Source organism: Diceros bicornis, chromosome 35, assembly GCF_020826845.1.
Source record: "Diceros bicornis minor isolate mBicDic1 chromosome 35, mDicBic1.mat.cur, whole genome shotgun sequence".
NCBI lineage: Eukaryota > Metazoa > Chordata > Mammalia > Perissodactyla > Rhinocerotidae > Diceros > Diceros bicornis.
Window position 1 is genome coordinate 9,861,751 of NC_080774.1, and position 142,729 is coordinate 10,004,479.

The 142,729-nt window shown below is 45.6% G+C and overlaps 3 protein-coding genes across 5 annotated transcripts; 2 read left to right on the top strand and 1 right to left on the bottom strand.

Annotated features, from left to right (window-relative positions):
• Positions 1–1,073: 1,073 nt before the first annotated feature.
• On the bottom strand, positions 1,074–36,347 carry BRAP (BRCA1 associated protein). 2 transcript variants are annotated; one of them, XM_058531431.1, is made up of 12 exons: positions 36,141–36,347; positions 34,221–34,382; positions 33,079–33,277; positions 31,542–31,731; positions 25,737–25,850; positions 22,512–22,660; positions 18,692–18,767; positions 18,104–18,242; positions 17,643–17,752; positions 15,437–15,526; positions 10,525–10,628; positions 1,074–8,283 (listed from the first exon to the last, which is right to left on the bottom strand). In XM_058531431.1, exons 1-12 carry the CDS (start codon positions 36,220–36,222, stop codon positions 7,920–7,922), a joined length of 1,779 nt encoding a protein of 592 aa, XP_058387414.1. In that variant the 5' UTR covers positions 36,223–36,347; the 3' UTR covers positions 1,074–7,919. The 2 variants fall into 2 exon arrangements, with proteins under 2 accessions (XP_058387414.1, XP_058387413.1); XM_058531430.1 differs by lacking the exon at positions 36,141–36,347 and adding an exon at positions 35,293–36,097.
• Positions 36,348–36,520: 173 nt separating this feature from the next.
• On the top strand, positions 36,521–88,220 carry ACAD10 (acyl-CoA dehydrogenase family member 10). 2 transcript variants are annotated; one of them, XM_058531433.1, is made up of 21 exons: positions 36,521–36,585; positions 41,107–41,310; positions 47,268–47,416; positions 49,087–49,281; positions 53,106–53,264; positions 54,216–54,375; positions 55,610–55,751; positions 62,399–62,467; positions 64,010–64,191; positions 68,485–68,635; positions 70,037–70,182; positions 71,305–71,478; positions 75,939–76,339; positions 79,982–80,122; positions 80,623–80,760; positions 80,894–80,984; positions 81,901–82,059; positions 82,696–82,868; positions 84,739–84,882; positions 85,965–86,042; positions 86,947–88,220. In XM_058531433.1, the coding sequence occupies exons 2-21, from the start codon at positions 41,124–41,126 to the stop codon at positions 87,085–87,087; spliced, it is 3,180 nt and encodes a 1,059-aa protein (XP_058387416.1). In that variant the 5' UTR covers positions 36,521–36,585; positions 41,107–41,123; the 3' UTR covers positions 87,088–88,220. The 2 variants fall into 2 exon arrangements, with proteins under 2 accessions (XP_058387416.1, XP_058387415.1); XM_058531432.1 differs by lacking the exon at positions 36,521–36,585 and adding an exon at positions 36,600–36,783.
• Positions 88,221–101,729: 13,509 nt separating this feature from the next.
• Positions 101,730–129,654, top strand: ALDH2 (aldehyde dehydrogenase 2 family member). Its single transcript, XM_058531434.1, has 13 exons — positions 101,730–101,867; positions 112,124–112,228; positions 113,357–113,497; positions 114,607–114,686; positions 116,772–116,883; positions 117,383–117,511; positions 117,978–118,091; positions 120,075–120,177; positions 120,735–120,919; positions 123,563–123,727; positions 125,405–125,562; positions 126,597–126,711; positions 129,246–129,654. Exons 1-13 carry the CDS (start codon positions 101,745–101,747, stop codon positions 129,276–129,278), a joined length of 1,563 nt encoding a protein of 520 aa, XP_058387417.1. The 5' UTR covers positions 101,730–101,744; the 3' UTR covers positions 129,279–129,654.
• Positions 129,655–142,729: the final 13,075 nt, after the last annotated feature.

Consider the following 142,729-nt stretch of genomic DNA (forward strand, 5'->3'; position numbering starts at 1 on the left):
GGAAAGAATTCCTTTCAAACACTGAAGTTTGAGATGTGTGTCCAGCATCCCAATGGAGAGATAAGCAAGCAGAGGGATCTGTGAATCTGGAGCTCAGAGCAGGGTCTAGGCAGATGTAGAAGCTGGGGGATTTGACTGCATCAGGATGGCCTTGTCGCCCACAGGAACTGGTGAGCCCGCCTAGAGAGGGAGGAGAAAGAAGACGAAGGGCGGGACTGAGCCCTGAGAATCCCGACCTTCAGGGGGCTGGTGTGACTGAGAATGACGCATGATTGCTGATGTGAGGAAGAAACAAGGCCCGGGAAGCCAGGCTAGACCAGGAGACAGGGCGGGCCTTCCTGAGAAGAAGAGTTTACAGTGAGGTTGACTGCACAAATAGGAGTTAGCCAGGGGAAAAGAGTAGCTGCCAGAGGGAACAGAAGCAAAGACCAAGGTGTTAGTTTCTTGGGGTAACAAAGTACCACAAACTGAGGGGCTTAAAACAACAGAAGTTGATTGTTTCAAGGTTCTGGAGGCCAGAAGTCCAAATCAAGCGTTTTTTGCACACTCTCGACCATGGAGGCATTCCCTGACTGCCCTACCGAAAACAGCCCTTCCCTCCTAACCCCTTACGCTATTTCATTTTTCTTCCTGGCAATTACCAGTATCTGAAATTTTATGTAATTTTGTTTGTTTGTTTTTAGGATGGCAATGACTGGGATGTTGTATCAGTGTCCTATCCCCAGAACCTAGACAGTGTCTGGCACTTAGTAGGCCCTCAAGTCATTACTGAAAGAACAAATAAACCACATAAAAAGAATATGCTTAGAAAATAATAGAAGAAACATACTAAAGTGTCAATGATTTCCTCTGTTGAGATAAAGTTGCTTTTAATTTTCCTCTCTATATTTTTCTGCTTTAAAAATAAAACATCCCATTTTGGGAGGAGAGGGAAATAGTCTACATCTGGATTTGGGCGGTGAGTACATGGATGTATACAATTGTCCAAACATCCAAGTGAATGCTGAAAAGCTGCATTCTATTATATGTTAATTATATCTCAATAAAAAATAAAAAACATACAAACAATATACTTGGATATTTTAAAAGAAAGTTCTTGCTATTGTTTTATAGCATTTAAAATATATAACTGTAAATAGGATAAACCGAAATAAGTGATGTGAGTTACATAACACAAAAAAAATAGGTATTGCATCTGTATCATAAATTAAATTTGACTTGTGATAATATAAAAAAGAAAGAAAGGAAAAGCTCTTGGAAGACCTTTGCACACAGACACACACACCAGTTTATACCTGCCAAATTAACACCACTTTATAATATCCCCCAGTAGTTCATAAAAATTTTGTTCTGGGCTTTCTCTCTCCCCTATTTATTCTGTAATAAATGGAAGCCACAAATTTAGCTGATCCCTCCAGAATCTACAGTTTCCAGTTAGCCTGTTTATGCCTGTTTGACTATGCCTCTGGGACCAGTAACTGAGTCTACACTCAAAGAAAGGACTCCTTAGAGACGACGTAGTTTTGTTCCAGAAGCAACTTTTCCAGCTAGGGAAGCACCTCGGCTCCCAGGCAGCTCCATATACAAGAACTGAGATGTCAGCTCAAATGGCTGGCGTGGGTGAGGCTCCCAGCCCCACAAGGTGAAGGGGCCATGACACGCAACTGAAATGATTTCCCAAAGCCAGCCCTTGGCTGTTTAAGGAAAAGCGCTGGCATTTTCTTCCTCTTTCTTTATCAGCTCTGGCTCAGGTCCCGCTGAAGTGGGAGAGAGGACAGGAGAAGTTAGAAAGTTCCATGGAGAGAAGGGAATGCTTGCAGAAGGTGGGTCTACAGGAGCGCTCTACGCACACAAAAGTGGGCCTGACTCAGTACTCTGCTCCTTTCCCAAAGCAACTACAAAAGGACAACTGGGAGCTGTGTCCTTTCTGTTCCTGAGTTCCACAGTTAGGGGAGGCAGTGGAGCAGAGTTTGGGGTCCGACAAAGCTGAGACTGAGCACTGCCCTTATCACAAATCAGCTATGTGACCTCAAGTCAATGCTGGCCGAGTCCTAACTGTCTCCCACTGCGCCTTGGTTTCCCGATTTGTAAAGGGGGAGAACTCTGCCTACTCACAGGCTGGTGCTGAGGATTGAATGAGACAGGACATGGCGAGCACTCAGCCCAGCAACTGTAGTTGGGTAAGTGGTTCAGAATTCAACAAACGTGAGCTAGCCTTGGAATCAAACCACCAAGAAAGGCCAGGACCTGCTCCCGCCTCCAATTCTCAGCAAGTGCACCAAAGAAAAACAGAGATTCTGGGTCTGCCCCTCTGGACTGTCTACTTGGGGTAACCAGTGCTGAAAAAGACGTCTCTCCTGGGGATGTTCTTCTAGGTTTTTCCTAGTCTACTTGGGTTCACACAAGTGAACAGTAATCCAATCCAGCTTCTTGAGCGTCAGTTACCTCCCTTTCCACATGAATGTTATCTCAGAAGGTGGAAAACTGTTTTTTAAGAGTTCACCCAAGAGGCTGCCCTCTCCTGAGGGCTAACGGAGAAGAGGTGGGGGCTTGGTGTGGGTTATCTTTTCCAGGACTAGTCTGGTTCCTAAAAGCAGTGGAACATTTGCAACTGTGAGAGGCAAAGGGGCCGCAGGGAGAGGAGAAGCCAGCATATAGGAAGAAGGGAACAGGAGAGAGCTTCAGCGTTACTCCAGCCAAACAGAGCCAGGAATCTCGCCAGAGAAAGTGCAGGATTGGCAGCAACTGAGAGATCCTGTATGGACTTTTAGGAAAGATTCTAGGCCACAGCACGGGGCCTCCTCCATCGGGGCCAGGAGAGTTCTGGCAGCAGCCCCCGGCCCAGGCATTTCCCACATAATTGAAGTCGAATGTGCTGGGGGAGGGTGGCCGGAGGAGGCCTACCAGTGCTTCCTGGCTGCAGAATCGCAGCGTTCTGCAGTTCGCCGTTTGGGATCAAAGCCAGATAGTGTTGATTTTCTGCAGCATGGAAACAAATGCAACGAAGCTGTTTTCCTGAGGTATGCATTTTGAGAAGAGGATTTTAATTTTTTTCCCCACGGACAGGTGGGGCCAGGAGGTGGGGGAGTTGTGACGTGGCTCTTCTATTGCTGTCCCATTCGCAAACCGTTTTGGGCTCATAGTTTCCGCATGAGCATAAACTAATCAGAATATGTGAGCGGGCACAGCTACGACTAAGGCTGTCTTTCACAAAAGATAATTCCTGGAAAATGCTGCTGGAGGACCCTCTGGCTGTGTGCGATAAGTCACAATTTGTTTGCTGTCTGTTGGAGTGTTTCCAAGAGAGCAGCTCTCCTTATTCCTCCTAAAATTTTCCATTTACTCTTCTTCACTTCTACGTCTTTCTCTGTGATCTGTTCTTCTGCCCAGAAATTAGTTCGTGTTCCTTCTTTTCCGTCAGCACGGAAGTCTTTGGTGCTAAGCATGATGTTAATGATGTAAAGTGACACAGGCGAGTTTCTCAAGTGGTGGAAACACCTCCTTCTTTAATGGCACTCGACTTCTCCCAGCGCTCTAGGGAAAGTCTGAACTTTGGCCTATTGGGCCAGAACCAAGGGACTGAGAATTTAGAATCAGGCATCGATACAGCTGGAGGAGTCTGAGTGTGCTCTTCCTTTTTAAACGAGGAAACAAAGGTACAAGATTTAGTCTGGGCCCTGCTGCTGCTTCTGGGCAAAAGATGGCAGAAGATGTCTCTCCGGAGGCCAGGTCAGCATCGTTTTTCCTACTCGACATTTTGCTCAGTGCTACAGGCTCACTTTCGCCTCCTGAAAAGGACAGCACTATCAGTCAAGTACACTAGGGTGGATTTATCCTGGGTGTGGTGCACCTTCATGTGCCGAGACCCTGCAGCCAGGTGATTGCATCCTGTGACTGACTTCCCTCCCTGGACAGACCTCTGTGCATTTATTTCGAGAGGCTGGATCTGAAAGGAGTCTGGGGCCAGGGGATTTAGCACTCGGTCTGAAAGGAAGCAAAGCTGCTTTAGTTCACTTAGCGTGCCTGGTAATTAGCCTTGGAGTAACAAATGTTATCTGCACCAGCGCAGCCCTGTGCCAAGTACCAAAACCACATTTTCCAGATGATTCCAGTGAGAAGTTTCTGACCTAAAGCAATTCAAATTAGGCCCCAAAGACCACAGTCATCTTGTATGAAACAACAGATTGTTCCTCTCTTCTTGGCCTTCTTTAATGCAAGAATGCAAAATCCAGATTAAGAACCAACTGCAGACCCCTTTCGTGCTCTCCTAAGCTTCCAGAATTACGGTAAGAGACTGCTCAAGGTTCACAGAAAGGATACTAGCTAAAAGGATTCTGAAATACTTTCGGCTTCTGGAAGTACAGCTTTCAAAATTAATGCCTGATAGAATCTACTATCGCAAGTGTCTGAGCATTCCAGGGAGGGCAAGTGAGTTGCAGGGATGCCAGGTAAGAAGGGTTACCATTAAGTGATAAATGTTTACCACTACCATAAAAAAATGAACAGAGGGTGTAAAAGAGTCGATTATGACATTAATCAGGATAAAGAGGCCACAACCCCTCCCCACCCCCCAAAAAAAAGGTAAAAAATAAAAGAAGCTTTATGTAACTTCCCTGAAGTCCCCTAATGCACCAATGCAGAGAATGTTTTTCATTTGCACCAGGCTGACAGCAGGACAGTGTTTCAGGGGAAAAATCAACTTCACATTGCAGAGGAGACACTTGACTTTGGCTCTGGGGTACAACTCAGAGTTCCTAAAGGAAAAGGCTTTTCTCCTTTTCACAGCATTCTTTCCTGTCATTTAAAATTTTTAACTTTAAAAGCTCCATCTGTTGGTGTAGCCACCATGCAGATATTCTAGGACTCCTGTTTCAAGAATTCTCACAGGCAAGAGTGAAGACTGGCCAGCAGCAGGGGCCTGCCAGAGAACACTTGGTGGCTTCCTAAACTCGCTTAGGGTGATGGCCAGGTCTCTGAGTAGTTCAGACGTCCGTCCCCCAGCACCATTAAGGAGCAGGAGCCGAGTCTTAAGAGACTCCTGAAAAATTTCCCTTCTGCTGCCAAGGAAGAAGTAACGCAGCAGAATCACTGTGACAGAGTGAATTCAGCTTCATCCTGGAGAAAACGAACTAGCTTTCCTCAAACCTTGTGACGGTGACTTTCCTTTTTTAGACAAGCTCATGGACTTCATCACACTAGCCAAAATTTGCCACCAGCTCAAGCAACGTGGCATCGTGCATGGCAGCCAAATCCGAAGGACAGTATTTGTAGCTGTGGATCCTGACTGCACAAGGAGAGGGGTTTCCAAGTGATGACAGAAGGTTGTTCATTCGTGATTTGCCAAGTTCTCCACATTCTACTGGCTGGCTGTTGAAATGCGTTTCTCAGCCCTTTTGCTGGGGACGACTCCGCTGTGCTAGCATGGAGCGGGCAGTGGCTCCAGTGCTACTGAAGAGACCCAGCGCATCCTAACAAGTCCCATTTGTGACTGTTTCCAAAAATAAAACAATCTCAGCTTGCTGTAGGGCCTGGAAAAGAGTCTCAGGTGTATAAACTGATTGTTTTCAGTTTGCAAAAGAGTTGTGTGCCTGGGTCTCCTCCTAGCCCGAGCCTCCAAATCTAGGTAATTTTCCCTATTCTGTATCTGCTTCAGCTACTTGTTATTACTTTGGGAAGCTGGAGCAAAGGGGCAGAAAGATGAATCATCTAGCTGCCCACTGTATTGTTGACAGGTTGATTTTTATGCTGCTTTTTAAATCCAGGCCACTGACACTTAGATTATTTAGATACAAGCTCCCAAGCAAATGTCAGTCAGAGACACAAATTTCACGCGGAGCAGAATCATTTCAAAGTTTGATTATTTTAATGCAACTTCATTGTTCAAGGTAGTATGGATATGTTAAGTGGTTCATTTCAATCCTGAAGAAATCACTAACAGCTTCTATCTTATGTAATTCTGTCAAATTCAAACATGACTCTTTGACCTTTTTTAAAAAACATTTTCTTTACATATCTTGATAAGATTTTTTTTTCCTGGAACATGTTTTTAAACCTTCAAGTAGTTCGGAAACATTTGCCTATTTGCTCATTCCTCTGGGCACAGCCTTTCAGAGCGCTTATTCCACCTGTACTAAAAATCTCTGTTCTCCCAGCTGGTGGTAGGGCTGCTCGATGGAGGTGATCATAGAGAAATGAGGAGCGAGCAAGCTTTGTAAACTACTGCTAACTCTCTTCATTAGTATGCTGCGATCCACCCCAGCTTCTGCAAGGTCAGACATGCAAGACAAATACTTGGCCAAAAAAGCAGGATTCTAACTAGTGTAAAAATAGATTTTAAATAAAATAGAATCTCTATAGGAAAGAGAATTAGGTTATGCTTTACATTCCCACTCTTGCTTTAAGCTATCTGTATATCTAAGTCTAAGGGAGACTTAAGAGAGTTGGTCTGCCCTAAGTAAAAACTGCGAATGTCTGAGTACATTCATTTCGCAAAGTTACAGGTAAGGTTCTTTGGGAAATGCTGCAGCACATCCCACAAAAATGGATGGAGACTAGCAATATACTTGGTGTGCTAACAAGTAACATGTACGACATTTAGGTCAAAGGGAATGAGGCCTAACCACAGGCTAAAAAACAATTCTGAAATGTGATAATTTGAAAACTTTGGCTAATTATAAAGCAGAAAACAAAACCCATAATTTAACAGTATGTCTTGTTCACCTATCCAGCTATCTCTTCTGGAAGCTAAATTCCAACACAGGTCTTACTTTAATTTTGCTCAATTACTGCATATCGTGAATTATTTGATGTTCACGTTGCTAGAGAAAGAACACAGCCCCTCTCTTGGCCCACAACAAGCATTACCTGGGTGTTTTCAAGGGGGCTCTGTTAAAATTCTAATTTTCAGATTTAGGAGCAGCCTTTGGTTATATCTTGAAAGCATAACTGAAAATCTGCCCAAGCTCCCTCTAGCCACAACCTGAACATGCAGCCCAATCTTTTGTAAATGTTCAGAAAATACTGATCCCAAGGAAATACACAATCAGCTAGTCAGAGGCCTCACTCTCCATTTTCACATGGATGATAAATCTGCCTGCTTATTCTTGCTAGATGCTAGGAAATCCACACTGAGATTCGAGTCTTGGAGCAACCATTAAGCCGCCTCCTTATTTGAGGTTCATAATGAGGTGTGGAGTCATCAAAAATAAACAAAGTGGAAACACCATCATTTTTCCTACACTGGGTCTACTCAGTCTGCCTCGGGTTGTTTGTTTTCCCTGGCTAGCCCTACAGCAAGAAGAGATGGCTGCTGGTGACAAGCCAGTGCCTGGTCTACAGGCCTAACCTCTTTTCATGTAACATTCAACCACTTCTTCAATTCCCCAGAGGCAGGGAGGGATGACAACAACATGAGGCCAATGCTAGAGAATTTTCGTGAATCCTCAGTAGCCAATTCGAACCTCTCTTTAAAGCAGCTGCTATGACTTCAGGGAGGTTTGCTGCTTTAGTGAGAGGTAACATTACCTTTGAGGTTACAAAAAAAATGTGACGTCTTAAACCGACCCCAGAACTGAACATCAAATACACCAACTCAATAAATACAACGGAAAAATGCACAGCAGAATAGGGGCATCTATCAAGTAGGAAGGCAAAATGGTCATCAGAATGTCTGAGGTTAGTGAGCTATTACGGTTTAAAGAGCAGCCACCTTTGAAAACACGGCTCATTTCCCTCGGCTCTCCTAGTCATCAGCCCTCTACATTACACCACACGCTAGCAATGAAAGATCCAAACAACTGCGGCTTGATCCTCGCTTGTACTTACTTAGGGTCCATCCACCCTCACATTTAGTCAAAGGCCCCAGCACACTCTCGCTGTGCCAGGGAAAACAGTCTCAGGGACATCCGTTTCTTGGAAGATCACTTGCCCCTCTTACTGCGCCCCTTCCTGGAGGGCAGCTTCCCACTGCCCCCCGAAGAGGGGGGGCTGGAGGCTGAGGCCATGGCAATGTTGATCTGTCCCTCCTGGATCTCCTGCCGGGTCTCAGCAGGCAGGTGGTTGATCTGCTGCTGTGTCTGCAGGTAGAACATGACATCACGCAGCTGCTCCTGGATCTCGGTGATCTGCAGATCCTTCTGGTCGCAGGTCTCCTTCAACACCCTCTCCTCCTCCTTCAGCTTGTTCTGCAGGAGGACTTGGTTGGCTCGCAAACACTTGTTCATTTCCTGCTCCTCTTTGAGCTCCGTGGTGAGTTTGGCCACTTTTGTGTTTAGCTGAGTGCACCTTTTGCAAAACAAAGGAAGACAAAAGCGTGTTTTTCATTTGCTGACACAGTCCCCTTTTTGCTCTGAGATTGAACAGAGGAGCCATGACCTCAGAATCCATTTACGGCGGGGGGACTCCTCCCTCCCATGGCCAGGGAGACTGGTTTGCTGCCACTGCAACAGCTACACAAAGCCAATATTTTGCTCTAGTTAACCCAAGTGTAGCTTCAAGACAATTTTTTTAAAGCATCAGAAATTTTTCAATAGCAGACACTATTCTGTGGTTCATGGTAAAACTTCTACTGCTTCTCTGTTCTGCAGTTGGTGGTTAAGTAGGTGGCTTAGAGATGATAGCCATGATGAAGTTATGAAGAAAAGTGACATTCTTGGAGAGTCAAGTGTTCTGACCTCACTGAACTTGCTGGAGAAGGGATTTCAAAAATAAGGAATGCCCTATTCTTGATGCTCAATCTTACTCATAAATAAAGAATTACAAATTAAAATACCATTTGAGATACCATTTTTATGTAGCAGAATGCCAAAGAGCTCAGACATGGGAAAAGAGGCCCCCCACACACTGGCATGGAGTGTGAACTGTACCAAATCTCTGGAGGTCAACTTAGCAATGTCTATGAAAATCAAAATTTCACATGCCCTTTGACATAGCTATTCTGCTTCTAGGAATTTATTCTACGGAACAGATATACTCAGGACTGCGCCAAAAGACACATGGAGAAAGATGCCCATTGCAACATTGTTTATTAACAATGTTGAGGCAACTTAAATGCCCATCAATAGGGAACTGGTTAAAATTATCATGGGACCTCCATACAATGGAATACCACGCAGCCGTTACAAAGATCAGGATAAATCTAGATGTGCTAGTATGGAAAAAAATCTCCAAAACAGAATATTTTACCAAATAGAATATCTAATATTCTATTTTTGTATGAAAAAGACTATATATGTGAGATGTTGATATATCTCTGTATATATATCTCAGGCATTGTTAATAATAGTTACCTCTAGGTAGCAGGATCTAGGGGGTAAAAGAAAACGTCCAGTTTTAACTTTATAATTCTTTAACACAGTTTAAATTCTTAGGGTGCTGAAAGTATAGGAGAATTTTTTATTTTCATTTCTATTAATGTTGTAATGTTGTTTTTACAACAGTTAAAAAAATACTTTTGGTGAAGAGCGTCTGTTTGGGGTGATGAAAAATTTTCCAAACAGAGAGAGATGATAGTTGCATAACAGTTTGAATATACTTAATGTCACTGAACTGTACATTTAAAAATGGTTAAAGTAGCAAATTTTGTTATATAGATTTTACTACAAAAAAACCTGTTAAAAAACCCCCACCTTTTAACAATGGGGGAAAGACAGGTGAAGGGTATATGGGAACTCTTTGCACTACCTTTGCAACATTTCCATAAATCTAAATTTATTCTAAAATAAAAGGTTTATTAAAAAAAAAAAACTTAAAGAACAATTATCTCCCTTTTTTTTTCTTCAAAATTTTATTTATTTATTTATTTTTCCCCAAAGCCCCAGTAGACAGTTGTATGTCATAGCTGCACATCCTTCTGGTTGCTGTATGTGGGACGCAGCCTCAGCATGGCCAGAGAAGCGGTGCGTCAGTGCGCGCCCGGGATCCGAACCCGGGCCGCCAGCAGTGAAGCGCGTGCACTTACCTGCTACGCCACGGGGCCAGCCCCAAAATCCAATTATTTTTGTGAATGTAACTAAACCAGAAAGGTCATTTCAATGAGTGGCAACTATCTCCCCAATAACAGTTGAGTGTGTTCCTGCCTGCTGCTCACGAGGTGTTTGCTCCGTATTCAGCACCTCTGGCCTTTCGTTCCCGTCCCAGGTGAGGACACACGCTGTCTCCAGCTTAGATGCATTCTGTTTTCTAACTGCCCCTTCTCAGCCACCACAGCTCAGAGAAGCTGTAGGCTCTGGGCACAAAGAAATGGCTTTCTACAGGCAAGAATGGAAGATACTTGTGCATACCGTAAGCACAGACATCAGGAGAGAGCACCGCAGTCCACTGGCACACATCTGGCAGAAAATACCTTGTTTTTTAATAAACAGGGAGTCACACTAAGTTTGTTCCATATATAGGGAGACCCCTGAAAACCTGGTGATACACACACTTGAAAATGAGAGTGTTTCCATAGGAATGAAGGAAATCATCTGTTTATGGAGCCTGTTACAATAAAATAGCTAATTTAAAGAACAGACCAATTATACCTACTTTCTTTCCACAGACTGCTTTTCCTTTAGAAGATCATTTAGTCTGTGCTCCAGATTATCACATTTTTCAATTGTTTCTTTAAATTTGGTCTTCATGTTATTGATCTGAAAGAGCAAACAGAGATCAGTTTCATTTCACAAAGACAAAGTTGTGTGGCCTCTGGGGCTAACTTCACCAATTTTCTTTTCCAACTACCTGTATATATCTTTGATAAACCAAACTTAGAAAATGTGAACCAATCCTTTGAAGGAATTTATGTAATAGGAATAAAAAATTCAAGAAATCCTTTTTTTCTTACTATTTCTCCACACCAGGACAAATGAGGGCTCAGGAGCTGCTGCATGTCAAATGAAACTGTAAAGACAGAGCTTCAGGCAGTAGAGCAGGAGACAGTTTGTCAGAGGCCAGACCAGCGCCCCTCCCTTTTGTGTGTGTGTATGTGTGTGTGTGTGTGTGTGTGTGTAAGAAAGATCAGCCCTGAGCTAGCATCCATGCCCATCTTCCTCTACTGTATATGGGACGCCACCACAGCTTGGCTTGACAAGTGTTGCATCGGTGCGCACCCGGGATCCGAACCTGCGAACCCGGGGCCGCCAAAACAGGCACACTTAACTGCTGCGCCACCAGGCCGGCCCCAGTGCCCCCCATTCTTAACTCACCCTCGTTTTTTTCCTCCTGAGATTACATTCCAAAAGTTACTATCCAAATAATCTTCTAATCTAACAAACTTGTGATAGCTGATTCTAGCTGTCTGGATTTTTTTGTCCCCAAACTCACTATTAATTTTCTCATGTACCATGAAGCCATATGGAACGTAAGCAGTTCTTGTTTTGAGTTTATTTATAAAGGATGTATATAAACACACATATAGAACTCATATTACATTGTCTTAAAAACCTAAGAGAATTTAAAAATTCTGTTGTATCATGTGTCAGATGGCAGCAATCCTAGCTGACAGTCTGTTGAAGTGTAGCTAGGCAGACACTGGATTCACTTAGGTGTGAAGATCCACAGACTTGAGAAATGCCTCAACTCCCCTGCTCTAAGGACATGGGAAGATGATTAGGTGGGAAGGGGAAGCAGTGAGGGTGGGTGGATCATGAGGCAATAGTAACAGGAACTGAAAGTGATCGAGAATTTAAATCCTATGGCCCAGGCACCGCCTAGGTGTTTTATAAGCAGTATCTCCTTTATGTCTTATAACAAGCCTTTGACTTAAGTATGTCAACTTTTTACAGAAACTGAGGCTTACAGAAAGATGAAGCAATACACCAAAGGTCACTTAGCTAGAGCGTGGTGGATTCAGGACTGGACCCCAAGTCTAGGTCCAAAGTCAAGTTCTAAACCTCTCTCTGCACTCGACTGTAGGCCAAAGCGTACAGCAAAGGACAAGTGACCCCCGGGCAAGATCTCAACTCTCAGCAGAGATCCACAATGCAGGCAACATCCATCACGCGAGAGAAAGGGCCACTGCTTTTAACACTGTCTTTTTTTTTTTTTTGTGAGGAAGGTCAGCCCTGAGCTAACATCCACGCCAATCCTCCTCTTTTTGCTGAGGAAGACCAGTTCTGAGCTAACATCTATTGCCAATCCTCCTCCTTTTTTTTTCCCCAAAGTCCCAGTAGACAGTTGTATGTCATAGTTGCACATCCTTCTAGTTGCTGTAGGTGGGACATGGCCTCAGCATGGCCGGAGAAGCGGTGCGTCGGTGCGCGCCCGGGATCTGAACTCGGGCCGCCAGCAGTGGAGCGTGCACACTTAACCGCTAAGCCACGGGGCCAGCCCTAACACTGTCTTTTTAAACATTTGCCATTCGGCCTGCCGAGCAGGTCTCTAACAACCCTGTCTTTTTTTTTTTTTTAATAAGAGGAAAATAACTGCTTTGTAGAAATTAACTTTAGAGCCAACTTCCATTAAGTTGGAAGAATATGCAATTAAAGGGAGAGTTCTGAAAGTTCTTCTATGTCATAAAAATAAAAGTAGCTTTAAAATTGCTCTAATTCTACTTTGGTATTAATTTTCTCCTCAATATTCTTTTAAAACAAGAGACCACTAGATCCTTTTAACATTTTCTCCTAAACTGACTCCTGTTACTTTGGGGAAATTGGAAAGGATAGAAATGACTATCAAAAGGAACCAAATTGTATGTTTGGTCACTAAAGATACTTAAGCCAAACATATTTAAATCAAGATGAAAAATATCAAGTAACCCCAAAAAGCTTTTTAATATTGCTATAGATTAATGTTACCATGGTTTATATTAGTGCCTTTTTAAACATTTCTGACCATTAGCCTACAGTGAAAACGCTCAGTACACAAACACACAAAACTGAAACAACAGTTTCACAAGACGTGTGATACATGTGAAACACTCTGATATTTTACATCTGTCCTATTCTGTTTAATTAAAACGCCAGTTGTGGTCCACCAAACTCATGTCACAATCTCCAGTTGGAAAAATACTGATTTACATGGCGCTAGAGGTCCAAAGAGAAAAGAGATATCTTTAGGGGAATTTACCTGTCCTGACTGCCTACTCTATGTTCTTCATATGTGGCCCCATCAAAAGTAAGACCCTTCAAGTGGGTATGAGCTTCACTTTCTAGAACAGATTCTGCTTGCACGCTATAATAACTGCACTACCTAAGGCATCGGGGGGCAGAGGGGCAGGAACAGTACTGTAACTGAAGTCCACAATGAACTTCAACCTCCATCCCCTCCCCTCCCCCACATGAAGTTTTTATGGGGCTCAGTAACAACAATCTCTGTCAGTGAAACCCATGGCCGGTCACTGTTTCTCCCTGTACATGTTCTACTGCTGGAGGTGCCAATGGACAGAGCACTGGTCAAAAGGAGGACAGTGGCAGGAACAAAAGGCTTGCCTCATCCATTAACTTAGGGATAAGTGACATTTGTTATTAGAAAACAAAAAATCCTTTTCAAGCCCTTCAAGCTTTTATTTAGGGCTGCCCTTGCCTCCATCTTATCCCCTAAAAGTAATCACAAGATTCACAGATTTTAGCTTCCCTGCCCCTTGACTTGCTTTTCATGGGCATGTGTTAGGGAATGCAGTCAATCCTAAAGAATCTTAAAAGGCAGAGAGAATCCTGAGCCTAGCTCTCAAGGGTCTGCCTGAAGAACTTTAGGTGGTCACGCTGGGATGGCCCATAGAAAACCCATTAGTGAGCCAATGAGCCTGCACAGGGTCGCCTGTGCTCCTCCCTGGGCATCCATCACTAGACACCAAGTGGCAGCGACCCGTGCTTGCTCGCTCACTTGTGCTCTCGCTCTCGCGCTCGCTCTCTCTCTCTCTCTCTCTCTCTCTCTCTCTCTCTCTCTCGGGCTGTCGGAGGCACGTCCTTTCCACTGTACTCCAATCAAGCCCTATTCAGAACTAGTGTGCCAAGTGACCTCGAGGGCCTCTGGAAAGGCATTTCTGTTGCTTGGAAGGTTCTTGTAAGAATTTCATCAAGAACTTTTACCTGAAGATCATTTTAAAGCTGGTGTTAAGCTTTAATTTTAAACACTTGATTTCTCTTCATTTGTAGGCATTCCCAGAAAGTGGGGCCCATGGGCCCGGCATAAAATGAGAGCCGAGCCCTGCCTGCTCAGCTCTAGGATAATCCTAGCTACCATAGAGGTAAGCCCCAAGCCCAGCTCTGCAGCCCCCATCTGAAGGCCCAGTCATTGTGGGGATTCACAAAGTTAATAAAATAATCATTTAAAAAATGTAAAAGCCTTTATTTAATACTAAGAGAATCACTGAATATGAACACTGTCCCTACGTCCCAAGAATGGTTCCTGGAGCCCCAATGAATACATGAACCCTTAAGTGCTCACTAATTTTCAAACTCCCTTCTTTGGAACCTTCAGGGTTCCTTGTACATGCCCAAGACAAAGGAAAACCAAGCAGGTAGAGCTCTGGGCCCTCCAGCCTGGTTTCCACCAAAATCCCACCACTTTTCTCTTTTACCCGTTAGAGTAGTGAATGTCATCATCTTTAAAGGATTTTGTTAAAATTCGAAAACCACTGACCAGTAAGGCACCACAGTGACCAGTGAAGCTCCAGCATCTCTGCCCAATTTTATTCCTGTCAATTCCAAAGGGCTCAGCACCATCTTGTTAGCGTAAAAGCCCACACTGAGCTCCCCAAAGCAGCTGTTCCCAAGTTGACAAACCAGCTGGCTGACTTCATTACAAGCCCTCGTGTACACACTTCTATTTTTTTAGTGGAACTGCACAAGGTACTACAAAACCTGATTCAAGTTGACAACCAACAACCAACCCCCTCAATCCAAAAATACCAAAATAATCAAGCTTTTAAATCTAAGGTTTCTTTCTTTCTTTTTTAGGGTACATACCAGGTATTTTATTTCTCCTTATATTTAGTATAGTACAGAGCTCAGCACACAATAAAATTTTAATACATCCTTCTTGATTTACTGATCCTAGGTGAGAATATATGTCTGCTTCCCTGCCCTTCTTAAATTATACTCATTTTACGGCATTTGCAATAGCATATTTTTGTTTTTTCCTTATCTCCTTTTTGACCAATTTCATCCTCATTGTGGTCTAGAATTTCTTGTTGCCTGAAATTGCCTTCGGGGCTAAGTCTATAATAGAATGATGATTCAAATCTTTACCTGTTCTCTCTAGAATCTTGATCTAGAGTTAGATTACTGGGGTGAGCCAACTGATTCCAAATTTCTGTTTTCTTTTTTCTCCTTCTCGCCCAGCTAATTGACATATAACAAAGGTTTCTTTTTAGAGGCAGAACAGTTCTCCACCTGTATATCAGACTGAGAAGGAAGAGTCTAAGAGTCCTTTTTCCCCTGTACTCTGCCTTCTCCCACCCCAACATCAGATTGCCCTGCCACGTGGCATGTCAGCAGTCACCAAACCAGAAACTTACTTCCTCCGCTGTGTCCTTCTCTATCCGAACTATCTTGTTTTCCCAGTAGATTCGCTGAGATTCCAGCTGGCTTGTTAGTAAATATGAATACTAGAAACATAAAGAATAAACACCAAAACATAAGTCACGTTGTCAGTCTCTGAAATCCACTTAAAACCTAACTTTTCATAACCCACAGAAGATAATAGTAACCGTCAGAATGTATGTTACACCTTGGTTTCACTCTACTCCACAAACCAGGGGAACACAGAGGTGACAAGTACACTCTTGTCCTCCTGGGGCTTACAATCCAGTCCGGATAAACAGAAAAATGCACATTTAAAAAAAAAACCTTGTGTTTCTATTCAAGCTGACTTTAAGAAGAACCACATGGTTTTTAAATCAAAGCGTAACTCAAATGAGCTCATCGATCTACTTCCCCTCCAGGAAGCTGTCCCTGTACCTCCTAGCCCTGGGTTATATAATATATATATGCTCCCTCTCAGCTCCCTCAGCACTGTGCCTATCATTAATAGCACTTATGACACTGGCACTTAATCACTGGTTTACCTGCCTGTCCCTGACTGGACTGGAACTCTTTATTTTTTTCCGTGGACTGTGAACTCCTTAAAACAGAGGGTTACGTCTTTAATTCTATACCCCCAGTGCCTAGCACATGCTGGATGTCAAGAAATATTTGCTGCCTGACTGCATGAGTGAATGAACAGTGCTGTATCAGTACATAAAAAGGACAGATGGCTTATGACAGTAGGATCTGGTAGGACTTCTGAGAGAAGGTGAGATTTGAGAGGGTTCTTGACAGACAGGAGGAGGAGACAGAGAGATCTGATTCCAGAGAACTACTGCACCAAGATGTGAGCTGTGGATGTTTAGGCTCTCTTCAGAGACGAAGAATTAACAATGGGCTGGGGTGCAGGGTGTGGAAAGAGGGGCCTATGGAAGGCTCTGGGGTATTACACTGAGAAATGTGGGCCAAGGAGTGGCCAAATCACGTCTGCATTTCAGAAAGACCACTCTAGGAGACTAGAAGAGATCTAAACATGTCTGTAGGCTAGATAGAGTACAACAGAGAGAAAGGACAATTGGGAGAATGTGTGCGCGCCCCTAGAATGTATGCTCCATGAGGGTAGGGAGTCTGTTCAATAATGCGTTCCCAGCACCAGGAAGAGTGGCTGACAGACAGCAGCCCTCAATAAATATTTGGTGAATGAACATACTTACAGTTAATGTGGAATGGTTACTTATTCTAAAATCTTAAGTAAAAGGTTTGATCTTTTTTCTATCAATTCAATTTATTAATGGTAACATCAGCCTTATTTTAGGCTATTCTACTGACTCTATCAGACCTTGAAAGTCTAGAGATGAGCAAGTCTTCAAATGTCCATTTTCTCCCAAAGTTATTTGTTTTTAAAACAATCTTTTTTTGAGATTTATATAAAACAGGATTCAAGTGTTAAACTTCCCCTTCACTAACATAAAATTTACACTAAACAATTTTATAGTAGATGGCATTTACTGCTATGGAGAAAAATCAAATTGTGCTAATTTTGTTGTTTTTCCAAACATATGAATACCCAAAGATGGCTTTACGTATATAAGCCTGAAATTCATGAAATATATACTTTGAGTGTATATGAGCCTCTAATTCATAAAATGCCAGCCCAATCTATGTGAAAAAGCTTCCTGGGCGTGGAAAGATGCTATTGGGGTTTCCTCATTTTGACCAAGTCTGCTCAGTTTCCAATTGCTACTGTGATGCCAACAGGAAGATTCTTTTTTTTTTTTTTTTTCTGTGAGGAAGATCAGCCCTGAGCTAACATCCATGCCAATCCTCCTCTTTTTGCTGAGGAAGACCGGCCTTGAACCTTGAACTAACCGCTAAGCCATGGGGCCGGCCCCCACCAACAGGAAGATTCTTGACTTTCAGTGTCACTGCAGCTATGGAGAACAACCTTAATACTGAACTTGGGACAACTAGGAACATCATATTGAAAATAATAAGGCACAGTGAAACCTAGACTTCAAAGAAAATGAGACAAATAAAAATATTTCAACAATCCTTCATAGCAATGATACAACTTAAAAAAAGTTGACATGCAGAGTAAATGGCAAAATTAGAAGCCCAAACAATCTTTCAAGTTAGAATAGTAAAAAGCAGTAGAAATAGGTATTTTACTAATAGGTAATTACTAATAAAGTATCTTACCTCTAACTGTAAGGCATCTATTTTCTCTTCCTGGCAAGTATCACCTTCACATTCATACTGTACTATTTTTCCATCTGTTTTACTTGCAACCAGTCGATGGACATAATTATCTAAAGAAAAGAGTCAACCAAGGCGTGTTTCTTCAGAATGAAAAGGTCTCCGTATGGTTTTGACAAAATTATTTTCAGATCAAATTAAATGCCTTGCAATATTTCTTTAAAAGTGGGTTACATCATTTGAATTAAAAAAAGAGTGAGAGGGCAAGAGTGGAAGTATTAATTCTCTTTATAATGTGCAATTCAGGCCATTCATAGGAAATAGTGCCGGAAGGGGCACCATGAGATTTCCAGTTTGCCACAGCTGTGAGGAAGATGTCAAGCTGTGAGAGAAAGTAGAGAGGTTCTGAAGGAGAAGTTTTCACACAGAATGAATCCAAATTAGAAAATGAGAGCAGTGTTCACCTCCAGCATAGTCCCAGACCCGATGGTTGGTGAGCTGCATGGCATACGTATGCTGGGTTTCCTCGAAGTGCTTGTACGCATGTCGACTTACATATCGTCCACATCCTATGTGGCCACATATTAAACAAATCCAAAGGTTCTGCCAAGAAGGAGGTAAGATCTTAATTAGTTATATAAAAATACATGACCTGGCCCACTTGGGGTGGGAAGGGGTCTCACACAGAATGAGATTTACAGTTGTTTCTACAAGAGTTTTGAATAAATTTATGTTTAAAATCCAATAGGCAGGGATGCTTTTATGGGTCAATCATTTTCTTGCTCTGATTTCTAAGGAACTCCATGTAAATAGCAAGAAAAATATTCACAATTTATCAATAAAAGTCTAGGCCTTCTCAAAGAACAAAGAATAAAAGTATGAAGTATTTTGCTTAGGAGTAAAATAGTTTGTGTTTTTGTATTTGTTGCCTGACCCTAGACAAAAAAGAAAAAAAAATCGGTTTCAAAAAGAATTTAAGCCACAGAAGGCCAGAGAAAACCTCAGAGAATTAGAGCTGTGTTCATTATTCTTCTCCACCATACATTACTTACTTCCTGAACACCACACTCGAAACACTTATTTTCTTCTACTGGCTCTGGCGTTTGACAGTATCGGCACACGGGGCACCTAGCCAGGACACCAAAAGATAAATATAAAAGACAGCTGTTACAGAACCCAAAAGTCAAAAACTGAATGTTATATCCTCCCTCTCTTATATAATGTTTTTAAGTTTATCATAACTAAGGATATCACTCAAAAACAAACACTTTCAATCTATTCTCAAACAAAATGAAAAAATAGAAAATCTTGATAAAGCAGAAGAAAAGGGAGAAATCTTGATCTGCCTTATACCTTTTTCTACTCTTCTGTCTAAAGCTTAATCAAAGAACTAAATATTTACAGGTTAGAATTAGGGACTTGAGACAAGTTATTAATTTTGTTTCATATCCGGTTATCCATAAGGTATTTTTACTTCAAACAATCTACCTTATCCGCACTTCTCAAAGATCTAAATCATTCAAAATGTATCTTGTCCTCTCAAGGTTGCTCCCAAGAGTTTGAACTAAACTGTGCAGTAAATTTCATCATATTAAAAAAAAAAAATGTTAATGTACTTCCTGAAATGCACGTGACATTTACCATACAATGAACATCATGTGGAAGAGGATACCAGTGCTGTGAGTACTCAAGTTTCAATTTACAAAAAGCCAATAAAAATGGCACTGAAGCCAAACTCAGATACACAGAGTAGAAAGGTAGTTTCAAGGGGCTGGGGGGAGGGGGAAATAGGGACATGTTGGTCAAAGGGTACAAAGTTCCAGTTAGGCAAGATAAGTTCTGGAGAACTGGTGTATATCAACGTGACTATAGTTGACAATATTGTACTGTGTACTTGAAATTTGCTAAGAGGGTAGATCTTGGGTGTTCTCACCAAGAAAAGGAAAGGAAAAAATAAAGGCAAATGGTAAAGGTATGAAGTGACGGATATGTTGATTGGCTTGGTTGTGGTTACTATTTCACAACGTATATGTATACCGGGTCATCAGATCGTACACCTTAAGTATATACAATTTTTGGTTGTCAACTATACCTCAATAAAGCTGAAAAAAAGAAACCAGCACTGAAAAAAATCCATTAAACCTTTTCTATTAGAGTCAAGACAAAGTAGTGCTAAGTACAAGTCATGAATATTTTTGTCAGATGGGCAAAAATGATAGAAAGTGGGTTGTAGTTGAGGCTAACTGAATTAGCACCAAGAAAGAATGCTTAAGAGTAGTATCAGTTTGTTACCCAACTGAGTAAATAAAACCAAGAAAAGGAACTAAGCAGGAAGAACACTAAGTTCTTCTCACAGATAACCAGGCTCTATCTGTGTTTTCTAAGAGAAAGCTAAAGGATCTAGTCTGTCTCCTTCTTTAGTATCAAAAGAGAATTCTGACAAACTTGAAGAAATAACAAAAACGGCAGCTAGTAAGCAGTAAGCCATCTTGTCAAAGGTAGAAACTAGCCCTGTGTCATCCCCCTTGGTCTGTGTGGTGGCTGTGGTAGTGGTTGGATAAGAAAACAACAAACTAATTAAAAAGGGAACATATTTAGAATGAAAAGGGAAAATATTACAAAAATAAACTTATTGGTACTATACAATTAGTACTTGATGATATACCATCCCATCTATTAAAAAATAATTAAAGTTTATTAAATTCTTCCTGCCTTCCCCTTCAAAAATAATTTTGAGTTGTCATCTTATTTTCCTGAGGAGATACTTGGGGAAACTCCCCTAGAATGTCTTTCCCTGACATCTCCATGTGTCCAAAAACCACCCTTCAAGACCTGGTCCCAATGCTGCCTCCTCCACGCAGCCCTTCCTGTTTCTATCTCCTCCAATCTCTACCTTGAATCGTATGCATGTATGTACACGTGTAAACTCCCTTTGCAGACTGAACTTCTCTGAGGAGGATCTGTTTGCTTCTCGCCCATCAGCACCCAGCACTGTACTATGCATATACTGAGGCCCAAGACCCACTTGCTGAAGGAACTGCATATTTGAGGACAGCCACCAGGCCTCACACCCCATACAGAGGGCTGAATTGTAGTCCCAGTTCTGGCATTCTCTGGTATAAGCATGAGCTTTGAGCATGCTGATTTTCACCTCTGGGCCTCAGTTTCTTCCTCTGTAAAATGAGGAGCTTGAACAAGATGGTCCTTGAGGAAACTTCCAACTTTAAAATGCTATGGTTCTATGACAGCTAACTTGTACTGAAAGTAAAACTGGAGTGGCAGGGAACTAAGAAGTGTCCAGAACTTGAATGGTGTAGCAGACGGACACGAGATACAGAAAAACAGTTATGGAATGCACACATCTCAGTGTGACTTTATTCAAGGCAAATTTAAACCTGGACAATTCTTTGAAGAACCCCCAAATGATACCCCAGAATTGACTGAGGACTCGGTAGAACTAGGGTAAGATTCTTGTCTAGCTAAATAAACTATGGAAAACCCAGGGTTTATTTATTCGCTCAAGAATACTTTCTGAGCTCCTACTATGTATCAGGTCTCCTGCTAGATGTGAGGGGCACACAGCAGTGAACAAGCAGAGGAGGTCCCTGCTCTGTGAAAGCTGGCATTCTTCTGGTCACTTGGGGGTGGAGAACAGAGATTCCTGTGGACTTTCACCCCTCCTAACTTCTGGGCTTTGGCACGTGATCTTCCCTTTCCTGTGTGCACCCTGACCCCCACTGACTTCTCTCAGGGCCCCTCTTCACTGGCTAATCCCTATTCATCCTCCTTGAGATGTCACTTCTCAGAAGGCCCTGGCTGTGTCAGGGCCCTAGCTCTCCAGTCACAATGCTGCACACTGCTCCTTTGTAACGCCTGGATGGCTGTGACTTCACATTTATTTGTGTGATTATTGGATTCTGCATCTTCCTCTCTCTACCAGGAAACACATGAGACCAGCGTCTCATCTACCTTTCTAGCTAAGTCCCATTGTGCAGTTTGCAAAGGGACCAATGACCCTCGATTAAAAAAAATAAAGGTATAGGTCACACCTCAGTTGTGTGCATACCACCACCCTCTGTTGCACTGGGAAACAGGACACTGTAGGTATACGTGTGCCTCATACTTAGTGACTGCTATCACTACTGGCCACCGAGCCATGAACAGCGTGATAAACCTAAAATGTTAGTTTGCTATAGCCCAGCTGATAAGAAAGCCAAAGTAAATGGCAGACATCAAGTGCAGGTGATAAATGAGATTTTAGATCTAGATTTCATTTTTTTTTTTTTTTGTGAGGAAGACCAGCCCTGAGCTAACATCCAATGCCAACCCTCTTTTTTTTTGCTGAGGAAGACTGGCCCTGGGCTAACATCCGTGCCCATCTTCCTCTACTTTATATGGGACGCTGCCACGGCATGGCTTAACAAGCAGTGCATCGGTGTGCACCCGGGATCCGAACCGGCGAACCCCGGGCCACCGCAGCGGAGTGCGTGCACTTAACCACTTGTGCCACCGGCCCGGCCCCTAGATTTCATTTTAGTATAAGAGCCTCAAAGCTAAGCTTTATTATTTTTTTCCCCCTTATTCTCTGTCTGGCTTTTGGAAAGAAACAGTTCATGCTGCTTTTGAAAATTCCACAAGGATTCAGAATCAGCATCTACAAAGGACTCAGTCTAAGAATGCTCATTCCCACATGAATTGAGGAAAGTGAAGAAGAAAAATGGAAGGCCCTTCCCTGTGACCTCTTTACTATCCTGGTGCCCAAGTCTATAAATTCAAATGCTTGGAATAATCCACTTTTGGTGGTGGCTACTTTTCATTCTGGGAAAGGGTAATAACGGGCTGACAGGGTGGGGGATGAGCTCCTGCACTCACGTCGTGTCGTCCCAGCGCTGCAGACACTGGCTGTGGAAGCTGTGGTTACACAACGTGGTGAGGATGCCATTCACGGACTCGTCCATGCGCTCCAGACACACTGTGCACTTGGGGAGCTCAGTCAGGTCCATCACGGGGAGGCTGGCACCCTACAGGGAAACACCTGGCATAAGCCTCACTCTTCATCCACCAGTTCTAATTTTTTTTTTTTAAACAATAGTTTTCCTGTTGCTTTCTGATTCCTGGTAGGATGTTCTCAACATTATTGTTCCATGCAAATAATTTAAATTGGTAAGATTTTCATTCATGCAACAAATATTAAGCAGCTCCCATATTCCTAGCACCGTGCTCCATGCTAGGCACTTGAAATATGGTGGTGAACAAGGCAGACAAAGATCCCTGCCCTCATGGAGCTGACATCCTAGGAAAGGAGATGGCTGCCAAAACCTTAACAGAGAATCTAAAATGTTACCCGACCACGTCTGACCGGGCAAGAGAAACAATAGAAAAAATAAACAAATGGGACTACATCAAACTAAAAAGCTTCTGCACAGCAAAGGAAACCATCAACAAAACGAAAAGACAACCTAACAATTGGGAGAAGATATTTGCAAACCATACTTCTGATAAGGGCTTAATCTCCAAAATATATAAAGAACTCATGCATCTCAACAACAAAAAAAACTATCAACCCAATTAAAAAATGGGCAAACGACCTGAACAGACATTTCTCCAAAGAAGATATACAGATGGCCAACAGACACATGAAAAGATGTTCAAAATCACTAACTATCAGGGAAATGCAAATCAAAACTACAATGAGATATCACCTCACGCCCGTCAGAATGGCTATAATTAACAAGACAGGAAACAACAAGTGTTGGAGAGGATGTGGAGAGAAGGGAACTCTCATACACTGCTGGTGGCAGTGCAAACTGGTGCAGCCACTATGGAAAACAGTATGGAGATTCCTCAAAAAATCAAGGATAGAACTACCATATGATCCAGCTATTCCACTGCTGGGTATTTATCCAAAGGACTTGAAAACACCAATTTGTAAAGGTACATGCACCCCTGTGTTCATTGCAGCGTTATTCACAATAGCCAAGACTTGGAAGCAACCTAAGTGCCCATCAAGGGACGAATGGATAAAGAAGATGTGGTATATATACACAATGGAATACCACTCAGCCATAAGAAACGATGAAATCCAGCCATTTGTGACAACATGGATGGACATTGAGGGTATAATGCAAAGTGAAATAAGTCAGAGGGAGAAGGTCAAATACCGTATGATTTCCTTCATTAAGTTGTAGATAATAACAACAATAAACAAATACATAGGGACCGAGATTGGATTGGTGGTTACCAGAGAGGATGGGGGAGGGAGGAGGGTGAAAGGGATAATTTGGTACATGTGTGTGGTGATGGGTTGTAATTAGTATTTTGGTGGTGAACATGATGTAATCTATGCAGAAATAGAAGTACAATGATGTACACCTGAAATTTTTACAATGTTATAAACCAATGTTACGGCAATAAACAAAAAATTAAAAAGAAAAAAATAAATAAATAAATAAAATAAAATGTTACCCGACTCCTAGCTCTTACTCTAAAGATCTATGACTATAATAGAACACTAATGAATAAAAGCAGTAGAATAGGAATGTATCTGAATGATTTTTCCACAGATTAAATTAAAATTTAACACGTTCTACTAAGTGATGATAGTATCAACAGCACTGGTTTTATGTATTAATTTAACAGATACTTATTGAGTCCCTGCTGTGTATGCTGACACTGTTCTAGGTGTGGAACAACGGTGAGCAAAAACAAAGTCAGTGAGTCCAAAAAAGCAAAGTCACCCCCTGCCCTTATAGAACACAGAATCTAGTAGTGAGAGAGACAAAAATCAAATTAAAAAAAAAAAAATGTAATTACCAATAGTCATAAGTGCTGTCAAAGAAGTACAGGAAGCTCTACCAGGGTGTGCAATAGGGGGCATAATGGTCTCCAGTCATAATGCTGGACGTGGTCAAGAAAAGTACCCCTAAGATAGCATGTCGGACTTGAGCCCTGTCAGCTGTAAGACGAGCAGGAATTACTGAGGCAAAGGTGGGCAGGCACACACATAAAGACGTGGAGAAGAATCACATTAATCTATGGTCCCTGAAGAGTAGATATTTACAGGAAATGTCTCAAAAAACCATGTTCATTTAGAGAAAAAGAGTCTCACATTGAGGCCTTGCAAAGCATCTGGCACAAGGGAAGCCCGATTTTAACACTTATCAATTTTTTTGTGTGTGTGTGAGGAAGATCAGCCCTGAGCTAACATCCATGCCAATGGATGAGGAAGACTGGCCCTGGGCTAACATCCGTGCTGATCTTCCTCCACTTTATATGGGACGCCGCCACAGCAGGGCCTGACAAGCGGTGCGTCGGTACGCGCCCAGGATCTGAACCCGGGCTGCCAGCAGCGGAGCACGTGCACTTAACCGCTAAGCCACGGGGCCAGCCCCACTTATCAATTTTTATTTTACCTAATCTAATGATAGAACCATCTACTGAGAACTTATTTTCATCAAGCTGATTTTGAAGTAAAAAGCCCCATAGGTCTAGTTGAAAAGAAAAGAAATCTTAAAAATATGAGAGCTGATATCTACTACTTGATAAAATGATTCAAGCGAGCACTTATTGTTGGAAAGGTTCTCATAGAGGGTGGCAGTTCAGAGCAATTACAAATTGCTATCAAAACAGAATCAAGAATTAGGATGAGGATTAAGGGTTAATATTTAAAACAAAAACACTTCTTTTAGGCTCCAGGCAATGCTTCATTGATCTGGAATAGATGAACGTTCAATTTCAACAACATTGATAATACCTTTTCTTTTTTCTAATTTTGGACAGTTCAAAAAAATTGAGATAAAATTCAAACAGTATAAAATTTGCCATTTTAAAGTGTATAATTCAGTGGTTTTTAGTACACTCACAAGGTTGTGTAGACATCAACACTATCTAATTCTAGAACATTTCTATCACCCCAAAAAGAAACCTCGTAATTGTTACCAGTTACTCCCTTCCTCTTCCCCCAGCCTCTGGCAACCACTAATCTACTTTCTGTCTCTATGGATTGGCCTATTCTGGACATTTCCACAGATATTTTAACATTCAACTTTATACCATTCTGATATATTTATATCAAGTACAAGAATTATTCACACTTACATCTTCAGATTTCAGTACTTCAGCCCTTTCCACATAGACCAGCTGGCAAACATCATCTTCTATTGAGTTGAACTGGCGGCCATTGCACGCCATATAAAAACTATCTGCATCAGCCTAGGCACACCAATGGGGAAGAGCAAAAAATTAAGAGAGGTATCCTGAAAACTTGCTTTATATTCAAGATACATGGCTTCAATTACTCCCTTCATCAGCTTCTAAAATTTATACTTAGGAGAGAAAGCAACCGCCAAAAGTAACATCTGTGGAAGCAGGTTCATATGCTAACAGAACTCTGCAGGTCAACGTCCTACATCTCCACAATGGTCCTGACACGTGACAGTTTCACTTGAACTCACAGAAGCTAATGAAGTGCAACAAGCTGACAGCTAGCACAATTTTTTTTTTTTTGTGAGGAAGATCAGCCCTGAGCTAACATCCGTGCTAATCCTCCTCTTTCTGCTGAGGAAGACCAGCCCTGAGCTAACATCTATTGCCAATGCTCCTCCTTTTTATCCCCAAAGCCCCAGTAGATAGTTGTACGTCATAGTTGCACATCCTTCTAGTTGCTTACGTGGGACGCGGCCTCAGCATGGCCGGAGAAGCGGTTGGTCGGTGCACGCCGGGGATCTGAACCTGGGCCGCCAGTAGCAAAGCGCGCGCACTTAACCACTAAGCCATGGGGCCAGCCCATACAATTTTAATATTCAACCAGCAACAGTCAATGGTTCCCTTGATACCAGTATTTTTTTTCTCTAGTCAGCATTTTCTCGGCGGCTGAGAGTCAACACTTATTTTTGCAGACCTTGGAACCAAATCATAACTGACGATTGTTAGAGAAGAGCTCTTTTATAAAAAAGTCAGCATCTGTGTTAGAAAAAATAAAGAACCAGTGGAACTGGTATGGAGTGAAAAGCCAACTCCTCTTCAATAAACCAAACAATAATAATATAAGATAGACAAGGATTAAACAAATGAGTGTGTTCTACCAAAAGCAAAATTCTTGGCCAAGATCAAAAGGTCAAGATGAACCAGCCTTGGGCCGGCCCCATGGCGTAGCGGTTAAGTGCATGCGCTCCACTGCTGGCGGCCCGGGTTTGGATTCCGGGCGCACACCGACGCACCGCTTCTCCGGCCATGCTGGGGCCACGTCCCACATACAGCAACTAGAAGGATGTGCAGCTATGACATACAACTATCTACTGGGGCTTTGGGGGAAAAAAATAAATAAATAAAATTTAAAAAATTAAAAAAAAAAAAAAAAAGATGAACCAGCCTTTAAAATACTAATAGTCTCCTTGCCAGGGAGTGGAAGATAGACGGAATCGGGGCAACAGTTCCCTGAAAGCTGCGGAGGCACATGTGCATTTGTGAACGTGGACACAAAGTACATCAAACCTTCCAGTGTAGCCTTAGTAGAAAGTAACAAAGAGATGATTCCAGTTTTTTTTTTTTTTGTGAGGAAGATCAGCCCTGAGCTAACATCCGATGCTGATCTCCTCTTTTTTTGCCAAGACCGACCGGCCCTGGGCCAACATACATACACCGCCACAGCACGGTGTGACAAGCGGTGCGTTGGTGCACGCCCGGGATGCGAACCCGCGAACCCCGGGGCACTGAAGTGGAACTTGTGCACTTAACTGCTTGTGCCACCGGAACAATTCCAGTTTTTAAACTCAGCAATTTTTAGAGGCAGCTGGGAGGCCAAGGCTTGTCTGGATCTCACTCCCACACAGGCATTAGCCAAACGTAGGAAGGTGTGTGCTTTGGTTCTACCAATGTAGACAAGCTGCTTGGGGGCAGAAAGGGTGTTCTGCAAAAGGAAATGCCAAATTGTCAACCTCCAGGAAGAGATTCAAGTCTGTACCAAGCAAAAATAGTCCTGCTTGTCTACCTTCCTAGAGTTCTGAATCTTGCAGCCACTGTAAGCTTTTCAGCAGAATGAATTTTAATTTCATTCTGATGATGTAATTCAAGTGGGAATTCTTGATTATTTATGCTTTCTTTATATGACCAAGCGAGCTAAGCAGCTGATGATGATCAACTCGGAACACAGTTTTATGAGGGGGAGGGGGCTTTCCTTCAGGAAACAACCAGTGTATTCGGTACAGTGCATTTTAACTTCAAAATGTTAAAAGATAGTCCTTGGACAATAAATCCCTTTAATACTAAGAGGAAGCAACCTGAAATGGCTTCCCTCATTCTTCCAGAGCAATGGCTTTTTCTTGAAATGCTTTTGGGTGAGTAAGCAGCACAGTGAACAAATAGATTCAGGTATTGAGGGCGTGGCTACCTGCAAGTGAGGGCCACAGGTTGGCTCTTGAGGGCCTCAAGCACCACCAGGAGCTGGCTGCAGCTGCAGCCCCTCCTCAGCCCTCCAGCTCTGTAAATGCTTGCAAAGCAACCATGCCTCCTCAGAGGAAGGGACAAGGTTTGTGACACTGGGCATGTGACAAACCCTACTTAACATCAGATAAATTATTCCTTTCTTGGGAGAGTGGTTTACCTATACCACAGAAATATGTTTTTTTGAACACATTGGTCTCTTCTTTAAAATCCTGGTATTGGAGGGCCGGCCCCCGCGGCTTGGCGGTTAGGTGCACGCGTTCTGCTGCTGGCGGCCCGGGTTGGGATCCCGGGTGCGCACCGACGCACCACTTCTTCGGCCATGCTGAGGCCGCATCCCACATACAGCGACTAGAAGGATGTGCAGCTATGACATACAACTATCTACTGGGGCTTTGGGGGGAAAAAATAAATAAATAAAATTATAAAATCCTGGATTGGAAATGTACTTCACGTGTTGGAATATTTACTGAGCACCCAGCATGTGGCAGACACTGTGCTATGCACAAGAACAAGAGTAGGGCACAAAATACACATGGTTCCTACTTCAACCCACCACTGAAATGCACAAAACGAAAGGGTGAAGCTAACTGCAAAAAACCATAGAAGAAACAACTCTTTTATTTAAAATGCTTGCACTGTGTAGAGCCTCCAATTAAAAAAAAAAACAGCTTTTGTTTTTTTCTAGTCCTTTGTTTTTATTGTTTTCGTCTTAGGATAAACTCGGAAAAAGAAAAATCCACTATGATCAAGGTTCCTTTACTGTCAGTGATCAACTATAGTGTTGAGAACATATTTTCACTTCTCAAAAGAGGGATCTCCTAGGCTGTCCTAAACATGCAAGTGAAAATGAACCAGCATACTCTACTGAGAGTCTGTCTTTTTTTGTCCCCAAGAACTACAAAATTGAACCCCTTCCTGCCTTCCTGTGTCCTGATGAATTAAAAATTCCTTCCCTAAAGACTAAGTTTCCTAAAGGTCACAGTACAACTTTGTAAGCACATCTCTTTATAACACCTCCAGCATAAAGCTGAGGCCAACAGAAATTTAAGAGATTATAAAAGATATAGAGAAGGGCTATTAGTTCTTAATAAAAATCCTCTGGTGAGAAAAAGAAGGGAATAAGATTATAGTTAGCTGCCCAGGCTATGGAGTCAGGCTGCCTGGGTTTGAATCCTAACTCGGACACTTTTAGCTACGTAGCCTTGGGCAAGTGACCTATTCCAGCGGCTTGTTTCCTCAATTATAAAAGATGGAAGTAACGACACCTACCTCATGGCATTGTTGAGAGGACTCAAGGAGCTAAATGCATGAAAAGCACTCAGGACAGGCCTGGCATCTAGGAAGTGCTCAACAGTTGGTAGCTAATGAGTCTATTATTCTCATTAGGGCCCAGTACTAATTTAACAACTTCAAGTCTTATACCACGAGGGTGTTTTTAGGTCTTAGACGATTCTTATAGGATGAGCCTTGGAATCTAAGATCCAGCACTAGCAACAAATAGCACAACTCATGATACCAAGGTCGATGGCTCTATCCCCAAGGGGAAGAGCAAGCAGCAAGCTGTTTCAGAGTCTCAGAAAACATCCATCAACTTGAGCAACCTGCACTTGGTCAAAAGACAGAGGTAGAGAGACAGTGCAGAAGTATACAGAAAATTTCCACAGTATTATCTACACACTATGAAGGGTGGCACTTGCTACAGGGAAGTTTGTGGGCTTTTTAGACAATTAGTGCTGTGAGTTTACTAGACTTCAGAGTATGTAAAAAGTCTAATATGTTCTTAAACATCTTTTCCCTGTTTCTGTGACTTTTCCTGTGTGTTACTTGCTGACTGCCCTTAATTAACTAGAAGCTATAACTACAATATTGCTGTTAGACAATTTCTTGCAAATAGTGACTATCTCCCCTTCCCCACACTTTCATCCCGCTCCTACTCTAGGAGTAGGAGTATGCCTTAGAGATTAAAAGTGAGGGCTCAAATCTCAGCTCAGTCACTTATTTCTAGCTGTGTAACCCCGGGCAAATCAGTCACTTCTCTCTACAGTCAGTCTCCTCGCTCATAAAACAAGGATAATAAGAGTACCTCCTAGAGTTGCAGTGAGGATTCAATGAGACAATGCACATTAAGCACTTGGCACAGTGAGTGGTATAAAATAAGCAATCAATAAAGGTTGTACACTATCATCATTATCCTTATTATTACATGTGCTACCAGACTGAAAAGGTTTAAAGCACCACTTGCCCATTGTGTGCAAAGCTCAGTGGAAGGTCTCTTGACAGTCACAGAAAGCAGTTGTTTAAGTGCTTTCCTGTTCTCAATGTCAACTTGTGAAGTTTAAGCCTACAGGATAGTTGAAACACGTGTTTTACATGTCTCCCTTAATGATGGGGTGCTTTGTAAAGGTTAGAGATAACAACTGTGTACCCTCTTGTACAGCAAACTCCACACTGAGGGTTCTCTTTCTCTGGCCTATGGAACAGGTACAAATGTAATCCAACTCACACTTCTCTTAATTTCCTCCCCATGGCCAACGAATGGCTGCTACTGCTGTCAACTCTGGATTCTGTAATGAGGTAGGAGGAGACAACAAGCAGGCCTTGTGTCATGGGCTCCCTTTCACGCACCAATCTCGGTGATTGGTCAGAGGCACTGGCAAATTATCCTACAGGCACACCAATTTCTTTGTCAACCTGCAAGTTGGAACTGTTTTTCTGGAGCAAATTCAGGAAGGCTGTTTATCAATGAAAAAAGTAACTTTTGACAAAGCTGCATTTCAAAACCTAATGAAATTTCAACAGACAAATATAAGAGGATATTAAAAAAACATATTAAATGAAACCTACAGACAGGGTAGCTCTTTAACAACGTGGATAATACTGAAAGCTCACCTCATTTTTATATTCGTATAGAAACATGCATATTCATAAGAATGAATGTGTAAAACCAAGAGTATCTTTCTAAGTTCTTTAGATCTGAGGCGCATGGAAAGTGTTGCTTAATGCAACAAGTGAAATGGATTAAATGGCAAAACCTTCCTATATCAAAAAGTATCTGTTATAAAACACAAGTACTTTTAAAAACTGAAAATATCATCATTCTTTCAGTGTTTCTCTCTCTCCATTGTAGTGATTTCCAATCAGAACTCTGAGCTATCTTTAATAATATAGTGTCAACTTCAAAAAGTTTGGGAACTATTGCTCTACTGGAATAATTACTACTGGATAAACAAACAAACACAACCCAAGATTTCATACCCAACCTGATTTATAAAAAATTGTGAGTATGAATTAGAGTTGTCTAAGGAATTTAGAAATATTTCTAGAATTATGACAATATCCTAGAAGATACATATATCAAGAATCCTAAGTGCAAAATGTTGTAAATCACATACAGCTAGTATCATACAGTTTCAAAAACAGTTTCTGTAGCAAAGAGATTTTTAATATCTTAACTTTTACCTGTGCACTAAACTTTATCAGCACCATATATTGATTTGGAGTAGAGTCTCTGATGATTTTCATTTGTTCAATTACTTCATTAAATGGGGCGACAAACTTCATAAGGTCATGACTGGTCATTGTAGCAGGGACTGTGAGAATACACAGCATGGCACTGCGCCTCACATCTTCTTTTAAGGAGGTCATCTTACTAATAAGACAATAATTAGACTGTCTTGAATAGATGAGGTATAGTTAGTTCAGACAACACTAATTAGACAACTTTTATGTCCAAGAAAATAGAAAAAAAAACCCAACTTGTAATACAGTCATGTGTCACTTAACAACAGGGATACATTCTGAGAAATGCGCTGTTAGGCAATCTTGTTGTTGTGTGAACATCACAGAATGTACTTACACAAACCTAGATGGTATAGCCTACTACACACCGAGGCTATATGGTAGTAATCTTATGGGACCACCACCGTATATGCGGTCCGTCATTGACCGAAACATCGTTATGCAGCACATGACTGAACTTCATAAATCCATTTAAACAGCTTATTTTACCTGAAAATACATACCACATGGGTAAATGCAGAATCCCTTAAACATATCTGCAATGGAGTTTAAGGTAAGCTTGGAAATGTTCTACATTACACCCACCACTGAAATTTTTAATCAATTAAAGGCTTGTTATGGTTATAAATCGGCGTTAGGCAAATTTGCAGTTCGTGTTTTATTCTCATCAGTTTTTTTAATAACAATCTGTCATTAGGTAACTTAGAAGCACACTCTAACTACGGACTTCTCTTGAAGGGTCTAGATGAGAAAAGAGCTCCAAACATAAGAAAGAGAATTCTGAACCATGAGGATGTGGCTCTAAAGATTACAGAAAGTGTTGCTGGGTTGGAATAGCTGGAGGAGAGAGGAAAGAAAACCCTCTCATGATGCAATTTGCTTTTGAAATGCTGCAAACTCACTTCAACAGCTGTGATCCAAAACAGCTACCTGAGTACTCACTGTTTTCCAGTGGGGACCTAGCAAACAAGTCAGGACAAGGACAGCCTTTAAAGAGATCGGCTGCCAATTATCCAAGGAGCTGATGGCCCAGCTTATAGATCACCTAGGCAAATGTTTTGGCCTCCTTTGGCCTCCAGCAAGCTTTGCTTGGACCTCAGACAAGGGTAAAAAGAGGTGACGAAATTACAATCCATTTACTGACTTCTTAGCAGCTTCTTTAGTAAAGATTTGGTGGGGATATGAAACTATAACGATGTTACCGATCACTCATAATTTTTCTTTTTTATCTTCCTTCCTTTCAATTTCCCAATCAGCTTGCACACTTACCTTCTCAGGGAATGTCTCCCTAGGTATTTTCTCAAGTGCATCTACACATTTCCTTTATAAGGAGAAGCTCTGCCCCAGTCTACAAGTAAAACATCTAAGAATTCTCTGACCCACGATATGTGAAAGTACTATCCTTTAGGGCAGGAGATTTTTCTCTGCCCTAAGGCAAAAAAACATACCAAATCAAAAGGAAAAAGGTTTTTCTTACTTTGTCTTGTATAGATGCATAATACCATGAACTATTTCAACTGATGGATTTCCACTGAAGAACGAAATCTGGTCTGGAAGTTGTTTGGATGGAGAATCGGGAGCAGCGTTTGTGCATTCTTTACTTTGATCTTTACTTCTTTGTGCAGTGGGGGATGCTTCTGAAGACTTCCTTTCTTCCATTGTAGCTTTCGGTTCATCTTTCACAAATTAAAAATTAGCAGATTATAAACTGATAGGAAATATACTGAAGAAATCTTTTTTTTTTTTGTGAGGAGGACTAGCCCTGAGCTAATATCCCATGCCAATCCTCCCCTTTTTTCTTGAGGAAGATTGGCCCTGGGCTAACATCCGTGCCCATCCTCCTCTACTTTACATGAGACGCCACCACAGCATGGCTTAGCAAGCAGTGCGTCGGTGCACGCCGGAGACCCGAACCTGCAAACCCCGGGCCACCGCAGCGGAGCGCGCGCACTTAATTGCTGCACCACCGGGCTGGCCCTGAAGGATTCTAATTAGATTAAAATTTCAAGTTAGAAGAATAAACGTTGACAGAGAAATTGTAATGTATTGCTTAAGAACTAAATTCACAGAACAGCTGAGTTATGGGAGCATCTCAACTTGAAAGCGCTCTTTGCCCCATAAAAATCTCATTAACATCCTCAGAAACTCAAGGATGGCTCTTACATCTGGCAGTACCACAATAAGAGCAGGTGTCTTCCACCATGCACTCTTAAGTGGGACAAACACTCAGGACTATTAAGTCTGAAAACCAAACCTACCAATTCTGACCACCTTTGTGCTAGAGAAGTAGCATACATCCACTCCCCTGGTTGGAGTGAGCTGGCAGGGCAGAGGGAGACACGACATGCTTCTCTGGATTCATTCATAATCTGCCACTGACCTAGGTGGTAAGTAGCTCTCCTCACTGAATAGAGTTGCCAACCCAGTTTGTTAGGATTAATTTAGGAGAAACATTTGAGAAATTGAAATGTGGCTTGACAACCTCAAGTAAGGCAAACAGGTAGTGAAAGATAAAAGTATGCTAAAGGTCAAAATCATGGGCTCATTGAACAACATGTATGAAACAGGCAACCAGGGGCTTAAGTTACAAAAGAGAGTCTTCGGTTTTAGAAAGCATACCTGGGTTGGACTTCATGGTTTCAATGATCATATCTGTCATTTCTCGACGGCCAAGATGCTGATGTATGATTGCTGCTTTCTCCCCTGGTGACTTCCCTTCTAAACAGGCTACAGCTGAAGCTAGTGTCTTCTTTTTGATCTCCTCATCAGACATTTCCCCGGCTAAAGAACACATGAATGATTAACACCTGATAATAAAAGAAGCTCCTCTCTACTCTCAATGTATCCATCCACAGGCTTCCCTTTTCTCTCTGCTGCCCTCCCCCAAGATAAGAAGATGCCTTTGCAGTGTCCATCTCACCCACCTCTGGGGCTCTAGCAGTTCACAGCAGATAGTTAATTAACACTCACTACAACAAACTCAGAAATGCAGGGCTGTTCTAGTGAAATCATGCACTTTAAAGCAAATCAACAAGAGTAACAGCTTAAGGAAGGTTCCACAGTGATTATGTTCAGATGAACCAACGTTTTAGTAATACCTGATAAAGCGAAACTGTGTTGAGCCCAAAATGAAGGTATCAAGTCATTACCATTAATAAACAAAACTTATAAAAACCTTTAGGGGTAGTCTTCTTAAATACCCTGTGTTAGCCTCATGCCATGAAAATCTGTGACCACTGTCTTAAATCAATGAAACACACAAAAATGAAAAAGGAATTTGGAGACTCAACTGAAATACCCTTAATATAAAGTTCTATCAGGGCAGGGACCAGGTCTGCTTACCCACCACTGTATCCCCACCACTTACACCACATTGCCCAGCAGTGTGCCCAGCACACACTGGAAGCTCTAAAAAGATCTGTTGAATAAATGACTAAATGAATCATGACTGACTGTAGAAGTGTCCATGTGGCTAACGTCGATTTAGTTTACTTTCAGAACTCAAAGATCACTGTTAGCCTTTGAAAGGTGCTTGTAACCCATTAAATCATATTCAATCTTTAATTTGCAGCTCCAAAATTCACATACTCAGGAAAGTCTCCAACGACACCATCCATCCCTACCTGCCCCAGTTCCCTTCCCCAAACCACAGACCTTCTCATAATAGTTTTCCAAACTGTTTCTTCCTTACCTTCACAGCACTTATTGCAGTTGTATGTCTACATTTATTCTGTAATAATTTGATTCATCTGTCTCCCCCACTGAACTGCCGTGCCGTTAAAGCAGGGGCCATGTCTCATTCTGCAACAACGAAAGCTCCAGCAGATAGTGGGCACTCCGCAAGTACTTCCTGAATAAACGTTACCAGTAGGTAATTGAGGTCCCAGGAACAGTCACGGCTGCACTCCCCACCGAAGGAGGCTGTGTGGCCGGTAGTGAAGAGCTCAGACTCTCAAGTCCAGCTCTGAGTTAGAATCCCAGTTTCACCACTTGGGCAAGCCATTCAATCACTGGGCTTCAGTTTCCCAATTTGTAAAAGGGGCACACCACACACCTACTGAACCGAGTCGTGAAGATGAGGAAGATAATGCGCACAAAGTGTTTACTACAGAGCTGGGATTTAGGAAGTGTACAAACTCTAGTTATAGTTATTACTACTGTTACAGGGCACCTAAATGCATATTCTCTCAGAGAGCAACGGGCCCGTCAGCGTGGCTGGGGATCCAGGACCTGCCTTCACCAAGCCTGGAGCGAAGTCTACACAACTCGACTCTAACCCGGGACGGAGAGGGCGAGGCGCCAGGTGTAAACAGAGCGCCGTGGAAAAGCACCGGGAGGGAGGGACCGGGAAGCGCTTCCCGGAGATGACATCTGGGGAGGCCTCTTAAGGACGGACGGTGAAGGGAACCCAACCACCTCTCAGCTTCTTCCTGAGCCAAAGCGCCCGCCGCAGCCCTTCTCCGGGCCGTACTTGGGGAGGACGAGCCCCTCGGGCCGGGACGCCGGCTACAGGGACGGCGGCGAGGCCGCGGGACTCACCCGCGGCGCTAAAGCCGAAGCCAGCGGGGACGGGCGAGTGTTCCGCGAGCTCCAATCGGATGACAACCAGTGACACACTCATAGGGCAGACGCGGGCCCCGGCGGGCTAAGGCGAGGCTGGGAAGCGAGCCTAGAGGCCGAGCGGCCCGGGACGGGAAGCGCCGCCACCACCTCAGCGAAGCAGCCGCCGCCCCAGCAGCCGCAGCTCCCCGCTCGGAGCCACAACAACCTCCACTTCCGCCTCCCGGCCGCCGTCGCTGACCCGCGGGGTCACGCATGCGCGGATCAGCGCACGCTCCGATTGGGTGGAGTGGCGGCCACGTGACTGCGAACGCGGCGCGGAGGTGAGCGTGACCCTAAGCCTCTCCGGACGGAATCTCGAAGAGGTCGGGGAGGAGGGAGGTCGCGGGGTTTGCGAGTGTTGGCCTCCACATTAGGTCTATCGGTGGGTTTGCGCTCCGGCCCGAGTAAACTTTCCCTAGAGGCCCCGCCCTCAGCCCGCCTCAGCTGACGCAGAGGGGGCCGCGGCTCCGCGAGGTCTCCGAATTGTCCCAAGAACCTGTCTTGCCTCTTTTTGTCGTGTTTGACTCCTCGATCTGGCTCTAGGCAGGGTTGCTTTGTGTCAGCCACACTTTACAGAGAGGTACGCTGAGCCTCGGAGAGGCGAATCCCATAGGGAGTAGGGACTCAATTGCAGTGTTTCTGACTCGGTTAAGGTAGGGCGGTGGGCTGGTTAAGCGCTCAGTGCTGGAGACAGATCTGAGTCCTACTCCCCTACCCATCACTTCGCAGATGTTTACTGAGAGCCTAGGCACTGTTGGAGCGGTGCGGATACAGTGGTGAATAAGATAACACACGGTTACTGTTCTTATGGAGTCGTCCTTGATCACCAGTTGTGTGCCCTTGAGCTAGTTATTGTGTAAAATTGGGATAATATCCTCGTACAGCTGTGAGGGTGAAATGAAATGATGTATACAGAGCAAGGCTTTATATACATTAGTTTTTCTGAGATTCAGCATTCTTTCCCGTAGGTCAGACTGCCTTTAGCATATAGATATCGAGAGCTGCAATCAGTACATATATAAGACGTATATGACAGGATGCTATTCTGAGTATATGCTATAATGATATGTAAGATGTATCCCAGCACATCCTGGACATGTGTAGGTATATGGACTATATATGGAATAACATGGCCTCATGATATATGTGTATATATAGCTTGTGACTTTACCTTATGAAATATGTTTCAGTATATACTGTTTATATCAGGGTTTCTCAACCTCTGCACTATTGACGTTTTTAGGTCCTGTTAATTCTTTGGGGTGTATGTGTGTCCTATGCTTTATAGGATGTTTAGGAGCATCCCTGGCCTTGGCCACTAGATTCCAGTAGCACCTCTTCCCAAGTGGTGAAAACCGAAAATGTTCCACACATTGCCAAATGTCCCCTTGGGGCCAAAATTGCCCCTTTGAGACTCGCTGATTTATGTGAAAGTGCATATGCCATATGCACATAGTATATGCATATGACATATGAGACCTTGTGTGAACTTTTTATAGTATATTACAGTAGTAAATAACATTTAATGGTGTGCCAGGTACTAACTTGAGTGCTTTACATACTTTATCTTATGTAATAGTAATAACTTTATGAAATAGGTACTGTAATTCCCATTTTACAGAGGGAGAACCTGAGGCTCAGAGAGAGAGTAACATGCTCAGGATCTCGTACTTAGTAAGTGGCAGAGCTACAGTTTGAACCCAGGCAGTCTGATTCCAGAGCCAACACTCAATCTCTTTACTGAACCATCTCCTAATATATGACAAGACGCTGTGCATATTTATGAAGGAATAATTTGGGTAGCAAATCTATATTATCATGTTAATCTCATTCTAAGAGGCAGGGAGAAACAAATATTCTTTACAGTATGGAAGGAAAATGCCAGTTCCAGAGAACTGGAATTGTTAGTTAGAGATGGGCAAGTTATGTTCTTTATGGCTGCCAACCACTGAGGCTGTCCCCTGCTTTCACCTATTTTCTGATTCACCTAGTTTGTTCATCCTTCTAGCTCTTATTTATACTGAGCACCTGCTGTGTGTCTAGACACTGCTGGGCCCCAGGAGATAGATATATACAAAGGTAAAGAAGATAGTCTTTGCCTTAAGGAGCTTAAAATTATGGGAGCAGATAGACATGAAAATAGTTACTGTGTAATGGGGTAAGTGCTCTAGTGAAGGAATAGAGAAGAAGCAACGGGAGTGAAAAAGTAGTGCCCGAGTCTGCCTGGAAAAAGAAAAAAACCTCTGCAGAGGAGGTAAAGCTGAGGCTATGATGTGAAAATGAATGGAAGTTCACCAGGCCGGTAAAGCAAGGCGTTCCAGTCAGTGGGCACAGAGGTAGCACAGCCTTTGCATTGGTAAGGGGCTAGAACAGAACCATCACCTCTAGTTGAAAGGTGTAAGCAAGCTAGTCCTGGGAGCATTGCCCACTCATCCATTAGCAGGAGTACGTGGAGGACGGTGTCCTCAGTGAGGATGCAAGTCAGCCCTTTAGGCCCCAGAGACACTTCATCTCTGCTAAGCCTTCACACAAAATGTGTTGATGCTTTTAGGAGGCTATAAATAAATATCTCCCTCCATCATAAACTTTGGCCTTGGTCTAGGAACATAAGTGAAACTGAAAATGCAAATCAACCTCTAAATTTTTAACTCCAAAATTCACTCCCCAATTCAGCGAATTTACAATTACATGAGATACCGTCTTGCAGATTTACTGCATAAGAATCGTTTTTTTAGATTCTTAACAAAGTTTATTGAATCCTTATGGCAGCACTGAAGTGACGCCCATAAACTCGCAGGCTGTTTTGCTCTAACCTGATTTTTAGTAAGCTTTTTAGCTATAGAAATCACATAAAAAGCTTAAAAGATTTTTTTCATGATTTATGTATATTTATTAATAATATATGTATTCAGTATTAATATATCAAGTGCACTACAAAACATACACAAAATAGAAGTTAAAATGAGATGAAGACGATAGAAAATTTTAAATATCTTGCTAATCATGATGATAGCATACTATTAATAGCTCAAGGCAAAATATATGCTTAGGTCAGAATTCATCATTAATGATAGTTAATATAAATCCAGATTTCAAGTGTTCTTAGATAATTGTGAATGTTTCTTTTTTTAAGTATAATTGACATACAGTATCATATTAGTTTCAGGTGTACATCATAGTGACTTGATATTTGTATACATTATGAAATCACCAGGATAAGTCTAGTTACCATCTGTCCTCTGAGTTATTCCAATATTATTGACTATATTCCCTATGCTGTACATTACATCCCCATAACTTATTTGTAAGTTTATAGAGATTTGTACCTTTTAATCCCCTTCACCTATTTCACTTCCTTGCCAACCTCCTTTCCCTCTGGCCACCACCTGTTTGTTTTCTGTTTCTACGAGTCTGTTTCAGAAGCTTAAAGATTTTCATGCGGGACTGACTGCAAATAGAGTTTGCTTTAATTATTCTGGTTTTTTTCCCCAGCTTTTAATTTCAAACCTATAGAAAAGTTGAAAAACTAGTGCAATGATCTCTCATACACCCTTCATTGTATACCCTTCACCTAGATTGACTAGTTATTAACATTTTGCCACGTTTGGTTTATCTCTATACATGTGTATATAGGAATATATCTATATACATATATGTGTGTTGCGTGTGTGTTTTTTTCTGAACCTTTTACAAGTCAGTTTAGAACCGGGGCAGTGGAGAACAGTTGGGAGGCTACGGCAGTGAGCTGTAGGAGGGCTGATGGTGTGACAGTGGCATCAAGAGAGCTAGGAGGGGTCAGTCCAGGGCATCTTGGGAGTATACAGGAGAGACTCCTCATCCGTCTTTTCTGGTAGGCAGGAAGGTTTCATGAAGGAAGTGACAGGTAAACTACAACCTAACGGACAATTTGGAATTAGGTAGCAGGTGGAAGGGAGCATTCCAGGCCAGGGAAGCAGCGTACCCAAGGGCCCAGTAGCAGGTGGAGATCATCACGTGTTTGAGGAAACTGCACGTAGATTTGCGTGTCCAGATCATTCAGGTGAAGGTGAAAAAGAGGTGGAGTTGCAGTGGAAAGCGGGGAGGCAGACCTTAGAGGGCCTTTTAAGGCAGGTCAAGGTACTGCGAGTTTATCTTGAGGGCAATGGGGAGCTATTGAAGGTTTTCACTGGGCTTAGAATGTGATCAAATGTGAGTTTTGAAAGATTACTCTGGTTGAAGAGAGAAGAAAGAATAAGGAGGGGGTTTGAGAAGAGGCGGTGGGGGGCCGGGGGCCGGCCCCGTGGTGTAGCAGTTAGGTGCGCGTGCTCCCCTGCTGGCGGCTGGGTTTGGATCCTGGGCGCGCACCCATGCACTGCTTGTCGGGCCATGCTGTGGCGGCATCCCATATAAAAAAAATGTGGAGGAAGGTGGGCACGAATGTTAGCCCAGGGCCAGTCTTCCTCAGCAAAAAGAGGAGGATTGGCATGGATGTTAGCTCAGGGCTGATCTTCACAAAAGAAAAAAAAAAAAAGAGGCAAGGGGACCAGTTAAGAGGCTGTTGCAATGATCTGTGGGTGAGATAACGGGAGTGAGAGTGGAGAGAGGTAGATGGAGATTGTCAGGAGGAAGAGTTGACAGCACAGAGCACCTGGAATTGAGGAGCTGGGGAGGGTTGAGAGAAGTTGGGGCAGAATCCCAGTTTTCTAGCTCGGGCAGCGAGGTGAACGGTGGAGCCCTTTACTGAGCTAAGGAACTTAGAAAAAGGAGCAGTCAGGGAGGGCGGAGACCCTGGCTTCTGTTCTGGCTGTGGTTTGAAGTGTTCATTGGAGATCAGGGGAGATGTCCAGTTGGCTGCCCTGAGCTCCAGGATGGAGGTCTGGATTGGAGGCAGCGAAGGCAAGCTGTGCCTGTGCCTTCTTCTCAGGCAGCCTCGGCCTCAACATGTGCATAAGGCGGCTTTTCCAGTCCTCACGTCTCCAGTGGGCTTGGAGGGCAGCCTTCCTGCAACACATCCAGTGCAGGCACCAGGGCGCCCCGCGATGGACACATTCTGGAGGCGGCACCTACAGAGCTGTGATTTTTGACATGGGTGGAGTTCTCATTCCTTCTCCAGGGAGAGTGGCTGCAGGTGAGCCCTTGATTCTATTTCACCTTTGGGGACGGAGGTTGGGTGAGGGGAATGGAGGGTGGTAAGGGGAGACAGGAACATTTGGGCCGTAGTATATCCCCGTGGGTAATATTCTGGCTCTTGAATCAAATCCCAAGCACCGCTTAGTGACTGAGTATCTTGGGCAAATTATTCAACTTCTCGGAGTCTTAGCTTCCTCATCTTTAAATTAGGGCTAATAATAGTACCTACCTCTTTGGGGTTTGGGGAAAGTTAAATGAGAGAATCTATGGAAAGCACTTGCTTAGCACAGTGAGTATTCGGCTCATCCTAAATTCTCAAAAATGCTGAGCTGCCAGTCATATTGTTGTTATTGTTATTGGTAGAATTTAACTATATTTCCCTGAGAATTGTGCTACTTCTGAAATCTTGAATGTTCAAATTCCCCTTTTGATCATGACCTTCCCTCCCCCACTTCCCTCCCTCCAATCCTGCGTTTGGACCTACGAGATCAAACCTCTAGTCTCTGATCCTTTCTTATCAGCCCCTCCTGGTTTTACTTTTTTCCCTACTCAGTTCAACTGACATAAGTTCATTTAATTTTGGCTTCAAGTGTTAGAAAACCTAACAAAACAGGGACTGAAACAAGATAGAAGTTTCTTTCTTTTGCACATAAAAGCCCAGGTGTGTGGTCTGGGGCTAGTATGTTTCTCTGTGGTGTCAGGGACTTGGGCCTTTTCTCTTGTGTCGCTCTGCTGTGAGTACTCTTCATTTCCAGTTTCACCTCATGGTCTGTCTTGGCTGCTTCACCTCCTGCCATCACATTTTCATTCCAGCCAGCAGGAAGGAAAAAGGGCCAAACAGCTATTCCTATGCTTTTGACTTTCTGTGGTGGCTGGTTGAGCAATTCTCCATCATAAAGCAACCCAGGTACAGGTTTTCCAGGCCTCTGGGTAAAAAATTACCCCAGGATGCAAACTGTCTGTCTAGGGGGGTGATTTTTTGAGCTTTAGCTGCAGCTAGGCCCTCAGCCTGTATTCCTCTACTCATATTCCTCTCGCATTTACTGCCAGGCTATTCATACAGCCCCCAGAGTCATCATACTCTCCCACCCCAAACCTTCAAACTTGGCAGACAGCTGGATCTCCACTTTTACAGGGAGCATCAAGATAACTGGACAGGCATTTTCTCGACTTTCTCCAGAATATCTTGAGAACCTGTTCACTTCTCTCCACTCCCACTGCCTCTACTCAGGTTTAGATCCCTGTCCTCTCCCATCTACACCATCACATCGGCCTCCTTCACTGGGTTAGGAGGGTTTTCACCCCCTGCCACACAGCCCCCAGAATTACCTTTCTAAAACTCAGCTCTTACCCCTTCCCTCCTCTGCTTCAGATCCTTGCCTGCCTGCACATTGTCCCTTAGATTAAGTCCAAGACCTCTCTCCTGGTGTTCGGGGCCTCTCACAGTTAGCCCTCAGTTGGCTTCCTGTCCTCATGTCGCACCGTTTCCTACCATGTGCCCATGTTTCAGCTGCCGTGGATGACTTGATGTTCTTCAAATGTGCCAAACACATTTACACTCCTGTGCCTTTGCAAGTTCTGTTCCCTCTGCTGGCAGCTACTCTTCCCTGCCTCCTCTACTATTCAAATCCTACTCGTACTTTTAATGACAAGTTAAATGGAACATTATTCAGCACAGTGCCTAGAATCTTTTGAGCGCCCAGTAAATCTTGTGGTTGTTATTATTATTGACTTCAAGACTACTCTTCTGTTAAGACTTCTCTGACCTCCTTCTCCCTGGGCAGAATGTCCCTGGCTGGCATATTCTCATGTCAGTTTCACCTTTACCAAAGCATGTTTTAGTCAGCAGTGGGATGTGTTCGTGTCCCCTCTGTGGGGCTCTGAGAACCCAGGACCCCAGGTTTGGGACTTATTTACTTCACCTTTCCAGTGTCAGCTCGGAGCTGGATCAGTCCTTCAGGAAGTGTTGGATGGATAGACGAATGAACCAAATAGCGATACCTTCTACTTTCCCCTTCTTTTTTTCTTGACTGAAACTTCTAATGGTATTTATTTCAAATGAACCATATTAAGGGTCATTTCATAGCTAATACTAGAATTGATATCACCTCAAATAGCATACTCTTAATATATTTTTACATTTAAGCCAAGGATCAGTCAACTACAGCTTGTGGGCCAAATCTGGCCTGCTCTATGGTTTGTATGGCCCGTCAGTGAAGAATGGTTTTCACATTTTGAAATAGTTGAAAAATGTCAAAACAAAAATAATGTTTTGTGATCTGAAAATTATACACAATTCGAATCTGTTTCCATAAAAATCAAGTTATTTTAGAACATAGCCATGCCCATTCACTTACACATTGTCCATGTCTGGCCCTTTTCAGAAAGTTTGCCAACCCCTGATTTAAGCTACTAGTTTACTATAAAATTAGTATACATGTGACAAAAACTTCGGAGTACAGTCCAAACACTTTAGCATAGTACTCAGGGAATATAATATGATCGGAGTGTTTAGTTTTTGTCAGTATGGTGGATGAAAATGCTATCTCTGTGTTCTTTTTCTTTCTATGTTATTTTAATATTCATTTCTCTGATTTGCCAGGAGGTTGAACTTTTTTTTTTCCTTTTGTAAATTGATTGGTCATTCAGTTTTCCCTTTCTGTGAATTGCTCATTTTTGTTGTTGATTTGCAATAATCACCTTTTGTGTATTATATCACTTGCAAATATTTTTTCCCTTCTGTGAGTTGTTTTTTATTTTATTTATGTTTTTGCCACACTAAAGTTTTCTTTCTTTCTTTTTTTTTTTTTCTGCTGAGGAAGAGTCACCCTGAGCTAACATCTGTTGCCAATCTTCCTCTTTTTGTATGTTCGCTGCCACCACAGCATGGCCACTGACAGACGAGTGGTGTAGGTCCACACCCAGGAACCAAACCCAGGCTGCCAAAGTGGAGCATGTCAAATTTAACCACTAGGCTACTGGGGCTGGCCCCAAAATTTTCATTTTTGATGTCATCAAAATCATATGTTGTTTTCGTTATGGCTTGAGCTTTGTGAGTCTTAGTTAAGAAAGTATTTCCTGGGGGCTGGCCCCGTGGCTTAGAGGTTAAGTGCGCACGCTCCGCTACTGGCGGCTCGGTTCGGATCCCGGGCGCGCACCGACGCACCACTTCTCTGGCCATGCTGAGGCCGCGTCCCACATACAGCAACTAGAAGGCTGTGCAACTGCAACATACAACTATCTACTGGGGCCTTGGGGAGAAAAACGGAAAAAAAGGAGGAGGATTGGCAATAGATGTTAGCTCAGGACCGGTCTTCCTCAGCAAAAAGAGGAGGATTGGCGTGGATGTTAGCTCAGGGCTGATCTTCCTTACACACACACAAAAAAAGTATTTCCTTCTTCAAGTTCATAAAGATGTTCTGTATTGTTTTCTAAATTTTAGAGTCTTATTTTTCTGATTTGGGTATTTAATGTATTGGAATTTTATTTTTGTGATGGTGTAAAATAGGGATTTAATTTTTTTCCATATTGAAACTCAGTTATGTCAGCCTCATTTATTGAATAGTCAATGATAAAAGTATATAAAATGCAAAGGTAAATTTCCTGTTGCCACCTCCACCCCTGCTCGGTTCCAGCCTTCAGTGGTTATCACTGTGAAAAGTTTTTTGTTTATCCTTCAAAAAATTGCCTATATATATATATGTGTCTGTGTGTGTGTGTAAAACATGTATGCACAAATTGCATCATACACTGCAAACTGTTTCATACCTGTGTTTTTTTTTTTTTTTTTTTTTGTGAGGAGATCAGCCCTGAGCTAACATCCACCAATCCTCCTCTTTTTTTGCTGAGGAAGAGGGCCCTGGGCTAACATCGGTGCCCATCCTCCTCCACTTTATATGGGACGCCGCCACAGCACGGCTTACCAAGCAGTGCGTCGGTGCGCGCCCGGGATCCGAACCAGCGAACCCCGGGCCGCCGCAGCGGAGCGCGCGCACTTAACCGCTTGCGCCACCCGGCCAGCCCCCATACCTGTGTTTTTTTTTGACTTTGTAGAATACATAGGTCCAGTTCAGGGGTCAGCAGACTTTTTCTATAAAGGGCTAGACAGGCTTTGCGAGCCCTACGGTCTCTGTCACAACTATTCAACTCTACTATTGTAGCAAGACAGCAGTGATAGATGATAGTAAATGAATAGGTGTGATTGTATTCCAATAAAACTTTATTTACAAAAACAGCACACAGATTCGGCCCTCAGACCATATTTTGCTGACCCCTGGTCTGGTTTATATATATATATATTTTTGTGTGTGTGTGGGAGGAAGATCAGCCCTGTGCTAACATCTGCCAATCCTCCTCTTTTTTTGCTGAGGAAGGCTGGCCCTGGGCTAACATCTGTGCCCATATTCCTCCACTTTTTATGGGACGCCACCACAGCATGGCCTGACAAGCAGTGCGTCGGTGCGCACCTGGGATCTGAATCGGCGAAGCCCGGGCCGCTGCAGGGGAGCACGCACACTTAACCGCTTGCACCACTGGGCTGGCCCCTGGTTTATATATATTTTAACATCTGTGTGGTGTTCCATTATATGGATGTACCATAATTGATTTAACAAGCTCTTTATTAATATACATTGAAGTTTCTAGTTTTCTTTTTTTTTTTTTTTTGTTGAGGAAGATTGGCCCTGAGCTAACATCTGTGCCAGTCTTCCTCTATTTTGTTTATGGGATGCCGCCACAGCATGGCTTGATGAGTGGTGTGTAGGTCCGCACCCAGGATCCGACCCTGTGAACCCCAGGCCGCCGAAGTGGAGCCTGCAAACTTAACCACTATGCCACAGGGCCGGCCCCTTCTAGTTCTTTTTATTACGAGCAATTCTGCACAAATAGTCTTGTACGTAATCTTTGCTTACTTTTATAAATATATCTGTGAGAGAAATTCCTAGAAGTGGAATTACTACGTCAAATATATGTGCATTTAAAATTTTGCTCTCCGTAGAGGTTGTACTTATTAACATGCCCATCAACAGTGTGTGCCAGTTTCCTTACATGCTTGCCAACTCTGAGACCGTGAAAACTGCTATACACTTTAGTTCTAAAATTAAAGAAATATTATTCTTTGGCTTGAGTTTTAAAAGTCTTGCTGTTCTCAAAAGACATACACCAAATTGGTGCCATTGATTTTTTCTAAAGAATGGGATTCTTGTTATTTTACTTTCTTTTTTATATCCTTCTGTATTGTCTGAAATATTTTCAATGCACAGGCACTACTTTATCAAAACAAAAGCTATGTGTAAAGTGTATTATGTCTTAGATCTAATTATGAATGCTATATATATTTTTGCCCTGTGGCAGCTGTATTATAGGAAGAAAAAACCAACCTTGTACAACAAAAAGCAACCCCTGTCCAAATGTTCCCAATATACCCAAATGCTGATCCATCACTGCCTTAGCTCTTTGTGGATAGAAATTTTCTTCTTTATTCCACAAAGACAGCATCCCCCAAGTGGTTGTTTCGGTGTCCCAGCTACATTGCCATAAAGGATTATTACAGTTTACAAAGTGTGGGGCTTGTTTTGGAGTGCCATCAGAGTCTGGCTTATTACCTCATGCACTTCCTGACTATATGCCAGGACCGTGTGAGGGACCTAATGTATATGAGCCAACTAATGAGAGACCAGGGAAGAAAATTCATATGCAGTGTCCAGAGTTTTCTCAAGCAGGTGGTAAAGACCTGACACTTAGCAGCAGTGTCCCCTCAGTCACACAAATAGTATTGCTGTTCCCTTGGCGATCTAAGGCTGAGATTTTGCATTTCCTGAATTTCTCCGAATTCCTAAGAGAACCCACCTGGCACTACAGTGATGCCACAGGAACTGGTATGTAATTCCCCTGAATGCCCCAAGCCCCAGCCATTTGTCGATGTATTTCACTTATGGCCTATTTTACTTCCTCTAGAATGGGAGGTACAAAATCAGATCCCTTCCGGAACTATACTGAAGGCCTTGATCTCAGGTGGTGAAAAAGGGCCCTGGATGACATTTATGAGAGGAGAGATAACAACAGAAGATTTCTTGCAAGCATTTGGGAGACTCTGCTCTGAAATTGTGAGTGATAAACATACTTGAATTTCCATATTTTTTTTGCCTAGAGTAGTGGATGCAGCACTCATCCATTAAGTTGGTTAAACTGCAAATAAAGAAATGAAAACTTAATAACCCCTTATAAGTATTTAAGCTATTTCTTCCATCCCAGGTACTCAACTTTAACTACATTTATGAATAAGTACAAATATTGTTTACTAAGCCCTTCCATCATGTATTGTTCATCTGAAACAGGAGCTATCTGCATGATCAGAAAACTTATTGAAAGAAAATAATATTGAGCCTTCTCTCTATACTAGACATTGTTCTAAGCTCTTTGTTTATATTAACTCATGTAACCTTCACAATAACTCTCCTAAAATATTATTTAAAATATAGTAAATAAAGTTCTGTGGATGGATGGTAATGGTTGAGCAACAACGAATGTACTTAATGCCACTCAACTATATGTGTAAAGTGGTTAAAATAGCAAATTTTATGTTATGTATATTTTACCACAATTTTAAATATATATATACACCTTGAAAACATTATGCTAAGTAAAAGAAAGAAGCCAGTTAAAAAAGACCACATATTGTATGATTCCATTTACTATATGAAATATACAGAATAGGTAAATCTTAGAAAGTAGATTAGTGATTTTCTAGGACTGGGAGTATTGGGGTTAGGAGAGGAATGGGGAGTGACTGCTAATGGGTATGAGGTTTCTTTTTAGGGTAATGAAAATGTTCTCAAATTGTTGTGGTGATGGTTGCACAACTTTGGGAATATATTGAAGCCATTGAATTGTACAGTTTAAATGGGTGAATTGCATGGTATGTGAACTGTGTTTCAATAAAGCTGTTATAAAATGTGTGTGTGTGTGTAAAATAGACTTGCCTTTGCAGATTTTGAGCATGATAAAATAAAAGTTTTCAAAACCCACACAGGGGCCCGCCCCGTGGCTTAGCGGTTAAGTGCGCGCGCTCTGCTACTGGCGGCCCGGGTTCGGATCCTGGGCGCGCGCCAACACATCACTTCTCCGGCCATGCTGAGGCCGTGTCCCACATACAGCAACTAGAAGGATGTGCAACTATGACGTACAACTATCTACTGGGGCTTTGGGGGAAAAAAGGAGGAGGATTGGCAATAGATGTTAGCTCAGAGCCGGTCTTCCTCAGCAAAAAGAGGAGGATTGGCATGGATGTTAGCTCAGGGCTGATCTTCCTCACAAAAAAAAAAAAAAAAACCCACACAGATTGAATTTAAAAACAAAAAGAAATTGATCAGAAACTGAAGTTCGTAATGGTGATGCTGAGGCAATACAAAATCATGAAATGTCTTCTGGATCATTAAAAATTAAATTACATCTGCTTAATACACTTTTAGAGTTTACTGTATCCTCTTATGATATTCTGATACCTTTTTAAATTGACAATCCATGAGTGAAATAAAGAACTCATTAACTGGAATATTGATATAAATAGCTCCATTGCCTTACCATTGTAACTCTAATTCTAAGTCACTTTTTACAGCCTTACGTGCAAAGCTCTGCACAGGGGCAGCCAGCCAGAGGCCGGGCTCTTGCAACCCGGTAGCAGTAGGAGACAGGAACGTGTGTTTTCCTCTGTTGGGGATCAGTTGATCTTTCTCTTAATGACTGCCGGTTCTCCTCTCCCCTCCCCTGTTCTTAGTCAGAGACCCGGGTGCCTGTGGACTCCTTTTTCTCTCTGCTGACCAGTGAGCAAGTGGCGAAGCAGTTCCCAGTGATGACTGAGGCCATAACTCAAATTCGGGCAAAAGGCCTTCGGACTGCAGTCTTGAGCAATAATTTTTATCTTCCCAATGGGAAAAGCTTTTTGCCCCTGGACCGGAAACAGTTTGATGTGGTAAGCTTGAAGTGATCCAGAACAATCAAGGTTGGGTCTCTGTGCTCATTTCAGGATGCAGCAGTCAGCGCTGCCTTTCAGCAGGTCTTGAACCTAATGGGTTTTTATTCAGACACTTGACTAAATTAGGTTTAGACGTAACAGGTCGAAAAGAGGACTTTTAAAGTATCACTGAGCTCTTAGCAAGGTGAGACATTTGTGGGATTTGATCACTGGCTGACACCACAGCGTTAGAGACTCCCTTCCATTCTGGATTTGAACCTTGTTCATCACATATCACACACTTCTGTCAGCCCTCACGTCTTCATGGGCCCTTTGACCTTTTCTCTTCAAAGATCGACGTGCTGCCCTCCATTTCTATGGCATTAATCCTTAGACCAGCTCTGTCCAATAGAACTTTCTGGAGGAATGGAAATGCCCAGTGTGGGTGATCCTAGTCACATATGGCTATGTGAAATGTGGCTGGTGTCACTGAGGAACTGAATTTTATTTCATTTTAATTTACATGTAAATAATCACATATGGCTAGTGACTACTATAGTGGACGGAGCACACAGTGCTAGGCTCTCAAAGTACCCTGAGAATATAGTGAATCGAGAAGTGGTCTTCTATGGCAGGAGGTTACTTCAGTGAAAGAGTCCCCATTTCCCTAAGAGAAAATAGGTCATTATCCTGGGATAGATATGAGTTATTGATAGATGACTTGCTTAAACTTCATTCAGTCAGAAAACAAATTCTTACTGAGCAGTTACTATGTGCCAGGGGCTGGGCTAGGCGGGAAGCGATACTGTGTCACTGTGATAGACACGACCCCTGCTCTGTGGAATACCCACTTGTCACATTTCAAGTGCTCAGCCGCCACGTGTGGCTAGTGGCTACTATATTGAACAGCAAAGATATAGCACTTCCGTCATCATAGTAGAAAGTTCTATTGGCTACTGCTATTTTAGAACATAAAGCCTAGCAGAATTGACAGGCAGAAATTCAGAGCACAAGTGTTCAAGTTGACTGCCTAACCTAATGCTGTTTTCATCCTCTACGTCCCTCCCCACTGTGGAAAACCCCTTGGAGATGGAGTCCTGCCTCCTCTGCACGCCTTCCCTGGCTCCATCCCTGCTTTAATTGTGGGTTTCCCCGCTCGCTTGTCCACAACACGGCCCTCCTGCAAGCTCCCTCCCCTCTGAGCGCCCGGGGACCTCAGCCACATTCAATCCTGCTCTGAGCTTGTGGCCAGGTGACCCTGGGCCGTAGCTGTGCTTCCCTGAACCTCAGTTTCCTCACCTGTAATTCAAGAGTAGCGATTTCTTTGCTGTAAACCAGCTGCGTGGGTCCCAGAGAAAAATGTATGCCGAGTACTTTGTATAGTGGTTGCACATAGTTACATGTTCAGTACACTGTGATTCTTTTCAGCGAGTCCTTCCATCCAGTGCGGCCGTAGGGATAATATGTGCATCTGGGCAAATTAAGTTGGCCAGGCTCACATTCAGCTAGACGCTGCTATTTAAAAGACTTGTTTATTCAGACGCCACAGGCTCTCTGGCCTGTGCTTTCCAGCAGCTTTTCTGATGGTTTTTCGTATTTTATGTCTGCAGAAGACCTGGAGTTTTGAAAATCCAATTTCCTCAAGAGCAAGAGTTTAGGTTTTTGTTCTCTAAAGCTATAAGGCAAAAAAAATATTTTGATAGGGGTAACGATAGTGTAACCACTCCTAGGATCTCTGTCAACACTGGAGGCTGATTCTGAACTCCTGAACTCTTCAGTCAATATTGTAGGAATCTGTCTCTGCTGAGGTATATGTGGCTCTTTAAAAAAAATTTTTGCATTATTTTTTCTTGTTAAAAAACACATAACGTAAAATTTCCCATCTTAACCATTTTAAGTGTACAGGTCAATAGTATTAAGTATATTCACATTGTTGTAAAACAAATCTCCAGAGCTTTTTCATCTTGCAAAACAGAGCAGGAGAAGGCCAGGGATCTTATCAAACTTAAATCTTAAGAATTTTTTCACTTCCCTGAAATATAATCACCTGTGAGAGGACATGTCTGCTTGTCAGAGCTTGGCCCCATTCCCCGGGGTTCACTCCCCGCTCTCCTCTCTTGTCTCAGCCGGTACAGCTGTGCTGCTTTCATGCAGCATGATATGGTGATTGGTGCTGAAACACCCAGCTTCTCTGCTACCCACTATTGACGTTTTCTTTAGAATGAGCCTCCTTGTCTTCCTTCGGCTCGTTCTGGTCCATACGAGACTAGGAAGAGTAGGAAGAGAGGTCCAGTTTATGCAGGACGTTTATTTACCTGAAAGGGCAGTTCTCGCCCAACTCCGAATAATGTGAATGTGGAGTAGAGGGAGGGGCCCTCAGGCTTGTCTTTGGTCTTAGAGATCAGGGGTCATTCCAGGAGGGAGTCAGGGATTTACCGTAGTTCTATTCTTAGGGCAGACTAGAGGGTATTGGTTATAGGCCTCTGTGGCTGTGTGAGTCCCACTTTATAGGAGATTAAGCCCTGGGGACAGTGTGAGGGGACTTCCAGGGGGCTGCTGGATCAGAGCGAGCCTGGCTGTGAGATGGCTTTTCGGGGTTCTCCTGAACCCTCTGCAGCCCCCCTGGTTCCAGATCAGATACACCGTTGAAGCAAGGCTGTCAGGATAGGAGGCTCTTCGCGTGAAAGGAACAGTGTCTTGGCCACTGACAGCCTCTTTGTGACAGCCCTCCCGTGGGATTTATCTGTCTAAATCGACTATGGCTGTTTGTTTTTAACTCCTGAAATATAGACATTAAGGTCATGTTTCTTTTGTAGCAGTAAACGGTGCCTTGTTTCTGAGAAAATTGCTGAAATACTTTCCCTAAAGCTGAAATTTTCAACTTTTCCTCTGCTCTTTTTAGCCACACTATCTAATACTAGCAAAATGCTTGGTCATTTTGGAAATCATTCAAGTTTTATTTAAGTTTCACAACAACCACCGAGACAGGTAAGATGGCTTTTAGCATTCTTGTTATACTGATGATGAAACTGAGGGCCATCGTGGCTTTGCTGTTTGCACAAGGTCACTATCTGAAACAGAACTTTGGTTTTCTAAGTTTGCCTCCAGGTTGTAACCCAGTATTTCCAAATCGGTAAACTTAAAAAAGCAATATCATTTTATATTGTGGGAGATCAAAATTGGCCACCTCAAAATATGTCTCTTTACCTCGATTATTTTCTCTGAAGGACATTTGACCTTCCCCTCCCAAACTGCCTAAAGAATTTAACATAGAAGGCCTGTTCCAGGAAGGAGCCACTACCATGTGAGAGCTGTAGTACAATGTAAAAAAATGCGATAAGAAAGGCACCAACAAGCCCATCTTATAAAACATTCTGTCTCTCCAGCCACATTCTGTATAGGTGGCCCTGTAAAGAGCTGTTTGACAAACATTTGCGTTTCCATCTCCATGTGAATTGTCTTCTTCCCCTCCAAAATCCCAAACCACTACCCCAGCATCCTCCTTTGTCTATCTGAAGATGCTATTTAAGGTGAAAACTTCTGCCATTTGTCGAGAAACTTAGTTTCCCTGGTTTCTCTCATGTATCCATGTTATTAAACTTTGTTTAATTTTCTGCTGCTATTTGGTCTCACGTCAGTTTAATCTGTAGCCCAGCCAGAAAGGACCCAGAGTGGGTAGAGGATAGTCTTCCTCCCCTTCGATATCGTAAGACTCTCAAGTTACTTGTTACAACAAATCTTAGCTGTCCTCCTTCTGCTCTTCTTCTCAAAAACTCTACCAGCATCCGTGTGGGGGCACCACTTTTAAGGGACATTCGCTTCTCATCCTGTGCTTCCCTCAGGTCGTGGAATCCTGCCTGGAAGGTATCTGCAAGCCAGACCCCAGGATATATAAGCTGTGCTTGGAGCGACTCGGCCTGCAGCCTTCTGAGTCCATCTTTCTTGATGATCTTGGACCGAATATAAAGGCAGCTGCCAGCCTTGGTATTTGCACCATTAAGGTAATGGTCACTATTTTTTGAACCCCTACTGTGCACCAGGCACTAGTGTAAGCATTTCTGTGCAGTCCTCTCACATTCGTAGTTGTGGCTGTGTTTAGTGGTATTCCCCCATGCTGCTGTAGTCTTTATTTTTTATAAATTATGAAATCTATGTGACTAGCTGCTTGTATTTTCAATGGGAGGTAAGACAAACACGTATTAAGAAGGCAGTTTGAGAAAAGACTTACACAAGGAGGTGATTGACTTAAGACCTTTGTGATGGCAGTCAGGCTGTTGTAGTGATGCTGTTCTGGGTGGGGAGCCAGTCTTGACCAGCCACACAGACCACCCCAGGTCATGGCTGTGAAGCATAAGAAGCCATGTGAGAGAGGGTCTTGGTCCCAGCTTTCTATGTTCAAGTTTCTTTCTTTCTTGTTTTTTTTTTTTTTTGCTGAGGAAGATTTGCCCTGAGCTAACATCTATGCCAATCTTCCTCTATTTTGTATGTGGGTTGCTGCCACAGCATGGCTGCCAACGAGTGGTGTGGGTCCACGCCTAGGAACCGAACCCAGGCCACCAAAGCGGAGCACGCTGAACTTAACCACTAGGCCATGAGGCCAGCCCCTATGTTGGGGTTTTCATTCTGAAGCTGATGGGCTCAGAGGGACAGAGTGGATGCCACAGCACAATATTCTGCCCTCCTGGCACAAGAGAATATCATGGACTCTTAACTGGCCCTCTTTCTAGCAGATAAGAAAGTTTAATGTGGTTAGGAATTAAATGGGAAGAGGAAACCCATTCTGTGGCTTCCTCATTAGGTGAATATCCTGGCTCCAAAGTCTTTGCTTAGGAGACTGACTTCTAGGATATTTCCCTCTAAAAAACTACCCTCTTAGAGAAGAGACAGGAGGAGAGCTCAGGGTTAACCAGTGTTAACCAGGTTAACATGTTCAATATTCTCTTTGAAATCAGGTTAATGACCCAGAGACTGCAGTAAGGGAATTGGAAACTCTTTTGGGTTTTACATTGAGAATGGTTATTCCCAACACTCGCCCTGTGAGAAAGACAATGGAAATTCCAAAGGATTCCCTGAAGAAGTACCTCAGAGACTTACTGGGGACCCAAACCACAGGTATTTAAGTTTCTGTGTTTTCATAAAGGCTAGGCTTTCAGTCTGGTTCTCACTTTCAACCCCTAGTGGAATATGCTGGAGACACAGAGGGATGTGGTGAGGAAAGTAGCCGCTGGGCCAGGCGGGGCTGAGTGCTGCTTTCAGTTTTACTTGGGAAGAAGCATTACCTCCTTTTCTATAGATCCCCAAAAGTGCGCTTGCCCGCTTCCCCCTCAGAGTGTGAAGTGGCAGCAGTCCAGGAGAGGAACTTGCGACTGCCGGATGTGCCCAGGGGCGTTTGAGTGTTTCTAAGTTTTTTGACGTGACAGCCTGTTTTGTGAAGGTGATTTAAAAGTTGCGTGAATTTAAAATGTGACAAGCTGTCTCCATCTCTTCAACGGTCCCTCTCTCATTCTTCGCATTCCACCCTCAGAAAAACAGGTGCCTCATGAGCTTTTGAAGAAATTCGTACCTGGTGATAAAGTTTTGCTTTACCCATTGATCCTCGAAAAAGTCTTTCTTTATGGAGCTTCACGTTATGATGTTTTCCAGTGACTGGACTGGTCGTAGTGCTTCTACAAAGCTGAAGGGCCCTCTCTGACCAGGCCAGCGAACTCAGGCAAACTCGCATTTCCTGCTCTTCTGACCAAGTGAAATGAGTCTATGTCCAGAGTTCAGTCTTGTTATGAAGCTGAAGGTTAATTAGGATGTTTCTCCAGAGTTCAGCCTACTGGGGTGGGAAAGTGCATCTCGTGAAAGCAGCTTTGGCTTAAGCTGCAGCCTTCTGCAGAGCTCCTGTCAGCTGTCGAGCCAGCGTCAGGCATGGTTTGGCCAAGTATGGGCTGAGGGTCGCACAAGGACACTTTTCATCCTTGGGCTTAAAGCATTCCATTTAGCAAGATGAGTTGCCGTGACTGTGCTTGTGGTTGATAAACAGAACTAGAAAGCTTTTCTTCACGGAGCAGGAGTTGGCAAGAAGGACAAAATTGGATACCCGTACAAAGTGAGAAATTATTGTAGTGTAAATAGAGTGACCTTTGCCACGCTGTAGTGACAGGCGATCCTGGACCTGAGCTGACGGGGTATGCCTGTGACTCAGTCACTTCTGGTACCCAGGGAGGAGGTGCTTTCCTTATGATGCATCTCAGATAGGATGTTCTGCATCCCAGATGTGGAGCTCATTAGAAAGAAAGCATGTCTGTCCAGATCCGTCCTCTAGAGCTGGTGTGAGTTTTCTTTTTTTTCACACTTGCAGGCCCAATGGAACTCCTTCAGTTTGATCATGGGCAGTCAAATCCAACTTACTACATCAGGCTGGCAGACCGTCAGCTGGTTCTGAGGAAGAAACCCCCGGGGACACTGCTTCCATCCGCCCATGCCGTGGAGAGGGAGTTCAGGTAAATCTTGGGGTGCAGGGTGCGCTCGCCACCCAGACTCTGCAGCTTAGCCCCTGAACACGCCATCAAAGTGCCTTGAGACTTTCAAAAATAGAAGTATGACTCTCCCAAATTATTTCAAATAAGAACATATAATCTAATTTCATTCAGAAGTTTGTTTTCTCTTTTCTATACCTAAACCTCTAGGAGACAAGACTTTTATGGAACCTCTAGACGAAAAAAGGCATTATTGAGATACTCTTTAGTCTCAAAGCCTTTAAGACCTTTAGTCTTTTTTTTTTTTTTTTTTTTTTTATTTTATTTTTTCCCCCAAAGTCCCAGTAGATAGTTGTATGTCATAGCTGCGCATCCTTCTAGTTGCTGTATGTGGGACACCACCTCAGCATGGCCGGAGAAGCGGTATGTCGGTGCGCCCCCGGGATCCGAACCCGGGTCGTCAGCAGCGGAGCACGCGCACCCAACCGCTAAGCCACGGGGCCGACCCAAGACCTTTAGTCTTAAAATCAATCTATTAGTGGGGCTGTAGCCCAAACAAGCGTGGCCATGAGTTGATTGTTGTTGAAACTGAGTGATAGGTACATGGGGGTTTATTATATGAATCTCTCTACTTTTATATATGTTTGCAACTTTCCATAATAAAATGTTTCAAAGAATAAATGTGTTGCAATCCATCCCAAATAAAAGAGTTTGCATTGCAAATAGGAAAATTTAAATGTCTTAGGTTGAAAAAAAAACTAGCTGCAAATCTTTTGGAGAGTGAGTGGCAAAGCTGCGAATGGGCTCCAGAGTGGGACTTCCTCTCCCGGAAGACTCTCTCTTCCTCTTCCTCCTTCCTTCCAGCCTAGTATGCTCTGCAGAAGGAAAGTCACAGAGAGTAATAAGGAAAGCGTGACTTCAGCTCCTCGCCCCTTCTGGTTGTCGCCATTTACTGCCTCTCCTCTGGACTTTTTGGTTCCTAGAATCCGACTTCTCCGAGTGTTGAGGGACTGATGACTGACAATTATGAAGCCTTAGGGGTTCATCAGCAAGAAAACCTATAGCAGTTTCTGAGCAGTATATGTGCCTATGTAATAGCAGGTGTGTATCTATAGAAGAGAGACCCTAGAAATGTAAAACCAGCACTCCATTTTATGCATCCTGCTTGTAAACTCTCTCTAACCATTCCTAGAGGTACTGAGGAATTCTGGAGTGCTAGAATGACATCCCAGAAGTGTAGGAATGCACAGAATTTCCACTTTAGTAAAGGAATAAAATGTGCATTTGAAGATGAAATGTAACATAGTGTTTGCCTATAAAATGTCAAATGTAAATTTGAACTGCTGTTTTGGAAAACAGTATGACATAATTTATTAAAAACCTCAGAGTAGTCTTACTTTTAGACTTAATAATTCCAATTAGGGGATTTCTCTTAAAAAAGTAATTCTAAATAGGGAAAAAAGCTTTATGTATTTATATGCTCACCACAGTATTGTTTATAATAAAAAATTGCACCCACCCTAAAGGTATAATAATCAGGAAATGATTAAGTAAACCTTGGTGTATCTACTTGTTGCAACAACAACAGTAATAGTACTAGCTAACATTTATTGAGGGTTTAGTATGTGCCACGCACTGTAATAAATGCTTTGAATGTATTGTTAACTCAAAACATTCTCACAACAACTCCTTGATATGTTACTATTATGATCCCCATTTTACAGATGAGGAAAGTGAGGCTTAAAGAGGTTAAGCACCAGGCCCAGGACACACAACTACCATGTGACTGATGGACTCTGGCTTCACACCAGGGGCAGTGAGATTCCATAGGCCAGCCTTAGTGATTATGCTATTATTGCAGCCAATAAAAGTATGCCTATAATAACATAAGAATGTGTATGATAAAAATTTTTTTTTTTTTTTGTGAGGAAGATCAGCCCTGAGCTAACATCCGTGCTAATCCTCCTCTTTTTGCTGAGGAATACCGGCTCTGACCTAACATCTATTGCCAATCCTCCTCTTCCCCCCGCCCCCCAAAGCCCCACTAGATAGTTGTATGTCATAGTTGCACATCCTTCTAGTTGCTGTGGGATGCGGCCTCAGCATGGCCGGAGAAGCGGTGCGTCGGTGCGCGCCCGGGATCCAAACCTGGGCCGCCAGTAGCGGAGCACACACACTTAACCGCTAAGCCACGGGGCCGGCCCATGTGTATGATAAAATTTTAAGGTAATAAAAACAAAGTATATAAAATTATCTTAACTATGTTTTTTTTTTTTTTGAGACTTATGTATAGAAACAAAAATATTAGAAAGGAGCACACTAACATGTTTACCATGGTCATGTTTGGGTAGCATGTTAGTAGTAGTCTTTGGTTCCAAATGACAGAAACCCACCTAGTCTGACTTAAGCATTAAAAAAAAAGGAAGAGAGGGCCAGCCCCATGGCTTAGCGGTTAAGTGCGTGTGCTCCGCTGCTGGCGGCCCGGGTTGGGATCCCGGGCGCGCACCGACGCACCGCTTCTCCGGCCATGCTGAGGCCGCGTCCCACATACAGCAACTAGAAGGAAGTGAAACTATGACATACAACTATCTACTGGGGCTTTGGGGAAAAAGAAAGAAATTATAAAAAAAAAAAAAAAGGAAGAGAGGTAGTAAAATTTATTGGTTTCATAATTTAAATCTTTGAGGCATGGCTGGATCCAAGGGGCCCAAATAATGTTACCAGGACCCATTCATTCTCTTTCTCTCTCCATCTCTCGCCTCTTCTTCCCTTGATAACCCCAGTGAACATTCCAGCATGCTTCCCGAGATTGACTCATTGGCCCAATATGGGTCACAGGTTTGTCCCTGAACCAGTCTCTGTGGTCAGAAGGATGCATTGTTTAGATTGGCCACATGTGGGTCTTATACCCATCCCTGAAACCAGGAGTTGGGTCAGTCCCACCCAAACCATGTGGACCTACAGTGGGGGAGAGCTGTTTCCCAAAAGAAGGTCTAGGTATTATTATCAGAACATAAAGAGGGGAAAGGACTCCAGGCAGGCAAAAGCAGGAGCCAATTACTGGTGATAAGACTGAGTATTTTTCTATTTAAAAATCTTAAAAATTTCTTCCTTAAACGTTTCGTAGAATTTACCAGCAAACCCATCAGCCTGGAGTTTTCTTTAGGAAAAGGTTTTCCTAAAATCTTGATGGATTGATTATGAATTCAATTTAAAAAATATTGAGTTAGGGCCGGCCTCGTGGCTTAGCGGTTAAGTGCGCACACTCCGCTACTGGCGGCCCAGGTTCGGATCCCAGGCGCCCACCAATGCACCGCTTCTCCAGCCATGCTGAGGCCGTGTCCCACATACAGCAACTAGAAGGATGTGCAACTGTGACATACAACTGTCGACTGGGGCCTTGGGGGAAAGATAAATAAATAAAATTAAAAATATATGTATTGAGTTATTCAGATATTTTATTTCATCTTGTTTCAGTTTTGGTAAGTTGTAATTTCCAAGGAATTTGTTTATTTCATCTAAGCTATCGAATTTATTGTTCATAATATTCCCTTATTATCCTTTTAGTCTATGTAGAATCTTAGTGATTTCCTGTCTTTATCATTCCTGGTATTGGTTGATAATTCGTATTCTCTCTCTCATCAGTCTAGCCACGGCTCTATCAATTGTGTTGGTCTTTTCCAAGAACCAATGTTTGGTTTTGTTAAATTTGTTTGTTTGTTTGTTTTCTATTTCATTTATTTCTGCTCTTATCTTTATTCCTTTCCATCTACTTACTCTGGGTTTATTTTTACCTTCTTAGGTGTAACCTTAGGCCTTTGATTTAAAATCTTCCTTTTCTAATATGAGAATTGAAAATTATAAATTACTTTCTAAGCACATCTGCTTCCCACAAATTTTGACATGTTATATTTTTATTATTATTACAGTTTGAAATATTTTCTAATTTCCCTTGTGATTCCTTCTTTGATCTATGGCTTATATGGAAGTGTGTTATATAATTTCCAAGTATTTGGGCTTTTTACTGATTAGTAATGTAGCTACGCCAGCTTTCTTATGCTTACCAATTGCCTGGTACTTCTCTTTCCATTCTTTTATTTTTTTCTACGTTTTTTTTTTGTTTTATCCCCCAGCTTTATTGAGATATAATTGACATATAACAGTATATGAGTTTGTCATACAATGCAATGATTTGATATACTTATATATTGTGAAATAATTACCACAATAGAGTTAGTTAACATTTCCATCACCTCACGTAATTACCTTTTTTCCCTGTGGTGAAAACATTTAAGATCTGCTCTCTTAGCAACTTTCAAGTATATAATACAGCGTTGTTAATTATAATCACCGTGCTGAGCATTAGATCCCAGAACTTACTCATCTTATAATTGGAAGTTTGTCCCCTTTGACCAACATCTCCCCAATTCTCCGGTCCCCTAGCACCTAGCAACCACCATTCTACTTTCTGCTTCTATGAGTTGGGCTATTTTAGGTTCTACATATAAGTGATATCATACAGTATTTTTCTTTCTCTGTCTGACTTATCTCACTTAGCATAATGCCCTCAGGGTCTATCCACATTGTCACCAAATGGCTGGATTTCCTTCTTTCTCGTGGTGGAACGAAATTCCATTATATATTATATTATATTATGTTATGTTATATATATGTCGCATCTTCCTTATCCATTCATCCATTCACAGACACTTAGATTGTTTCCATATCTTGGCTATTGTGAATAATGCTGCAGTGAACATGAGGGTGCAGGTATCTCTTCGAGATCCCGAGTGCATTTCCTTTGGATATAGACCTAGAAGTAGGATTGCTGGATTATATGGCAGTTCTATTTTTATTTTTTTGATGAACTTCCATACAGTTTTCCATAGTGGCTGTACCAATTTACAGTCTCATCAAGAGTGCACAAAGGTTCCCTTTTCTCCACATCCTCACTAACACTTGTTATTTCTTGTCTTCTTGATGATAGCCATTCTAACAGGTGTGAGGGGACATCTCATCGTGGTTTTGATTTACATTTCCCTGATGATTAGAGATGCTGAGCATCTTTTCATAGACCTGTTGGCCATCCGTATGTCTTCTTTGGAAAAATGTCTATTCAAGTCCTCTGCCCATTTTTTAATCAGATTGTTTGGTTTTTTGCGATTGATTTGTATGAGTTCCTTATATGTAACCCCTTATTAGATAGATGGCTGGCAAATATTTTCTTCCATCCTGTAGGTTGCCTTTTCATTTTGTCGTTTCTTTTCCTGTGCAGAAGCTTTTTAGTTTGGTGTACTCCCCTTCATTTATTTTTGCTTTCAGTGTCATATCCAAAAAATTATTGCTGAGACCAATGTTAGGGTGTTTTTTCTCTGTTTTCTTCTAGGAGTTTTATGGTTTCAGGTTTTATGTTTAAGTCTTTAATCCATTTCAAGTTAATTTTTGTAAGTGGTATAAGACAGGGGTCCAGTTTTATTCTCTGCATGTGATGATCCAGTTTTCCCAACACCATTTATTAAAGAGACAGTCCTTTCCCTGCTGAGTATTCTTGGCTCCCTTGTCCAATATTAGTTGACCATACATGGGAGGGTTTATTTCTGGGCTCTTGATTCTGTTCCATTGGTCTTTGTGTCTGTTTTTATGCCAGTACCATACTGTTTTTTTTCTTTTTATTGAGGTCATAATAGTTTATAACATTGTGAAATTTCAGTTGTACGTTATTGTCAGTCACCATATATATGTGCCCCTTTACCCCTTTCACCCAGTCCCCCAAACCCCTTCCCCTCTGGTAACGACTAATCTGTTCTCTTTATCCATGTGTTTGTTTATCTTCCACATGTGAGTGAAATCATGTGGTGTTTGTCTTTCTCTGGCTTATTTTGCTAAACATAATACCCTCAAAGTCCATCCGTGTTGTTGCAAATGGGACGATTTTGTCTTTTTTTTTATGGCTGAGTAGTATTCCATGGTATATATGTACCACATCTTCTTTATCCAGTCATCAGTTGATGGGCACTTGGGTTGCTTCTACATCTCGGCTATTGTGAATAATGCTGCAATGAACATAGGGAAGCATAAGTCTCTCTAAATTGTTGATTTCAAGTTCTTTGGATAAAGACTCAGTAGTGGGATAGCTGGGTCATATGGTATTTCTATTTTTAATTTTTTGAGAAATATCCGTAGTGTTTTCCATAGTGGCTACACCAGTTTGCACTCCCACCAGCAGTATATGAGGGTTCCCTTTTTTTCCAGGTCCTCTCCAACATTTGTTATTTTTTGTCTTGGTAATTATAGCCATTCTAACGGGTGTAAGGTGATATCTCATTGTAGTTAGTACCTTTTTATATTTAAAGCATGTCTCTGGTAGACAGCATATAGTTAGGTCTTGCTTTTCTATCTAGTATGACAATTTCTGTCTTTTAACTGAAATGTTTAGTCTATTAAACTGAAGGTAATTACTGATATGTTTGATTTAGGTCTCTAATGTCACTATTTATTTTTGTTTGCTCCATCTGTTTTTTGTTCTTCTTACCTACTTTTGAGTCAATTGAATATTTTTTGGACTTCCATTTTAATTTCTGCATGTACTAATTTTTAAATCAGAAAAATAATTTCAAGAAAGTTTCATTAATTCAACCAGGAGTGATGCTCATTTTTCTTTGTTCTGGCAGGATAATGAGAGCCCTTGCAAATGCTGGAGTACCTGTTCCCAAAGTTCTTGACCTCTGTGAAGATTCAAGGTAATGTCCAGATTTATTTTTTTTATTGTATATGCAAGCTACAGAAGAGAAAAGCCCATATACCAACTCAAATTATAATTTGCTAGAGTAAAGACAAATAAAATTTGGGTAGGAGAGGAAAGAGACTTTATAGCAAGCTCCCCTAGAATTTCACAGATCTTTAAGTTATCTTGAAAGATAGAGCAATACCTGCTTTTATGAGAATTGGTAGAAAGCATCTTTTTTAGCATTCTAAAAATATATATCCATTTAGTTTCATGTTGTTGCTTTTGTTAATTTTTTTATTGTAGTCTTTCTAAACTGTTTTTAAACTGCTTTGTAATATGCTTTTTGAGTCTGTCTCTTTTTTCCCAACTTTTTAATTATGAAAATTTTGAAACATACAGAAGAGTTGAAAGAAGGAAAAAGTAGTATAATGAGCACTCATGTACACTTCTAAATTAAAACATTGTTAACATTTCACCACATTTGCTTTGTATATATGTATACTGTATATATGTATCTTACATATAAAATAATTTTATATAAATAGTAACAATTATATAATAAAATAATTATTTATGAAATAACTATATCTTATAAATAATTATTTTATAAGTGAATAATTTTCCTTATAAATTTACTTTACAATTTTATAAGTAAATAATTATTTTATAAAATATGTAAGTATATTTTATATATATATATAAATTATTTTTGGCTGAACCTTTTGAAGGAAGTTGCAGATAGCGTACATCTCCTAAGAATAAAGACATTTTCTTTGATAACCACAGCAGCATTATTACACTTAAGATAATTAACAGTAGTTTAATAATATAATTTAATATCTAGCTCATGTTCAAGTGAGGATAAACAGTTATAATGGTAGAATTTTCAAAACAACTTTTTGGAGTAGTAAACTGATTTCTAGTAATAACTGAAAAATGGATTAATGACATTTTGGTGTATCACTTTAATACTATAGGGTGGTATAGTATGTGCCATTCATATTACTGGATAATGATAAAAATAATGTCAATAAGAAGAGATATTTATTGAACCCTCATTGGAACCAGACACAAGTGCCAGACGCTCCATATATATTTACTCCCTTAATTCTTACAAATACCCTTTAAAGTTTTACAGATTAAAAAAACAAAGCCCAGAGAAGGTTAGTAAGTCTCTCAGGATCACATTGCTAGGAAGGGGCAGAGGTGGGCTTTAAACCTGGGTCTGTATGACTCCAAAGCTCCTTCTCTCAACATGCAGCTTTCCTATATTGTCACACTTAACCCTATTCTGATGGCCACCCGTGGGTGGAAGAGAAGAGAGACATGCTGGCAAAAAAGTATAGACAGGGCGGTGCGGGTGGATTGGTCTGGGGAGGGAGTACTTCTAACCCCCTGTGCTTGTGTGCAAAGGAAAAAGGACACATCCAGTGCTCTGGGTCTGAACTCCTTCCCCAGCACTCAGAGCACACACGTGGGGCAGAGAGAGCAGTGCCAGCACTAACAGCCTGCCACGTCACGCGTCACTGAAACACCCTGTCTGCGTCCCTCCCAGGGTCATCGGCACTCCCTTCTATCTGATGGAGTACTGCCCAGGCCTCGTCTACAAAGACCCCTCTCTGCCAGGCCTGGAGCCCAGCGAGAGGCGGGCCATATACACTGCCATGAACAGAGTCTTGTGCCAAATTCACAGTGTGGACCTCAAGGCCGCCGGCCTAGAAGACTATGGGAAACATGGTGAGCAGGAGGCCGCCTGTCTTTCATGCCGATCAGTTCCACACTAGTGCCTCTGCTTTTAGGATCTGCACGGTGTCAGGGTGCTAACGCACCATGCATTTGCTAAATGTGAAGTGGGCTTATTAGCTTCCTACTTGGAAGTCCACTTCCGTTTTAATGGAGGTGTCTCTTTCCTAGACATTTTGTCCTGGGATAAATCCCATCATGGACAACAGAATCTCTCTTCCCTGCAACTTTATCTCGCTAGATCATGTAAATCTTACTTTTTTCTGATACGGGCCAAGGGTGTTAAAGATACTTCCTTCTCCATTTTCACCCTTTCTCCCAAATATTCTTTTCAACAGGGATAGATTTTTTAAGTGCCATTATGCCAAGGTGTTTTGTTTGTGTAATTTACTTCTGCCTTCTTTTTCAACATTTGAGAGTTCCCGTTGCTCCTCATCTTTGCCAGCATTTGGTATTGTCAGGTTTTTTCTTTTTTTTTTTTTAAGTCAGGTGTATTGAAGTGTAGCATTGTGTGAACTCTGACAAACACACACAGTTTTATAACCATCATCCCAATTGTCTCAATGCTTTTGCACAAAAACTTTGGCACGAGCCAAAGAATTTCACTTTTTCTGACTCTTGATCAGTATGGATTCCTAGTCATAGTCAAAAAGAATCTCTCAGCTAAGCTGTATTTTCTTTCTCTGCTTTTGACCAAAACGTGCCTGTTTTCTGTAGGACTATATCAAAGGCTGCAGTATATGTCCATTATACATCAACTTCTTAACGTATTTCTGCCAAGTTACCTGAAGTTCCACCACTCCATAGCTACATGATCTGAGTCTCCGTAACTAACAGTGTGAGACACTTTGCTCCAATGGAGCAGGCTTGCTGATTTCCCAGCCCAAATTGAGCGAATTCTCCACCCTTCCAAGTGCAGCCAGATCCATGTCATCCCTTTACATTGTAACCTATTGACCAGAGATACAAACTCAGTGGGGGCATCCCTCCATCTTGGTGGTCTCATTGGGAAATACTTAGGCTAAGAATATATTTGCTGTTTATCTGAAATTCAAATTATGGCTTAGGAAGGCTCTCTCGTGCTGTCTGAGTGGACCCTTTGCCTTTTACTTTTCAAGTGGACTATGTTGATGCTCTTTCCACTGACCTATTAGCACGAAGTGACTAAGGAGAAATCTGGTGCGATTTCGTGTGACCCAGGACCAGCCTCCTGGGCCACTGGCTGTGTTTTGAGGCTGATAGCATAAAGCAGCTTCATCATATTTCAGATTCGCTGATCCAGCTACAGGGGCATCAGATCTTCCTTTTCAGAATGCTGTGATTTCTCAAGTTATGTCAGGAACCCAGCTGCTGGGTGGGGTATTGGCTATATATAGATATCGCCATTTGTGTAAAAGGTGGTATATTTAAATAAATTTAAATATTTGAATAAATTCAAATGTTTGTTTGCACAAGGGAAAAAAATCTCTAAAAGGATACCTGAGAAACTGGTCATGTGGGTTGCCTTGTGGGGTGTGGGGGGAGAAGAGCTGAGTGGCTGGGCAGAGGGTGGGAGAAAGACTTCACTGCATTCCCTTTTGTCATTTTAATTTCGAGCCATGTGAATGTTTTATCTATTCAAGAGAACACATTTAAATTTGTTTTAAAAAAAAGGAAAGGAAAAAAAGCACACAAACATGATTTCTAATCAAAAGACACTTTTGACAAAGGTCCTTTAGGTACAGCCTAATTATCACAAAGAACCTTTCCATTAAGGACCTGCCGGGAGCACGTAATCCTCTTTTCTCATCACAGGGGGCAGGCTGCTTCTGGAAGGACGTTTCAGTGCCTTGGCAGGCCTGCTAGGGACTAGTGGCCAGCAGAGCCGGAGACACACGGACAGCTGCGTTTGCTTCCTGTGAGAAGCGAATGTTTGCAGCGCTGGGTTGGTGTGTGTGGGGTGCCTAGGGGTCCCAAATCCATGTAGCAGATTTTCCTGAGGGGCCCTTCCTTAGAGGGTCAGCTCCTGTGGTTTTTGTATTGGACTTCTTATGATAATTTTCAAACTTACAGAAATGTGAAATAGTACAATGAATAACTGTATATGCCTACTACTAATTTTAGCAATGGTTAACTTTTGCCATATTCACTTATCTGTCTCCCTCTCTGTCTCTCTAAATGTGTATCTGCATAATTAACAAAGCTGTAGAGCCCATAACACTTCACTCCTAAATATTTCAGTGTGCATTTCCCAAAAATAAACATATTCCCCAATACCATTACCACAGCCAAGAAAATTTACCATTTTCCTGGAATATCTAAAACCCAGTCCATTTCCTCATTATCCCCTGGATATCTTTTATTTATTTATTTATTTTTTTTGTGAGGAAGATCAGCCCTGAGCTAACATCCATGCTAATCCTCCTCTTTTTGCTGAGGGAAGACCGGCTCTGAGCTAACATCTATTGCCAATCCTGCTCCTTTTTTTTTTTTTCCCCAAAGCCCCAGTAGATAGTTGTATGTCATAGCTGCACATCCTTCTAGTTGCTGTATGTGGGACGTGGCCTCAGCATGGCCGGAGAAGCGGTGCATCAGTGCGCGCCCCAGATCCGAACCCGGGCCGCCAGCAACGGAGCGCGCGCACCCAACCGCTAAGCCACGGGGCCGGCCCACCCTTGGATGTCTTTTATAAGTGGGTTTTTTTTTTTCCAAATCAAGATCCGATCAAGGAATCTAGAATAATCCCTCCCCTCACCTGTTTTTTTAATGAATTTTTAAGAGACCAAGTCAATTGTCTTATATATTTGTCTCAATTATTTCCTTACGGTTTCATTTACTGCTTTCTTCTATTTCCTGTGATTCTTGACTACTGGAAGTTAGTTCTAAAGGCTTGATTTGTTTTGGGTTAAATTCTTGTGGATTTTGATCTCCACCTCTCATGTCTCAGCTGAACCTTCTAAAAGGCAGGTATCCAGATGCTTCAAGCGTGCAGTGGATTCCATGGAAGGAGCTTGATCTCTCTATCCTCGCCCTCAAACCCTTCAGCCTCTGGGGACGTTTTTTCCCTCGGATGAGGGGTGAGGGCTTGGCTCAGAGCCAGAGACCTGACACATTGTTTATGAATTATCAATTATATTAATAGTGACAATTCATAATTGTCAATTGACAATAATAGTGACAATAATAATGGCCACCATTGATTGAGCAGCCTTCTGTGCCAGCACTGCATTTGGTATGTCATGTGTGGATTTCATTTAGTCTTCTCAACAGTCCTGTGGAATACAGGTGTCAGTATCCTCGTACAGTTAAAGCAGTGGAGCTCAGAGGGTTAAACCAGTTGAAGACCTTGACTGTGAGCCAGGTTGACTCCAGAACTCCTTCCAGTGTCTGGTCCCAGATATAACTTGCAGGGTCCTCAGCTGTGGTATCTCTTGGGTCTCTTAGCAAACAACTGAACAGTAACAACAGGTACTCATGTACTGCTTACTGCATGCCAGGAACAGCTCCAGGGGCTTTACGTATTTTATCCCCCAATAACTCTAAGAAGACCATCCCATCAATGAGGAAACTAAGGCACAGGGAGGTTAAGTAACCTGCCTGAGATCATGCAGTTAGTGAATGGCAGAGCTGGGATTCAGACCCAGGCAATCCGGCCCCAGAGTCCATGCTCTTAGCCAACCACTGTTGTTTAACCAAAAAGGGATTTATTAAAAGCCCTTAGGGGGGCTGGCCCCATGGCTTAGCGGTTAAGTGCGCGTGCTCCGCTACTGGCGGCCCGGGTTCGGACCCCGGGCGCGCACCGATGTGCCGCTTCTCCGGCCATGCTGAGGCCGCGTCCCACACACAGCAACTAGACGGATGTGCAGCTATGACATACAACTATCTACTGGGGCTTTGGGGAGAAAAAGGGAAAAAAAAAAAGGAGGATTGGCAATAGATATTGGCTCAGGGCCAGTCTTCCTCAGCGAAACGAGGAGGATTGGCGTGGATGTTAGCTCAGGGCTGATCTTCCTCACAAAAAAATAAAAATAAAAAGCTATTAGGAAGCTCATAGGATCTCCGAGAGGGCCAGGGATCAGGTTTAGAGTCCATGTGGCTGGGAACAATGCCAAGATCACACTGATCCGGCCAAGACAAAACAGCTGGTGGCTTCCACATGGGGGTGGCAGGAGTGCCATGTGGGAAATTCTCTGTCATAGGAAGATGATGCCTCAGAGCGTTACAGAGGGTTTCACTGCACTGGTTAATTTTCAGAAACTTCGGAGATTGTTGAAATGGCACACCATGTTCTAATCCTCTTTCCCTCAGGGGACTATATTCCACGCCAGGTGCAAACCTGGATTAAGCAGTATCGAGCCTCAGAAACCAGCAGCATCCCAGCGATGGAGAGGCTCATCGAATGGCTGCCGCTCCATCTTCCCAAGCAACAGAAGACCACGGTGGTGCATGGGGACTTCAGGTAGACACGGCCATGAGGAGGGGCGGATATTTTGATGTGAAAAATGATGGGAAGGGCATTTGAAGGGGAAATTAAGCAGCTGGTCTTGGTTTAATTTATGGTTGAGAATTATTTCCATTACAAAAGATCTCCCCGTGCATGGTCTTTTAAGGCAGGGTTTCTCAGACTTGGCACTATTGACATTTTGGGCCAGATAATTCTTTTTTCTTTCTTTTTTTTTTTTTGTGAGGAAGACTAGCCTCGAGCTAACATCTGTTGCTGATCTTCCTCTTTTTGCTGAGGAAGACTGGCCCTGGGCTAACATCCGTGCCCATCTTCCTCTTTTATATGGGACGTCGCCACAGCACGGCTTGACAAGTGGTGCGTTGGTGCACACCCAGGATCCGAACCTGCGAACCCCTGGCCACTAAAGTGGAGCACACATACTTAACCACTGCACCACCGGGCCATCCCCCTGGGCCAGATAATTCTTTATGATGGGGGCTGCCCTGTGCAACAGCGAGAGTTGACCACCCCTGGGCTTGAAGGTGCAAGTGAGTGCTCTAGTTATTGCTACTCCATCACAAACTCCTTCAAAACTGCTTGCCTATGAACAGTGACGGCAATTATTTTGCTCGCGAATCTGCAGTCTGGGGACAGGATAGCTTGTTTCCACTGGGGTGGCTCTCGGGCTGGGGCTGGAATCGCCTGAAGGCTCACCCACGTGTCTGGCACTGGGGTGGAGAAGACATGAACAGCTGGGTCCTCAGGCCTCTCTCTCTCTCTCGTGGTTTCCCACATGGTCTCTCCAGCATGGCAGCTTCTGTGTAGCTGGACTTCATACCTGGTGGCTCAGGGCTTCAAAGGTGTGTGTTCCAGGAGAGAGGGCTGGGCAGGAGCTGATCACCTTTTCTGACCTAGTCTCAGGAGTCACTTAGCATCACTTCCATCTGCATTATATTTGTTAGAAGCCAGTTGCTTCAAGGGATGAAGAATTAGACTCTTGTTTTTGTGGCAGGAGTGTCAAAGAATTACAGACCTGTTTTAAAACCCTCACAGGGAAGGAGTAATTGCCAGAACCCGGAGAAGGTACCTATGTGGAGAGGGCCGCCTGACCGAAGCTGTGGCTGTTGGGAGAGGAATACAGCTGTCCCTCAGCTGTCTGCTGAGAGGGAGCTGGAGGGATAAATAACCAGGCCCCCTTCCCATCTCCTGCTGGTGTCTCCCAATGGCTGAACCCAACTGAGCCAGAGGGCAAAGGAGCTGGTGGATGCCGCCCACGAGCTCAGGCCCCCGGGGCACAGAGGGGCCGAGAGGGTGGGGAGTGCATCTGGAGGGGCAAATGGAAGACACCCAGCACGGCGTCCACCCTAGTGCTGTTTTCTTAGAGCTGTCTCTCCATTCCCTCTGTGTCTTATTCAGGCTGGACAACCTGCTGTTCCATCCGGAAAAGACCGAGGTGCTTGCTGTCCTCGACTGGGAACTTTCAACCTTAGGCGACCCCCTGGCGGACGTGGCCTTCAGCTGCCTGGCTCACTACCTGCCGTCCAGTTTTCCCATGCTGCGGGGTAGGAACTGCTGCTGGGCGAGAGGGAGGGATCGAGCCAGCTCTGTTCTCACAGCGTTGGGGCAGACGGCTGAAGTCGGCATGACTGGGCTGGTGCATGAATGGAGGTCCTGGGGGTTGTGGTAGAAAATGCAGTTGGAACACATTGCTGTCACAATGGGGAGACACCGGTGTAGTATTTTAAGTGAGAATCCTGAGTGTATAGCCACCTCCTATGCTTTTACCCAACTAACTTCTATCTAATTTTTTAAATTAAAAAACACAAGTTTATTTAAGAATTTTAGAGCCAAAAGAAAACAGTTAAAATCATCAGTAGTCCCAGAGATGACCACTGCTGACATTTTCTTCTTCTCATCTTTTTTTATGTGTATACATACTTTAAACAAAAATGTGGTTAGACAATTTTATGACTTGCTTTTTTTCACTTAATTATACACTTTGGACATGTTTTCATGCTGTTAAGTATTTCTTCTGCAGCATCATTTTTAATGGCGGCGTAGAATTTTATTGTATAGAATTAACTTAATCAAGATGTTAAACATCCAGACATCTTATTTGGATGTTTAATTTGTTCCCAATGTTTTTTATATTACCTCCCCTTACCCCCACAAAAATGCAGTGAACATCTTAGTACTAATATCTTTGCCTATATATAAGGTATACTCCTAGGATAAATTGCTAGCAGTGGAATATATTACATACTTCCAAACCGTGAAAATGTTACAAATGAAGCGTATAGGTAAAATTTTTTATTTGTTGTAATTATCTTTTTCATAAGTTGGTAGGATCTTTCTTTCAATGTCATTTTTTCTCAAATGACTGATTGAAAATAATATGCATCCATCCTGAACTGTGGTCCCAATGGAATTGGAGGCCCCTCATTCCTTTCTTTACTGGCAATTTAGCCTGAAACTTTTAAGAACCAATTTGTGAATAATAACTTCATGCCTGGAGTCCAGCCATCTCAGGGAGGAAAAGCATTGAAATAATGAGCTAACCCTTTGAACTAGTTGTGAAGCTAATTTCCAAGGGAGGAAGTGATTTTCAGAATTTAAATTCTTGCCGGCCACAGGGGAGAGTGGAGTCATTGACTGCCCAGGTCTGGCTCTGTCTGTCGCTTCAGGTTTGAGTGACTGTGATTTGACTCAGCTGGGCATCCCTACAGCAGAGGAGTATTTCAGGATGTACTGTCTGCACGCGGGGATCCCTCCCGTCGAGAACTGGAACTTCTACGTGGCTTTCTCCTTCTTCCGACTGGCCGCAATCCTACAGGGAGTCTACAAGCGCTCGCTCACAGGTAAAGGGATGGCCTGCAAGAGCTGGCTGAGGGTGTGAGTCGCATGGCTTCTCCCCCTGAAAGCCCTCCCAAGGGCTCAGAGGTACCGCTTTGGCCAGAATTCTACAAGATTCAGATAATTCAACCATTTCTCGTTAAGGATATATCATATATATAGTCTTTAAATTATTTAAACTTTTTTTAATTATTAAAATAACATACAAAAAATTGTTAAAGTAAAAGCATACATGATAAGAATTCAGTCATATAGAAGAATATAAAATTATTTTCTTTTCTTCTCAGCACCATTCCTCAAAGCTGCTATTAAGAGTTTCTTGGGCCCCCTAATTTTTTCTGTATATCTATCTTATCTCTCTCCAATTTTTACAAAAATGTGACCATCCTATGGGTATTTTTCAGTACCTTGATTTTTAAATTTTTTATACTTAAGAATGCCTATGAAATATTTGTGTGTGTGTTCATATATATATGATACATATATATATATATTTGACAACTATATAAGGCAAATTTCTTGCTCTTTTTTTCACTTAATATTTCATAGAGACTTTTCCATGTGAGTATGTACAGATCTGCATCATTCTTTTGGTTTTCTACAGTACCTTCTATTGTATGGCTATACTGTAGTTTTATTTATTTATTTATTTTGCTGAGGAAGATTTACCCTGAGCTAACACCTGTTGCCAGTCTTCCTCTATTTTTTTTTTTGTATGTGGGTCGCTGCCACAGCATGGCCGCCGATGAGTGGTGCAGGTCCACTGCCTGGGAACCAAACCTGGGCTGCCAAAGCGGAGTGTGCCCAACTTAACCACTAGGCACAGGGCTGGCCCTATACTGTAATTTATTTAACCAGTTCCTGTATTGATGTATATTTGGATTATCTGTAGATTTTTGCAATCCCAAATAGTGGTTGGTGAACATCCTTTCTCACACATCTGTGAATATATCTGAAGGACAAATTCCCAGAATTAGAGTTGCTGGTTTAAAAATATATGCATTTTAGGGGCTGGCCCGGTGGCATAGCAGTTAAGTGCGCACACTCACCTGTGGCGGCCTGGGGTTTGCAGGTTTGGATCCCAGGCACGCACTGACACACCACTCATCAAGCCATGCTGTGGTGGCATCCCATATAAAGTAGAGGAAAATGGGCATGGATGTTAGCCCAGGGCCAATCTTCCTCAGGAAAAAGGGGAGGATTGGCATCGGATGTTAGCTCAGGGCTGGTCTTTTTCTCTCTCTCTCTCTCTCTCACACACACACACACACACACACACACACACACACAATGTGCATTTTAAATTTTTATAGATCTTACTAAATTGCCCAGTAAGAGGATTACTAAAGAAGAAAAAGAATTATTGTATTTTCTTTGATGGTGGTTTTACATACATGAGAAAATTCTTTATTGTACTAGCTGGGAGTTCTAGATTGTATCTTCTAACTTTGAACTTTTGAGAAGAAAAGTTGTGTTGCTACTTAGAACTGAGGGTTGGGTGAGTTGAGTGTGTAGATACATGTATACCTGTAGAGTGTTTACATATATATGTGGGGATGGCACAGTGTTATTAGTTTTAATTCTAAATTTTATAGGGTAGCAAATGAAATAATCTATATCCTAAATTATTTAAGAAGATAGAAAGGCAGATTAAAGTTTGCTTCCTTTGTGGAAAGGAAAGCAAGTAGAAAGAAAGCAGACAGAATCTATTGAAAAGATCTAGACATAGTGACGAATGCAGTAGCATTAAATACCTAGTCACCTATGTTATAATCTCTAAATTCCATTCCCACCAGAAGGAACCAGGACTCCTTGAGGAAGTGGCTGGTTTCAGGTCAAGGTGGGGTATCTACAAGATGAACCTGGAAGGTCTAGTCGTACCAGAAAGCCAGGAAGTCATCAAAGGTGGCCAGGGTCATCGAAAAAGGACTCAGGGGCCAACGTGAATAGGCCCCCACTTGCTGACTGTAGGAAACGTGGATGACCAATAAAGGTGATAGCTAAAATGGATGGAGACACATCAAGTATGTTTCAATCCATGAGTAAAGAGTGATACTAAAACAAAGAGACAAAGTCTCATTGGTGACTTTGGAGGATGCCTAGGGAAGCAGCCCATTATTCTGAAAATTGGTAAATAAAGGGGAAAAAATCAAGCATTTACCCCACCTTTCCTATAGAAATTATATCTCAGGCTAACCAAATAATGGATGAAGGAAAGTTTCTCTTTAGAGAAGCATCCCAGACAGATTGATAGAGTTGGCATATCATCAACTTGCCACCCTAACGCATTGATGGATCTGGAAAATAAACATTAGTGGTGCTAACATCACCAAGAGAGAGACGGCCACACATTCCATACCTCCTCTTGCTTCCCCCAAAAGTCGAACTTGGATCTGACCAATCCTCTAGTGCTAACTACCAACTCACAGGAAACAGAGGGTTTAGAGGAGCACATTAAACAGCACCACTGAGGCACAGCCACTCACAAAATCCAGATTCTGGAACACGTCACACGGCAAACAATTCAGTTTCTTCAACAAATAAATTTAATTCAAATTAAGAAAACTCAAGCCGGCCCCGTGGCTTAGCAGTTAAGTGCACGCGCTCTGATGCTGGCGGCCTGAGTTCGGATCCCAGGCGCGCACCGACGCACCACTTCTCCAGCCATGCTGAGGCCGAGTCCCACATACAGCAACTAGAAGGGTGTGCAACTATGACGTACAACTATCTACTGGGGCTTTGGGGGGATAAATAAATAAATAAACTTTTAAAAAAAAAAACAAAAAACAAAAACAAATTAAGAAAACTTTGTGCTCTTTGTTAGAAAAAGAAAATCATTATGAATAACAATGAGTTTAAGGAAGTATCTTTCCCTTCCACGTGACGTGTACAGTCTGAGTAATGAGGGGAAAGTATAGGCCACATGCTCATTGGCCCACACTGTGCATCTGTGACTCAGGGAAGGGGGCTGCCTCGTTCCTGACTGGCCCCCCAGGGCCTGGGTCCATGCCCACACCCAGAAGGTGCTGAGTAAAGACTTCTTGAGGTCCAGTGGTCTGCATTCTCTGCTATGTAGCAAACGGATTTGGTTCTTAATTTGTGAGGAGTAGCGTAATATCTTTAACACCAAAGCTGCATGAAAATGGCTCTTTTGAGAACTACCACTTGACCGTGGCAGGAGCCAGAAGAAAAATAGGCCTCTACAAAGATCAATTTATTCATACAAAGAGAATGAGGGAAACTCTCTTTAGAACATGGAAATGCTGGGGCCAGCCCCATGGCATAGCGGTTAAGTGCGCATGCTCCACTGCTGGCGGCCTGGGTTCGGATCCCTGGGCGCACACTGATGCACCACTTGTCAGGCCATGCTGTGGCGGCGTCCCATATAAAATGGAGGAAGATGGGCATGGATGTTAGCCCAGGGCCAGTCTTCCTCAGCAAAAACGAGGAGGATTGGCATGGATGTTAGCTCAGGGCTGATCTTCCTCACAAAACAAAAAACAAACAAACAAACAAATAAAAAAAGAACATGGACATGCTAAAGATAATCCAGGAGAGCCAGCTGTAAAAAAAGCCCACTATAAGGAGACAGCATACACAACAACAAGGATGGCTCTCAGATGCGGTCTGCTGAGTGTAAGAAGCCACACTGAAAAGACTAGATACCCTATGATGCATGTGTTTATGTGACGTTGCAGAAAAAACAAAGTGTAGGAATAGAGATCAGTGGTGCCAGGGGCTGGGGAAAGTGTTCAGCACAAAGGACTCCATGGAAATTTGGGGATATGGAAATATTCTATATCTTGATGGCCGTGGTGCTTACCTGACTGAACTCACAGAATTGTACACTTTATAAAGAGGGTGTATGTACTATACCTTAATTTAAAAAAAATTTTTTAATCCTTTTTTTAAAAAGTCTTGATGCATGTAACAAAAAAAGAAAAAAACAGTAGGGGCTTGACTAGAGTACGTTCTGTGATGCTGGTGATGGTGCTGATCTAGACAAAATCGTGCCCAGAAAGTAGCTACTGGTCACCTGTGGCACTGTTGTCATCAGCTTCACAGCAGGGGCAGTCTAGGATAATGCAGGGCTTCCTATAGCCCACTGGGGACAGCAGAAGTGATTTGGGGTGTTCCTGATTTAATTTAGTTTCTTTAGGAAAAGATGAGGTAAAGAGCAGGGAGCAAGCCAACTGAGTTTGACTTCTGGCTCCCAGCCCACTCCTGTGAGCTTGGGCCCTCTCTAAGACCCACACCCTGTCTGTAAAGTGGGGATTAAAACAGCCATATTGCTTGAGGAAGTCAATGAGCTGTAACAATACGTGTAAAGCACTTAGCACCGTGTCTAGTACTCGGTAGGTGTTTGGCAAATTGTAGTAGCTGCTGATAGAGCGATATTATCATGTTAGCGTTATTATTAAGGGTCGTTTGGGAGTAATCACTATTTGTCTTTGCTTCCGCATAGGGCAAGCAAGTTCAGCAAACGCAGAACAAAGTGGAAAGCTGACTGAATTTATGTCTAACCTGGCATGGGATTTTGCAGTCAAAGAAGGGTTCCGGATTTTCAAAGAGATGCCAGCCACAAAACCGGTTACGAGGTCCTACCACACGTGGGCTGGTCCACAGTCCCCGAGGAGCACCCCAGGCACGAGGAGTTATGTGCCCTTTACAGAATCTTCCCCAGCTCATGCCTCCAGGGCAGCTCTGGTTATCTCTCCAGAGGGCCTTTCCCCACCGGTCAGGGAGCTGTATCAGCGGCTGAAGCAGTTTATGGAGCAACATGTGTACCCCGCTGAGCCAGAGCTGCGGAGTCACCAGGCCTCAGCAGAGAGATGGGCACCTTCCCCACTGGTCGAAGATCTCAAGGTAAAGCAGCCTACTGAGAGCTGGTAAGACCTCGTTAACATGGCAGAACCTCAGCTCACCACCAGACACGTCTGTTCCCTCCGCAGGTGGTGAAGAGACGGGAGAGCTGAGCTGAATTATCTTTGCTTTCCACCCTCATCAGAAAGAGCCAGCTCTAGATTACTCAGTGTTCACTTCATTACCCTTCCTGTGTGACCGTGTCATAGCCAGAGAGCTCAGCCCAGCCAAGGAAAGCCGTGTCTGTGGTGTATAACCCCAGGAGGTGGACTTATTTTATGCATATTTGAATTATGTAAATTTGAAACAGCGTGATATAAAATACATCAGTTAATAAAGGTGCTCTTTGAAGAATCCATGATGTCAAAGCTAAAGGGTTAAATCAACTGTAAACTGTGTTTATGCTGTTCACACACAGTGACGCCACTTTAGCTGATAATGGAAAAACCTGCTGTTCTTTGTCAGGGTTAGCACATATTTTGCCTATGATGCAACCATCATCTACTTTTTTTAAAAAAAAGCATTATCACTCTTTTTCTAGTTATAAACCTATTGCAAAATAACGAAAGCTCAAACATGACAGGAGTAGAAAGAGTTCATGACGTGGAAAGAAAGAGTTCTCTAAAATTCTCTGCCCTCTGAGATAATCACTGTCAACAATTTGGTATATTAGGCTCCCAGCTCCTTTTCTCTATTATATACTAACATATATTATTATTATTCCTATGTTGTAATGGAATCGTTCTATACATTCGAATCTCCTGCTTGCTTATTTAATGATATATTACCTTCCCATGTCAGTGCCTGGAGATCAGTCTCCAAGGGGTTTCACAGTGTGGGTACACCATAATTTGTCTGTCCTTCTCTGGCTGAGGGACACTGAGGGTGTCTCAGTCATCAGTCAAGGTCACTCTGGGTCACTTAAGCAGCAAAGGACGTTGTCTAGCTGCTAACGTGGACAGGGAGGCTGAAGACCCAGCTTTAGAAGACAGTAGAGGCCGAGGAGAGGCAGGCTGTGGGCAGCAGGGCAAAGGCTGTCCCAAGAGCAGCTGGCTGGGAGGTCTCCCCTGGACGCTTCCTCAGGCCTTGGAGTTTGAGGTGGGACTTCTCGGCTGGCCCGCGTAGGTCCTGTGCCCACACCTTCATTGCCAGGAAGCAGAGAGAAGGAAGGTGTGTCTGGCCTTCGCCCTCTGCAGAGGGAGGCTCGGCCTCAACCTCACTGAAATGCATACAGTGAGAGGGTCCCTCAGAATAAGAAGGGGGTTTGGATCCCGTGCAGCGAATGCCCTTACATACTTCTGTGTACATTTACTGTTTCTACATGATAAATTCTTTGAAGTAAAAACACCGGTCCAGGAATGAGACCATTTAGAGTTTTAATAAATACTGCCAAATTTTCATCAAAAAGCTGCTTACCAATCTATGCTCCCATCGTTTACATTTGAAATGCCCTTTACCCCACCTGCTGGCCGGCACGCTCAATCCTTGCCCGTCTGATGTAAGCCTGTCGAGGGCACAGAGCACTGGGAAAGCAAACACTCATACAGCAAACACCTCCCGACTCTAAAATGAACACCTAGGAAAAACCTAGATTAGGGAGCATTCTGCTTCTAGTTATACCTGAATGGGAGTCATAATGACAACTAAGATTTTGGGGTAGAGTGGTAAAATTGTAGCTCATGGCTTTTAATCCAAAGCGTCATCACTACCATAAATGAGAAGAAGTATTTGACCATTTACACTGCATTTCGCAAATCCTGTGAGGTAAACATTATTAACCGCGATTTAAAGGTGAGGAAACGGATTTGTCCAGGGAAGCAGCTAGAAATAATAGCACCTGGATTCAAATCCCAATCTTCTGGGCTCAAATTCTCTGGGTTTCCCCCCACCTACAAGGTGATCATGTTCATTTCCTTATTCTGCCTCTTCTCAGAACTCCCTTGCTTCCTACTGCTCCCTTTCCATCCCACTTGATTTGTTCCAATTAATCCACCCTTCTCCTCCTTGGTCGTTGCACTCTGGGCTACTTAGCTTAACACAAACAACGAGACAGGACATGTACTAATTCTAGAAGTACCTGACGTTGAGACCGGGCCCAATATAAATGTAAGAATCATGCCAGCTGGTGCCCTCCCAGTGAGAAGAAATGATGCTGATTGTATCCATAGTCACTAATATTTAGTGCAGCCCGCCAGCTCCTATGGCAGGCACTTTATCTTCTGTTGTCTTGTTTAATCTTCACAACAACCCAGTGAGCTGGGTGTTGTGGATGTTGGTTGGGTTTGGGCTGCCTCGTGTCCATTCCCCTTTCTCGTGGTAGCAGCACCCCAGTTTCATTTGGGGGTATTCTCTCCCCGACTTTGGATACAGTCTGGCAGAACTGTCAGTCAAGGTGCCAGGCCAGCCCTGTCCTGGCCAAGAAGTGGGCCTGTGAGCCAAGCTAGGCCAGCTGGGCTGTCCCTTCTTGGAATTGGAAGCCTGAGCAGTGTTTTCAAGACAGGAGACAGTTGGCACTCACCCATTCCACAGCCGGGGCCGCAGGAGGACCGCTGAGTGTCCTGTCCTCTCACGATGCCCCAGGCTGCCCGGGTTCCTGTCCATTTCTGAGCCGCCTCCTCTAACCGGAGCTCCTGAAAGCTCGCACTTCCTTTTTTCCTTTACTTAAGCTGCAGTCCATTTGTCTCGCTCTACCTCTGTAGTCCTGACTGATAGGGCGGTGGTCATATCCCATTCACAGATGAGGAAACTGAAACGTGGAGATTAAGGATCTTGTCCGGCCGGCCCGGTGGTGCAGCCCCGAGCTCCGCTGTGGCGGTCCGGGGTTCACAGGTTTGGCTCCCAGGTGTGCATGGACGCACCGCTTGTCAAGCCATGCTGTGGCGGCATCCCATATAAAGTAGAGGAAGATGGGCATGGATGTTAGCCCAGGGCCAATTTTCCTCAGCAAAAAGAGGAAGATTGACATCGGATGTTAGCTCAGGGCTGATCTTCCTCACAAAGAAAAACAAAGAAAGGACTTGACCAAGGTCTCCCAGCCAGGTGTGGCAGGGCTGGGTCTGAACCAGGCAGTCTGACCGAAGACCTGAGCTCCTGACCCCCAGGCTGGAGTTCCCAGTTGCCCAGCCAGGAGCTACGTTCAGAAATCCGGGATTACTTGTCCCAGGAACAAAGTTGTGCCTCATAAAGGAAGCTGGTTCAGGGGATCTTCCTATGCACTGTATCAAGGCAGTGGAGGCTGCAGCGGATGTACGGGCCTCGTGCCTATCAGGCATGCTAAAGGATCCTTCCGTCTCCTGTGTTCACGGAGCGTGTTCTTGGAAGATTCGTCATTATAACAATAGTAATGCTAATGGTGACGGAGTATGGGGTACGTGGGGGTGTCTGGGACGTGCAGACCAGGGGGTGAACTGATGGCTGGCATCCCTGCTAGGACTTGGCCATCCCTGGGCCTCCTCGTGGTTGTCCCACACACAGCTCTGCAGGTTTTATAGCAGGCCCGATGCTGCAGACTCAGTCATTATTTTTGACATGTGCTTCATCTTTGGCTGTCTACCTTCTTCCCTCCAGTCCCTTTCATTATTTTCCACAGACGAAAATAAAATTAAATCATCCACTGTGCTTCCCTAACCTGTTTTCCCGTGATAGGAGAAAGCCAAGGCTGAAGGACTTTGGAACCTTTTCCTACCCTTGGAGACTGATCCAGAGAAAAAATACGGAGCAGGACTGACCAACGTCGAGTATGCACATTTGTGTGAACTCATGGGCATGTCTCTGTATGCCCCCGAGGTACCTTCTTTAGAGTCTTCCTGGGCATGCAACAATATCCCAGTCTTGCCTGAGAACGTCAGTCGCCCTCCTACACTGATAGGGTTCCCTCTGGCTTGCGCTGGATTCAGGAGCACTGAGACAAACCTAAACTTCTAATGAGAGAGGACAGTTACGGGCATGAGGCTGGAGGCAGAGCAAGAAAGCAGCTCAGGATGGGAGTCTTCAGGGAAGATGGGAGCTGTGTGAGGCGTGAGCCTGGCTGGCTTTCCTGAGTCTCCAGCCCACCAGATCCAGTCTCCTTTCTCTCAGCAATGGGGGTCTATGGCTGGGCTTCAGGGGCTCTGAGCTACTATATCCAAAATGTTGTGGGTCTTTGCATTTCTCTGGGGAGAGGAAGAACTTTCATGAGGGTGTCAAAGGGTCTGTGGCTTGGAAGGAATCCCGGTCCACCACTTCCAAGGTATTTGAAGTTTTAAAGTGGACATGGAACTCATGGTTATGCTTTTTCTCCTTTTCAGATATTTAACTGTTCTGCTCCAGACACAGGGAACATGGAGCTTCTGGTGCGCTACGGCACCGAGGAGCAGAAGGCCCGCTGGCTGATTCCGTTGCTGGAGGGAAAGGCCCGCTCCTGTTTTGCTATGACTGAGCCCCAGGTACCTCGCTTGGGGCACCACCCACAGGGGCTCTTTTTTATCAGGCCAAACCCTCACCGGGTCCCATCTGGGCTCTGCCACACGGGGAACGTGGGACCCTTGCCAGCTCTAAGCAGAATGTTCTCTCACTCAGGTTGCCTCATCAGATGCCACCAACATTGAGTCTTCCATCAGAGAGGAGGACGGCTTCTACGTCATAAATGGTCACAAGTGGTGGATCTCAGGTATTTGGCCTGAAACTCATTTTTCATTTACACTTCAGTGGGTCTGTTTTGATAAGCATGTCTTTCTGCCCTTCTGTTGTCTGGGACAGAATGGTCAGGGCCAGTGTCTCCAGCTGATGCAAAGGAGATTATGTCTCCATGCTCCAAGCAGAGGCAGCAAACCCTAGGAGAACAGAGGTTCTGCGTGGGTCACCAGATGACCGCACATGGGACAGACTCTAGGAATCTCATTCAGTCCCCCCCTACTTTGTTCTGCCTTGGGCGTCTCCCTTTGGAAAGGCAGAAGGTCGCTTCCTCAGTGGTAGATCGGGTGTGCCACATCAGAAGAGCTAGTGATAATCCCGCCCTTCCTCCCACGTTAACGCCACAGGGTCCTCCATAACTGCTGTGTGGACCTCGCCTCCCCGAGTCCCCACATCTCCCAAGGAGGTGCGTCTTACTATCCTCATTTCACAGAAGCAGAAACCAAGACAGAGAAGTGACTTGAGTCACTTGCTGAAGGTCCTAGCCCCCTGCTAGCAAGGGAATCCAGAGTTCAGGATTTGCTGATTCTGAAGCCCATGCCCAAGGCTGTTACGTTTACACTGCCCGTGGGGACAGAGCAGAACTGGCTGCTGTGATAAAGTAGCAGTTTTCAGCGTCTTGTCTTTAAATTATATTTTCAACTCTACCTGGTGCTTTTTAAAAAAATTGCTCTTATGATGTTGGATTCATTCCTCACTGGGCTGAAAACCAATGGCTCTTATTTCTGGTCAAGAGCCTGCACGTACTCATCTGATTATGGGAAGATTATCTGAAAGAGCTCTGTCTGCTTGCTGGCTTCAGCTTTCCTGGGCCAGGACTGCGTCTATAAAGAGATCTTATGGCCCTGGCGTCCGATGATGGGGGTCTGTCTGTCTCTCTCCTTTCCTGGCAGGTGTCCTGGATCCTCGCTGCCAACTCTGTGTGTTTATGGGAAAAACAGACGCGCATGCCGCACGCCACCGGCAGCAGTCGGTGCTCTTGGTTCCCATGGACACCCCGGGGATAAAAGTCATCCGGCCTCTGACGGTGTATGGGCTGGACGACGCGCCAGGTTAGCCCCTGGGAGCAGCTCATCTCTGTGTGTGGGGATGGGCCTGGGGACGCGGCTTTGGGCAGCCCTTGCTGTAGGTCAGGACATAGTACCTCTCAGGGTACGTGAGGTACTTGGAGGGCCACATGCTGCTGCATTTGATTTCCATACATGAATATCAACCACGTAGGCAAATTTCAGACAGGCATTTATACTTTGTTTTCCTGCTCTCCACTTAGAAGATAAGCAGGAATCCATGAGATTAGGAGGCCACACAGGACAGGTGGGACGTGCGCTGCGGAGCTCTTCTAGATCCCAGTGGACAGCTGGCCTCCAGGCCCGAGGACCTCTCACAAGGGCTCCTGCTCTGCTAACGACGTTCAGTTTTTCTCTTAGTGTTTCCATGGGATCACCACCTTGTCAGAGTCACATACTACTAGGGAGTTTCAGCTTAAGGTAGAGTCATTGTGTTTTATAAAAGGAATGCAAACTATTTGTGTGACATTGTAAAGCTGTGTCTTATTTTCCATCTTTAATAGGCTCTTCCTGCCCCTGCCCCCTACTGCCCGCAGATGACCTGAACTGAGGCAGGGGATACACACATCCAAGGAAAACGGGTAGGCGGATCGCTCAGGGGGAACCGTTTGGGTCTTTCAGGTGGCCATGGCGAAGTCCTGTTTGAGCAGGTGCGCGTGCCCAAGGAGAACGTGGTCCTGGGCCCCGGCCGAGGCTTTGAGATTGCCCAGGGCAGACTGGGTCCCGGCAGGATCCATCACTGCATGCGGCTGATTGGGTACTCGGAGAGGGCCCTGGCGCTCATGAAGGCCCGCGTGAGTGCTTCCCCTTGTGCCCGGATCTGACCCAGAACCACCTGTCTGTTTTGCTATTGGACCTCAAATCCTAACTGTTTTCTGAGAGCCAACTTAGGTGAAGCAAGGTGATGTTCTTACCAAGAAGCCGTATCCTTCTCTTTGCTTTGCATCTGCTACTTTGCTGAAGTTTGAAATTCACAGGAGACTAGGCCTCACTCTGTTGAGGTAACCAGAAGGAAAAGGCCGGGCTCTGTGGCAGCGGAGGGCAAGGTTCCAAGGTCCAAAGGGTCCTGGGCTGCTGAGGGCCATTCCTGCTACTAACTCATCTTTAAAAATCAGATACCAGGGAGGGCAAGGTTCCAAGGTCCAAAGGGTCCTGGGCTGCTGAGGGCCATTCCTGCTACTAACTCATCTTTAAAAATCAGATACCAGGGAGCCCTGGGGTTCCAGCATCTAACCCTCTACCACACTCCTCCCCCAGCATGTCCAGAAAACTTTATTCTGCTGTGACCCCCTCAGTGATTGGCAGCCCATGCGAAAGAGAGCTATTGCTGGGAACGGTAATTCAAATCAGTGGCATCAGTTTCATAAAGATGAAGCAAACCCTTGAGACCAAATAAATGTCTCACAAGAAACTATAAAAGGAACAGAGGCGGGCCAATGCGTTTGGATTCCTGAGCAAACCTTCTGTGATTTACAACCTTTTAAGATGGGACTGACCAGTTCTTTTTTTTGAAAGTAAAACGCTCCTCCCTATGGGCTCAGGTGTGGTACTTCAGCCCCATCCTGCACTGAAACTCAGACCAGCCTTCCTGCAGAGCAGTTTGATTGTACATGTCAGAAGTCTTCAGAAGGTGCACAGCACTGACACGGCAGTTCCACTCATAGGGCTTGGTCATAAGGGCTTAATTAGAAATCTACAAAAGATCTGAAACTAGGAAGGTCACCCCAGACTGATTGTGACAGCAAAATGTTGGGACCAACCTATAAGGCTAACAGCTGAAGCCTGGTCAGATAAACCCTGGTACCGGCGTGTAGTGAAATTCTAAAATGATGCTGTAGAAATCTGTTTCTTAACATAGAGAGATGTTCACTGTATACTCTTACATGAAGAAAAGGCTACGAAGCAATATATAGAGTATGACTCCATTTTTTTAAAAACTGCATATGTATGTATAGGCATACAGAAAGTCTAGAAAGATACCCCCCAAATATTAGCTGTAAGTGACTAGATGATGGGATACCAGGTGTTGGTATTTTTTTCTTCTTTTGTGTGAAAATTTATACTTTTTCTGCCATGAGATATATTATTTGTATAATAATTATTTTTAGTTAAAAAAAAAACCAAGGGGAAATAAAAGAATCCCTTATAACCTTTTCTGATTGCTTGTGACTTTCCCTCTAGAGTGCCCATTGGAGTAACAGTTGTCCACAAGAGGGCTCTGACACCTGGACTTTGCTCCCGAGGGCACCCTGGGGCATAGAGCCCGGCCACGGTCAGCAGAGGGCACCCTCCCCCGCCTGTGAGGCACCCACAGTCGCCCTAATTCCCCGAGTGTTCCTGGCCGGATGCTGGCTAGATCTAGAACAACTATTCTGCCTGCCGGCAGGGCCTGCCCACAGGGGGCTCAATCACTGGAGTAGAGGGGTTCCTGGAAGTAATCTGTGCAGCCGCCACGGTGAGCAGCTCTGCAGGGCACAGGAGTGTTGCCTGTGTCTGGATCCGCTCCCTGGAAATCGCCAGCAGCTAGAAAGCTGGCAGACGGCAGATGAGCTGCACAGTCCTGCTTCTGCTCCCTTGCCTCTCCTGCCCTCTCCGCGTGCGTCCACCCACCTCCCCTGCAGGGCGCCAGCCCCATGCCGCTTGCCGTGTCTCCTGTGTCCACAGGTGCAGTCCCGTGTGGCCTTCGGGAAACCCCTGGTAGAGCAGGGCACGCTCCGGGCAGACATCGCCCAGTCGCGTGTGGAGATCGAGCAGGCCCGGCTGCTGGTGCTGAAAGCTGCCCACGTCATGGACGTGGCAGGAAATAAGGTAGGAGGCCGAGGGGCCTCACAGAGGCCATGTCCTGAGGTCGGGGTGAGGGACTCCATCCCGGGAGTCTGCAGACACTGCCTCTTCCTTCCCCATTCAGCAAAGCATGAAGAAAGAGCTTAGCTTCTTTTTTTTTTTTTTAAAGATTTTATTTATTTAATTATTTCCCCCCCCAAAGCCCCAGTAGATAGTTGTATGTCATAGCTGCACATCCTTCTAGTTGCTGTATGTGGGATGCAGCCTCAGCATGGCTGGAGAAGCGGTATGTCGGTGCGCGCCTGGGATCCGAACCCGGGCCACCAGCAGCGGAGCGCGCGCACTTAACCACTAAGCCACAGGGCTGGCCCGGGCTTAGCTTCTTGACATTAATAACTTTGCTTCAACTCTACTTGGGACTATTTGGGCATTTTTTCAAAAACGGAAAAGGTACAATAAAAGAGGACTGAACTTTCTGTTTTGCTGACCTGGTGAACTTCTGGGTCCAAGACAGTGGGCCTCATGGGGCCACACGGCCCCCCGGCCTCTGCTGCGCCCAGCCTGGACTTCAGGCCCTGCCAGTGGAGGCGCCGGGCAGACTAAGAGTAAGCAAGGGGATTGACCCAGGCTCCAAATTCCCGGTTCCTTGGCACTCTAGTGCCAGATATGGTGGAGGCTCTCGGGGGCCTCGCTCCGGTGCCCCAACCCAGGGCAGATTCTTGCAACTCGGTTCCCGGAGTCCTGGCTGGCCCTGGTCCACTGTCGGGTTGGAGACGGAGCTGGCAGTGACCCGGATTGAAGTACGAGCCCCTCCTCGTGTGTGTGCTGGCGATACTCCCCGTCAGCTGGGAAGACTTCCACGTTCCCGCGTCTTTCCATGAGCAGGCACCTGCTCACACGTCACCGCAGGTCCTGAGTCACCCTCGCCGTCACCACTACTGCTCCTTCCATCCCCGTGGGTGCCGGGAGCGTGTGCTCCAGCAGGACCTCAGGTCTCTGTTCTGAGCTGTTGTTGCTGCTCCTCCCTGTGGGAGCAAGTGTTCTTCCAAGCGTTCTGCCCTCCAGCCTGCGCTTCTAAACACACCTCCTGCTCCTCTTCTTCGCAGGCTGCAGCTTTCGATATCGCCATGATTAAAATGGTGGCCCCGTCCGTGGCCTGCCGCGTGATTGATCGCGCCATTCAGGTGAGCACTGGGACCGCCAGTTTGTTTGAACCAGTTACAACAGGTGCAAAACTCCCTCGCCTTCAGCTGCCCAACCTCCTGTAGACTCTAACAGCCGCCCTGTGTTGCACACTCACCAGGCGTGTGACTGCTTTTCCTCCTCAGAACAACTCTACGAAGGGGCCCCGTTCCTACCCCCATTTTGAATGTGAGGAAACAGAGGCACAGAGAAGTGAAGTGACTTGTCCAAGGTCACTCAGCTTGCAAGCAGCTGATTTCAGATTTATGGGAACCTAGGTCCTTATTACACCAGAGCCCAGCCTCCTGACTGTGCAGGCATGCTGCTTTCTTAATCTTTTTTTGTGTGTGTGTGAGGAAGATCAGCCCTGAGCTAACATCCATGCTAATCCTCCTCCTTTTGCTGAGGAAGACCGGCTCTGAGCTAACATCTATTGCCAATCCTCCTCCTTGTTTTTTTTCCCTAAAGCCCCAGTAGATAGTTGTATGTCATAGTTGCACATCCTTCTAGTTGCTGTATGTGGGACGCGGCCTCAGCGTGGGCAGAGAAGCGGTGCGTCGGTGCGCGCCCGGGGTCTGAACCGGGGCCGCCAGTAGTGGAGCGCGCGCACTTAACCGCTAAGCCACGGGGCCGACCCTGCTTTCTTAATCTTAACAGCTGTCCCCAACACAGAGATCTCTTGGTGGCAGGAGTCACCTAACAGAGTAGACTTAGGGGGTCTGGTGTCCATGGGACGGCAAGTGTGGCTCCACTTGAAGTCTTCCAGAACATTGTTATTATGCAGGTGTCAGGGACATCCTCGGGAAGATAGCTGTTCTGAGCCATTACGAGCAGCGCTTGTTCCTGGGGCCCTCGGGGATGAGGGCTCACCCTGGGCTTCCTTCCCTCCCGCCCCATGTCTGCCAGGCCTTTGGAGCAGCGGGGCTGAGCAGCGACTACCCGCTGGCTCAGTTCTTTGCCTGGGCCCGAGCGCTGCGCTTTGCTGACGGCCCTGACGAGGTGCACCGAGCGGCAGTGGCCAAGATGGAGTTGAAGCACTGCATTTAGACCGGCAGGGATGCAGGAGCCAGAATGTCCCTGCTGGACTGGCGGCACCCAGAACTTGAAATGGTGTGCTTTGAAAGGCCTGGGATGTGTGATTCTTGCACCCTGCCCAGCGGCTGTATCCTGGGACAGTTGTTGTGAACTCAACCTTTTTAGGTGCCCACAGAAGACATTTCTGTGAGAAGCCTTGAGTTTGCTGTTTCAGGCAAAGAGGAAGGGGCTTAGCTGAGAGCTGAGTGGGTTTCGGTACAGAGCCTGGCAAGCTGGTCTTCCGTCTTGTAGGGTCACACTTGCCCAGCCCTGGACTTCCTGCCCTATAACAAACATGTGTCCTTCTGGCCCCCTGCTGGGCAGGACACCAGCTGTTGGGATTTATAACCATCCAGGGCCTGGCCAGCCCGGATCTTCCCTTCTCTCACTCGAAGAGCACCGTGAAGGGACACAGAGCCCTCCACAGGAGCTGCTGTTCCTGGGAACACTGGCTGTACCAGGGACAGCCCCTCTGGGCAAGCACATAGCCTTTGTGCCCCTGCCTATATCAGCAGCCCCCTCCCTGCCCACAGTCGCGGTGCGCAGTTCCGTCCAGCTGGCTGCCACTGGAACTCCCTGTAAGTAAATCCTAATAAACCTACGTGTCTTGTATGCCATCTCCGGGTCTTTTCTTGTTCTCTCTGCTACCTGTCCTGCACTGCTTGCACAACTGGGAGTACGGCCAGACTGTTCTCGGTGCCGGGCTGGGCAGCCCATGCCCCCTTTCTCTCTGGCCGTGGTGTGAAAAGGCTGTGGGAATCTGGACAAATATTAGGATCCCTGCTGGGGTGGTGTTCCCATACTTGTTCCCCATACGGGGGGCCTCCTGCTCTGTGGGGCTCTCCCTGGCATCAGAGGGGCAGCCACAATGGGCTACAACCTAAAGACCCAGGGCTGGAGTGCTCCTGGGAAAATCAAATGAAACCAAAATTGTGAGGCCAGTGCCATCTAACTTTCTTCATTTGAATACCCACAACACAGAATACTGATTAAGATGTTATTTTGGAAAGGGCTTTGGGGGCACAAAGAATAAGAAAGTACATCTCAGAGACTTTGTGAACGTTCTGTGTGATACCAAAGGAATTGGGAATAAAGGTTCACACTTCAGCCCGTCTGTCTCAGTGTGTCAGTTGCCTCCTCACACTTGTGTTTACACGGGATCCTGCCCAGTGCATGAGCCCAAACGCGTGCGGGGCACAGATGCTGTGTCCCCTGGTAGGTCCCAAGTCGGCCACCCCACCGCTGCTCATATAAATGTCACCAAAGGACTTTCAGCTTTCCGGTACGTGAGGGCCCCCGCACCTTCCACACTCCTCCATCTGCTCTAGAATCACAGAATGTTTGGGGGGAGGGGAGATGGTAGACAGTATGCTGTTACAATTTAGAGAGCAACGTTCTCCCGGAGGAGACTGGAGATGCTCACGTACTTGAGCTCTGAGTTCTTCAAGAAATGGGTGCCCCATGAGGCCAGGCGGCATGTGGAGATTAGCCACTGCCTGCTAGGACCATGTCTGCTAATTTCGTCATTTGTGATGATGTGGCCAACAGCTGCCCATTTCAGGTCAGACCAGATGGTGGGGACCAGGCCCTTCCTGTGCTGCATTGCAGATGTGACCTCCTCCAGGGAACTGCTTCACCTGAGGGAGTGCCCTCCTGCTGCAGCCAGGGCCACACGCCTTCAGGGTGCCGGAGAGTCATGGGGGGCTTGTGAGAGGGCTCCCCAGATACTCCTGCCCCAGCGGTCTGGGGCAGGCACGCCCTCCTCAGCCAAGCTGCTTGTGCTCAGGCAAGGTCAAGTTAAATTCAAACCCCCAAACCAATTGCTATCACACCAGCCACACTGGCAAACAACCTTTTGCAAACTTTGGCAGAGTTCTAGCAGCGTAAGTTCTTGCTTCAAGCTTCAGAGGGAGGAGGGTGTTTTAAAAAAGGAAGTGCCTTGGCCAGTGGTCCTCCGAATTTTTCTCATGGCCCCTGAGGTTAACCTTGCTTGTTAAGTAGTGCAGCTCCAGGGATGAAAATAGAAACCATGCTGTGGGGCGGCCCTCAGATGCTCTGCTGCGGAGGCTGGCGGCACTCGGCGGGACAGTGAATGCTGCCTGAAGAACGCCAGCCACAGAGCTGCGGCCTCCAGCAGCCCCTGCTCCAGGGGCTGCAATTCTGTTAAGTAATCCCACTCACGACTGCCCCTTGCACCCCACATCTGGGCCTGGCACTGGTCTAGGCCTTGGGGAATGTGCAGGGAAACAAAATGGGTAACGTTGCCCTGCTCAAGGAGGTGACCTCTCAAGTCGGGGATGGCATTGCTGCCCCGAGACCCTGGGGGGTGACGTGATAGACGCTGATGGGGGTTAGGGAACTGGGGGCTCAGGAGAGGACTCTTTCCAGAAGAGGCATTTGAGCCAGACCTGCACGACAAGAATGGGCCAGGGTGCTCCAGAAGAAGGAATGGCAAACGCAGAGGCCCTGGGGGTGAAGAGCAGAGAGAATAGGAGGTGTTGGGTCACGTGGGGCCTCGGGAGCCCTGGGCAGGAGTTTGGTGTTGATTGTAAATGTGACAAAATGGTGAGTTTTAGTAGTGGCGTGACGTGGTTTGATTTGAGTTTTAAAAAGATCCTTCTAGAGGGGCCGGCCCGGTGGCGCAAGCGGTTGAGTGCGCGCGCTCTGCTGCGGCGGCCCGGGGTTCGCTGGTTCGGATCCCGGGCGCGCACTGACGCACTGCTTGGTAAGCCATGCTGTGGCGGCGTCTCATGTAAAGTGGAGGAAGATGGGCACTGATGTTAGCCCAGGGCCGTCTTCCTCAGCAAAAAAGGAGGAAGATTGGCGGATGTTAGCTCAGGGCTGATCTCCTCACAAAAAAAAAAAAAAAAAAATCCTTCTAGAGGAAGATGGGCATGGATGTTAGCTCAGGGCCAGTCTTCCTCAAGGAAAAAGGGGAGGATTGGCATCAGATGTTAGCTCAGGGCTAGTCCTCCTCACAAAAAAAATAAAATAAAATAAAAATAAAAAGATCCTTCTGCTCTCCAAAGTTCACCAAGATGAAGGAATAAAGGAGGGTTAGAGCTGGTTCAAAGTCCCCTAGCATATAGAGGGCTCCGAAAGAACCACCTGCCAATTTTTTTTTTTTTTGAGGAAGATTGGCCCTGTGCTAACATCTGTTGCCAATCTTCCTCTTTTTCTTTTTTCTCCCCAAAGCCCCAGTACGTAGTTGGGTATCGAATTGTAGCTCTTCTATATGGGACACCGCCTCAGCATGGCTTGACGAGTGGTGAGTAGGTCTGCGCCCAGGATCCGAACCAGCGAACCCAAGGCCGCCGACGCGGAACATGCGAACTTAACCGCTAGGCGACTGGGCCGGCCCTGCAGATTTTTTTGTTTAAAGACAGAGAAGCGGGTCAGGGCCTTAAGAAGATATGAGCAGAGGATCCAAAGAATAAAGGAAATGGAACCTGGTCCTAATCTGATGTGTTTTCCACCTTCAGCAAACAGTTGGCATTTCTGGTTGGCCCAAGGTGGTGAGTGAGGTGGTGATGCCCTCCACAGTGTGCTTCTCTGGGATGGAAATGAGTGTGGTGGTGGGTGCATGCTTGGATGTGAACGAGCTTGGTGCGGTAATGATGGTACCTGACCGGTTTTATCTGTGGAACACGTAACATCTTGCCACCCTTCCTACGTGACTGTACTTGCCTTCTTATTAGCCTGGCTTGGGAAAAATATGGTCATAACATAGGAACAAATTTTTTTTTTTCCACACAGCTATATTCTATCTCAAAGCAACTAAACACATATTTCCATGCTCCTCTCTTGGAAGGCATCAGGGGGCTAGATTTCTGTAGGGTTGAGCCCCCCCAGTGGTCCCGTGCCAGTCACAGGTCCACAGGCTTCCATCAAGGATGCCACCTCTGGCAAGGGCTTTCATCCCTTCCCATTCTCCCTCCTCCTCACTATCCCTGTAGCGACTTGTGGTCTTGGCATCCACCCACAAGCTGCCTGTGCTGCCCCAGGCCTGATTCCAGATACTGTCAGATAATTCCAGAATAATCCTATAGAGGCTGAAAGAAAGAGACTGAATCCCAGACAACTCGCCTGGGTGGGGCCCCTTCCAGACAGCAGCTGGGGGTGATGCTGAAAGAAAGGCTCCAGTGTCCACCACATAACCCATCTTAGAGTCCCTGGGGATTGCCCAGAGACGGCCCCTGTCTCACCACCCAGGGCATCAGAGTTCCCTAGGGGGGGCCTTGGGGATGCCAGAGCAGTGTCGCAGCTTGCCTCTCTGCAGTCAGAGCAAAACCCAGAGCAGGCTCAGGGCTGAAGCACTGACAGAGCATCTCTGAGACATCCGGGTCGGTATATACACTGCCCTCCGTGGTGGCATGTGACTACAGACTTCTCCCGTCTGTGGACCTCACCAGTTGTGACCATCACAGCAGACAGATGGAGGAGTCCCAGACTCCAGCGACCTGGGGTCCAAACAGGTGACCATCTGTTGGACAAGTACTCTGGGAGCAGAGGAGCAGAGTTTCTTTTAATCAGGATGGCTGAGTAGAGCAATGGCTTTGGGAATTCTGTCACATCAGCGTTAGATAACATAGTGGTCAAGAGCTGTCAGACAAACAAAGATGGACACTAGTTCAAGTGGCAAGGACAGATATTAATCAGTAACATACTATTGCAACAGGGAAGAGGGCCCGCGTGAACGGACCAACTTCCATGTGGCACTCTAAAGGGAGGGCGCTCTAAAGGGAGAATGAGGGAGCGGGGAGAGGGAGCTGTGGGGGAATTTCCTGCTAAATTTACACAAGGCGCAAGTCGGCGCTGGTCCATCTGGGGTTGCTAACTGGTGCTTATGGAAATTAGGCTCCTAGCCTCCCACAGAGCCTGGGAGACAAGGGCCCTATCTTGGCTGGAACAAACAGGAACTTCTTTGGGCAGCTTTGAGTTTTCTCAGGCAGGGACTTGCATGGAGGCTAGGGTCATCCCAGGGATGCAGCCTTGAGCTGTTAAAAACTGTGTTAATGTTTGTTCAAATCTTTTGATGTGGTGGGGGTAGGCTACATCATTTGTGCTGCGAGTCTGCAGGTTTTATGGGTCATGGTTGAGGCTTAGTCAAGAAGAGAGCTTAGAGAGGCCTAGCTAGAGTTTGGTCAAGGAGAGAATCTTTGTCAGCTACGGTTCTGGATTCAAATGGCCCTGGGTTTGAATCCTGGCTCTGTGACAGACTAGCTGGACAACACTGGGAGGCAATGGGTCATCTCGTAGAGTTGGTTTTCTCAGTTGAAAAGTGGAGAGAACAGCACTCCCCTCCTGGGATTTTTGAGGACTAAATGAGATGACACACGGTTTATAAGGAGCCTGTAGTCCATGACAGCTTTTTATAAGGGCTGGAGTCCAGAGGGGGCTAAAGAAAGGCTGTGCTCAAGTTGAGATATGGGCCTGTGGGGGCTTCATCAAGGCTGAGGACCAGCTAAGACTGCAACACTTCTCAAACTACAATGTGCAAACAAATTAACCTGGGGATCTGGTTAAATGTGATACCGAACCTCTTAATCTCAAGTTCGTGTGCCCCATGCCCAGCAAGCCAAACACTGAGACGTCGGTGCTTGGAGATGAGACAGGTTTATTCGAATTGGCAAAACCAGTAGGTGGGAGCCTGGGTTCGCTCAAATCCCCCTCCCCAAGAATAGAGCGCAGGGGGGTTTATAGAGCTAAGGGGCTTGGCAGGAGGGGCCTCAGGGAAGCAAAGGGGTCCCTCCCGATGAGCCTCTGGGCAGTCTGACTTCTGGGCTTCAGCAGCTGCTGAGGGCCGGCCCTCCCTCCGGTGATTGGTGATCGCAACCTCCCTCCCCAAAGGCATTCTCTTTCTCCTGCAAAACAAGCTCACAAATCCTCGAGACTCCTGAGTCACCCCTCAAGTTAAACAGGAAAAACAGCAAATTGGTTTAATATCTACAAGTACCCCTCAGATACCCAGCTTCAAATGCAGAGTGTGAGTCAGTTGGTCTGCCTTTCTAACACACTCGCAGCCCAGGCTGCTTGTTTGGGGGCCCCATTTGGGGAAGCAAGGCTGAGGAGAATGGCTAGACTCCCTCACCCGATCACCTGCGAGGGAGGGGGGAACCACCTGGGTGCAATGACAGCTACTAGGTATCCAGTCCATGCTAGGTGCCAGAACTATACAGATATATTATTCTGAATCCTTACAGCAACTGGCAGATACTTTTTTCTGCCCATTTTAGAGGTGAGGAGACTGAGGTTCAAAGAGGTTCCATGACTCGCTTAAGATCACACAGCTGATTGGTGAATTCAAACCTAAATTCAGAGACTGCAGAGCTCTTTCTACTCTGAGGCACGGAGTGCTAGGATCTCTAAGGGCCTTCCTGAGACGCACTGGCTGCCTCACCTGGGAAAGGAGGAGGAGGAAAAAGAAGCCCCATCTGGCCAAGGAGAGCAGGCCCTGCCACGAAGAAAGTACGTGAGTTCCTCCTGATGACTCTGTTTCCAAAGCCAGGGAGGCTCGGGAGTACTTCCCCACTACCCCCAGGGGGTGGCCGGTGTGTCTGCCCAGGGGTCTGGCTGCACATGGGGCGTGGTGAGCCAAGTGTGTCACAAGTTCCTGTGTGTGCAAATGAGGAGAGCAGCCTGGGCACAGGGCTGGAACACACTGCTCGTCCTGCTTCTGAGGGAGAATGTCATCCTGTTTACACGTTGCTTTGAATTACCCACCTCACATCCATTGTTTGCGGGGGGGGGGGGGGGGGGGCTTCCATTAGATAGCGTCAGGGTTCTAGAATGGGGCCTAAATAACCGGATATCTAAAATCTTACCATTCAGGGACCCTGAAGGATACCTCAGTCACCACCTCTTTTAGAGAGCAGGTGGAACTAGATTTTTTTCAACCTGAAAACACACAATTGGGCTTTCACAATGAATGTTTGGGAGTAAGAATCTGTATATCTTCTTAGAGGAAGTGAAGCGACTGTTTCTGATTCAACGCGGTGCTTCTCCCAATGATCTCCGCGTGGTGGGAGTGAAGCACACGCAAGCAGCCATTGATGACTGAGCAGCTGGGAACTACGGGGGACTGGAATTGGCCACCTCAAAACGTATGTCTCTGCCTGAATGCCGTTTTGACCCCCACCCCCACTAACTCACCAAAGCAGTCTGGGATGGGAGGCCTGCCCCCAGAAAAGGCCATTACTATAGACCTGGCTACCGTTTATAGGAGACATTTACATGTGTAAAGAAAATCTCCATTTGTAAAGGTATCTTCTTCCCTGCACCAGGAAGAAGGTGGGATGGCCTTACCTAGAAACTTAGCAGAATGGAAGGCGAGGACTTACATCTGCATGATAAACTTACTCAGTGTTAACTGCGCTGTTTGGGCAATACGCTGTCTGACTCCCACTAGGTTCCTATAGACGACATCTCCCTGGAGCCTGGGTTACCATGGTAATGGGTGTTTGAGCTATTTTTTTCAGGAACTGAGCCCTTTGTCTACTTCAGGCCAGACTGAGACCACCAACCCATCAACTGGGCCCTTTTGATGGCAAGAGGTTGGAACTCCACCCTCAGGGCATGCTAACGCAGCCATTCTGTGAACATGCGTCCTATGAAGAGACAAGAAGTCTGACTACGCTTGCGCAGATCATCAATTACCTCACCTCTCCTCAGCTCCCATCATTTCAGACCACCTTGCCCCCTTCTCCATAAATACCCCTGAGTCCCTATTTTCAGGGAGGCAGATTTGAGACTTGTTCTCCCGTTTTCCTCACTTGGCTGCCTTGTGATTAAACCCTCTCTCTCTGCAATCTTGTTGTCTTGGTGATTGGCTTTCTGGGCTGCGGGCAAAAACGGACCGAGTGGTAGCAGGAGGACATTTATTCATCTCAAAGCGTTCACCTCTCTCCCCTCTGCAGCTCTCTAAAGAGAAGTTAGATTTTGTTTGTTTAGTTTCTCCTCCTGCTTTACTCTTCCGCCCTCTAAGGATACTCTGCTTATGTCAGCTCTGTCCTGGCAATGAGTCCACAGACAAGGGGCAATGGAGAACAACAGAGAAGGCTGGACCTAGAGAAAAAGAGATTTTTTTTAATCAGAAGAAAAACTTACTTAAGAGCAAGAAAACAGATTGAAAGAAACATGGAAGAGAGAAAAGAACCAACACAGATTGTCAGGGAAAAATCTAGTTTCAGAGTTAAATTGCACTTAATGCTTTGGACAGACTGAGCCACGTGGAACCACAATTATATTAGGGTTTCAGCACATGCAGTTGACTGTGGTCTGCAGTGTTTGTTGGACCTTGAACTGAAAATTGTGTGAAAGCAGCTAAAGGAGGCTAGTGTTGAAGACTTCCTCAGAAGACGGGATTTGGGCTGAATCTTGATAGGTAAGATTTCCCTAAGCAGAGAGGGTAGGATGGGCATGAGGAAGATAGGCCCCCAAAACTAGGGGACCAGGGGCAAGATAGCTGCTGGTGGGGGCTTGACGAACAAACCAGAATAAATGAACCTGTGAACCAACGTGTGTGCTATACTGAGACACACAACCGTGCACACCGACAGGGACCCAAGCATGTCACTGCACACTATCTCAACATATGTGAACGTCTATAAGCTAGCATATTTCTCCTTCCCCTCCCCACAGCCAAATTGACTGCTTCTCCTGGCTTCCCCTTCTTGGTGAAGAGCAGAAGGGAGAAACCTCAGCACGATCTTCCACTTCTCCCTCACCCTCATCTCCACACAGTGACCTGTGTGGAGTCAATTCTACGCCTATGCTCTCCCTCCCAGCCATCCCCATTGCTTTAACCAGGCCTTCATGATCTCTCCTGTCAGCTCTCTGCTTCCCACTTGTCTCCTCTCTACAACCGACTTTCCATGCTGTTCCCAGAGGGATCCTCAAAGCACATACGCAAACTCATCACTTCCAGGCTTAAACATCACGGTCAAGAGAAATGATAGTCTGAGAGATTAAGACTTACAAGAAAGCTACAGTGATCAAAACAGCATCATGGTCCTGGCCAATTGTCTTGACATGAGTGCAGCCATGTTTGGCTGTTCCATTGACCTACAGCCACCAGCACACAAAGAAATATAAAGCTGCTTTCTGTGTGGTGGGAACTGGCCTTTCTCCCGGAAACTGGCCTTTCTCCCACGGAGATAGTTGCAATTTGTAAGAATTTCAAGGTCCTTTGGGCATCACGGCCTGGGGCAGACTGGCCATCTGTGCTGGGCTGGGACGATAACCAGGGAAAACAATGCACGTACACAACTGCCAGGCTGGGATGATAGCCAGGGGGCTCAGCGCACGTACGCCACTGATAACCTTTTGTGCATGGGAATACTGAATGCTTGCTCTGCAAACTCTGTAACTGCTTATATAAACTACCCGGAAACCGAGGCCTGGTGAGAGTCTCATCTGTGGAGGGGACGCCTTGCCCAGGAAGTGTGATTCCTGCCCAGCCGTGTCAATTGAAGGGACTCTTCCGGCAGTGGGGCGTGGATGTTGTGAGTAACTGATCTGATGTGTTCTCTTTTTGGTCAACCTAGTGTTTCTCTTTTTGGTTGATTTGTGTCATTTCCGTTCAGTCGATCTGGTGTTTCCCTTTCCAATCGAGCTGGTGTTTTTCCCTCTTATTATTTGACCTATTCAGATCTGTTTGCAGACTATCGCCTTTACTCTCCTCTATATAATAAAATATACCTTCAGTCCATTTGTTTGGAGTGGAAAGTTTCTTTTATGTCTCCAATCGAATCCCTGAACCTCTCATAACACCAATGAATGGAGAGATCCATGAAACAGAATGTGGTTTAAAAAGAATCACCTAAGGGCATTTAGTATACAATAAGATGGCTTTTCATATTGGGGAGAAAAAGAAGGATTGTTGAATAAATGGTGTTAGGCACTCTGAGTAACATCTGAAAAAAAAAAAAGAATTGGACCTCTAAATCTTTCCTTATATGAAAATTGTGAAAGAATCAACTTTTACTGGGTAAAATATGAGCAATAAAAGTACCAGAAAGTAAATAAACTTTTAATAAATGGTGCTGGGAAAACTGCATAACCACACGTAGAAGAATGAAACTGGACCCCTACCTTACATCACTCACAAAAATTAACTCAAAATGCAATAAAGACTTAAACATAAGACCTAAAACCATAAAACTCCTAGAAGAAAACATAGGGAAAAAGCTCCTTGACATGAGTCCTGGCAACAATTTTTTTGGATATGACACCAAAAGCTCAAGGAACAAAAGCAAAAATTAATAAGTGGGACTACACTAAACTAAAAAGCTTCTGCACAGCAAAAGAAACAATTGACAAAATGAAAAGGCAACCTATGGAATGGGAAAAAATATTTGCAAATCATATATCCGATAAGGGGTTAATACCCAAAATATATAAAGAACTCATACAACTTAATAGCAAAAAAACAAATAACCCAGTTAAAAATGGGCAGAGGAGGGGATAGCCCAGGCGGGAGTGGTTAAGTTCTCATGCTCTGCTTCAGTGGCCCAGGGTTCACAGCCTCGGATCCCAGCCATGGACCTACACACCACTCATCAAGCCACGTGTGGCAGTGTCCCACATACAAAATGGAGGAAGATTGGGACACCTGTTCGCTCAGGGACAATATTTCTCAAGCAGAAAGCAGAAGATTGGCAACAGATGTTAGCTCAGGGCCAATCTTCCTCACCCCCAAAAAAAAAAAAAGGGGCAGAGGAACTGAACAGACATTTCTCCAAAGAACACATACAAATGGCCAACAGGTACATGAAAAGGTGCTCAACATCACTAATCATCAGGGAAATGCAAATCAAAATCACAATGAGATATCACCTCACACCTGTTAGAATGGCTATCATCAAAAAGACAAGAAATAACAAGTGTTGGTGGGGATGTGGAGAAAAGGGAACCCTTGTGCACTGTTGTTGGGAATGTAACTTGGTGCAGCCACTATGGAAAACAGCATGGGGGTTCCTTAAAAAATTAAAAATAGGGGCCGGCCCCATGGCGTAGTGGTTAAGTGTGCATGCTCTGCTGCTGGAGGCCCGGGTTCGGATCCAGGGCACGCACCAACGCACCGCTTGTCAGGCCATGCTGTGGCGGCATCCCATATAAAGGAGAGGAAGATGGGCGCAGATGTTAGCCCAGGGCCAATCTTTCTCATCAAAAGGAGGAGGATTGGCAGATGTTAGCTCAGGGCTGATCTTCCTCACACACACACACAAAAATTTAAAAATAGAATTACTGTATGATCCAGAAATCCCACTTGTAGGTATACATCCAAAGGAAATGAAAACAGGATCTTGAAGAGATATCTGCACTCCCATGTTCATTGCAGCATTATTCACAATAGCCAAGATATGGAAACAACCTAAGTGTCTGTCAACAGATGAATGGATAAAGAAGATGTGATGTATTTATATACAATAGAATATTATTCAACCATGAGAAAGAAATCCTGCCATTTGTGACAACATGGATGGACCTCGAGGGCATTATGCTAAGTGAAATAAGTCAGACAGAGAAAATCAAATACTTTATGATCTCAGTTATATGTGGAATTTAAAAAAGCCAAACTCATAGAAACAGAGAGTAGAATGGAGGTTACCAGGGGCTGGGGGAGGAGGGAAACAGGGAGATTTTGGTCAAAGGTTACAAACTTCCACTTATGAGATGAATAAATTCTGGAGACCTAACGTACAGCATGGTGATTATTAACAATTATTAACAAGTTAACAATACTGGTATTACATACTTGAAAGTTGCTAAGAGAGTAGACCTTAAATGTTCTCACCACAAAAAAGAAACAGTCATTATGTGACGTGATGGAGGTGGTAACTAATGCTAAGGTGGTAATCATTTTGCATTGTATACGTGTATCAAATCAACATGTCATATACCTTAAACTTACACAGTTTTATATGTCAATTATATCTCAATATAGTTGGAAAAAAGTGCTGGAAAAGATACAGGAGAAATTTTAAAAATAATCTCAGAGTGGAAAAGGCTTTCTAGGCATGACATAAAAGCGAGAAAGGCACAAAAGAAAGCACTGGCCAAAACACCCCCACAAAAAACAAAACAAAAAAACCTGTAAAACAGAAACAAAAAAAGGCACAAACTAAGTAAAAAGATAAAAGATGGTTGGCAGAAAGTATTTGTATCACATACAACAGATGCAAAGATTAATGGCCTTGATATACACAAGACACCTCCAAATCAATTTTAAACAAACTGACAACCAATGCAATAGAAAATTGCACAAGAGACATGAACAGTTCACAAAAGAGGAAAAACACGACTTCATGCAGGCAAAGATGCTCAAGATCATTCACAAGAAGAGAAATGCAAATTAATGTGACAGTGAAATGCTATTTTTCACCTATCAGATTAGCAAAGCTAATGCTAATGGTGAGGATGTGAGGAGACTCAGATATGATAGGGTGTAAATCAAACTTCTGTGGAGGGTAGTATAGCAATATCTATCTTTAAATTGTAAATATCCTTTGACGTAGCAGTTCCATTTCTATGAATTTCTCACGTCAAGCATAGACAGTGTGGCATTGTCATGGCAAAAGACTGGAAACAACCTAAAAGTCCATCTAAGAGAATGGGGACACTTTCCTGTGTGCCGTTACAGATCTCCCCCACACATTATTAAGTGAGGAAAGCAGGACGTCTTGGGAAAGGGGAAGTGGGGGCTGGGCGCTGCATTCAGACAAGAGAGGAAGGCTCACTTTTCAGTTTCTCTCTGCAGCTGATGTCCAAACCTACTTCCCCTCTTCCTGGGCGCACAGCTCATTTCCCAGACTCCTCTGTATGGAGGAATGGCCACGTGACTGAATTCTAGTTAATGAACCAGGCTCAGCCCATAAAACCCTCCCGAGTGCCATCCTTCATGCCTCTCCTCTTCCAGTTGTCTGGAATGGTGCACAGCCCCAGGGCGACTTTGGGAACCAGGTATCGACACAAAGTCACACAAAAAAAAGAGCCTGGGGCGCCAGCCCATGGCGTAGCGGTTAAGCTGGTGGCCTGGCCCAGGCCAGGACCTACACCACTTGTCAGCCACGCTGTGGCAGTGACCCACATACAAAATAGAGGAAGACTGGCACAGATGTTAGCTCAGGGCAAATCTTCCTCAAGCAAAAAGAGAAAGACTGGCAACAGATGTTAACTCAGGACAAATCTTCCTCAGCACAAAAAAGAAAAGAAAAGAGCCTGGGTCCCCGAGTTCCTGCCTGGAGAGGAACATCTGTCACATTCAATGGAGCAGGGACTTTATTGTGTTTAGCTACCAGATTTCATGGCATATCTATTTTAACAGCTGTTTACTACAATATCCTTTTGATATCACATTAGCTCTGCAAAGCAAAGCAAAACTAACACACACACGCGCACACACACACGCTGTTGGTCTCAGTCAGACCTCGGATCAACACCTTTGCCTGGTACTTCATCCTTGGGCCTTGGTCAATCTCTTTGGCCTCAGCACTAGGGGCTCGAGCCTCAAACAGCTCCCCAGACATTGCTGCCTAGACGTGCCCCTTTCCTCCGCTTCTCTGCTGTCTAAACACTTATCTGCGCAGCTCGGCTTCTCCTGCCAGGTTTTTTCACTCCTCCCTGGGCTTTTGCTGATATTTATCTGGTTGAAATGCACACACTTGACCCTGTCTACATCCCCCTTCCTGGTCAATGTTCTCTCATTCCTCCCTGCGTCCCCAGTGCCCAGCTCCGACCTGTTTGTGGAATAAAACAGTTTGCAAGATCCTTACTTTCACCCCTGCCCTCCTGCAGTCCACTCTCCACAGAATGAGCAACCAATGAGTTTAAGACGCAAATCAAGCAAGACGTCCTCTGTTCCCAACTCCTCACCACTGCCTTTAGGCCCCTTCCTGCCCTGGCCCTGCCCACCTCACCTCCCCACACTCTCCCCCTTGTTCGCTGGGCTCCGTTCCGTCCCTTTCTCCAACACACGCCAGGGCGGTCCAGCTTAAGGCCTTTGCACTTCTGCTCCCTCCCCCTGGAACGCTCTCCCTCAGATCTTCACAAGACCCTCACAATGCCGGCCTCACGTGTCACTTCCTGACCACGGGATTTGAAAGCAGTGCCCTCTGCCCCAACCATCTCTTCACCCCGCTCATTTCCCCTTTCGCTATCTGAAATTATCTCGTTGTTTGGTTTACGGTCGGTCTCTCCCACTAGAGTGTAAGCCCCACAAGTCAGGGGCAGGGTCGCTCCGGTTCAGGCCTGTACACATTAGGGCTTCAACCAGTGCGCTGAATTCACGAGGTCGGGGCATTCCGCACACGCGGCGGGGCACGGAGGGGGCACGGGCGCAGGGGCACCAGCCCCGGCATTCCGCACACGCGGCGGGGCACGGAGGGGGCACGGGCGCACGGGCACCAGCCCGCGCTGCGCTCCCGTGGGCGGGCGCGCGCACTGACCGGGCGTGGAGGGGGGAGCCGCGGGCGGCTCCTCCGGGGCGTGGGGGAGGCGGCGGCACGCCCCCCGCGCCCCGCCCCGCGCCTGCCCCTTGGCGGCCGCGCGGGGGCGGGGAGAGGCCGCGGGCGCAGTGACCCTGCCGGCGCCGCGCACCCGCCGCCCCGCACGCCAGCTCCCGCCGCAGCATGTTGCGCGCCGCCGCGCTCGCCGCCGGCCTCGGGCCCCGCCTGGGCCGCCGCCTCCTGTCGGCCGCCGCCACCCAGGCCGTGCCGGCCCCCAACCAGCAGCCCGAGGTCTTCTACAACCAGGTCAGGCCGCCGGCCCGCGCTTTGTTCTGTCCGGGGGACCCGCCGGCTAGGAAGGCCCTGGGCCTCAGTTTACCCAGCTGGGGCTCGAGGGATTGGTGCGGTTGGTCTTTCCGCACTCCTTCCCTTCCGGCGAGCATTTTGGCCCCTTCGCCGCCTCCGTCAGCCGCGGGTCCGTTACCCAGCTGTGACTTTGGCCACTTATGCGTCCTCGGCCGCCGCGCGTTTTCCAGCGCCAGCTCTCGGGGTTCCATTCTCCCCCGGAGCGTCCTCGGCTTTCGTGCCCTTTTAGGCGCCTCCGTGTCTGCGCAGAGTCTTCACCACCACCCACCGAGAGGACGCGTCTATCCAAATCCCTCTTTGCAGGCACTTTCCCGTCTTTTCCTTCTTTTACCCTTTGACTCATGTTTTTGTCCAAGGAAGTCTAAAAGGAAGACAAAGAAGGAGGGGTCCTTTTTGGCTACGGTTCTCCAGTTCCCTGAGGGAGAGGCCAAGGCCAGTCGGCTGCTTCTGCTGCTGGGAATTGGGCAGGGGTGGGGGGACCTTCCTCTGGGGCGCAGTCCCCAAGTGGTGTCCGCGTCTCACAAGGAGCTGGCATTCTTTGACCAAAGCGAGGAAGGCCTTTCCAGGATGACGCTGATTCCCAGTGGCCGATTTCTTGCTTAACCAGGACTTAGGAATGTTCTTTTTTGATCTTTGAGTAAAGTACTCAAATTCACAGAGAAGGAAATTGGTCAGGAAAGAGCTTCTTTTGTTTGTGCAACAAGTATCGTTGCGGGCCGGCCCGGTGGCTTAGCGGTCAAGTGCCCGCGCTCCGCTGCTGGCGGCCCGGGTTCGGATCTGGGGCGCGCACCAACGCACCGCTTGTCCGGCCACGCTGAGGCCGCGTCCCACATACAGCAACTAGAAGTATGTGCAGCTATGACAGACAACTATCTACTGGGGCTTTGGGGGGAAAAATAAATAAATAAAGTTAAAAAAAAAAAGTCAGCTGATTAGCTTTTAAAAAAAAAAAGAGTTCATTGGTGCTGGATGAGGTGAGGCTGGGATTGCACTTCATAGATTGGTTTGGGATTCTGTCATCAGGCAAAAGGCTGGACTTGTGGTTCATTGATTGGTTAGCGATTCGGTCCTCAGCAAAGTCCAGTTTCATCAGTCCTTACAAACAAGTTATTCTTGTCCTTACTGTCTTCCTGTAATGTTGGTGGTTTGGTCCAATTTGAAGATTCGGAAAACAAGGCAACTCCTCTGAAATGGCTGCTCTGGCTCTATTTTAACGTGGCTCCACTCATGTCATCTTTCACACTGAAGATGGGTCTCACTGAACAATAAAATATTCTTCGTAGATATTTGGATTATCTTTCTAAGTCAGCACATTTGGATCTGATTTATTCTTCCCAAGGTCTGTAAAGCATTCCACCGTGCTGGAACTGGCTCCTCTGACAGCTCTTTGGGCTGTTTTCAGTGTTGCATTATTGCAAACCCTGTGGGCAAGAATGCCAAGGTTTAATCCTAAAACTTTGAGTCTCTTACCAGGGGCTCTAGGTACAAAATAGATCACATACCTGGACATTTCCCTGGGAGGTATTGTTTCCTTGAAGTTCAGTGAACTATGCTGGAGTCTGGAACTGTTGGCACAGGCTTTGAAGTTGCGTCTGAGCCGCTGGGTCTTCCCGCCGGAGGGCTTTTGGGGGAATGCAGCTCTTCAAGCTTGTTGGGGGTCTCACCTGGATGGGGGCGAGGACAGGCAATAGGTCTTCTCCTTCCCCCTCTATTTCTTAACTCAAAAGAGGAAGAGTGTGTGGTTTGGCCCACCTTCCTGGGGTCCTCTTGTGTCTACTTGTCCTGGGTGGGACTGCAAGGTGGTGCAAACTTCTTGGCTAGTTAAGGAGGTTTTAGGAGGAGTTCTTCCCTGATTCATCAGCAGGGACCCGACAGGGGAGCTGAAGACGGCCAGGCTTCCTGAAGACCAATGTTGCTCATCCTAGACGGGTTTCAGGGACACACCTCTGTCAATAAAACTGATTTTCATTTTTCATTCTGCTTTTCTTCCCTGACTTGGAGAGTACTTAAGATCTAGAAAGACAACTCAAAGGAAAACCCGCGGGACTGAGGTCTCAGCAGCGTGACCCCTCTGGATGGCTCACTTCCACCTTCAGCAGCGTCACCACTTCATGTTGGTAGATAATAATAATAATAAGACAAGAATATTGTTAGACACCATTTCGCCCTCTGGCCTCAGACTGCCTGCCGCTCACTAGTATCAGCTTGGGCAGGTTCATTCATTCAACAGACATGTCCTCAGCACCCTCCGTTCCAACGAACAGACAAGAATTGCTGCCCGTGGGAAGCTTCATCCAGGAAAGTGGAGACAGACAGACAAGTGAAATGGGTAGTTTGGTGCAAGGTGGTCCGTGCTATGGAGAAAAATTAGGGAAGAGGGGATATGGAGGGAGTACAATGACTTAACTCTACCTCAGCTGCCACATCTGTAAAATGGGGGAAAACCCTGTCTTTGTTATAGGGTTGCTGTGAAGATGAAGTGGGGTCATCCTTGTAGAGCCCTCAGCAAGTGCCTGATTCATGGCTCTGTATTTACTGCAGCCTTAAATAAGAGCGGGGATGGCAATGGTGCTGTTGAGCTTACAAGATAATGGTGATACAACTCCATTTTATGTGGGTGCTGTTGTAGTTGTAATTTGTTTCCTGAAGGGATGAGCTAGGTTGTGAATGGGAGTTTGGGGTGAATTAAATTTTTGTCTTTATTCTTAGCCTCTTGGCCCCAACTGAACTCAGGAACTGAAGAGAGAACTGACGAAAAGGCCATTAAGAAAGGATCTCCCGATATAGAATTTTCTGATTACAACAGTAATACATCCTCAGTACAAAAAGTCAAGCATTCCAGAAGTCTGTGAGGTAGAAACTCACCGGAAATACACATAGGCGCGTACAGATGTTCATTGCCTCCTACTTTATATTAGCAAAAACCTAGGAAACAAGCCAGCTTGCCTTCCATGGGGAAACAGATAAACAACATATGTTACAGGGATAGGAAGGAAGAATGCTATGCAGGCAGTAGTTACAAGGAATTAGCTGGAGATGTGTGAATGATGGATCTCGAAAACAGTGTTTCAGGGGAGAAAACGTCCAGCACTCTGCCTGATATGAAACTAATTAAAACTACTCAACACGAACTTTCCATTGAATGTGGGTAGATATACCTCCCCGTAAAATGTATAAAAATGTTCTGGAAGAGAAATGCACGTTGGCGTGAGGGTGGTCAATGCCCGGGCGGGGCTGCATAGGGAATCTGCTTGTGGGTAGTGATTAAACGGGACTTTGGCTTTATTTAAATGTTTTATTTCTTTAAAAGTAAGTAACCTGTAAGCAAATATAAAAAGAAAGCGACAGTCCTCCGATAATCCACCCCTGCTGGTAATCCTGCTAGCAGGTAGTATATACAGAGCAGGAGTTTGATTTTGCTTGTTTTTCTCAGGAGATTCTTACAGAATGAGCCAAAACCTCTGTTGGGCTAAGTGGTGGGGTGGGGTGGCTGTGTGCTGAGTGAGTCAAGTGAAATGTCCCCATACTGATGCCACTGGCTTTATTGCCTGATTAGGAGTTTTAAGATCCTTGGTAGAAATAGTAGATTCAGGCAACCCAGAGAATCTGAGGGTTCACTGGCCCTACCTGGGTTACTTCTGCTTCTAACAACAGTTGATTATCAGGGAATACCAATGCCGTTCAGTACCTCCTGCCCGCCCAGAATCTCTGGGAACACGCTGAGTTACGGGTGACTGGGTTATAAGGACGTTTGTGGTATTGAGACCAGGTGTGTTGTTGTGGACATGCATATGTACCCCGATCCAATGATCATGGTAATTGATCACTTGCGATCAATCGGGCCTGTGCTGAGGACCTCTCCCTACGTTTTCAGCTTTGCATCCTACCAACAACTCTATAGGCCAGGTCTTGTTCTGTCCTGTTTTACAGATGAAGAAACCAAGGCTCAGGGAGGTCACATTAAGTAGCAAGTATGAAACCATGGTTCAGACAGCTCTGTCCGACTCTGACATGCCCTTAGCCGCATGCTGTGCTGCCTCATGATCAGGCCCACTGGTCAGACAAAGAGGTAAATATTTAAGGGACAATTGACTCGAATATTTGGAATCAGAAGGGAGGAGCTGTGTTTGTGTTCCTACCACTGAGATCGGGATATAATCGCTGCTCAGTAAATAATTGTTGAAGGCATGAATGGTTGCCATTTATGAAACTATGTTTACAATTTTGTGCTCCTGTAGCAGGAATGGGAACCCAGTATTTCCACTCAAAGGGCCTTTTTGTGAAAAATTGGGGAGTTAACTGAACAGGAATGTGGGGACACGCAGGGAGTGCTGAAGTTGGCCAGGGGAAACGATTGCAGCAAGAGAGAGGTTGCCAAAACATAAGCCCATAGGCACACTGACATATTGAAACTGCCCGCCTGGCAAACAGTCTACAGTAGAATCCCACTGTGCCATCTTGGAAGTGGTGAAAATACAGGAATGCAGAGCAAACAAAGGCCCTGGGGCGTGGGGAGAGGTGGGGAGGGCTGGGGTCAGGTGCCACGATGTCTCCAGCAAGTCTGGGGGAGGTGGCTGCCCTTGGCCTTAACCCCAAACTAACCCCAAGGTTTCTAGATGATTGTGTGGAAAAGTGTGAATGTGTGTAGCATTCCATGTTCATCTTGAACTTTTCTCCTTGGGATCTTGTATTATGAAAGATAGCACCTGCTTTCTATCTGACAGAAGTTACCTGCTGCCACAGAAAAAGCCAGTGCCAGCAGGAGTCACCCCAGGATAGAAACCCACAGCTATTTGCTCACTCACCCTTGTCGAAAATAACATATTCTAGGGATGTGGATTTCCCAGGTAACAGAGTCCTAATTCTTTCACGTATCAAAGCTTGAACTAAAATCTTCCTAGAATGTATCCTACTTCCTTAAATCGGAGCTACTGAACGTCATTTAACCTTTTATTGGAAACCTTGGGCAGATCATGACTGTCTGCTGCCGCGGAGTGGAGGTGGCACTGGAATACGGCTCTGTCCTCACCTGGGTCAGGCCTCCTCCAGGCGTCCTGCTATCACGCTCACAGCTCTGCTATCCCTGTCCCTAGCTTCGTAGCCACCCGGCCAAGTGTCTATTTACAGTTCATAATCCACCAGGGCCTGGAAAACAAGATACCCAAGGCAGCCAAAGTTCATGTTATCCTGTAACTCAGCAAGTCTAATTTTTATACGGGAATCTGCCCCAAGTTTGCCATGGTGCGTGTCAGGGGTGGTTTGCTGCAGCAGCTCTGTCGGGAAGAGGGAAAGCTCATCCTAAAAGTGCGTTGTAGGAAATGGTTACATAAACTGTGGTCAGTTCGCATGGAGGAATGCTGCGTTGCTTAAAATAACGAGGTGGGGGGCTGACCCCATGTCTTAGCGGTTAAGTGCGCGTGCTCATCTACTGGCGGCCCGGGTTCGGATCCCGGGCGAGCGCCGACCCACCGCTTCTCCGGCCATGCTGAGGCCGCGTCCCACATACAGCAACTAGAAGGCTGTGCATCTGTGACATACAACTATCTACTGGGGCTTCGGGGAAGAGAAAAAGGAGGAGGATTGGCAATAGATGTTAGCTCAGAGCTGGTCTTCCTCAGCAAAAAGAGGAGGATTAGCATGGTTGTTAGCTCAGGGCTGATCTCCCTCCCCCCGAAAAAAAAACAAACAAAAAAACGAGGCGGATCTGCCTGTGGAATAATGTCCGAGAGAAACTGTTACCAAGAAAAGCAAGTTACGAAGTGAACGCCATGATCTCCAAGAGCACAGCTGCTCCCCGCCTCTGTCCCATTCCTGGCAGGACCCCAGCGCTGTTCCTGGCACACAGTAGGCGCGGAATCCAGAGCCCCCTCTGCTCTCCCCTCACTCGCCCTGCAGCCCCGGGGGCCCTTTCGGGTCCTCCTGTCCCCAAGCTCCCTCGAGTCCCCGCTGTGGCACGTGTCACTGCCGCCTGTGCGTTTGTGTCTCCCTTTGTTGGTCGCGCCCCTCCTCCCCAGGACCTGAGCTCAAGGAGCCGGGACTCTGCTGTTTCACTCTGTGCCCGGCATGGCGAGGGCACTCAGTTAAAACGTACTGATTGCATGGATGAGCGAATCCAACTTTTACAAGACGAAGTGAGAAATATTTATTAAAATGTATAGAAAATAGAGCATTTTGATGGAAAAGCTCTTTGAGTTTTGCCAACAGTCCAGACTCAAAGCGTCAACTCCTGGTGTCTCTCTGCTTCTAGAAACTCTAAGGAGGAAGTGTGAGTTGGGAGGCACCCCCTCCCGGGGGAGCAGTGTAAGCATGTTTTGTAAGTCAGGTTTTGGGTTTCCGGCCAGGAGGTTCTGAAGCCTGTGGCCTGGAGTCTGTCTGTCTGTTTATTCAAGAGAAGTCTCTGTGAAGCTGCCCTCTCTTGAAGCAGAACTTCGGCAGAGGCCCGGTGTGAGAACAGTGCCCATCCCGGCCCCCTCACTGAGGGAGAGAGGGGAGACCACTGAAGTCTGGCTCTGGGAAAAGGGAACCAGGAACTCCAGCTTCCTGCTTAGGCAAACCCAGGTTTATTTTATCACTCGAGAAGGGAGGATGGATTGTTGAAATGCAGCAGTGGAGAGTGACTCAGCAAATTCAGGGCTTTGAAAGGCAGACAGATGCCAGGGCGTGGACTTGCCAGGGTCCTAGTCTCAGATGAAAGGGACAGCGTGGGCGCTGCCGAGGGAGGAGGGGGCGAGGCTAGTGGGAGTTTAGCCAGACTGGCCCATTTCTCTGCTTCATACTTCCTGATCTTTGCAAAATAACAAAACTTTTCAGGACGAACTAATTTAGCAGGCTGCTGTGCAGGGAACAGCACAGAAAGAGGTATACAGACCTCCCTGGTCCTTGCTCCTAAAAGTCTTTAACCTGAGAGCTGCAGGATCGAGTAATGTTATTAACTGTGATAGTGAGACCCACTGTGTGCGGGGTCCTGGTGCAGGAACTTGACACTCGCTGGTGCGTTTAATCCCCACACCAGCCCCCAGACGTATTATCCCCAGGGACCAGTGAAGCATCTGGAAGTGCAGGGATTGGCCCAGGGTCACAGCCTGTGAGGGGTAGAGGTGGGATTCGAACCCAGGTCTGTCTGGCGTAGAGGTTGGTGCTTTTTACAGTGCCCAGAATAAAATCTCAAAATCAAACCTGCAGTAGAGCAGTAAGTAAACCATAAAGATGGAGATGAGGAAACAAGAGTTCTGACCTACTTGAAGGCAGACCTGGGCTCTAACTGGAAGCTGCGGTTGGAGGAAGAACTGGGCAAAGAGCACAGGCCTTGGAGTTCCAAAGACCTCGCTTCAAATCTGGGCTCTGCCCTCACTGCTGTGACCTTCAAGCAAGTGGCTTGACCTGTCTGTGCCTCAGTGTCCTTCTCTGTGAGGAGGGGATGAAATTTACCTTCTAGGTTTGCTGTGAGGTTTAAATGGGAATAATCCAAGCGCGTAAAGCTCCTGGTACAGGGGCTGCCACATCATGAGTAGCTAGTAAATGTTAGCCATGTTAGTCACAGGCAGGTGGCTGGGTGGACCGTCCTCCTGGTCAGCTAGGGGAAGGGGGTTGGAGGGAGTAGTGAGTAGTGCAGGACCAGCAGACTCACCTCCCCCGCAGTGGCCTGCCTCTCCTCTGTGCGCTCCCTATCCTCCTGCCTCCGTGCTTCAGTGAAGTTAGGTGTGAGGCTGGGAAACCTGACCCCGCGCCTGGGCCCCAGGGCGGCAGTGGGAGCAGATGCTCAGCAGGTGGAGGCAGAGCGTGCCAAGCCCTGTTCCCTGGTCCACGGGTGTCGTCTCTGCTCCTCCCCATGAGCGTCCCCTCCTCCGCATTCGCCAGTAGGAGGGGCTGATTCTCAGAGAGGGGAGCACTCGTGCAGGGCTCGGCACCACCTGGCTTCAAGCCTGAACTCTTTGCCACACCTGTTCCCCCACTGGGACGACCCATCACCTGCTTCCCAGCCCTCCTGCGGCGAGAAACAAAGGTGTTCTTTCTCTCTAGAGTAATCGACCCACTAACGTGCAACTACACAAACACATTTCAAAGCATCTAGCTGATGTTTACCCACGTTCTCCTGCCAAACGCCCAAAGCCTCTTACTGTATGTGCACAGCTGCGGGTTCCACTGTGATGGGGGGATAGGGGGTGCTCCAAAATACTAAATCTGAGCTGGAGAAAGTGACCCCTGGTAGTCCCTTTCCTGACTGGCACCTTCCTTGTCACCCATTTGGTCACCACTGTCACTGTCATAGCGTTGCATACCTACTCTGTGCGAGGTTCAGCGCAAACACTTGGAACCCTCACATGCCACTTGATGAGGGGGTGCTGTAGTGACTCCCACTTTATAGATGAGGAAATGATGGTGGGGGGAGGTGAAGTGCCTTGCCCCATGTGACACAACTAGGGGCAAAGGAGCCCGGATTCATCCGGATTCTTGTCTTGACCCCGGCCCATGACCACTGAGCCAGGCCAGCCCTCCCCAGGCCCCGCTGGCCCTGAGATCTCTGGCCCTGGCGTGAGCCAGGCACTGGGCTTTGCTTGGTGGCTTGGTCTTGCTTATGGTCCCAGGCTCTGGCCCAGAGTGACTGGAGGCGACTCCCCTGGGTCCTGAGCCAGAGCCAGGCCATGTTGCGATGCTGGGGCCAAGGAGAGCCCTTGAGGAAGGAAGGCAGAGAGTGGCTTGGCGAGCCCTGGGGAAGGACCAGCTTCCCCAGCCTGGGGGAGCAGCCTGCTGGGAGGTTTCTTGTCTGTGCTCCCCTGACGCCATCACTGGCTCTTGGGAGCAGAGAGTGAACTTTGGCACTTGGTTAAGCAGCTCTGGGTAAGGACCCTTTCTCTGAGCGAATGAAGAGGCTTCTGTCTTCCTGATATTGGCCTCATTAAAACAGCATACAGTCTCTCCCCAGACTTGGTCGCTGTTAATCCTCACAACAACAACAACAACTGTGAAGGCCACTAGGCCCTGAACTGAGAGCTTCACAGGACTCGCTCTCCTCTCTGACTCCATCTTCTAGCATTTCCTTCCTGGTTCACCAGTAACTCTGGCTGCCTTTGTTTTATCTCAAACTCACCAGACTTATTCCTGCCCCAGGACCTTTGTACTTGCTATTCTTGCTGCCTGGACTGCTTGTCCTCCCATTATTCCCGTGGCTGGCTCATTTTCCCCATTCAGGGCTCAGGTCAAATGTCTGCTTCTCAGAGAGGCACTCTCCAACCATCCCAGCTAAAGTTCTCTATCCTCTCCCCATTTGGTACTCTCTCTGGACCCTGTTTTTCTCCTTTGCACGTATTTGATTGCTTCCTTATTTTCTGTGCCCATGAGAGAAAGGTCCTTGTTGGGTTTGGTTTCCACTGTGCCCTCAGCCCTAGAACAGTGCCTGGCCCATGGCGGGTACTCACTAAATCTTTGCTGAATGGATGAAAGAGTAACCTAGCTCAGTCCTCACAACAACGCTGTGCAGCAGTGTGGTAGAAGAAAGATGCTTGCAGGTTCCTTGCTGCTCCTCCCAAGGAGGGGTGGAGGCTCTCTCCCCTCCGGTGAGTCTGGACTGGGCCTGGGACTCACTTTGACCAGTGGTATGTGGTGGTCGAAATGAAGCCCTGTGACTTCTGAAGCTTTCAGTTCTGCGTGGGTCTCTTGGAACACTCCTTCGGGGGAAGCCAGCTGTCGTGTGAGAAGTCTGACCAGCCTGAGTTCACTATGCAGTCAGGAAGCCCACGCAGCCACGTGGTGCCAGACGTGAGGGAAGAAGCCGTCTTGCACACCCAGCCCCAGGCACCCTCACTCTGCAGCCCCATGAGCCAGCCCCGGCAAGCCCTGCTCAGCTGAGCCCCACCAACGAACACAACTGTGAGAGAGAATACGGAATCACATTATGCCACCGAGTTTTGAGCTGATGTTACACAGCAATAGATATACATGACTGATAAGGTAGAAACATTCTATTCATTTTCCAGGTCAAAGAAACCAAGGCATTGAAAGGTCAAATGACTCACCCAAGGTCACTTGGCAGAGTGTGCACTCCAGCTTAGACTGTCTCTAAGGCCGTGCTTTTAACCTCTAGGGCACATCACTCTGAAGATAATTCATATTTGTTCTGATTTTTTTTTTTTTTTTTACATTGCTGGCAGTATTGGGTTGAGAGCTGGTCCTGAGAACTTTCTTCCTTCTCATTGTAGATCTTCATCAACAATGAGTGGCACGACGCTGTCAGCAAGAAAACGTTCCCCACCGTCAATCCGTCCACTGGGGAGGTCATCTGCCAGGTAGCTGCAGGGGACAAGGTGAGAAGTGGTGACTTTCCTTGGGGCGGGGCTGAGCCGGGTAGGGGTGGGCAAGGATGGTTTCATTTTTCACTTTGTATGTTTTTGTATGATGGAAACTTCACCATGTGTGTATTACTTTTACAACTAAAAAATGCCAAGGAACATTTTTGAGTAAATGAATCAATAGGATCTCTTCCTTGCAGACAGAGGTGCTAGATGGTACCTGTCTTCAGTACTTCATACAGCTGTGGACTTGTAGACTCAGAATTGAATTTGAGGACATCTAACCCAGTCTCTCCTTCCCAGACCTGGAAGTTGGAGGTCAGAGAAGGGAGGTGCACAGCTAGATGGAAATCTTGTTGAGTAGAGTTTGGGTCTCCTGAGATCTAGCTTTGCTGTTGGTAGTCTGTTTTGTTTCAATTATATAGACTGGTAGTAATTGAAAAATAGTAGTAGTAATTTTAAAATTTAAAAATTAGACTTTTAGTAAAAATATGTTTTTTTAAATAGAAAAGGCATTAAAAATACTTCAGGAATGCCTCCTGCCCTCCACTTTAAGACAGGCTTCTACATTCATGAATAAGGCCTCATTCCCTTTGCTAAAAGCAAATGTGAATACTTTTCTGGCTTATAAGGTGGTCTGATGGGAAATGTGCTTAATATTAATGAAAACCATGCTCCTCACCTCCTAGTACACATCTCTCTATATGAAAAATGCTAACTGTGTTGACTTGACCGCTTCCCCGAGGAGGGGGAGGCTGGTTCAGTCTGCTTTTGTTGGAGACTGCCGGTCATCTCAGAAGGAATGGTTAAGTTCGCTAGGCTTGCTTTCTTAGGAAGAAGGGAAATGGTCAAATTTTAAGCAGCGACCCCTGAGTGCCTCTCCCTCCAAAACTGTTTGGGGGATTTTGAAATGAAAATATGGAAAGGGAAGCTGTCAGGGTCCTCCTTCCCACTGTGCCTGCTGGAGAGGAGACTCTGAAGCTCATCCAGTGGAGGCCTTCGAGGCCGGGAGGGAGCGTTGGCGGCAGGGTCTGACACAGGCATTGACTGAAGCCCCTGTGGGTGCGTTTGGCAGCAGGTGGGTGGTATTTGGAGGTGCTTATTGTTCAGAAGGCCTGAGCTGCCTCGGTGGCTGTTTTCCAGGAAGACGTGGACAGGGCAGTGAAGGCTGCCCGGGCTGCCTTCCAGCTGGGCTCGCCCTGGCGCCGCATGGATGCATCCGACAGGGGCCAGCTGCTCAACCGCCTGGCCGATCTGATTGAGCGGGACCGCACCTACCTGGCAGTGAGTTCCCAGCCCTCTCCCCTCTCAACCCATATGGCAAATGGGCTCAGAGCATCCCGTGGACCACCAGGAAGGGGCTGCATTGCTGACAAGGAACTAGTCAGAATGGCATAGGCTGGGCACCGGTGGGGTATGCCCCTGCACCAACCAGAGGTGCCTCTCAGTGTCCCCTTTGATGCTGTCGGTTTGGCTAAGAAAGGAGGAGACCAAGGGGAGAGAAGGGAGCCATGATGGGAGGGCTTCTCAGGAGAGAGACCCTCCCCCACCCCGGATGACCCCTCTCCCTGAGCCCCTCTGAGTGTGGGCCTTTTCCCTGGCTGCCAGAGGCAGAAGGAACCAGGAGGGAATACCCTGCCCTGTCTCCAGTCCATTCTGCACATAGCAGCCAGAGTCAACCTTCTAGAAGGCAGATTATACCATGGCACTCTACTCTTAAGCCTTCCGTGGCATCCTGTATCCTTAGGATAAAGTCCTGTCCCCTCCACATGGTTTATAAGGCCCTGCCTGGGCTGCATCTCCCAACTCATGCTGGACACAGCTCAGCTCACCAGCCTTCCTTCGGCTTCTTGACTGCCAAGGTTCTTTGAGCACCAAGGCTTTTGCATATACTGTTCCCTCTGCCTGGGGTGCTCTTCCCTTCATCACCATTTGTGCCTTCCCTTCACCTAGTTACCTCCTACATATCCTGGTTTTAGCTAAAGCGTGCATCTCAGTTTAGAGTTTCTCAGACTGGGTTGGGCACCTTCTGGCTCTCTTGACATTTGTGATCAATGATTCGTGTCATTCTCCACTGGCTTTTTGCTCTGTAAGCTCCGTGTTCATCTCTGTATTTCCAGCTCCTGGATCTAGCCTAAAGCAGCAGCGTGAGACAACATGTTTGTGAAATGATTGATGAGAAGTTGGGAGCATCATTCCTCCCATCCCCCTCCTCGTTCTCCCCACCTCCGGAGAGCGAGGGGCAGTGGCCCAGAAATGCTGCAACATTCAGGGGCACAGAGGGGCCACCAGCCCTTCTCTGTCCACACTGGGCCTCCGTGCTATCTGTCACCACATTTGCTTTGATTCATTCCTGTGCCAGCGTGTCTGTGCTGATCTTGTTCTCTTCTCAGGCCTTGGAGACCCTGGATAATGGCAAGCCCTACGTCATCTCTTACCTGGTGGATTTGGACATGGTCCTCAAATGTCTACGGTATGGGCTCAGGCTTCCTGTTCTTTGTTCTGGCTGTGCCGAAGGGGCCGGGGTGTTGCTGGGGAGGAAGAAATAGCATAATGTGAAAGGATCACAGGAGTTGGAGAAACTTGTTCTATTAGACTCCATCTCATGGGGAAACCCCTCAGTACCAAAATCGTGATTTAGTCATAAATGTTTTCTCTTTCTTCTTGAGTTAGTTTTGGTAATTTATGATTTAGTTAGAATTTGCCCATATCATCTAGGTTATATAATTTGTTGGCTACAATTTTTATCTCTGTAAGGTCGGTCATAATGTCCCCACTTTCACTTCTGATTTTAGTTATTTGCGTCTTCTCCCCTTTTCCCTTAGTCTAGCTAAAGGTTTGTCAATTTTGCGGATGTTTTCAAAGAACCAACTTTCGCTTTTGTTGATTGTCTCTATTGTTTTTCTACTCTCCACTTCATCTCTCTGCTCTAGTCTTTATTATTTCCTTCCTCTAGCTAGCTTTGGGTTTAGTTTAATCATAAACATAAACATTTGAATGAGCAGGAAATACAAGATGAGGAGTAAGAGCTTTGTCACAGCCCTTTGGGTTGCCAGAGACTTAGAGACTTAGCCTAACGCGGGCAGTACAGAGAGTCGGGGTCTCACATCAGAAGGCCCCTGAGTCTCACGGCTGCCCGGCCCGCCCCCCGGCCTCGTGCTTCTCTTGACCACCCTGGGAAGCTGGCTGCCCCACGTGGGCGGCATCTGAGCTTTGCTTCTGTGTGCGTGATCCCAGCCAGACTAAGCTGCAATCCCTGAGTCCTAATGCCGGTTCCTGGGGGAGGGACCCTGATCGGCGGGCCTCCACTCTGACCAGCTGTGGTCCGGGTGGACAGATCCTTGTGCAAATAATGGCTGCTCCCCTGTGACCATGTGGACAGAGATGGAGGGGAAGAAGCAGTGCCAGAAAAGTAGGAGTTGGACAACAGAACAGTAGTTACCTCCCACCGGGTCAGTCATGTCTCCCAGGGGACAGTGGGCAGTGTCTGGAGGCATTTTTGGAGGACAGCTGGGGGGGGCGGGGCGGGCACTACTGGCATCTAGTGTGTAGAGGCCAGGGCTGCCACTCAATATCCTACAATGCAGAGGGCAGCCCCCACAGCAAAGAATTTTCCAGCCCCAAATGATAGTAGTGCCAAGACCGAGAACGCTCTGTGAGGACGCCCCAGAGAGAGCAGCCTGGTGAATCTCAGGCAGAGCCCCACTCCTTCCTGAGGTTGAGCTGTATGCCTTTGTGCTGACTCAAGAACTATTCCGAGGCGTGCAAAATGCATGTGATACAGACCTGGGGGGAAGGGAGCAGCGATGCCTTAACTTATGGGGATTGGCAACTCCTTGGCTATGTTTCTCCCCAGGTCCACAAACCCGTGTTCAAACCCAGGTCAACGTTGGTCAGGCTAACCTTGCCAGACGCACTCATCTCAGAAATCCGTCTGTTACCCTACATGATTCATCTTTCCCTCTCTTTCATTTTCCTACTTCCCTGAGAACCATTACGTACTGTAAACGCATGACTGTTGTGATCTCCCTAGCTCTAATTTGCTGGGCTTTTCTGTCACTGGTGTCCCTGTGTGTCTAGATAGTTGGGGCCCAGTTGAGGATTGGTTTCTGGTTCACTCAATCTTAGTACAGTGCTCACAGGACGTGCCCACTGTTAGATAGGTTTGCACTTTTCCACCAGATTCGATCCGTGGTTCTCAGATGATAATCTCTGGTACTGGGCTGGTATAACAATCACAGTTTAATAATCTGAATGTTTATTAAAAATACCGATTCCTGGGCCTCTGCCCCAGAGAAACAGATTGAGTAGGTCGGAGGTGGGCGCCTGCAATTTGGTGTTTTTTACATGTACTCCGGTGATTCTGGGGCTTAGAGGTTAGTTACCCAGAGTAGATTCTTGTGACCCTAGCGCTTATTGAAGTCTTGCTGGGAACAAGCCAACAGCAAGGGCAATTATCAGAAAGACCCCGTTGGACCAGTTTGGGTCTTCTGTTTCTGTTGGGGTTTACAGGGGTCCCTGACAGTCATTGATTCAGCTTGGATATTTTCTTTTTAAGTTATTATGCTGGCTGGGCCGATAAGTACCATGGGAAAACCATTCCCATCGATGGAGACTTCTTCAGCTACACCCGCCATGAACCCGTGGGGGTGTGTGGGCAGATCATTCCGGTGAGTGTTAGCCTCGTAATAAACAAAGGAAGGTTTATCAGGAGTGCCGTGAGATGCAGCAGTCTCAGGCTCACTGTAAAGGTGGGAGGGTCAGCAGGGTGGCATCGGAAGGTGGCCTGGGTTGAGAACAGGGGCTTTGACAAAGCCAGTGCTGCCACGGGTGAACTCTGTGACCTTGGGCAAGTCACTTATCCCCCTAAGACTCGGTCTCCCTATCTGAAAAGCGGAAGTGAACATGGTACCTGTCTTCGGGCGGTAGGGAGGCTTGAATGTGATGACTTAGCATGGTGCCTAGTATGTAAAGAGCACTAATGAATGTGAGCCGCTACTATCATCATCCACTACCTGCCTGGTCCGTCTGTCTTAGACCTACGATTGAGTGCTGGGGGGAACACAAGGGGTTCCGAGAACTCAGTGCTCCTTCTCCTCTGGGGTGCCGCTTTCTGTTGGCCAGTGTAGCTCTCGGCTTAGATTCGGGAGCGGCTGTTGTTTATTGCAGTGGAACTTCCCACTCTTGATGCAAGCATGGAAACTGGGCCCAGCCTTGGCAACTGGAAACGTGGTTGTGATGAAGGTGGCCGAGCAGACTCCACTCACCGCCCTCTACGTGGCCAACTTGGTTAAGGAGGTGTGTGGCTCGTGTCCGTCTTGACGTCTAAATGCCCGTGTATGGGCTAGCTTTATAGGAGTTCTGAGGAGGGGCCTCAGGGGCGCCAAAGATACCCAAGGGAGGTGGGTATCTGTAGAGAGGGACTGAGCGCCGCCCCCCAACCCCTTCTCAGCACACTTCAGCCATAGAGGCCCCCTCCTACCTGTTTTCTACATTGGGTTTCATTGCAAGCCCCCTTTGAAGAATGAAAATAATTCTGAGTGAATGCCATGGTGGAAGGGGCAACAGCCACAGGGAACCCCACGAAACAGATTCCTTGCTGTACCACTTAGAATTCCTGAGCGGTACCCCATAAGACTGGTTTCTGCTCCCCTGTGTCCTGGGCACACTGTCTCAGCTTCTCCGGGAAGGGATGTGTTTTCCCCTGTCCAGCCTGTTTGGAACGGGAGAATGACTCGCAGTGTCCCCGGCTGTTTGCCCACAGGCTGGCTTTCCCCCTGGCGTGGTCAATATAGTTCCTGGATTTGGCCCCACAGCTGGGGCTGCTGTCGCCTCCCACGAGGATGTGGACAAAGTGGCTTTCACAGGCTCCACCGAGGTAAGGCATCCCCAGGACCTCAACCTGTGCTACGTTTGGCTCAAGCTCCCACTGTCCTCAAATGATGATGCATTTGGGGCCGGCCCCGTGGCATAGCAGTTAAGTGCGTGTGCTCTGCTGCTGGCGGCCCGGGTTTGGATCCCAGGCGCACACTGTCGCACCACTTGTCAGGCCATGCTGTGGCAGCGTCCCATATAAAGTGGAGGAAGATGGGCACAGATGTTAGCCCGGGGCCAGTCTTCCTCAGCAAAAAGAGGAGGATTGGCATGGATGTTAGCTCAGGGCTGATCTTCCTCAAAAAAAAAAAAAAAAGTCCTACCAAAACAGTAAAGTTTGTTTAAAAGGAAAAATGTTTTAAAAAAACAAAAAGGATGATGCATTCAAGAATAGCCTCTGGGTACCGTGTGGGGGTCTGCCCCGGGGCCGCCTCTGAGTGGCTTGAGTGAGGGGCCCCACGTGTGCCAGGAGTGACCGTGCAGGGTTGAGCCCTTTGTGGGTTGGTTGACCAGCCAATTCCAGCTGCTGTTGTAGGGCCGGTGTCCCACGTGGGATAAATGGTCTGTGACTGTTTAGACTTCACAAAGGTCACAGCTCTCTGCCACATCAGGCTCCGTGACTGGCACTGCCCTGGCAGTTAAAGAGTGTGGGGTCTGGAAGGATATGAGTTCAAATCCCAGCCTTGTGGTGATGACATGGGGTGATTCACTGAATGTCTTTGGGGCTCTGTTCATTGTCTTTAAAATGAGGATGGCAGTGTTTCTGCAGCAGAGACAATATGTATGGTGTAGCGGAGAAGATAACTAACTGTTTCAGCAGCACTTACTAACTGTGCAGCCTGGGCAAGTCACTTAGCCTCCTGAAGCCTCCGTTTCCCCATCTGTAAAACGGGGATAATAACTGTGCCCACCTCACCAGGTTGGAGTGAGTGAGACAAAGCTGATGAAGCGCTCGGCAAAGGTGGAGCCCAGGGTAAATGCTCAATAAGTGAGTGAGTGAGTGAGTGAGGGCTGCTGTTATGCTGCTCCATGCCAGGCCCCAGAGAGACACAGATGAATAGATCCCTGGTGATTCCTTAACATAATTTCCTTGAAATCAGGGAAAAAATTCCTTCTGAAGGGGTAACTTTTTCCTATCCCTGAATTTTTGGAAGGCTTCATCACATGACTTCAGCGAAGGCACACTGAATGGTGTAGCGAATGTGATCTTCACACAGTCCGCCTGAGATAAAGATGCCTTCAAACACTCAGTCTGTCTGCAGCGAGGGCAGTTCCGGGAGGGCAGGACAGTGGCCAAGATAATGTGGTTCTTTCCTTGCTTAGTCACCAGTGACCTTAACGCCTCAAGGGGATGTTGAGCATCTTGCAGAGGGGATGGTTTCCTGACTGAGACACATGTGTTCATTCAACAAATAAGTATGGAGGTAGCTTTGTGCCAGGCTCTGGGAATATGGAGGTGAGAAGCACTCATTCTTGCCCTCACGGAGGGTGTCATGTGCTGGGGGACCACACTCAAAACACCACGGGAAGGAGGCAGGTTAGGGGGTCTGAACTGGTGCCGGACTCAGGGTGCCCAAGTGTGAATTCCAATTCCACATTTACCAGCTGTGTGACTTTTGGCAAGTGACTTGACCACGCTGAGCCGCAGCTCCTGCATTTCTTAATCAAGGAAAAGAGTCACCCTACCCTCTGAGGTCGTTGCGAAGATTGAATTTAATGCACACAAAGTACTTAGCACAGTGCCTGCTCTGTAGGAGGTGCTTAGTACATAGAAGCCACACAGCTGTGACTCTGCTCATTTTGTTACTGTCACTGTCATCCTAGGAGCTCAGGGGGTGGGGCAGTGATGGCCAGATTTGGTGAAATTCTCCAGGTCTGCTGTAATCCAGCTGCTCCCTCAAGTGGTGGGGTCCTCTGTCTGTGTCTCTGAGAGCACTTGGCTCTTTACCCCCACTGAGAGCGTGTCTCTGTCTCTGCTTTCCTACAGGTTGGCCACCTAATCCAGGTTGCGGCGGGGAGCAGTAACCTCAAGAAAGTGACCCTGGAGCTGGGAGGAAAAAGCCCCAACATCATCATGTCAGACGCTGATAGTAAGCTTTCATGGGGAGGAGCTCTGGCATTGAAGGCAGCCACTAGCTGTCCATACAGTGGTTCTCCTCACTTCCCCAGTCCTTAGCATCCCCTGGAATCGATTTCTGCTCCCAGGGCCGCAGGGTGAAGGCCCAACTCCTCAACACGGCCCTCTGCCTGCACGACCTGGCCTCGGCCCCTCTCCCAGCTTCTCTCCTCTCTGCTCCCTGCGATCCAGCCAGGCTGAGCTACTTAGTTGCCCAACTGTGCCGCACGCTTCCTCTCAGACCAGACTGCTCTTCCTCCATCACATCCTTTTTCCTGGTCCTGCTTAGGAGCTCCCAGATTTGCCCTCCTCCAGGGAGCCTTCCCTGACCACCACAGGTCGGCTGGGTTGGTGCTCTGGCCACCCTCGGCTCCGTTACCACAGTGGGTTATGACCGCTGCTCTTTGTGTGTCCACGCTCCGAGAAGGGGGAGATTGGGTCTGTTTTGTGCCCACACGGGGTCTGGCACCCAGCAGGCGCTGAGGCAGCCACTAGGGCGCTCTCCTCACAGTTGCCTTTCTGCCTCCCCAGTGGACTGGGCTGTGGAGCAGGCCCACTTTGCCCTGTTCTTCAACCAGGGCCAGTGCTGCTGTGCAGGCTCCCGGACCTTTGTGCAGGAGGATGTTTACGCCGAGTTTGTGGAGCGGAGCGTCGCCCGGGCCAGGTCTCGTGTGGTCGGGAACCCCTTTGACAGCCAGACTGAGCAGGGGCCACAGGTACGCCCAGCAGCTGGCAGGAGGTCTGGGCATCCTGAGCCAGCATGGAGAAGCGGGAAGGGCCTTGGACCCAGAGTCAGGCAGGCTTGGCCTCAAGTCTCAGCTCTGCCCTGTACCAGTTGTGTGTCTGTGAAACCGCATGCCCTCTCTGAGCCGCCATTCTCTCATCCTTAACGCCCACCCCTCCTAACTCACAGGGTGGCTGTGCAGTGGAAATTAACCATGGAAAGCATTTTGTAGATTACATACACATAATAAATACTAAGAGTGTCTGTGCAAAGGGAAGGCATGGTCCCTGGACCTTGGCCACCATAAAAATGCATGAGCCTGGACACACGCGGATGTTCACCGTGGTTATCTTGGGGGAGTGGGGCAGAGGGCCACGGCAGCGGTGGTGGAGGGACTTGATTTCCCTTTATACTCTTCTGACCCATTGGATTTAAACAAAATTTTTTTTTTTTTTTTTGCCATAAGAGTGTATTCATTTTAATCAATAGAGCTATAGTCAATAATAATTATAATAAAAAGAAATATAGTGCCTCTCTCCACCATTTCCTCTCACATCCTGGTCCTTTTTCCAGCGTTGTCCTTAGACCCAGCCTGCCCTGGGCTCACTCTCCACAGGGCCCTGCGGTGGCCTCCTCCAGCCACCCCCTCCCAGGCCTGAGGCGTCCAAGGGGTCAGGAATGCTCCCATCTCCCACAAGTCCCTGCCCACGTGGCCCTGAGCCCACTTCTGGGGCCCAGGGGTGCCTCTCTGCAGGCCCCATTGTCCTGAGGGTGCTGCACTGCTGGGGTCCACTCCCCAGCCTCTAGGGCTGGCCAAGGCAGCCTTTTTTTTTTAACTGACAGTTTAGGTTTATAGAAGTGAGCTAAAATTACAGAGTTCCCATATACCCCTAGGTCCCCCACCCCCACCCCGTTTCCCCTATTATTAACATCTTGCATTAGTGTGGTACATGTGTTATAATTGATGAGCCAATATTGATATAGTGTTATTAACTGAAGTCCATAGTTTATTACCTTAGGGTTCACACTTGGTGTTGTACATTCTATGAGTTTTGACACATGTATAAAGACACATATCGACCATCACAGTATCATACAGAGTAGTTTCACTGCCCTAAAAATCCCCTGTGCTCCACCTCTTCATCCCTCTCTCGCCACAACCCCTGGTAACCATTGATCTTTTTACTGTCTCTATAGTTTTATCTTTTTCAGAATGTCTTATAGTTGGAATCATACAGTATTTAGCCTTTTCAGACTGTCTTTTTTTTTCTTTTCAGGTTGGCTTCTTTTACTTAGCAATGTGCATTTAAGTTTCCTCCATGTCTTTTTGTGATTTGATAGCCCATTCCTTTTTATGGCTGAATACTATTCCATTGAATGGACGTACCACATTTTCTTTACCTACTCGTCTGTTGATGGATCCTTGAGTTGTTTCCATTTTTTGGCTATTGTCAATAGTGCTGCTATGGATCCCTATATCTTTTTCTGTCCTGTTTTTCTTTGTGGTTTGTGGCTCTTTAATTATTAAGGTAATACAAATTTGTATAAAAAATTTAATAAAAAAGTATTTAAAGTGAAAAATAAGACCCCCTTGCTCCCCTCCACGTCCATTACCCATAGGTAACCACACATACACACACACAGAGTTACATTTTGTATGTTTGTTTTAACAAAAATAGGATTATATAATATGTATTGTTGTACAAGCTTTCCCCCTTTACAGAATATCTTAAGCTGTCTTTCTGTGACAGTTAGTTCACAGATCTATTATTGATGACAACACAGAATATGGATGAACCATAGTTATATTAACCAGCCCCTCAACTGATGTATACTTAGAATTGTTTCCGTTTTTTGCTTTTACAAAGTGCTCCCCAGTGAATATCCTCATTCAAGTGCCTTTGTCACATGTTGAATAAATTCCTAGAAGTTCAATAGCTGGGTCAAAGCATATGCGTTCTTAATTTTTCGACCAACATTAATAAACCACCTGCCAAAGGAGCTATACTAGCTTACAGTCCATCTTTTAAATTGAGATATAATTGATGTATAACATTCCTTCTAACAGTGTATCAATATTACAGTGTATGTAATGTACCCTTGCCATCAATGTATTTTCTTACTATTTAAAATTTTCAGGGGCCGGCCCGGTGGCATAGTGGGTTAAGTTCACGTGCTCCACTTTGGCGGCCCGGGGTTCGCAGGTTCGGATCCCGGGCGAGGACCTACACACCACTCGTGAAGCCATGCTGTGGCTGCGTCCCACATACAAAAAAAATAGAGGAAGATGGGCACAGATGTTGGCTCAGGGACCATCTTCCTCAAGCAAAAAGAGGAAGATTGGCAACAGATGTTAGCTCAGGGCCAATCCTCCTCACAAACAAATAAATAAATTTTAGTAATGTCATAGTTGGAAAATAAACACTGGGTTTGAAACGCATGTCTTTGAGGGCTGATGAGCTTGGTTGAACTTTTTTTCTTACGTTTTTGGCCCTTCGTGTTTCCTCATCCAGCCTGGCTTATTCATGACCTTGGCCCATTTCCCAGTTGCCTCCTTGCCTGTGTGGCGCTAAGCCTGAAGCTAGGAGAGGTCTGGCTCTAGCATCTCTGTAACTCTGGGCTCCTTACCTCACAGGTGGATGAAACTCAGTTTAAGAAGGTCCTTGGCTACATCAAATCTGGAAAGGAAGAGGGGGCGAAGCTGCTGTGTGGTGGAGGGGCAGCTGCTGACCGTGGCTACTTTATCCAGCCCACTGTGTTCGGAGACGTGCAAGACGGCATGACAATCGCAAAGGAGGAGGTTAGTGTGGGGCCAGCACCCTGGGGAATGTTCTCAGGAGGAGAAACGGACAGTTCAGTCCAGTATCTTGACAGTGGCTTTGGGCCAAATCCTGGCTCTATGCCTAGGACAGATTATTTACAGTTCACATTTGATCTTGTCACTCTTCTCTGCAGCCTCTTATGGCTACCCGCTGTCTGGGAGAACTTCTAAATTTGCTGACATAGCCTACAGGCCCCTTGTGTTCTGGTTCCTCCAAGCCATGAGTCAAAGAATGACTTTGCCTGGCCTTTCTCACAGTCTTCAAATAAGCAAGACACTGGACTAGACCAGAGGGCTGATTTCCCCACACAACAAGATTCCCTTGGTGTTCTCCCCCTCGGCACTCGTGACACAGGGCAGCAGCTCTGTTGCATTCCTTCATTTCACAAATATTTACCTGATGCTTACTGTGTGCCAGTCTCAGACCTTGGGGATCCAGAGGTATCCAAAATTTTCTGCCCTTGCAGAGCTCAGACTTGCTTCACCTCTCCCAGCTGGATTAAGCCCTTTAGGGGCCCTATGTAGAGAAAATATAGTGTCATCCCTTTTCATATATAAGTCAAAATAAAATATTAGTTGCAACATCAGAGTAAGCAAGTCCAACAGCGTTCGGCCTCTTTTCCCATCATGAATACTTTGCTGCTTTTTTTTTTTGAAATCTCAAATATCAGCCTTCTGGAAGGGCGGGGAGGTGGGTCCCTCTGCCCTGCCAGTGCCCGAAGCACATGATGCCCCGTCTCACAGTCCTTGCTCCACTGTGCTGAGCTCTTGGCAGTCTTCTCCCACCTCCGTCTTGACACTCGCCAGTCCTGGAGTCAGCCATTTCTCCAAGAAGTCCCAGTTCCCTTTAGTGGAGAAGGGGAGCTTGTAAGAAGGGGCACTGGGTGTGCTTGTGCCTGGAACTCTGGTTCCCTCCTCCTCCCTGCTCCTCTCCCCCACTGTGGTTTGGCCAGTTTCTGCTTCTGTCCTGTCACTTCTGCAAAGCCTTCCCTGCTACCCCTCCTCCCCAACTAAGTCCAACCAGGTATCTCCTCTGGGCTCCCACCACTCATTACACTGCTTGGAATGGGCACATTCTAATCACTCATTATACTGTGATCACTTACAGCCCATTCCCCCCAGTGCTGTCCCGAGAGGGCTGAGAGCAGCCACACCCTGAGAGCAACAGGCACACCCAGCTCTGACATCTTGGTTTCTAAATACTGTTGTCCACTGAAAGAACCGAGGACCCCTTGAAGAAATGGCTCACTCTGGGAATAGGGCAGGGAAAGTACCAGATAACCTGGAATGTCTTGAGAGTAGAGACCCTGTTTGTTTACAGTTGGTTCTTCAGTGTCTAGTGTCTGCCCTGCTGAATGACTGACTTAAATTCTTTGACGCTAAATCTACGTGTGGCGTGCCAGGAACCCCACCTTGCAGGCCTGTTTAGAAATAAGATAAGGTGTGTAAAGCATGCAGCACACAGACAATAACCAGAGCCCGTTAGCCTGCCTCCCTTTTGTTTCAGTGAGCTCGGGGGCTGTCGTCTCTCTGAACTGTGAGGGTATGTCTGGGGGCTCGTTACCACATCTGGAATCATCTGCTCAGTGCTGCAAAAGCTGGACAGCGGCTGGTTCCATGTCTGCCACGCCCTCCCACTCTGCTCTCTCACCCCAGATCTTCGGGCCAGTGATGCAGATCCTGAAGTTCAAGACCATAGAGGAAGTTGTTGGGAGAGCCAACAATTCCAAGTATGGGCTGGCTGCAGCTGTCTTCACGAAGGACTTGGACAAAGCCAATTATCTGTCCCAAGCCCTCCAGGCTGGCACTGTGTGGTAAGAGCCTCCTTGCAGCCCCCACCACCCAGGAGGGATCCCCAAAGCCAGGATCTTCTGGAATCCAGTGCTCACATCCCAGGGGTGCTGGGCTCAGTTCCTCCTGGGCCAGGGTGTGGTACAGCGATAGGTTAGAGATTTCCTGCCCCCTCTCCTCCAGGAGATTAAACTGCCCTCCAGTGCATATGCCCATGCAGCTGTTCTTGGGCAAGCAGATGGATGACTGGGGCTCCTTATCAAGCTCTGCAGGAGACCAGGGCTGAGGGCCTACACCTGTGTAACACTGGTCTTAAAAGCTTAGCACCTGCTTCACACCCAGTAGGATGGCTGTAATTTTAAAATACAGAAAATGCCAAGTGTCGGTGAGGATATGGAGAAATTAGAACCCTCACACGTTGCTGGTGAGAATGTAAAATGTTGCAGCCACTATGGAAAACAGTCCGGCAGTTCCTCAATAAATTAAATATAGAATTACCATAGGACCCAGCAATTCTACTCCTAGGTATATAGCCAAGAGAAATAAAAACATAAGTCCGCACAAAAAAGTGTACCCAAATGTTCACAGCAGATTATTCATGATGATATTTTGGGGGTGATAGAAATAGTCTTTATTTGGGGTGACAGAAATATTCTGGAATTGGTGGTGATAGCTTGGAAAACATTGTGAATACGCTATAAACCACTGAAGTGTACACTTTAAAATGGTGAGTTTCCAATTCAATTAAAATTTAATAAATTTTAAAAATTGCAAAAGAAGTTTAGCACCGAATTAGAAAAAACGGTTCATTAAAATGGAAAGATGTCATGTAGTGCACCCTGTGACTGATGTCCATCTGTGACCACATCAGGAAGGACGAAGATGATTTACAGCTTTATTTCACGTGGCATGCTTTCGACTCCTACATTGCTGATTACTGCTGTGGTTCTACCCATCGGTTTTTTTCTCAGTAAAATTTTAGAGCAATACAGGCCGTCTGTGGGGTATGACATAGGTTCTCCAGGAGTTACTTCTGAAATCTTGTTTCAAACTCTAGGGTCAACTGCTATGACGTGTTTGGGGCCCAGTCACCGTTTGGTGGCTACAAGATGTCTGGGAACGGCCGCGAGCTGGGAGAGTATGGTCTGCAGGCATATACCGAAGTGAAAACCGTGAGTATGGGCCCCTTGTGAGCCCTCTCTGTCGTGAGAGTCCATCAGTATTTATCACTAGTTTCTTGTTTTAAGCCAGAGGAGCTGCAAAAGAGGGCAAAGACTCAGTCTCTGCTCTGTCCTGGGAGAAATACCCAGCACTTGATGACCACTCTGCCCCCATAGTCTTTTGCTGGGCTTTGTTAGACACCACGCTCTGTAAAACCTGAGAGAAAAGAGAGACCCAGTGGGCGAAGCAGCGAGGAAAAGCTTCTAATGAGAATCAAGTTACGAGGCATTAGATGCCAAGGGCTGTAAATATACCCAAATCCAACCCATAGGGATTTTGCAATTTCAGTGGTAGGAATATAGCCCGAAGAACTAAGCAGAAATATAAGGCAAGTGTTATTTCCAGAAATAGTCATCACAGTATTATCTAAGAGGGAGAACTCAGTTGTAACCTAAATGCCCAATAAATTATGGAACATCCTAATCATGGAATACTAAATAGCCATTAAAATAGCTTGCAGAATATTCGATATGGGAAATGCTCATCCTTTAAAGTAAACAAGCAGATACAAAGTAATAGATGCAGTATAAGTCCAATTTAAAAACTATATATGCATATATATAGATACTCAGGTATCTTTATTTATACATATGAAAAAGACAGGAAAGAAAGACATTGAAGTGAAAATGATCTTCTCTCTACAATGAACACTAATTACAGTTTAACCAGAAAACATACTTGGAAGTGATGCAAGTATTTCTCACTTGCGAGTGAGAAATGGGCTGAGCTGGGCTTTCCTAGGATTGGAAAAGAGAAGGCTCAGGGCGAGCAAACCAGCCAGGGGGAGCAGGGTGAGAAGGGGGGGCCAGGTGAGAAAGGCAGACAGTGATCTTCATTCAGTCCTACAGTGGTAAGCCTGAGAATAACGAGACCAATAAGACTCAAACTCTGTTCTCAAGAAGCTCACTGGAATAAAATAAACATGTTTGCTTATTTATTGAAAAATTTCCAATAGATACGAGAGGCGAAACCCAGATTTGCAATTGACATTGAGATGTCATTGGCCTGTGACTGTTCATCAAAACGATAGTTATGGACGAGATTATTTAGGTGTGGAGTGAGGTGGGAGGGAGGGCCAGGACCGAGCCCCGAGGAACTGCAGTATCTAAGGACTGACTGGAAGGCTGTGGGAGAGCCTGAAAGGAGAGGCGTGATGGAGGTGACTTGTGGAGGAATCAGGTGTGAGCTGCTGAGTCTGGAGGCCTCAGGAACTGAGATGTGGGGAGAACGGGAGGAAGCTTCTGAAGATGGAAGGGGCAGGACTTTTTATTTATTAATTTTTTTTGTGAGGAAGATCAGCCCTGAGCTAACATCCGTGCTAATCCTCCTCTTTTTGCTGAGGAAGACCGGCTCTGAGCTAACATCTATAAGGGGCAGGACTTGATGGCTGGGAGGGGTATAGGATGCAGGGGAAGGAGGCCAAGCTGATTCAGCCCAGCACACACCAGGCACTGTGCTTAGTGTTCATGATAAAGATGCCTGTATATTGAGCTCTGGGAACTCAAGTGATGATACTAACAACAATAGAGATTTTCCAGAGGAGAAGTCAAGTTTGCAAGGGAGTCTGATGAGAAAATTTCTTCCTTTAAACTTTTTTTCTTTTTTTTGAGGAAGAGCGGCCCTGAGGTAACATCTGTTGCCAATCTTCCTCTTTTTTTCCGCCCCAAAGCCCCAGTACCTAGTTGTATATCCTAGTTGTACGTCCTTCTAGTTCTTCCGTGTGGGATGCCGCCTCAGCATGGCTTGATGAGGGGTGAATAGGTCTGTGCCCAGGATCCGAAACGGTGAACCCCAGGCCGCTGAAGCGGAACGCGCGAACTTGACTGCTACACCACCAGGCCGGCCCCTAAGCTAATTTTTACCAAGTGCTTGCTTTGTGCCAGAATTTGTGCTGGGTTTCCTCATGTGTGTTATCTCATTTACTGCTCACAACAACCCCATGAAGAAGATACTGTTGTTATCCCATTTTATAGCTGAGGAAATGAGGCACACAGAAGGTAAAGCTGGGATTTAACCCCAAATCCATCTGAATCTGGAATCTTCCCGCTTAACACATTGAGACACCTGTGAGCTTCAGCACATTATTTTTTCCTTGCTTTGATTCTTTTGGAGGAAAATATGGATCTAGATTAGGTCTCAGCCTGGGCAGTATGGACACTTGGGGTTGGATAATTCTCTGTTGTAGGGGGCTGTCCTGTGCAGTGTAGGATGGTGAGCAGCATCCCTGACTTCTACCCACTAGATGCCAGTAGCACCCCCACCCCCCTCCACCCCATGACAGTCAAAAATGACTGGGTTAAGGGGAGGCAGAGTGTGATCTCATGCAGAACACAGCCCTGGCGGTTCCTGGGACTGGCCAGTGGGCCATGGAGATGTTAGAAGTAAGGAAAGCCCTCTGCTCCTAGGCAGGCAGCACCCAGCACAGGGTGCCTGCAGACCACAGGGAAACGTGAAGATTTAACTACTTCTCTGCACCCTCTTCCAGGTCACAATCAAAGTTCCTCAGAAGAACTCATAAAGAACCAGGCCGGTTTCCTTACTCCTCCAGTGACAGAAAGTTCAATGAGATGAGCAACAAAACCAAGAAAGATGACTCTTGCATGCTAAAAGTCTCAAAAGGGAAATTCTCCCACAAAATCTCTTGGATCAAGAAAGTCCCAGAATTTGAATTAATAAATGGGGTGGGTGTGGGGTAAAAAGTGCTACTAGCTTTCAGGGTGATTTTTCAAACATAGATTCAGATGTCTCATCCTGTCCACCTGGTACGCTTCTGTAACTTGCCTTTATGGGGGAAGAAAAAGCCATTGTTTAAAATTGTGTTAACATTGAGGCAACAGCTAGCACCTTGCTTTGTATTCTGGACTAAAACTCATTAAAAACAGTGCTGCTCTTCACTGTTTGAGTAACTTCTTCCATCTCAGTGACCCAAGGAAATGCTACCACACGGGTGTTCCCGTCCCCTCTTCGAGTGCCATGTTGTGTACAACTCCTGCCCCTCCCCTACTGTGCGTAAAGAGCTTTTGTTTCCTGTGTGTAATGAACAGATCTCCCTGGCCTGTCCACCTGGCAGGCCCTGTGCTAGGCACTAGGGATGACACCTAAGCAAGACCCCAGTCCCTGCCCTCAGAGAGGGGGAGAGGTAAACCGTGAAAAAGACACTCGCCATCCAAGGTTGGGTCTCAGTGTTTTAAGTTAAAAAAACTTGGTCAGACCACAGGAGACAGGTTCATGCTGGACCAATTTCGTTAAGAGGTTAGTTTGGAAACCAGATGTCGGTTTGCTCATTTTAAGTGAGGTGTGTATTTCCAAGTTAACCAGATCTCCTGAACCTCCTATCCAGAACACTGCCTTCCTTTAGTCAAGGTACTTGGCAAATTAGCAATTAGTATTGTTAGTAAATTAGGAATGAAAAGATTCCTTGGTGAGCAGTGGAATTGGAGCAAAAAGAGTTGAATCGCAGTAATAGTTTGTGATCATGTTTGGGTCACAGATTCCTTTAAGAATTTGAGGAAAAGTTGGACCTTTTCCTAGGAAAAACACACCTGTATTAATTTTGGCAGATACTGTGAGGGGGGTGGTGAAGCTCGTCGCTTGACCCCTGGCCTCATTTCCCTCGGGCTAAGCCACATATTTGATAAACGATCCCTATTCCACTAAAGACTAGTTTGACTTATTTGAATAGCGCTTCACAATTTTTGTCAAACGTGCATATACCTGTACTATTATTTACTTTTTTCTTTAAATCAGCTCTTTTATTTAGATAAAAATTTTAGAAAACACTTTACTGCCATACATAAAAAGATAGCATTTAACTGCCTTAAAGAGAAAGCATTACAAAAATGAAAGTAAAACGATGTCACTAAATTTAAAATAATGAAATACAACTAAATCTAATTATTTTGATTATATTCATTCATATTATATTCATAATATATGAATAAATCTAATCATTCTACAACCGTTCATACCTGAAATGTGTGCCTCAAGGAGGAGACTAGGGTTTTATGACCAGTCGGCAGTAACGGGATATTCCACTGGTGGGATCCCTATAGTGCTCCAAACAGTGTTGCCAAGAACCCATTAGGGGCAAATGGGAAAAATCAGAGAAATGTAATGTTTTTTTTTTAATAATTTGTTTCTTACATTTACCAGCTTTTACCATGTATATATTTTTTCCTATTTATCTTGTTTATTGTCTGTCTTCCCCCACTAGAATACAAGCTCCTCAAAGGCAGGATTTTTTTTTTTTTTTGGTGAAGAAGATTGGCCCTGAGCTAACTTCTGTGCCCATCTTCCTCCATTTTGTATGTGGGACGCTGTCACAGCATGGCGTGATGAGCGGTGTAGGTCCGTGCCCAGGATCCGAACCCACAAACCCTGGGCTACTGAAGCAGAGTGCGTGAACTTAACCACTATGCCACCAGGCTGGCCCCAAATGTAATGTTTTTGCCTCTGAGCCCTGTGAATCAGACTCACTGTCATTGTAAGAGAATCTGTTCCTTAAACTGTTGAATAACAAAGGAAATGCTAGCTATGAAAAAATGTCTGTAATGCTGACTTGAACATCCTAGACACTAATCTCCTTGTGCTTTTAGTGACAGGAAACACTTAGAACCTCAATAGCTGTTTGAAGCAAAAACAGTTCTCAGGTTATGCACAACCTGATCTCTCTGAGTATTTGGATATGGGTCAGTCACAGGAGTATTGGGTGTAAAGCTGCCGTTTGTGCCTTTAGCCTTGCCGAGTGCCCAAGTGGACCTGTGCCACTCCTGGCCGAGTACAGGACCCCGGGATCTTATAGCAGCCTGGAGAACCGGGCTCAGGAGGTGTTTTCTGGGTATAGGCGCCACCTCGTGGGCAATACTTACAACTGCAGTGCTATCCTCTCCAAGAGGTGATAGGATAGACCCACCTTCTGGGGTCTGTCAAAGATGGTGTTATATACGACACAGCTGTACACCGGCAACCTCTGGCAGGCAATGCAGTGAGGGAACCAGGAGGCCAGAGTCACCTACCCGAAATCATTGAAAACAGACTCCAAAAAAACTTGTATACAAATGTTCACAGCACTACTATTCACATTGGCCGAAAGGTAGAAACAACCCAAATGTCCATCAACAGATGAATGGATAAACAAAATGTGAAAAAAAAATGTGGTTATACACATAATGGAATATTATCCAACCATAAAAAGGAATGAAACCCTGACACCTGCTACAACATGGATGAACCCTGAAAACATGCAAATTGAAGAAGCCAGACACAAAAGCCACATATTATATGATTCCACGTTTATGAAATGTCCAGAATAGGTAAATCCAGAGAGACAGAAAGTAGACTGGTGATTGCCAGGGGTTGGGGAGAAGGGGAAAGGGGGGTAACTACTTAATGAATACCGAGTTTCCTTTTGGGGTGATGAAAATGGTTTGGAACTAGCTAGAGATGATAGTCGCACAACATTGTGAATGTACTAAATGCCACTGAACTGTTCACTTTAAAAGGGTCAATTTTATGTAAATTTCACCTCAATTAAAAAAAATAAAGCAGCCAGGGTCACAGAGCTGTTTGGGGTAACTTGTGCAAGCTGTGTAACCTCTGGGCCTCCATTTCCTCACGATCCCTACAGTCATTTCCAGCTCTCAGCCGGCTATTTTGTGAAAGATAAAAGGGAGCTGATATTGATTGATTTATGTTGATTTTTATTAACCTTTTTTGAAAAGGAAATAAATACACATGGTAAAGAAACCTTTCAGTGAAATATAAATGTGGCTCCCAGTTTTGTGGCCCCAAGAAGAAATATTTATTGTGCGCCTGCTAAGTGCCAGGCGATGCTGATGCTGCTGGTCTGGAGGCCACACTTTGAGAACTACTGCCCTAGAAAAAATTACATTCGGTCGCTCTTTGATCCTTCCCCCTGGAAACCCTCATCTCCTTAATATGAGAGGGATCAAAACTTCCTTCAGAAAAATTCGTGTTTGTTTGCTTTTTACTTTTTATTTTAAAATTATTTCAAACTTACAGAAGTTTTAAGAATAGTACAACCATCTCTCATATACTCTTTTTTTTTCTTTCTTTAAATTTTTATTTATTTTTTTCCCCCCCAAAGCCCCAGTAGATAGTTGTATGTCATAGCTGCACAGCCTTCTAGTTGCTGTATGTGGGACGTGGCCTCAGCATGGCCGGAGAAGCGGTGCGTCGGTGCGCGCCCGGGATCCGAACCCGGGCCGCCAGCAGCAGAGCACGTGCACTTAACCGCTAAGCCACGGGGCCGGCCTCTCTCATATACTCTTTACCCGGATTCATCTATTTCACATTTTTCCCCATTTGCTCTATCATTCCTTCCTCCTCTTCTCACCTCCTATATATATTTTCTTTTTTGCTGGACCATCTATGAGTAGGTTGCAGGCATCATGCCCATTTACCTCTTAATACTTTATTGTAGTTGAACTTTTACCTTGGATATTCTCTTACATCACCACAGTTCACTTACCAAATTCAGGAAATTTAACTTGATACACATTGATACAATACTTGTGGGAGATTTTGACACTGGAAATATCTGAGCGACAGGATTATCCTGGGGAAGCAGGTGACACTTCCTGGTCCTACTCCGCTTCCTTGGAGACCCTCATACACTGGCTATGAACCAGGAAGAGGGCCCTCACCCAACCACGCCGGCACTCTCCTCTCAGGCTTCCATTGTCCAGAGCTGGGAGAAATACACTTGTTATTTATAAGCCACCCAGTCTCTGGGATTTTGTTATAGGAGCCCGCACGGACGAAGACAGTGCCCGATGTTCGCTCATTTCTGACTCTCACAGACTCCTCTCTCCAATCCCATTGCAGGGGTGGGATAAGGATAGCAGTTCTGTATATGACCTGGCAATAGTAATGATAATGATAACAATAGTAATGGTAATAATGATAATAATAATGATGGTTTATTTTTAAAGCTATATCAAAATGTCATGTACCTGTACATTTGAGGTAATCTCTGTGTCTCGCGTCTTAGCTGGAAAGTGAGACTCAGTTATCAAATGAGATATTATAATTCTTTGGGAATGGTGCCCTTTCAGAATCCCATTTTCCGTTTGGGCTTCAAAAGGCTACCAAGTGATGTTGTTGTTTAATGGGTATAGAGTTTCAGTTTTGCAAGATGAGAAGTTCTGGAGATTGGTTGTATAACAATGTGACTATGTTTAAAACTACTGAACTGTAGACTTAGGAATGGTTAAGATGGAAATTTTGTTATACATTTTTTACCACAATAAGAAAATAATTTTTTAAAAGGCTGCCAAGTCAGACATCTGAGAAGCTGTCCCAGGAGAGGGATGATGTTTCTGTGGCTCCCAAAGGGGAGACTTGAGCCAGTCAGCAAACAGGGAGGGAAGCACGCAGGAGTCCTCTTGCAGTGGGCAGCCCTGTGGGTGGGATGGTTCAGGCCAGGTCAAGGGAAGTGTCCCAGCGAGGCCTGAGGAGCGCCAGCAGGGATGTTGTGGAAATGCACAGCTGCACTGCGGGCACGGGGTTGGGCTTGATGATTGCTGGGGTCCCTTCCAACTCTGAGAGGCTGAAGGATTTGAGCTGAGTCAAGTTCAGCAAAGGCTAGAACTTTCCATTCACAGATTGTCCAATTTTACTATGATATATTTGAGGAACAGAAATATAGGTAAAAAAAGCCAGTGCATGCTCTCACACTATAAAAGAATATAACTGGATATGACCTTTCTGGTAGGAATCCACTGCTAAAAACATATCGAAGAAAACTACTGGACAAGCGTGCAAAGCCTGTTAGGAAAGGGCACTGTCTGTAACAGCAGGAAACGTCCAACAGCTTACATGTCCACTCAAGAAACCAGTGACCACTCGGAGGCATTCAGAGGGGTGTGACATCACTCTGAGCGTGAAGCAGAAGGGAGACGTTTGGGGAAGGGTGTGGACCAGGAAGCACAGGGAGGGACAGGAACGCTGCTCCCTTCTGCTTCTCTCTGCAGCCTTCTCCTCTCTGCAGACTGGTGTTCACCACGTTAACTGCCTCAGCCTGGACAACATGACCCACACTGGCTTCACGTTCCAGTCTCGATTCCCAGGAGCCTCCGATGGGAGGCCCAGCCCGGGTCAGACGTCCATTCCTGAGCCAGTCAGCTGTGGCTGGAGGACAGGGTCACGTGGAGCTCACGTGTAGACAGGCCCATCCCATCCCCTAAGCAGGGGCTGTTGGGTGATGGGCACCCTGAAGGTGTCTACACTCACTCCTCAGTGTAGTTCAGGACCGACTGGCAGCATCTGAATCACCAGGCAGCTTCTTAGCAATGCAGAATCCCAGGTTCCACTCCACACCCAATGAATCAGCATCTGGATTTTAATAAGGTCCTCAGGGGTTGGTATGTGCACTAAAGTCGGAGAGACACTGGTTTATCTCAAGAAAGGTCAGCTGGCTCCCATTTTCTTCCTTCCTTCCTTCCCTCCCTTTCCTTATTAAAACAGCTTTATTGAGATATAATTCACCTACCATACTATTCACCCATTTAAAGTGTACAATTCAGTTTTTTTTGGTACGTTCACGGAATTGTGCATCTATCACAACAGATTTTAGAACATGTTCATTGCTCTAAAAAGAAACCTGTACTCCTTGGCTGTCATCCCCTAATCCCATGCACTCCTCCCACCCCAGCCTCTGGCGATCACTAATCTACTTTCTCTCTAGGGATTTGCCTGTTCTGGACATTTCACATGAATGGAGTCATACAGTATGTGACCTTTTGTGTCTGTCTTCTTTCCCTTAGTGTAACGTTGTCAAGATTCGTGCGTGGTGCAGCGTGCTTCAATACCTCACTCCTTTTTATGGCTGAATACTATCCCATGATGTGGATATATCACGTTTCGTTTATCCATTCATCTGTTGTTTCCACTTTTTGGCTGTTATGAATCATGCTGCCAAGAACATTCCTGTACAAGCTTTTGTGTGGATACGTTTTCATTTCTTTTGGGTTAGACCTCCATTTTTGTAAAAGAAAGAAAAAATCACATAACAGAAACTCAGATGTGACTGGGCCCTACTTGGCAGCTTCTGATAGTGCCCAGTGCTAACCTTGAAACAGGACTCAGAATTTTAAATCCTTTCCAAAGCAAATAGATGCCTGAAAGCAAGCCTTATTGCAGATGTCAGGAGGGTCAAGGAGAGTGACACATCACCTGGGGCTCAGCCTGTCATCCCTGTCCTTCCCCACCCTCAGACATGCATCCTCTCCTCAAGAGCACCCCATTCCCCAGCCCAGGGGTTTCTGTTCCTTGTTCTTCCCTCCACAGCCCTCCTCCTCCTATCTCCCTCCACTCCCCTGCCCCATCCTTCCCTAATGCACAGCAAACCAGCCAGGGACAGTCTGCACTCTCTCACACACTCCCACCTTGTCAGCAAATCAGGAACCCTTCTTGGGGAACGGTGGTGGTTGTAAATGACAAATAATTTTCCTGCCACAAACAATTGTAGTTCCTGCTAGTCTGCACATCCTTGACTATCTCACATACAACAAACACACACATTTACAAGTGCCTATAAAAACTTCTGAAGAACACTAAATTGTGTGTCAATAATTAGACTTCACTTTCTCTTTCATACAATCCTTCATTAACTATTAATTACAATGAGAAGTATGGCCTTTATCCGGAATGTTTAGTAACTTCCTTTTTTTCACTTGTTCTACTATGAGTGTTTTTCATTTCAGTGCGTATAATAGGCCTCTCTCGTTCCTTTCAATGGCTACACTGTTAATGTATAAACAGATCATAAGCTATTGAAACAACCCCCTATTAATGGATGTTCAGATTATATTACTTTTATAACCAGCAAACACAATAGGGAGATTTTCACTTTGAAAAATCATAGTTAAAAAAAGAAAACACACTATCACAACAGAAAACCAGTATTCCAGTGGGTTTCTCACGGTGATTTCCAGTTCGTTCCTGGAACTTGCACATAACCTGGAGGCGGAGTCCCCCTGGAGTGTGCGGGTCATAGGGCCTCTGGGCGTCTGTTATTTCCGTAAAATGGAGCAAAGCATCTGTGTACTGCCTGATGATGTTCCCGAGTCTCTAACTGCCCCAAGGGATTCCAGGACTTGTCCCAGCCTGAGCACAGCTTGATGGCAACGGAGCACCAGCTATCCTGTGGATCTGATAACCCCACAGCTCTTCCGAGCACTGGATCCTAGAGCTTCTCGTCCATTCTTGCTCCAGCAAACGTGTAGCTCCTTTTACTCATTACAATATCTTGTATCATCAGGGCTGGTCCCTACTCCATGTCGCCTTTGGAATGGTACTCAGAGCTCATTTCCTTTAGGACACGGGGTATCCTACCCCCAGCCCCAAGTGTATTGCTTCCTCCTTTGAACTACTTTTGTACTTACTACACACTTCTACATATTGCTATATTATGCTGTATTCGATCTGCTTCCTTCCTTAGAGTGTGAAGCCTTTGATGGTAGAGCCCAACTCTGTATCCCTAGAGCAGATGCTCAGTGAATGTGTGTTAGAATAGCCCGAAGTGATATGTAAGAAATGGTACTGGGGCATTATTGCAGGACTGCGCTATTCTAAACTCAGGAAACGTGGGCCTGGGATATGGAGGTGTGGAAAACGGACTCTCAAGGTTGAAGAGGGTGACTAAGGGAGCATGAGAACCTTGCTAGTCGAAGGATGAGTCAGAGATCAGCAGCATCGACGTCACCTGGGCCCTTGTTAGAAATGCAGAAACTCAGACCCAGTAAACGCGAATCTGCATTTGAACAAGATCTGCTGGGAATCTGTCTGCATAGCAAGGTTCTGGAAGTGCTGCACTAGAAGAGGCATCGCCAGACCTTCAGACCAACTGATTTTATTCTCATCCTGAGGAGGTGATGTGACCCCCGAGGAAGGTGCAGTAGCACATTGCAGCGACCCTCACCTCAGCTATGGCAGTGGGTGCCCGGGAGGGAAATGTAGTGGCAAGAGAATAGGGTCTGTCCTCAGTTCTAGAGTTAACTGCCGCTTAGCCAGCTGAATGAGCCAGCCCATTGCTGGGCACACAGTAGGTCCTCAGTAAATATTTTTGGATGAATTACTAAAAATTGATTGAGTCTAGTTAACCTCTTAGTTTTCATTTCCTCATCTGTAAAATGGGGATCATGATAATCATGGTGCCCACCTCCGAGGGCTGTTAGGAGGTTAATGAGATAAGAGAGGTGAAAGTTACCGTAGAGGTGTTAGTTCCTATCATGGAGTAAAGCTTGGGTTCTGTGGAGTTTTTGGAAAGGAGATATGCTGTGATTCCCCCAAAGCTGGCTGTGGTTATAAGGTGCTATGTGGCAGGCAGGTAAATGCAAACTTGGTTTCAGAGAAGAGTACTGGAAAACTGTTAACCAAAGTGGCCTCTGGTGGGGAACTGTAGGAGATTTTCACTTTCTGAATTAACTCCTACATTGTTCAACTTTTAAAAAATAATGACATACACGATGCTTTTGAAATTGGACAAGAAACCTCACTAAAGGGAAAAAAAAATAGGAGGGGAAGGAGAAGGACTGCATGGTTTTCAACTGCTTTGTCGTCTCAAATCTTCAAAGGCTCCACTTGGAATGAGAGCTATCCCAAGCCACCAGGGGAAAACAGCGCGGACAGGCTTCCCTGGCAATTACTCAAGCAGATTACCGAAGATGTCAGGTGACGAAACATTTAAGACTCAGAAGTTCGCCACCCTTGTTCTAAGCACTTAGAAAATTCACCTACTAGCCTGGGTCTGTTAATACTTTAAACAGACTTTTAAGTTGTTATTAAATAATTCAGTTTAAAAAAGAAAGATCCTTTTGAGAGTAATGGGGTTATTTAAGCATCATATTGGGTTTTTTTTCTTATTTTTATTCTTATGTATAATTCACATAACATAAAATTGACTACTAACCTTTTTTTTTTATGGCGATGAAGATTGACTCTGAGCTAACATCTATTGCCAATCTTCCTCTTTTCACTTGAGGAAGATTATCGCTGAGCTAACATCTGTGTCCATCTTCCTCTATTTTGTATGTGGGACACCGCCACAGCACGGCTTGACGAGCGGCATGTAGGTCCCCACCCGGGATCCAAACCTGCGAACCCTGGGCTGCCAAAGAAGAGCACGTGAACTTCACTACACCACTGGGCCAGCCCCCACCACTCACCGGTTTAAAGTGTACAACTCAGTGGCATTTAGCACATCCACAATGTCGTGCAACTATTGCCTCAATCTAGTTCCAAGCCCTTCTCATCACACCACAAAGAAATTCTGCACCCATTAAGCAGTCGCTCCCCGTTCCCCTCTCCCCGGCCCCTGGCAGCCACCAGCCCGCTGCTTGTCTCTATGGGTCTGCCTGCTCTGGACATTTTTTTTTTAATAATTTTTATTTATTTATTTATTTTTCCCCAAAGCCCCAGTAGATAGTTGTATGTCATAGCTGCACATCCTTCTAGTTGCTGTATGTGGGACGCGGCCTCAGCATGGCTGGAGAAGCAGTGCGTCGGTGCGCGCCCGGGATCCGAACCCGGGCCGCCAGGAGCGGAGCGCGCGCACTTAACCGCTAAGCCACGGGGCCGGCCCTACTCTGGACATTTCATATGAATGGAATCATACAATATGTGGCTTTTGTGTCTGGCTTCTTTCACTGAGCATGTTTTCAAGGTTCATCCATTTTGTAGCATGAATCAGTACTTCACCCCTTTCTATGGTTGAATAATAGCCCATTATATGCATAGACCATATTTTGTTTATCCATTCACCTGTTGACGGCCATTTGGGTTGCTTCCAGCTTTTGGCTATTGTGAATAGTGCTGCTGTAAACATTTGTATACAAGTATTTGTTTGAATACCTATTTCAGTTCTTTGGGCTATATATCTAGGATGGAATTGCTGGATCATATGGTAATTCTACATTTAACTTTTTTTTTGTGAGGAAGATCAGCCCTGAGCTAACATCTATTGCCAATCCTCCTTTTTTTTTCCCCCCAAAGCCCCAGCAGATAGTTGTATGTCATAGCTGCACATCCTTCTAGTTGCTGTATGTGGGACGCGGCCTCAGCGTGGCTGGAGAAGCGGTGCGTCGGTGCGCGCCCGGGATCCGAACCTGGGCCGCCAGTAGCGGAGTGCGTGCACTTAACGGCTAAGCCACCGGGCCGGCCCTCCGTTTTTGTTTTTTAAGTATGGCAGCATCACATTGCTTCCACTGCCACCTCCCCAGCAAAAAATGGAGGAAACCTCCTCTTCTTAGGGCTCTGCCTTCTCTATTCATTGATTCCTTCAACAAATATTTATTAAGCAGTTGCAGTGGGCTGAGTGTTGAGGAGGTGACCAATAATACAGATAAAATTCTTTCCTTTGTTGAGATTATTTACAGGCTAGTGGGGGAGAGGACACTAAAGAATAAAAAAACGAGTATATAAATAAAAACTGTGATAAACACAAGGGAGTAAGTTATGAGAAAACAGGAATATCTGATCTAGACTGGGGACAAGGATTAGGCATCGTCTTTCTGATAAAACGGTATTTAGAATGTGCTTGAAGAATGTGTAGAAATTGGCTGTGTGTGTGTGCTGGGAAGGGAGAGTAAGTTTCTGAGTAGACGGAAAGCATATGCAGATGAGAGTGAATAAGTTGAGCTGCCAGACTCAGAGTACTTGATGGCAGGGACCCTGTCTCTTCTTCATCTCTGCATCTCTATTATGTAGCACAGTGCCTGGCACAGAGAGGTGCTTGATAAATTCTTACTGAATGGATGAATGAATCCAAGGCAACTTCTATTTCCTAACTGTTATGGATAATGTCAATTCAAGTCATTTAGACACTTTCTTCCGAAGTTCACTGCTGGGGCCGGCCCTGTGGCTTAGCGGTTAAGTGCACGCGCTCTGCTACTGGCGGCCCGGGTTCGGATCTGGGGTGCGCACCAACACACCGCTTCTTCGGCCATGTTGAGGCCGCGGCCCACACACAGCAACTAGAAGGATGTGCAACTATGACATACAACTATCTGCTGGGGCTTTGGGGAAAAAAAAAAGGAGGAGGATTGGCAATAGATGTTAGCTCAGAGCCGATCTTCCTTAGCAAAGAGAGGAGGATTAGCATGGATGTTAGCTCAGGGCTGATCTTCCTCACACACAAAAAAACAAAAAAACAAAGTTCACTGCTGGATCACTGTTCTTATTTGTATTAGGTAGCACAGGCAAAGCTGCTATAACAAAAAGACTCAAATATGTAAAAGCTCAATAAAATACAGGTTTATTTTTTTTTCTCATATAACAGTCCTGGGTGTAAGATTAGGTCGATGGGGCAGAGTTCTCCTCCAGTAATGTTCCATCTTGAGGCCTTGCATTCACCAGAAGCTGGTCATCATCTTCCAACTGGCAGAGTAAATAAGACTACCTGCTGACGGATTTTCTGGGCCAAGCCAGGAAACTATGCACATCTCTTCTGCACACTTTCCACTGGGGAGAGCATAGGCACATAGCCACACCTACTTTAAGGGGGCTGAGGAATGTACAGTAGGCATATAGCCAACAAAGAGGACAACTATGTCTGCACCACAATATATATCCAGTTACTTATTTGACTTATCTTTTGGTCTATGGCACAAGAACCTGAAATTAACCTGGATGGAAAAAGAACTCTGGATTCCCCCCAACCCTCATCCTCATCAATGTTTGATTCACTGAATGACACCACCACTCATCCAATTGCTTAAATTAAGCCAGAAACCTTGAAGTTATTCTCGATTCATTTCTTATTCTCACCTTCCTTCAGGAAGTTGAATCCTTCAGGAAGTCCTGTCAACTCTACCTCCAAAACATATCATAAATCCATCTACTCTCTCTCTATTGCCACCTCCTCAGTTCAAACATCATCATAATTTCTCATCTGGATTATTCCAATAGCCTCTTAATAGCTCTCCATGTCTCCACTCTTGCTTGCCCATATTTCATTCTCTATACAGCAGTGATCTTTTAAAATATAACTTTGATCACATCACTCTTCAGTGATGGCTTAGAATAAAATCCAAAGTCCTTACCATGACCCCTAAGGGTGTATATGATACAGCCCTGCCCACCTCTCCAACCTCCTCCTTTATCACTCTCTCTTCCTTCTCACTCTGCTCCAGCTACAATGACCTTCTTGCTGCTCCTGGAACACATTCAGCTTATTTCCACCTTAAGACTTTTGCACTTGCTGTTCCAAATGCCCAGAAATCTCTTCGAATTTCCAATAGACCGCTCCTTCTCATTCCTCAGAGGTCTCAGCTTCAATGTTACCTCCTGGGAGACCTTCCCTGATCATCTAATGGAAAAAAGTCCCCTCATCCAGTTACTCTCTTACCTCAGCATCTTGTTTCACTTTCTTCTCAGCATCTACAAACTCTGTTTTTCCCTGTTTATTTTCTGCTTCCCTTTCCTGAAAGTAAGATCCATGAGCAGGTACCGTGTCTAGTTCCTAGTGTTTCCTCAGTGTCGAGAAGGCCTGGCACATACTGGTGCCCAGTAAACAAGTGAATGAATGAAGAACCACCAAGAAGTGATCAGCCCAAAGCCCCCGCAAGGCAGGCTGTTGGTGCAGAGTAAGAAGCACAACCCTGGGTTCCGATTCCGCCTTGACCACTTCTCAGCTGCGCGCAAGCGAGCTGGGCTCTCGGAGCCTCAGTTACCTAATCTGTAACGGGGGATAAGAACATACTCACCTCACAGAGCCAAATGCCTACTTTGTAAAGAAAGGAACTGATGGAGGATAAGAGCTTCACATAAAATTAACGCTCCGTATTCATAACCATTAGCGCTATTATTATACATAATTCTGTTCTCTTACTGCAGGACCCTCCCGGGGCCTGTTTCCTTTTCTCTATCACGCGCTGACAGCCCCAGCTCCCTCCCGCAGAGTGTTTCCGGCGGCATCAATCTCCTCTTCCGCTCGGGGAGGAAAAAAAG

Excerpts from the sequence above, each read along its gene's own strand:
- BRAP (XM_058531431.1), bottom strand. The coding sequence starts at position 36,222 with ATGAGTGTGTCACTGGTTGTCATCCGATTGGAGCTCGCGGAACACTCG. Across the intron at positions 10,629-15,436 it reads AGAAGGACACAGCGGAGGAA|ATCAATAACATGAAGACCAA; the intron begins GTAAGTTTCTGG and ends TTGCTCTTTCAG. Across the intron at positions 8,284-10,524 it reads AAGCAGTCTGTGGAAAGAAA|GTGCACTCAGCTAAACACAA; the intron begins GTAGGTATAATT and ends GTTTTGCAAAAG.
- ACAD10 (XM_058531433.1), top strand. The coding sequence starts at position 41,124 with ATGTGCATAAGGCGGCTTTTCCAGTCCTCACGTCTCCAGTGGGCTTGG. Across the intron at positions 47,417-49,086 it reads GGAGACTCTGCTCTGAAATT|TCAGAGACCCGGGTGCCTGT; the intron begins GTGAGTGATAAA and ends CCCTGTTCTTAG. Across the intron at positions 80,123-80,622 it reads TGTCTCTGTATGCCCCCGAG|ATATTTAACTGTTCTGCTCC; the intron begins GTACCTTCTTTA and ends TCTCCTTTTCAG.
- ALDH2 (XM_058531434.1), top strand. The coding sequence starts at position 101,745 with ATGTTGCGCGCCGCCGCGCTCGCCGCCGGCCTCGGGCCCCGCCTGGGC. Across the intron at positions 114,687-116,771 it reads ATGGTCCTCAAATGTCTACG|TTATTATGCTGGCTGGGCCG; the intron begins GTATGGGCTCAG and ends TTTCTTTTTAAG. Across the intron at positions 126,712-129,245 it reads CATATACCGAAGTGAAAACC|GTCACAATCAAAGTTCCTCA; the intron begins GTGAGTATGGGC and ends ACCCTCTTCCAG.